This window comes from Bos indicus x Bos taurus, chromosome 7, assembly GCF_003369695.1.
Source record: "Bos indicus x Bos taurus breed Angus x Brahman F1 hybrid chromosome 7, Bos_hybrid_MaternalHap_v2.0, whole genome shotgun sequence".
Taxonomy (NCBI): Eukaryota; Metazoa; Chordata; class Mammalia; order Artiodactyla; family Bovidae; genus Bos; species Bos indicus x Bos taurus.
This window is the reverse complement of record NC_040082.1, coordinates 26,999,938-27,144,116: the sequence shown is the minus strand read 5'-3', so window position 1 is coordinate 27,144,116 and position 144,179 is coordinate 26,999,938. Positions and strand designations below refer to the sequence as shown.

The window sequence follows — 144,179 nt, the reverse complement described above, 5'->3', positions numbered from 1 at the left end:
GAGTTGGAGAAACCCAGCAGAGGCCTGTTGCCAGATTTTCCTTCTCTGACTAAGAAGTTGTCATGCAGATGCAAAGCCACTAGATGTCACAAATGGGGAAGTGTTCTGTCTTGCTCCCCGTGGTTTCTCTGCAAGGAGAAATGGTGATGTACTGTAATCCTTAAAAAAAAAAAAAATCTTCTAAAAGACTAATTTTTAGGGCAATTTTAGGTTTATAACAAAATTGAGTAGAAAGTTGGGAGTTTCCCATATATCCACTCATGCAAACATACTTGGCCTCCCTTATTGTCAGCATCACTTGCTAGAATGGTACATTTTTTAAAAATCAAAGAAGAACTCACACTGACACATCATTATCACCAAAAATCCATAGTTTACCTTGGGGTTTATTCTTGGTTTTGTATATTTTATGGGTTTAAACAAATGTGTAATAACATATGTCCATCATTATACTATCGTTGCTATTGTCTGAGTGGTTGTATATCCTACCAAATTCATATGTTGAAATCCTAACCTTCAAAGGTGATGCTGTTAGTAGACGAGGGCTTTGAGAGGTCACCGAGGTGGAGCCCTCATGAATAGTACGTTGTTGTTGTTCAGTTGTTCAGTCGAGTCCGACTCTTTGCAACCCCATGGACTGCAGCACGCCAGGCTTCCCTGTCCTTCACCATCTCCCAGAGTTTGCTCAAACTCACGTCCATCGAGTCAGTTGATGCCATCCAACCATCTCGTCCTCTGTTGTCCCCTTCTCCTCCTGCCTTCAATCTTTCCCAGCATCAGAGTCTTTTCCGATGAGTCAGTTCTTTGCATCAGGTGGCCAAAGTATTGGAGCTTCAGTTTCAGCATCAGTCCTTCCAATGAATATTCAGGACTAATTTCCTTTAGGATTGGCTGGTTTGATCTCCTTGCAGTCCAAGAGACTCTCAAGAGTCTTCTCCAGCACCACAGTTCAAAAGCATCAATTCTTCGATGCTCTTCTTTAAGTCCAACTCTCACATCCATGCATGACAGCTGGAAAGGCCTGACTATATTGACCTTTGTCAGCAAAGTAATGTCTCTGCTTTTTGATATGCTGTCTAGATTTGTCATAGATTTTCCTCCAAGGAGCAAGTGTCTTTTAAATTTCGTATCTTCAGTCACCATCCACAGTGATTTTGGAGCCCAAGAAAATAAAGTCTGTCACTGTTTCCATTTTTTCCCTATTCGCCATGAAGTGATGGGACCAGATGCTTTGATCTTTGTTTTTTGAATGTTGAGTTTTAAGCCAGTTTTTTCACTCTCTTTCATCCTCATCAAGAGGCTCTTTAGCTCTTCTTCACTTTCTGCCATAAGGGTGGTGTCATCTGCATATCTGAGATTATTGATAGTTCTCCCGGCAATCTTGATTCCAGCTTGTGCTTCTTCCAGCCCAGCATTTCTCATGATGTACTCTGCATATAAGTTAAACAAGCAGGCTGACAATATATAGCCTTGACATACTCCTTTCCCAACTTGGAACCAGTCTGTTGTTCCATGTCTGGTTTTAACTGTTACTTCTTAACCTTCATACAGATTTCTCAGGAGGTAGGTCAGGTGGTCTGGTATTCTCATCTCTTTCATGATTTTCCACAGTTTGTTGTGATCCACAGAGTCAAAGGCTTTAGTGTAGTCAATGAAGAAGTAGTAGATGTTTTTCTGGAAGTCTTGCTTTTTCTATGATCCAACGTATGTTGGCAATTTGAACTCTGGTTCCTCTGCCTTTTCTAAATCCAGCTTGATGTTCTCAGTTCACGTACTGTGGAAGCCTAGCTTAAAGGATTTTGAGCATTATGTTGCTAGCATGTGAAATAAGTGCAATTGTGTGGTAGCTTGAACATTCTTTGGCATTGCTTTTCTTTGGGATTGGAATGAAAACTGACCTTTTCCAGACCTGTGGCCACTGCTGAGTTTTTCACATATTCTGGCTTATTGAGTGCAGTACTTTCACAGCATCATCTTTCAGGATTTGAAATAGTTCAACTGGAATTCCATCCCTTCCACCTCAATCATTGTTCATAATGATGTTTCCTAAGGCCCACTTGACTTCTCACTCCATGATGTCTGGCTCTAGGTGAGTGATCACACCATCATGGTTATCTGGGTCTTTAAGATCTCTTTTGTACAGTTCTTCTGTGTATTCTTGCCACCTCTTCTTAATATCTTCTGCTCCTGTTAGGTGCATACGATTTCTGTCCTTTATTGTGCCCATTTTGCATGAAATATTCCCTTGGTATCTCTAATTTTCTTGAAGAGATCTCTGGTCTTTCCCATTCTATTGTTTTCCTCTATTTCTTTGCATTGTTCATTTAGGAAGGCTTTCTTATCTCTCCTTGCTATTCTGTGTAACTCTGCATTTAGATGGGTATATCATGAATAGGATGAGTATTCTTATTAATGAGCTCCCTGGCCCCTTTTGATATGTAAGGAAATAAGGAGAAGTCAAGCACTTATAAGGGAGGCCTTCACCCTAGCATACTGGCACCTTGATCTCTGTCTTTCAGCCCCTGGAACTGTGAAAAATAAGTTTCTCTTGTTTATAAGCTACCTGGTCTGTAACATTTTGTTTTAGGTGCCTGCGTGGACTAAGACAATCATATGGAGTATTTTCACTGCCCTAAAATTCCTTTGTGCTCTGTCTGCTCATCTCTTCTCTCCTTCCCCCAACCCTGACAACCACTTATCTTTTTACTGTGTTTATAGTTCTGCCTTTTCCAGAATGTCATATAGTTGCATTTATATAGTACAAAAGCAGAGACATTACTTTGCCAACAAAGGTTCGTCTAGTCAAGGCTATGGTTTCTCCTGTGGTCATGTATGGATGTGAGAGTTGGACTGTGAAGAAGGCTGAGCGCCTAAGAATTGATACTTTTGAACTGTGATGTTGGAGAAGACTCTTGAGAGTCCCTTGGACTGCAAGGAGATCCAACCAGTCCATTCTGAAGGAGATCAGCCTTGGGATTTCTTTGGAAGGAATGATGCTAAAGCTGAAACTCCAGAACTTTGGCCACCTCATGTGAAGAGTTGACTCATTGGAAAAGACTCTGATGCTGAGAGGGATTGGGGGCAGGAGGAGAAGGGGACGACAGAGGATGAGATGGCTGGATGGCATCACTGACTCGATGGACGTGAGTCTGGGTGAACTCCGGGAGTTGGTGATGGACAGGGAGGCCCGGCGTGCTGCAATTCATGGGGTTGCAAAGAGTCGGACACGACTGAGCGACTGATCTGATCTGATCTGATGGCCTTTCAGATTGGTTTCTTTCATGTGGTAATAAAATCACTCTACATCTTTTCACGGCTTGATAGCACATTTCATTTTAGCACTGAATAATATTTCATTGTCTAGAAGTATCATAGTTTATTTATCCATTGACCTACTGAAGGACATCTTGATGGGTTCCAAGCTTTGGAATTATGAGTAAGTCTGCTGTAAACATTCATGTGTAGAATTTTATATGGACGGAAGTTTTCAACTCTTTGTACTAAAGTGCGTGATTGCTGAATCATCAGTAGGAGTATTTTAGTTTTCTAAGAAATAGCCAAACTGTCTTCTAAAGTGGCTGTACCATTTTTCCATTCACACCTGCAGTGTTTTCTGTTTTCCTACATCCTTGACAGCATTTGGTGTTATAAGCAGTCTAGGTTTTGACCATTCTAATAGATGTATACTGGTATCTCATGGTTGCTTTAATTTGCATTTCCCTGGTGACATATGATGTTGAGCATTTTTTCATATGCTTACTTGTTATCTGTATATATTCTTTGATGCGGAGTCTATTAATATTTTTGGCCCAGTTTTAAAATCAGTTTTTTTATCATGATTATTATTGAATTCTAAGAGTTCTTTGTATATTTTGAATTGAAGTCTTTTATTGTTTGTAAATATTTTCTTTGTGGTTTGTCTTCTCATTCTCTTAATATTATCTTTCACAGAGCAGAAGTTTTAAATTATATTAAATTCCAGGTTACCAATTATTTCTTTCATGGATCATGTCTTTTGTATCTAAAAAAGCATCATCATAGCCAAGGTCATTTGGGTTTTCTCCTATATTATCTACTAGGAGTTTCATAGTTTTGCATTTTGCATTTAGGCCTGTGATCCATTTCTGAGTTAATTTTTGCAAAGGTGTGAGATCTCTGTCTAGATTTCCGTTTCTGCTAGTGCATGTCTAGTTGTTTCAGCATCTTTTGTTGAAGAAACTGTTTTTGTTCCATTGTATTGCCTGTGTTCCTTTGTCAAATATCAGTTAACTGTGTTTATGGTTATCTACTTCTGGACTCTATTCTGTCCCTTTGACCTATTTGTCTGTTTTTTCACCAATACCACACTGTCCTGATTACTGTAGCTTTATAGAGTATCTTGAAGTTAGATAGAATAAGCCCTCCTTCAATATTGTATGGGCCTATTGCCCCTCCATATAAGTGTTAGAAGTTCACTGATATCCATAAAATAAAATGTTGAAATTTTGATTGGGATTGAATTGAATTTATATATCAACTTGGGAAGAATTGATATCCTGTGTTTTATGACAGTCTCAACCTTTAGATAACCAATGTTGTAGCTGGACCTGCCTTGTGGTTCATATGATTGCAAAACGCTGTCAGCAATAACCATCAGAAAACTTAAAAAAATATGTTTATTGTTTAAAGTCCTGGAAGTTATATGGCACATCAGTGAGCACACAGTGAGGTCACAGGTAAGAGGGAGAGAAAGCATAGACATGGGTTTCTGCTTTTATTGGGACCAAGGGTGCAGGCCCAGGGAGGGCACCTGTGGTCTCAAGGGCTCACTCTGTATTGGTGAATTTAAACATAAATGTGGGAATTTAAAGAACGAGAAGAGAAGAAATACAAGCAGTCCAAACAGTCGGTTACTGAATCAACCGAAGGTGTCGGAGAGAGCTAGGGGAGACGGCAGCCTGGTTCTTTATCTAGCTGTGTGCTTCTTACTGAGGACAAATGCTCAGGAAGACAGAAGTATGTCAAATGACTCTTTTTCTCTAGAATGTGGTGAGACAAAAGGTGGACACGGACCAAGCATTTCAGGGCTGGGACTGACTGCTGCTCAGTGTCCTGCCTTACATAGGAATGTACCTTCCTGGGGAGCCCACAGCCAATGACTGACTGGGGTATAAAGGCTCAGTCATTTCAGTGCAAAGTGGGACAACTCAACAGGGCCATCGAGCTCCAGAACTCCCCTTAGCATCAGCTGAAGCTGTTTCTGAGACCTGCATCCCAGCTTGACTTTGCCCTCAGCTAATCCTGCTTCCTTCACCTCCCCTCCACAGGCACTTTCTAATAAACATTCTACACACTAACCTCAGCCTCCAAGCCAGCTTCTCGAAGAACCTCTCCTGTATCAGTGTGTGTGGAGAGACAGCCCACAAGCCTCATTCAGGGTTCCCTTCCCTTCTGGTAGCAAAACTGGGTATTCCCAAGTGTGAAAAGGCTGAAAGAAAAAAATAATTGACTTATATTGAAAACTAGCTGTGGTAGTTTTAGCTGAGTGTGGATGGAGGTAATACCAAATATGGGCTTCCCAGGTGGCTCAAGTGGTAGACAATCCACCTACCAGTGCAGGAGTCACAGAAGACTCAGGTTCAATCCCTGGCTCAGGGAGATCCCCTGGAGAAGGAAATGGCAACCCACCCCAGTATTCTTGTGTAGAAAATTCCATGGATAGAGGAGCCTGGTGGGCTACAATTTTATGGTGTCACAAAGAATCAGACATGACTAAGCAACTGAGCACACACACACAATACCAAATACAAGTGTAAATGAATAGAAATACCCCCCACAGAACAACGAGGTCAATTGTCCTGTAGGGAATTAACATTTTATAATATTCTAATTCAAAATAATTGGATGAATTCTTAGTTCTTCTCAAAAGTCATTTTAAATGGTAGTGATCCTGTTATTCTTTCTGTAACTTCCTCAGAAAAGATCTGTTTCTTCTTTCACTTTGCTCATACAGCAGTTGGCATCAAGGGGATGGGAGAGGGGGTAGGGGGAGAGCAGTGTGCCCTGGTGGCAGGCACAAAGCGGGTATATTGCCTGTGGAGAATTTAAAATGGTACTAAAACAGACTAAGGGTCAGCCTGCTTTTTGTTATCACCATGCATTGCTGATTCTAAACAATGTCAGTAGCAATATGCTTCTTCCTCCAGTGAAGAGTGCTCCACCTCCCACCCCCATAACTTATACATTCCTCTCTATCTTGGTCCGCTATGAGTCAGTGTATACTTTAATTATGGAAACTTGTATTAATACTATTTTCCCCATGAGTTCTTTACATATTATTTCATTATGGCTGATCTTTGCCCCTTCTTTGTCATCTCTGTATTATCCTTATTATAATTCCTGGCCAAAGTAGTCATCGGTAATATTTAGTTGAATAAATAAAGGGTTGTAGTTCATCTACATGTGGGAGTGGCAGATTGTTACAGAGATAATAAAGTCTTCTAATCTTAAAGCTCAGTTAATGTCCTCAGTCAATATCATTGTGATCCCCTCAAACTTGATTTACTTTTAAATTTCCAGTTATTGAATCAAAACAGTTTTCTATGTACTGAGGCAGGAGATAGATGGGCTCCTGGTTAGACATTTACAGCCAGCCTCCTGTTTACACTTCCAGATAGAACTAACAACAGGAACAGGGTAAATAGCTGGACTTTGCCTCTGGTGGACACTTAAAGATAACAGTAAAGGCGGAGGCAGAGAGGAACTGAGCCCTGCCCAGATAAGAGATAGAGAGACCACATATTTCTCATTCTCGAGGTCAAGGAGATCTTCCCAACTGCATGGCCTTCAGAAAGCCTCCAAAAATGGAGGAGGTGTCACCCCATACAAGGTGATGTCAAACTACCTCTAGGCCTCTTCCATCTTGGCTAGGATGCTGCGCATACAGGGGAAAATTGTCGATTCAGTTCAGTCACTCAGCCATGTCCGACTCTTTGCGACTCCATGAATCACAGCATGCCAGGCCTCCCAGTCCATCACCAACTCCTGAGTCCACCTAAACCCATGTCCATTGAGTTGGTGATGCCATCCAACCATCTTATCCTCTGTTATCACCTTTTCCTCCTGCCTTCAATCTTTCCCAGCATCAGGGTCTTTTCCAAGTAATCAGTTCTTCGCATCAGGTGGCCAAAGTATTAGAGTTTCAGCTTCAACATTAGTCCTTCCAATGAATATTCAGGACTGATTTCCTTTAGGATGGACTGGTTGGATCTCCTTGCAGTCCAAGGGACTCTCAAGAGTCTTCTCCAACACTACAGTTCAAAAGCATCAATTCTTCAGCACTCAGCTTTCTGAGTCCAAATCTCACATCCATACATGACCACTGAAAAAACCATAGCTTTGACTAGATAGACCTTTGTTGACAAAGTAAAGTCTCTGCTTTTTAATATGCTGTCTAGGTTGATCATAACTTTTCTTCCAAGGAGCAAGCATCTTATAATTTCATGCCTGCAGTCACCATCTGCAGTGATTTTGGAGCCCACAAAAATAAAGTCTGTCACTGTTTCCATTGTTTCCCCATCTATTTGCCATGAAATGATGGGACCAGATACCATGATCTTAGTTTTCTGAATGTTGAGCTTTAAGCCAATTTTTTCACTCTCCTCTTTCACTTTCATCAAGGGGCTCTTTAGTTCTTTGCTTTCTGCCATAAGGGTGGTGTCATCTGCATATCTGAGGTTATTGATATTTCTCCCATCAATATTAATTCCAGCTTGTGCTTCACCCAGCCCAGCATTTCTCTTGATGTACTCTGCATAGAAGTTAAATAAGCAGGGTGACAATATAGAGCCCTGATACTCCTTTTCCTATTTGGAACCAGTCTGGTGTTCCATGTACAGTTCTGACTGTTGCTTCTTGATCTGCATACAGATTTCTCAGGAGACAGGTAAGGTGGCCTGGTATTCCCATCTTTTCAAGAATTTTCCACAGTTTGCTGTGATCCACATAGTCAAAGGCTTTGGCATAGTCAGTAGCACAGAAATAGATGTTTTTCTGGAACTCTCTTGCTTTTTCAATGACCCAACAGATGTTGGCAATTTGATCTCTGGTTCCTCTGCCTTTTCTAAATCCAACTTGAATATCTGGAAGTTCCTGGTTCACATACTTTTGAAGCCTGGCTTGGAGAATTTTGAACATTACTTTGCTAGCATGTGAGATGAGTGCAATTGTGTGGTAGTTTGAGCATTCTTTGGCATTGCCTTTCTTTGGGATTGGAATGAAAACTGACCTTTTCCAGTCCTGTGGCCACTGCTGAGTTTTCCACATTTGCTGGCATATTGAGTGCAGCACTTTCACAACATCGTCTTTTACAATTTGAAATAGCTCAACTGGAATTCCATCACCTCCACTAGCTTTGTTCATAGTGATGGTTTCTAAGGCCCACTTGACTTTGCAATTCCAGGATGTCTGGCTCTGGGTGAGTGATCATACCATTGTGATTATCTGAGTCATGAAGATCTTTTTGGTATAGTTCTTCTGTGTATTCTTGCCACCTCTTCTTAATATCTTCTGCTTTTGTTAGGTCCATACCATTTCTGTCCTTTATTGTGCCCATCTGTGCATGAAATGTTCCCTTGGTATCTCTGATTTTCTTGAAGAGATCTCTGGTCTTTCCCATTCTATTGTTTTCCTCTATTTCTTTTCATTGATCACTTATCTCTCCTTGCTATTCTTGGGAACTGTGCATTCAATTGGTATATCTTTCCTTTTCTCCTTTGCCTTTCAGGTCTTTTCTTTTCTCAGCTATTTGTAAGGCCTCTTTGAACAACCGTTTTCCTTTTTTGCATTTCTTTTTCTTGGAAATGGTCTTTGCCTCCTGTCCAATGTCATGAACCTCCATCCATAGTTCTTCAAGCACTCTATCAGTCCTAATCCCTTGAATCTATTTGTCACTTCCACTGTATAATTGTAAGGGATTTGATTTAGGTCATTCCTGAATGGTCAACTATGAACTCAGAGTCAAGCAAAGCAAGATGATTGGCCAGAGGGAATGCAGAAGAAATACCCCATGTAAGTGAGTCAAACTACCACAAGGGCGTGACTCTCTCTCTTTCAGCCCACCCATGTGTGTCTATTCAAAATACTCTTTTTCCTCCTAATAAACACTTTACTTGTTTCACTACTTTCTGTCTCTTTGTGGAAATTCATTTCTACAAAGCCAACAAGCCAGGGCCTTGTCACTAGCCACTGGTGTCTGGTGGCCAGTGGCTAGACTTTGGCACTCTCACTGACACGGACCAACTTCAGTCTCTAGACAGTGGACCAAGATCCTACTTCAAACTGCTGCAGACTGAGGCCACCGCAGATCAATACCACCAGCATATTGGGATAGATGTAGTTAGATAGCAATAATAACTGAAATGTCACTAGTCCTTGTCCCTATGTGCCTGCCCAGGACCACAGACCATATTTATTCATGTATTCAATTGTGCAATGGGTAAGAATGAATATGATGAATATTGATTCCCATGTGCCAGGCTCTGTGGGCTAGTACCTCTGACATCTCATCCAGTTACATCTGAGAGTTCCAAGTAGAGGTATTAGCCATGATCACAGACAGAATGAAACTTAAACACTTACATTTCTCTCACTAATACTGACCTTCTCATATAATACAACTTCAATGCATTATTTAATTATTTAATAACAATGGAGAAGAGGCCAAAAAAAGAAAAAAGGAAATTATTTCTAGTCACTCATCGCCCTTCATATCTCCAATCTAGCCTTTACCTTGTGGCCAGACTATCTTCCAATGTCTATATATAATTTTAAATCACTTTCTTCATCAAATCTCATCAGTGGTTTCCTGTTACTACAAAATAAACCCCCAAACCCATGACATTTAAGGCTAGTTGAAGGATTAAAATGTGCAAATAAATGTCACAGAATCAAAATGACAAACATATGGAAAATTTCAGACTTTTTCTTCTCCCTGCCAACTGCAGAGTGGTCTGGCTTTCTCCCGCTCAGTGTTTTCTTTTCCTTTTTCTTTTGAGAAGCATCCTTCAGTGCCCTGTGCGTAACTGCTGTTTGGGGGGTATAATTTGGGGGCAAGAAGGAGAGTGGGCCTGAGTTTCAACGTGTGCTTACCCTATTACACGGTGGCAGGAGATTGCCCAGAACTCCTGCATAGTTGATTTTTATGAATCAAAATGGGAGAAGTGATGAGAAATCTGAACAAGAAAAGAGAAGGTATGGTGCCAGAGAGGACGGCTAGGAGTGGGAAAGGAGATTTTTAGGGTGGTTTGTGTGGGAAGGGACTAGAGAGGCTGTGGGTAGGGAGGGAGATGGATGGGGAGAAATGGGATTTTAAGAAGCATTCATCAAAGTAAGAAACTGGTTACTTTGAAATTTCTTTTCGTGGCTGGACTATGTTTTCTTTGTCTGCCATCGTGTTAGAAAAAGTATTTAACACTCCAGACTCAACGTCTCAGTTTAACTAGCTAACCAGTTAATTAAGGTCTACAGCTGCCTTCCAGGTCAATGAGTATTAGGAAAAGAAATCCTCTCATCTTCCCAGTTATGTTATCTGACCTTTTGGAAGTTAACACTTTTCTTAATTTCTGTTTTTTCATCTGCACACTAGGGTATTAACAGTGCCTGCCTCATCAAATGGTTGTGAGGATTAAGTGAAATCACGCATATATAAAGGCCTCAGCTCAGTCTCTGACATAATGTGAGTGAGAGATGAATGATAACATCCTGTTATTGTTTACATTGTTAGTTGGAGAGACTCAAACTGAATCCTTGGAAGTCTCCACAATGAAATTCTGTGTCCTGGCAAGTTAGATGGGACCAAGAGACACCCTGGGGCTTGCTGAATAACAGTGACTAGAATCAAAGCAGAAATTCTATGCCTTGCAGTGGTTCCTGTAGTCTGTAGACACAGCATATTTTTGTATCTAACTTCTAACATGTCAGATTTCCTCTAAGTAGTAGTTTCTTCTGTTAAGCCTTTCATATAATTTTAACATTTTTCAGCATCTCATTTGCTTAAGTGTGTTTTTATTTTTTCTTTTATATTCCATCTTGTTTGCTTTTTCTTACTCAATCCCACTTCTAAAGAAGGATTTAGGGATTGCAAAGGTCCTCCAAATTTGAATTTAGCAAGGCAAAAATAAACTAACATCTCAGCTCTCTTCTCTCCAAGCCGTTGCCTTCTCTCCTTCCTACTCCCTTACCGCACACCTTAGACATTTCTCCCTAGAACAACTTGCCCCTCAAGATTTTAGCTTTTTCACCTTCAGAGGAAAAGGATGGAAGTCTTTAATCAGTTGTATCTTTTTGTTTCATAAAACAACAACAAAAAAGCACACTGCCTCATCAGATAGTTGTAATTATAAGCCAGATACAAAATAAAATAAAATTCAAAGAAACAGACACTGGGGCAAAAGCTCTTTGAGCCCAAGTGGTCTAAAGGGACTATTTGTCTTTCCCTTGGTTTTCTTTCAGTTTCTCCTAAAGCCTGTTCTCTGGTTATTGAAATTATAGGATTCTGTTCTCTCATACCATTTTCAAAGGCTCAGTGTTCTTAATTGGTGGTCTGAGAATACCAGCATGAGAGCTCTCTACTAGAATCATCCATGGAAGGGTTTCCAGGGGACAAGACCCTTTATAACTATCGTAAAGATGTGTCTGGTGTTCATGTACACAAGCAAACTGTCTTCTGGGAGAAGGATCATATCCATTAGTAGAATCCCAAAGACCCCTCCAAAATTACAATTTGTGCAACTTTAACCATTCATCCAAATACTTAATTCTATTTATTTTGGTTTGTTCCTGCTTTTCTCATTGCATATATATATATATATATATATATATATATATTTTTTTTTTTTTTTTTTTACTATGGTAGTTCTATACAGGCATTTTAGATCTCGAAGTAGAGATATTTCTTCCTTATTCACTATCATCTGAGAGGATTAACTCCCAGTTCAGGGCCTATGTAAGAGACATTTCAATTAAAGTTTTCAAAGAGTGTGGATGTGTGGTGATAAAAATGTCGTTAAGCTTGGTTCTTACTGTGTATGAGTCTATAAGTAAAGCAGGAAGACAGATATGTTTTTAAAAAAAAAAACACCACCAAGAACAATAGTCACAGCAGTAGAGAGTCCTATGGGGAGTAATGGGGAAAATAGATGAGTTTCTGAACCTATTCCAGGAGGTTAGGATGGACCTGTTGAAATAATTGATATTCAAAAGTGTCTTGAATGGCTCTGAGGAATTTTTACAGCGAGGCCAGGTGGAAATGAGCGTTCTTGCAAGAGGGAGGACAGCACTCAGTTTGGCTGTATCTGGGATCTGAAGGTACAGTGGGACCTGTGACTTGTTGGGGGCAATGTAGTCAGGTGAATGATCCCAGGTGGATGACTTGGGATTTCGGGTCAAATCATCTATACATGTATATGGTGTGTGTCCTGACATAAAAGTCTATCTCGAGAAAACGTACTTTGGGAGAAGTCTGCTCAGTTCTTGAGAACTTCCAGGGCTTGGGAGAGAGGGAGACAGAGAGACAGAGGATGCACAGACAGAGACCATATGGGAATTGAGCAGTTCAGGATCTAGAAATGTAGGTTCAGGTCAGAGGTGGAGACACAGGGACAGTCCTCTGAAATATGAAGGGACCCGAATCCGCCAGAGGAGAAAGAGGTCAACGCTGCTATATACATGGTTCAATTCTATGAGCAGTTTATAATGCAACAGTGAATGTAGACCCTTAAACATTTCAGTTTGATTGTTTAAACAGGGAGCTTTCAGCTTATTTTATTAAGAAGTATCTTGGGCTTTATGAAGAGCATTGTACAGAGAGCAGTAGTTTAGGTCAGGCAGTTGTGTTCTAAATGAAACCCTATTATTCACTGGAAAAGGTCAAATGTAAAATGGCTATTTTTGAAAAGGTGACTCTCACATAATTCCTTTGCATTTTAATAAATAGCATATTCATGGATACTTTATTCTTTTACAAGGCACATTTTTGGTGCCTTGGCAAATACGGCCATGTAGTATTTTCACTGATCAACACCTTACTGATGGCAGGGCCTATAGACCACAAAAAGCAAGACTAAACATTGTAAAGTTGTTTGTATGTTATGGCTCTTTGCGAGAGAACCAGACATTTGTATCCTTTGCCTGAGGCTGCTTAGAGACAGTTTAGCTGCCAAATAAAGTTGCTAAATGGGCTTTTAATTTACTGTATATATCTGAACCTGAGGATAATGTTGTATCTGAGAACTGGCTTGTGGAAGAAGCTAAATTTGACTGTTATCACCATATAAGTGGTCATATTTGTTTGACTCTTTTAGTTTGGAGAAAAATATTTTTACAGCAGTGCTGAGATAATATGTTTGAATTAAATGTAATGGGTAGAGTCACTCTGGAAAGATTTTGCTCTGAAAATGACTTTTTTCTAAGCCCTTTTCCATAATAAAATAGAAAATTTTACAGGCTGTTTCCCCCCATCAAATAATATTTACTAGTTATATATTTTGATGACACAGGCCTTTGTTTCTTTTCTTCAATTGTTACCTTTGATGATTTTGCCTAAGTATGTTGTCAGTATATACCCTTAAATCAAGAAACCCTAGGGTCTGGCAGGCAGGAGGAAGTGATAATGTTTTACAGGATATAGTCACCATATATAGGATTTGTTAGAAGTGAGGGGGCAGTAGAGGGAAGGGGTTGAAGAAACAGCTGCCTGGAAGTTGCTTTCCTCCTCTCAGAGCTCTAGTAGTCTGTGAAATGATGACCAGGAAAGTCACAAAGAGAGGACCCCCTTCCTGAGTCCTCCTAGGCACCACCAGGAGGACACATTTCCAGATGGGAATTAGCAGACAACGAACCTCTTAGAGTCTGGCCCTGCAGGGCTCTGGACATGCTGTTTACAGACTTTTCCAGAAAAACAGAATTGTGTTAATAATGACTGAATGGCATTTTTCCATAGTTGGCTGTTGGTAATGACTGAAAGGTATTTAAAACGCAGTTTACTAGTCTGATGTGCATCTTGTCATTACCACTTAACTTAGGTGCTGGTACTCTACATTGATTTTTAAAGTTTTACATATGCTTTGCATTTATATTGTTCATAAAAAGCTTTTTGTCCAAAAACTTTACCAGTTGGCAATTTAATTCTTTCCAAAAATGTCTCTTGTTTAAATATGAAATCACAGCTTGCACTTTTATCAAAGAACTGCTTATCTTGAACATAATTATTTTGAATTTTTAAATTGTAGATAAACCTAGTCACATAAAATTGTAAATACTATATACTTCAAAATATTACCACCTTCTATTAGCAAAATCTAATATTAGCAATGCTAGTGACCTGTATTTTTTTTATAAAAAGAAGTATTTTGTTTATAAAAGCTTTTCTCCTAAAGATAAAGATTCCATTAATGCTAGCTCAAAGGGATCAGCTTAGCAGCTGGTGAGTGGCATGCGGTATGTAAACACTTTTAATATAAAAATGTCACGAATCTAATACAATTATTCAGGTGTTTGTAATTTTAAGTGCAATTAAATCAATGCATCTATGTACATATGATATTTAAAAATTTTTCTCTTCATTTGTAGCCTAATCTTGAGTTACTTAGCTTGTTTATTTTGAGTCTCTGACTACTAACCTTAATCCCATTTTTCCAGCATTTTGTTCAGCACTAGTCCTTATATATTGGGCTTCCCTGGTGTCTCAGAGGTTAAAGCATCTGCCTCCAATGTGGGAGACCTGGGTTCGATACCTGGGTCAGGAAGATCCCCTGGAGAAGGAAATGGTAACCCACTCCAGCACTCTTGCCTGGAGAATCCCATGGACAGAGGAGCCTGGCGGGCTACAGTCCATGGGGTCGCAAAGAGTCGGACACAACTGAGCGACTTCACTTCACTTCAGTCCTTAAATTATCAGGAGGTTGTTGCCATACTGAAAGTTTAGAATTCACTTTGAAATTTCAGGAATTTTTCCTGCTCCTAATGCTATAGAAAAATGTGTATATGTGAAAAAAAGATTTTAAATTTCTATTCAGGGCTTACACGGCAATTGTTTACCTGAGCACTTAGGAGAGAGAGGAAGCCCTCAGGGTGTGGATGAACAAATTCAGTGTTTAGGAAGAAATAATGTCTGTATTGTCTATTATATGTGAGGGGGCACAGTTTGAGAGCTGCTGATATAGATGACAGTGTCTGGCTAGACCAATTTGGAAACATTTCAGTCAAACCTGGAAGTTGGTCTGCTTTCGCAATTGGTACATTCTCACAAGTTCCACTGGGACAAGTTCCATGCATTTCCATTCCTCTATCCAGATGCAGAGGAGCACCTGGGGGCTTGGAAATTTGTCTCATGACCCTAATTTCTTCACGTATTTACTAAGACCAACTCATATTAAATCGCCCAACAAAACTTGAACAAGCCTCAATAATTGTGTTTTCCTGAACGCAAGTTGCCTTTCATTAAAGGCTACAGGGGCTTTCCTAATAGCTCAGTCGGTAAAGAATCTGCCTGCAATGCAGGAGACCAGGGTTTGATCCCTGGGTAGGGAGGCTCCCCTGGAGAAGGGAGTGGCCCCTCATTCCAGTGCTCTTGCCTTTAGAATTCCATGGACAGTACAGTCCATGGGGTCACAAAGAGTCTGTCACGACTGTGCGACTAACTTTCCTTGCCTTTCAAAGGCACATGAAGAGGAGAAACTCAATTGTTTTAAGATGAAAAGTTAGATTAGGTGGAACTCTACAGATTTGCCAGCCATCTGGTTCTGTCACAAACTCCTCAGGGATCCTGAACATATTTGCAACTGAAAAGAATTTGAACTTGAATGACTTTTAAATTGGGATGTAAAATGTGGCAACCCAGACTAGGCACAGATACTTATCAAGGACTAAGGAATAGATTTATTTTGAGGTTTATGCCCCCATGATATTTTCTTTTCTTCAGAGAAAATTAAAAAGAATGCATGCACATTAATTATTCAATAAAAACTCTTTCCCTAAAATTAAACGGAAGAAGGAATTCATAGGGCCTGGACTCCAGCTTAGGCCTGTTCATGCTGATCATGCTCGGCCACCTTTCCAATGGACTCTGAACTCTGTGTTTAGTGCCTATGAAAACAACAACAGAAGGATAAGACCCCCTCCAGACAGGGGAACCTTGAAGATCGTATCTAGGTTACTCATCGCCTCAGAGAAAACATACACTAATCACCCCTTCCTCTGTATCTATCGGAGTGTGACCTCGGGTTTATTGATTATTGGCTAACTGTTTGACTGTTTGAGCACTTGAGCACATAGCACGTGAATGAGGGGGTCATTGGGATTGTATTTTCCTTGGTTTATGTAAGTCTCAAGGAATTTGGAGTGGTGGGTTCAGACACGTACACATGGGGTATAAAAGATTTTCACAAATGCTGGTCGGGGTCCTTGGCTAAGAGGAGACTCTGCCTTGGGCCCGGGGGTGTAATAGACTGCACTCCACTATCTGCATTGTCCTTCTGAGTGAGTTTGTTTCCCGGAACGCATGGCTACAACAAAACTATACTTAAAAGCTATATTTTAAATTAATCCAAAAAGTCTTCTGCTCTGTGACCTTTCTCATTTGCCAGTTTGCAGGGAACCACATTATCAGTTGTTAAATTCTTAAGTAAAGGAAACTTCTTGTAAAGAAAATCCAAAGTGTAATTAGTTTAGTTTAGAGACTATAGATTATACTTTAGTTTAGAGACTATATCCCATGGGTGGAGGAGCCTGGTGGGCTGCAGTTGATGGGGTCGCTAAGAGTCAGACATGACTGAGCGACTTCACTTTCACTTTTCACTTTCATGCATTAGAGAAGGAAATGGCAACCGACTCGAGTACTCTTGCCTGGAGAATCCCAGGGACGGGGGAGCCTGGTGGGCTGCCGTCTATGGGGTCGCACAGTGTTGGACACGACTGAAGCGACTTAGCAGCAGTAGCAGCAGAGACTATAAAGTAACATATCTTATTTTCATTTTGGAAATTTTCTTATCTTTTTTTAATTGAAGTAAATTTGACACATAACATTGTATAAATTTAAGGTGAAATGTTGTATAATCCAGAGTCACAAAACACACCTCGGAGGACACTCAAGACAGTGGAAAGTGAAAGTGAGTCCCTCAGTCGTGTCTGATTCTTTGTGACCCCGTGGACTCTGCAGTCCACAGAATTCCCCAGGCTGAAATACTGGAGTGGGTAGCCTTTCCCTTCTCCAGAGGATCTTCCCAACCCAGGAATCAAACCCAGGTCTCCTGCATTGCAGGTGGATACTTTACCAGCTGAGCTACCAGGGAGGCCCCTCAAGACAGTGGAGTACAGTTTATTATGCCAGCGGGTCCAAGGGGAATCAGTTCACAACAAGGACCCTGATGTTTCTGAGAGGCCCAGTTTTATACCCCCCACTAAGTGACTGGTCACATGTTAGCAACCTCTTTGTTGTATATGATTGAGTTTTACAACAAGTGGGTGCTAGGAGAACAAACAAGGTTAAAGCTTGGGGGGGGAACAGTGATTATACATAAAGGGGGGTGTCTCCATTATTAATCTAACAGGGGCTACCTGACCTCAGCTACAATCTCCGTTTGTCATCTGTAGGGAGGGAAGACGTCACTAGGAGACCTGGTTTACACTAGCAATGGTTTCTTCACTCTTGGGCAGGGTTCAGGCCCAGTTCACATCCTGTCTGTAAGACGGATGACAGGCTTCAAGATGGAGTCTCTCCTGCTTTCTTCACACTGGCCCCAACAATACAACATGTTGATTAGATACATTTATATACTGTAATCTGATTGTCATGTAGTACTAAGACCACTATCACATTACATAATATTCATTTCTTTTTTGTGTGTGATGAGAATAAAATCTAGGAAGGGATTATTTCATTTTCAGATCAGACACCTCTTTAGCACTTTCTCCCTCAATTAAGCTGCACCTGTTTTGAGATGTGCAGTGAGCAGTATGTGAGAGCCTGGGCTTCTGGAACCATGTAGGAAGTGGAGAAGTACGTAGGGGGTTTGCTGTCAACAAACTTGCAGTGTTTCTTTATCAGAAATGTCACATATCAGAACACAGGTGACCAAGTGGTGTGTCAGAACATAACTTTCAGTTTATGGCAAACTGGCATACACCAATTTTAGATCCCTTAAGAATCATTAGTAAGAACCTCACACCCCCTGCCTACCACAATCCCCCATTAACAACCCAATTTGCATTTATCTCCACTAAGGGGCTTCCTAGATGATGCTAGCAGTACAGAACCCGCCTGCCAATGCAGGAGACATAAGAGACACAGGTTCAGGCCCTGGGTCAGGAAGATCCCCTGGAGAAGGAAATGGCAACCTGCTCCAGTATTCTTGCCTGGAGAATCCCATGGAGAGAGGAGCCTGATGGGCTACAGTCTATGGGGGTCTCAAAGAGTTGGGCATGACTTAAAGTGACTTAGCACTTAGCACAAGGGAGTAATACCAACACACACCCAGACAACAGATGTTCCAGGATTATCATTTAAAGATGTCTCAAACCTTTCATGCATGTACTCAACAGCGGTTTCAAGACAGTAAATTCTAATTTTGAATCCTAGAAGGATGATCTTTTATCAATGAAAAACAGCTTCACTTACAACAGGAAGATATGTTAAGCCAGGAAAAAATATTTTTGGTTCAAATGCTCATAGAATTATATATTGAGAAAATCCAACTTGTTCAGCCTATGCAGAAAACTTCCAAAGGAACATATACAACATAAATTTTACATTGTATTTGATTTCACAATTCAATAAATGTTTGTAAAAACCTACATTTGTGGAGAATTTTGATGATTCATTTGAAAACTACATTGACAATGACAGAATCATTTTCATCCTAGAAATATGGGTACAACTTGTGAGGTCCAGATTTTGACTGTGGGGCAAGAACTGTTGAGGTCTTAAATTGATCACTACCAGATTAAAGAAGGAATAACTTGCTTTGTACAGAGCACAGTATATAGTCGACTAAAGGGTAATCTTTGTAAGTTTAAGGTCTTGGACTTTTGTACAGAATTGCTATTTATACTGTGCTTGAAAAGGAAATCACAAATGATGATGATGATGATGATTAATGATAAATGTAGCATTTATTGAACACTTACTAGTGCCAGACACCCTTAAAAGCATTTAACTCATTTAATCAACAAATAAACTTAACCAGTGGATAAATGCTGAGATGGATCTCCTGATCTTAGGCACTTCTATTGGACCACTGCGGATAAGATACTAGAGATGGGTAAGATACCCTAGGACTTTTTGGAGAAGGTCAACTTTGACTGAATCCCTGGAGGTGGCTGGTTTCAGGAAGAGCACACCTAGCTAGCTCAGATGGACATTAAGACAAGAGCTTGGTTGTGTTTTCCTTGCAGCCAATTTAACAAAGCTTCACTGAGGCTTTAGTTCCACTGGTTTCTTTGTTTTCTTTTTACGCTGATCATCCACCTTGTAATAGAAAACCCAAGCTGTTTCCCCAAAAGGCACTATTACCTGTCTTGGGGATGTAGGGAAACTTGGAGGGTATGTTTTGAGCTGTTAGTTTGATTGGAAAGGAGTATTCACTAGCAGTGACTGGAAGAGTGAGGGACGTTAAGTGCCCTAAAAGGTGAGATAATCCCACACAGTAAAGAACCATTTTATCCAAAATGTGCATGGCATTTCTGAGAAACACTGCAGGTGATTCAGATCCTCCCCAAGAGAGATCCAGGGAGGTTTTATATTGGCAGGCCTGTAATAGAAGATGCAGTGGAGAGCAATTCATAAAATCAAGTCTGGAATATGTTTTCCAAGTGTTTTTTTTTTTTTTTTTTAGAAATTGTTAGACTCCAGTGAGAAGGCAATGGCACCCCACTCCAGTACTCTTGCCTGGAAACTCCTATGGACAGAGGAGCCTGGTAGGCTGCAGTCCGTGGGGTCGCTAAGAGTCGGACACGACTGAGCGACTTCACTATCACTTTTCACTTTCATACATTGGAGAAGGAAATGGCAACCCACTCCAGTGTTCTTGTCTGAAGAATCCCAGGGATGGGGGAGCCTGGTGGGCTGCCATCTATGGGGACGCACAGAGTCGGACACGACTGAAGCGACTTAGCAGCAGCAGCAGCAGTAAGAATGAATATTATAGCACAATAATTTGTTAAATAATTTTTGTGTAATGCATCTTTGCTGTGGAGATTTCAGAAGTAGAAGGAAAAAGGATAACCCTCACGAGTATGTGTATATCCTTCTAGACTTTACTATGCATGTTAATTGCACAACGATGATATCACGAAGACATCACACAATTTTTTAATTGCCTTTTTTTAGTATTTGCATGGAAGGAAGGAAGTTTCGTAGCCTCAGATCAGTACTCTCTACTTGTAAATTTTTGAAGTTTTTAAAAGGATTTTATATGGGAAAAGACATCAAATACTTACATTTCAAATAGCAGTAAGTGTTACTGATATTTTTTTCAGTGTTTTATTTATCTTTGCATTATTCCAAACAAGATTGGAAGTGATTTATTTACATCACATGTCAAAACTGACTTTTGAAGTAGTGCTTTGGTCAGTAAGATAAGGGCATTTCTGCAGACTACTATCATCGCGATAGCTTTCCTCCACTGACTCTCTAAGGCATTAGGCAGCAGTCTCTAGATACTTTTATGCTGTCTATTGATTTGAGAGTTTCTAAGTTTTCACAGTTCCTCCTGAGCAGTGCTCTCCCTCCAAATCCTGATGCCTGAACTTTCCTCTAATGATCATTTAATAGGGAGCCAGTTCTCAAGGGAATTGTCATGCTTCAACAATTTGCTTTATCTGTTTGGTAGTGGCAAATTGTTATATTGTTAGTGCACTTTTCTAATTAATATTTATTCTTTTTGATCCACTCAGTACGGTATATTTTTCTTTAGAATTTAGAATTCTTCTTCTTGGTGGGGAGGATAAAAATAGAACTTTATGCTCTCTTTTTGCACAGGCGATATTCTGGTAGGAAGCCTCACGCCTTGTGCCACTGGTACTAGTCCTTTCTTTGTTAGTTGAAAGCCAGGGAAGGAAAGGTCAGGTCCCACTTCCTCTGTCAGTGCTAGACCGTTGCCCTCTGTGCTCTCTGGAGGGGCCAGAGAACTAAGGAAGCTGAAGAATGGCTGGAGGATATTTCAAACTAATTAATTGCGTTGTTCATGTCTTCCACGTGCCTCAGCGTGAGTTGCAACTGACTCAACTAACTCTATCAGATTCACAGGCCAGTTAGGAAATGACTTATAGCTTTACTGACATAGTTTACACATTGTATATTTTCTAGAATTGATGACTCAATTTAGCAAGCGTTTATTTACAGACATAATGGAAAATAAGATACTATAAAATTTAAGACTACTTTTCTTCCTTTTCCCCAAATATTCAGATTATGAATAATTTTCATTTTCTTTCTTTCCTATTGTATGTTGGCTTTTTGTTTGTTTATTTATATTTTTGGTCCAAGGGTCCATGTTGTAATATAAAGCTCACTGTGAGAATAGGTTCTTCTTCCTAAAATATAACTAAATCTCAGAAGCAATTGGCTTCAAGTGGAGTTTGAATTCTTGTCACCAAAACGTTTTACACAATTATTGTTATAGCCCTGGGATTTTGGTAGTTTAGATGGGAAAGAATTTGATGTTAGGATATATGTGGTTTATAGTAGTTTTTACAGAAGTGACTGTGATAGGGCAGGCAGGCAGGCAAATGGCTTATTAGAACACATCTGCTAATATAATGGAAACTATTACTTGGAGAAAAAGAGTAAATCAAATGAATCCAATGTTCACATTTGAAGAATTTCTGAGTTTGATCAAATTCAAACCGATTATACTATTTTAAAAATTATTTTAAATTGCGAACTATAAATATCAGTCCAACCATTTATCAGTGGAATGGTTTTGATTTTTTTCCTGCTAAGTCTGTTAAGACCAGTGTTTCTCAACCCTGACTACATATTAAAATTTACCAGAGGTCTGTGACAGAAGATTCGAACAATCCTGATGTCCAGGTTGCACCTTTGACCATGATCTGTGGCAAAGAGACCCAGGCCTCAAAGTTTTTCTAAAGCTCCCTAGGTGATTCTAATATGCTGCCAACTGCTTTAATATATTACTACATTTTCATGTATATTGAACTGAAAGGTTGGCCTTTAAAAAACATTTTTTTTTTTCTATTAGAACAGTAGACTTTGCTTCTCAGCCACTTGAAGTTAGGCTCTCAGCACAGGAATTAAGTGCTTTCCCATGGAGGGAGGATGTTCAGTTTGGCTGACCTCGAGTACAAGCAGAGCCACAAAGTACTTTATTTATCTTTTCCCTGGGCTCACAGCAATCATTACACGTGAATATGTTTATTTATCAGAATAATAAATGAATGGTTCTGCAGTTTTGTTTCAGATTCATATGTAAGATTCTCAGCATTTTCAAAGAAGGGCTTTTCAAAGACTTAAAACTTCAAAATTTCCTGCTTTTTGTTTTCTACTCATATGTATGAGTTTTGGCAGGGAAAATTTTCATTGACTAAAATCAAAGGGAGAAATAGTGGAAAAAAATTTAAAAACAACAAAAATCCCAGATATTTCAAGCAGAATGAAGAGCTGCCAATTGAGCCCCTTACTTAGAAAGAAAAATATGGGAATGTGGTATTCTTAGAATTTACCACCATCTGAGAATCTCATATTTGTTGATCAAACCAATAGGTTCATCCCTAGAAAATGAAGAATCTGAGCTTTCTCTCCACCTTGAGAATAATCCCTTGAATAAACACAGCTCACGCTGCAGTCAGACACCAACTGAAAGAAAGAAGCATCTTTTAATAATGGAGGCATGTGGAACTGGACAACTTCAGTGGACAGGGATAAGCTGAGAAGGAAAAGCGTTTAATTTCAGAGAAGACATGGAGCTACTCTCTGGGCTGACCCAGGTTGTCTCAGATGATGAGTGGCTATAGAGATGACAAAGCTTTATTGGTCTGAAACAAATATAGAGAAAATAAGCTTCACTTGTTCTTAGTGGAAAAAAAAAAATGTGTGTGCAGTGAATTTCCTCCTAAAGATTGGAGCAAGTAGCCTGCTGTCAGTATCCTAAATACATCACCTACAGAGAGATAAGGACTCCAGAGTCATCTTAAGCTGTGCCCTCTAAATAATGCTAAATGAAGGGCTGAAGAAATCACACTACCCAGTAATGCTTTAATGTAACACTTTACTTTTTGGTGGCTCAGCAGTAAAGAATCCGTCTGCCAATGCAAGAGATGCATGTTTGATCCCTGGGTCAGAAAGATTCGCTGGAGAAGGAAATGGCAACCCACTCCAGTATTCTTACCTGGAAAATAAGATGGACAGAGGAGCCTGGAGGACTACAGTTCATGAGGTTGCAAAGAGTTGGACACAACTGAATAACTGATCAACAATTCTTGCATATCTGATCATCCTGGACAAGGTCCCTTCTGCTCAAGAAGGTAGTCTTCTCAAGACTAAGACTTTAGTATTAAGCCTTGTCACTTGATAGGGAATTAAGGGGACCACATCTGAACAGTGAACTTATTTTTATTTAAGCAGTATTCTAAAGGAGATCAGTCCTGGGTGTTCTTTGGAAGGAATGATGCTAAAGCTGAAACTCCAGTACTTTGGCCACCTCATGTGAAGAGTTGACTCATTGGAAAAGACTCTGATGCTGGGAGGGGTTGGGGGCAGGAGGAGAAGGGAGCGACAGAGGATGAGATGGCTGGATGGCATCACAGACTCAATGGACATGAGTTTGGGTGAACTCTGGGAGTTGGTGATGGACAGGGAGGCCTGGCATGCTGCAATTTACGGGGTCACAAAGAGTTGGACATGACTGAGAGACTGAACTGAACTGAACTGATGGAAACCCATAGGACCTTTCAGTATTAGTACCAAGCAGGTTTGTGTGGGATTTGGCTATAATAATACAAGAGGTTTGCTGGAAAAGTTAAGATGATACCTTTCATCTGTGTGAAAACTTAAACGTTAAAGAAACATGATTTAATTTCATGTTACCCTTAGACTTTTTTCTCCAAGGTTGTTTAATGTATTCCAAGTAAGTATGGGAAAAAATTTAAAGTAAACTTTTCTGTTTGAATGTCAGTAACCCAAATTGTTTTAGATGCTTGCATTCAAGTCATTGCACCAGTAATAGACTCTTGCACTCAAGAATCCATTTTTAAATACCGAAATATCCAGAAACTGTCTTCCACATTGAAAATTCAGAAGGGATGGAAATATTAACAAATATGTTCCTTTTTATTGGACTATAAAGTGCATGAGAAGGACTTCAGCAAGAAAATTAAAAACCTTTTTAAAATTTAGCTGTGTATGTAGTTTAAATATATAAATCTATTCAAGGATACACTGTGAACCAGATGAACCAAATAAATTATACTTTGAATCATAGTAGATTTGGGGATAATACTATTGCTGATTTAGTTACACTACAGATATACTCCTTTTGTTGCTGTTGTTGATAACTTTGCAAAATATAGGAAATAGGAATTGGTAGGTGTTTACAATTTGAAGTCAACTGTATCAGAGCAAGGATGAGTTAAACGTCTTTTCTTGAGATAATGCATTTATGGGGTTTGACACAAAGAAAAATAGCTAAGATTCTACAACTCAGAAGAATCAAGAGATACTGCAGTAACATAAAATTGACTTTTAATGTTTGTTTACCAGTTCATTGTATCTTACAGAAAATGAAAACATTTTTTTTTTTTTGTAATACAGATATGGTTCTTCTCAGATTTGTACTCAGTAGGTATTAAATGCCTTTAAATACTGACTTCCTTTTAATCAGGTGGCTTAATAATGACTTGTATTTTTCATTTCTTTCATTGTACATCATTGCTACGCTGGCAGTAGTGAGCTACGGTACAGTTAACTTCTCAACACAACTATGTCAGTTATCCACTGATCATTCTTTATGTATTCTATGCTGAGAATGAATAAGCGATTCCCTTTTCATCCTTCCCTCCTTAGTGGTCAACTACTCCTTGAGACCACCATATTCTTTGGAGCACTGAAATCAAGAAACCCAGTATGGCTGCCAGCAACCAAATTGGAATCTCCTTTGAGACTACTTCTAATTGCCAAAATAATAAGCAACTACATTATTGCATAAAATAAAACTTTAACAGGTACCGGCCCCCTTTCTATGAAAGAAAGTTTAAATTTACAAATACCATATTTGACTAGAAATTACTGTGATAAAACATGGCAGCAGTTGGTAAAAAATGGCTTCCAGTGTTAATGTAACTAACTTGTTTTCATTCGTATACTGCCTTTTATAGGTATCATTTCTTTTGTCTATTTTTTCAAATGTAGGCTTGTCAGTGAAATATGCAGATATACTTTGTTCCTTAAATGGGCCAAGTGTTAATTATGAACGAAATGATCAAAGCAAGATTTCCTAACCAGACTCCCATCTCATCCCTCTGTTGTTCTTAGTACCCAAGTCTGAGTAGCAATTGTTGAATTAGCCAGTGTTAGCCAGTGTTGTACCAACTTTACGTTAGGAATTGTGTTAGTATAACCTTTTTTTTCCAGACACTCTCAGTGAAGTATCTTGAGGAATGAAATAGGAAAATAGATATTTGGTGAAAATGGCAAAATAAGAATATTAAAAAGAAACACTTATTCAAGGAGGAGTCCAAAAGGGTATGGGAATTCTGATCCTTTGGGAGAAGTCAGAAGATAAAAATTCTGCCCAGCAGTATTCATTCTGTTAAGATGTTTTTTTCCCAAGCATGGAAAAATGGTGTGCAGTCAGTATAGACTTTAGTCAGCTAACAGTCACTCCAAAGATTTTTATCAGCACCAATTCCTATACTAGTAAGTATTCAAAAGTTAAGAAATGTTACTATGCTTAATATATAAAGGTAGAGTTTTGCAGCAATAACTGAAATTTGTATATCTGCTTCAATAGAAATTTCTTTCCACTTGTACTTCCAATAAGATTCTTGTAATGTGAGTAATAATCATTCAAGTATGGATTTCCTCTAGTGAGCTGACCTCACTTTTGAGGTACTAGAGTCACTGTTTTGGAGATAGTCCCTCTTTAAATAATATATTCATATTATCTTAGATCATTCAGGTATTTTTAATTTAGAAGTTTGAATTCTATTTGTATCAGCAGTGTTTGAGTTAAACTATACAATCTCTTTGGATTTGTATTTTTGTACAATTTGCATATCCAACCTACTGTAAAAATGTGCATGCATACATTCTCATCTTTTAATAGCAAAGCATCTGAAAATTTCCAGATATGCTTTTGACAGATGAAATGATCTACTTTTATTTACAATATTCTGCCTAGATAATATATGAGTATAGTTATGGTTTCATGGACTTCCAATTGTCCTATACCTTCCACACACATAACTCTACATTTATAGAGTAAATTTATTAGAATTATTACAGAGCTTTGAAGGCAACCACAATCAATTCAGGAAACAGATTTATTTACTCATGTTCATGGGAGGAAAATCTACATAAAAACATTCATGAAAGCATATCAGCTATGTCATACTTGGATTATTATCCTAAATCCCATTTATTAGAACTCATTGTCAAACAATGGGAAACCATGAAATGTAATTTGAATACAAATATTGGTCCCTGTGGGGTTTCAACACTCATAAAAATATAGGAAAACCGAGCTTTATTTAAGATTGGAGCTGCTAATGGGGAAAGTTGTTTTTTGAAGCTGGTCTTACCCTTTCATATAAAGCCCTGAAGATTTTAGTGTAAACTCTTTGACAGCTTCAGCATTTCATTTAAGCCTGATGATGATCAGCAAGAAAGTGACATCCATAACTGTTCACATTTTCTATATGGAGAAAGGTTAAAACTACTTTGTTGACTTTTTTACCCAAACACAGGCACCAGTTGGACTTCCTAGTCTATATACAAATAGGAATAATAAGAATTCTGAAAGTTGGGTTCTTATTTCTTGGTTAGGCAAGTATAGTTATTTATTCCTTCTATGATTTAAATTTTTGTCATGTCATGTAAATAAGAAGGAAATATTAAATATTTTAAAGTTAATTTTATAGGACAATAACACTTCATAGGCTAACATAAAATCAAGCTGCTAAATTTTACAATTTTTCTGTCCAGCAGTTTATCTATATAACTGCCCTGAGTAGATGCTAAATGCTGCTTAGCAAACGGCCCTTAGAATTTAAATATAATTCAGTAAAGCTACTCAAAAGAAAACAGTTCTTCTCAGGCATGTATAATTTTAATTAGAAGAAGGTAGGAATCTCTCATTGGTTATATATGATCTGCTGACTTTAGTTTCATACTTCATATAAATGGGGGTCTTAAGGGGTTTTAACTGTGCTTGTTATACATTGAAGTCCATCTGATTTTTTTTTTTTTTGGTCAAAAAGGCAGGATTTTAAAGAGTAAAATATTCTGACTATTGGAGCTTTGAAATATTTTAGAAAAGTGTAGATTGTTCTCTTGCGAAACTAAGTGTTGTGCAACCTCTCAGAGCCTCAGTTTATGTAAAGAAGCCTCTATTTCAAATCTGTTGCTCTAATCTGTTTATTGTAGTGCATTTCAAAATTGTACAAACATGTAAAATTTGTGCTTGTGGCAGCTGCTGCTCTGAGTAGCTTTACTTTCCTTAGTTTAATCCTAGCAATCCTCAAGCTATTGCATGCCCCGATCATGAAAGGATACTTCACTGGGATGATGTAGCCTAAACAGTTTGGCTCTAAAACCTCCATATGTAGTGCTTCCCTTAAAATTATATTAATTTATAATATATATTGAATGATAATAGCTTTACAAAAACAAATTAATGAATTGGTCTTTATGAAAATGACTCTTTACAGTAAGTAAAAAAGGGTTATCACAGTTTTGGTAACTTGCATGAGTTCATATTGGAAAAAAAAAAAAAAACCTTTCACTTCACATGTTCTTAATGACTTTCAAACTGATGTGCTTTAGGGGCACGCTCAGTTGTATGCTCTGAAGCAGTAGACACCATACAGCTTATGCTTTTTGTCTGGGAAACCCACGAAGCGCACTGCAGCCTCGCTAGGACTGCAGCGCCTTCTTGGCCTAGAGATGGGGTAGCGGACACTGCCGTCTGCCAACCAGCCTGCATCGCAACGGTCATATCCCAGAAGTTTCCAGGCAGCGAATATCTGGCCCACTTTAGCAATCTGAGCACCATCATTGAGACAAGCCTGCACCGCTTCGTCGTAGGTCAGCTTGGTGGGGTGGATCAGGTAGTAAAATCGGCCTGCAGAGAGAAGGAAAGAGGGTCAGTGGGCCTGTCTGGAGCTCAGCCCAAGAGAGATGGAAAGAGCCCCAAATGGAAGTGTTTCTCAATGCGGGGGGATATAGAGCAGTGTCTGTAGAGGTTCTGAAACATAGGCTAGTCAGTTAAAGGCAGTAACCCTAGATCTCTCTCCATTAAATTAGTTTTTTCCTTGCCCCTTAGTGTGTGTTCAGACATGCCCTTTTAGAGCGGTGAAAAAGAAAGGGGAAATGACAGATGCAGTCTCTGTTAGCCAATTAGTGGCTAAAAGGGCCCTTCTGTGGCATTAGAGAAGACAGAATTCCATGTTAAAAGCAAGAGCTATTTAAATTCTAGCTGTAGCAAGACTGAAGCCCAGCACAAGTTTCTGGAGAGGCAAAATTTGAATGTGAAAGGATCAAAAAACATTCCTGACAGAAAAGTCCATTTTAAAAAAATCAAAAGCCCTCAAGTCCTTTTCATTACAGGTATCAATAAGGCATTATTCTTATTCAAAGACTACAGTATGAAAATGCAAAACATACAGGAAGTCACTTGCCATAAATAGTACGGACTTAGAATGTGAACCCAGTCTGTTCACTCACTAGCAGAGAGGAAAGGAGTTAGTTGTTTTTTCCAACTTCCCTCTGTAGGAGCTCGGACACCTAACCATTTCTTGATTTCACAAAAAAGAGCAAGTTAGCCTCAACCACTTACCTCAGTAGTGTTCATTACTGAGATTCCTTCAATTTGTACTAAATATGCATAAGAAGTATATGACACCAACTAACTAAAGTCATAGGCACCTACCAGTGCAAGATTTTCTCAGATTTTTAGTTTCAGGTAGAACAGGATCAGACTCTTACCAGGTTACACATTGTCACGTGATACCCTCCTGAAAAGTGAAAGTCGCTCAGTCGTGTCCAACTCTTTGGGAGCCCATGGACTATACAGAATACTGGAGTGGGTAGCCTTTCCCTTCTCCAGGGGATCTTCCCAACCCAGGTCTCCCACATTGCAGGCGGATTCTTTACCAGCTGAGCCACAAGGGAAGCCCAAGAAAACTGGAGTGGGTAGCCTATCCCTTCTCCAGTGGATCTTCCCAACCCAGGAATCGAACCAGGGTCTCCTGCATTGCAGGTGGATTCTTTACCAACTGAGCTATCAAGGAAGCCCTGATACCCTCCTGCCTCTCTTCAAATATAGATTATTGAAGTCTAAATTAGTGCTTGTCAGTTCTTTCTAGACTGCTGCTACTACTGCTGCTACGTCGCTTCAGTTGTGTCTGACTCTGTGCGACCCCATAGACCGCAGCCCACCAGGCTCCGCCATCCCTGGGATTCTCCAGGCAAGAACACTGGAGTGGGTTGCCATTTCCTTCTCCAATGCATAAAAGTGAAAAGTGAAAATGAAGTTGCTCAGTAGTGTCCGACTGTTAGCGACCCCATGGACTGCAACCTACCAGGCTCCTCTGTCCATAGGATTTTCCAGGCAAGAGTACTTGAGTGGGGTGCCATTGCCTTCTCCGTCTTTCTAGACTAAAAGGGTATAATTTGGAGAACGGGTAGTGGTCATGAGAGCATTAACAGAGGGTTAGTTCTATCACCTGTACCCGAGGCTGGCAAACTATAGCATGTGAGTCCAATGAGGTTTTATTAGAACACAGCCACACCCATCTGTTTAAGATTGTTCATGGTGGCTTTTGTGTTGTAGTTTACAAAGCTACATGAAATAGGTGCAACAGAGAGCATATGGCCCACAAAGCCAAACATATTTACTGTCTGACCTTTTGTTGATCCCTGATCCCTTTCTGTTTTCCCCATAGCATATCAACAGGCACCTAAAATGTAAAATAATGGGACCTGGGCCAGCCTCATGGGTTTGCAACCTGCACAGTTACACTGGGCCTCATGCTTGATTTAATGTTCTACTGTGTCATCTTAAAATTCTTAATAATTTTTTTTTTTTAACAAGGAGCCCACATTTTCATTTTGCACTAGGCCCCACTATCACATCACTGGTTCTGAAAGAAGCAAGATAGGGTTGGGAGTTGTGCTGAATTCAACTAATCAGTCATCAGTACTGAAGCAAACTGGATCTCTCACTTCTGCTTTTGCTTCCAGTGTTATTTCTACTTAATTTTCTTGCAAACTTCTCTTAATCAGAGCTCTCTCTTTATCCAGCTCTCTATCCTAAGCTTTGCTGATGATCTATGAATACATTGACATTGTAATTTAAAGAAGAGCATGACACTGATGCCATCCTTACTTCAATGGAGAGATCTATATCCTATGGAGGGCACACAGTGGCAGCAGCATCTTTGGCAGTAAGAAAAAGACTCCATAAAACATGACAAACTATTTCACAGCAACAGTTGGATGCAATAAAACCAAAGAATCATGGAAATGTGTACTTTTGCTTGGTATCTGTGTGGATTTTTAAACATTATGATATTACAGAGCTTCTCATAATACTTCAAAGATTTTTCTTTTTTTAAGTAGATAAGATTAAAATTTTAATGTCATATCATAGTATGTATTGGTTTCTGGGATAACAAACAAGGTAGTATGGTTAATATCTTACCATTGAAATTGGATGTAAAACAGAAGACATCATATCTGCTTTTATCTTTGTCCCAAAACCCGTAGTTCCTGACGCCAGGGACTGTGTTCTGGCCTCCACAGGGTTCTCTGGGTTTTGTGATGGGATATTGCACAGACCCATCACTGAGCCAGCCAGCGTTGCACCAGTCCAGCCCACTCCGCCAGGCATCATACAGCTGATCAAAGGAGGCAATCACAGCATCCTGGTCCAGACAAGCCTGCTGTGCCTCATGAAAATTGAGATTGTAGCGCCCCAATCGTGGAAAATAAGGGAATACTACACCTGTCCAAAGGAGAAAGCAAGGACTCATTAGTGGCACAAATAGTAAGAACTATAAGCAAATCCCACTTGAGTGGGGAGAACAGAATCACCATCAGATGAAGTAGCAGCTTTTTGTTCAAGTTGCAGTGTTTTCTAACGGTCCCATTTCCCTTCAAGCCTCTCAGCTCTGAGCATTTCACAATGAGCTATTTGGTCTGGTAACTGCAGTGATTTATCTGTTTTGCTAAGCATTCAACTCAAGCCTCATAATTCTCCTTTCTGAAATGATTCATCTGCAAATTATAGTTTTCAAGTTGCCCTCCCAGTGAACTTACCTTTTGCATATCTAACAAAAACCTAATTAAGAAGTCTTATTTCTTTTTTTTTTTTTTTTTAATTTTTTTCCGAGCGCCGCGCGCGGACTCTCCTTGCCTCCCGCCCCAGCTTCGCAGGGTGTGCAGCCAGCGGCCCTGCGCAGCCGGCGCGCTCCGGACGCGGCGGGCGGGCGGGCGTCGCAGACGCTCGCAGGTGACCCTCCCGCCCCTGCAGTCGAAGCCCACAACGGCCGGCGGGGCTGGCCTCTCTCCTGCGCGCGCGCGCACAAGCGCGCCGCCACCCACACGCCGGGCGCAGGCGCGGGCACGATCACCAAGAAGTCTTATTTCATATTAATAGGGTAATTTTTTACAGTGAGGCACTTCCATAAAAAGCATCCTGGCTCTCTTATTCATTTGTCTCAGCTTTTACTGTAGCTTAACTTAATTTCATTTTTTTTTCTCTCCTTAAACAATACAACTAAAATAAAAGCTTTCATTTTTAAATATTTCTATTACTATTTTTCAGCTTCCGTATTCATGCACTGCAAACTGAAACTAAGTTTTCTAAACATTGATATTGCAAATAGAGAACAAAAGCCTTTAGAAGCTTGTCCTATACAAGGTACGTACAAAATAGACATCTGCCGAATAATTAAATATTTTAGAGGACGAAAACCCTTAGTCAATGTAGCACTTGGTGAAGATATGGCGCTTGACTTTGCCTGGGAATATGCAACAGTTTTCCAAAGCATTTCTTTAGGTTGGTTCAAATCAGATTATTACGGGAGGTGACTGAGCTGTCTCACAACTTTCTGCACAGTTTCTTTAAAGAATAAGGGTTGCATCATAAAAAAACAAAGTTGTATCATTTGCTGGACTTTATGAAGGACCACTGAGTCAAAATGTCTTCTTCATGGTTGCTAAAAGAAAACTAATTTTGCCTTGAATTTTTTATTATAATGAGTAATAATTCATATTTTAGCATGTGGAATGTAAAAAACTGTCTGACTCACACATTAATTTGGTGGATTATACCAAATGTGCTATTTTACAAGACGGCAGACCCTGTGCAAGATGGGTGCACAATCTACTAATAGTGTAACCAGTTGCACAGGAAATGTTTTCTTTTATCAGTTGTCCTGGAATATTCTACAGGAAGAAATTTCAAGAGCCTAAATCAAGTCGTGTCCACTGAAGGGCTCTGCAGGACACATTTGTCCCTGCAGGGCAGTCCAGCTGGCACCATCCACTAGAGGCAGAGATCCAGGAAGGCTTCCTGATCTCATCCTGCCTTCTCAGGTTCTTGGCTGAGAGATCTGTAAGCCGAATTGGAGCCAAAAGTAAGGAGGAAAAGACTCTCTTGGTTGCCTTTGCCCCCTGTAGAGATGGGGGGATGGGGGTGGGGAAAGCCTGGAGGCGACTCCTTCTAAGAAGGGCTGTGCCCAGGCATCCAACTAAGAGCCCAGTCAGCGCTGAGAAGGAGAAGCTTTAGTGTTCTCAGTCCCCTCACGCTTTGCATCCTCTTTTCTCAACAAGCCCAGGAATGCCAATGGAAAGGAAAATATTTCATTTTTCCAGTAGAGCTTTCCTTGGCAGCTAGACCTTAAGTGAGAGAAAATCTCAATGTATATAGACCTAAATTCAACCATTTAGGTTGAATTCCATTTCTCAAATAGCTCGAGATGGTAACAGTGGAGAAAGCAGGCTATTTTAATTTGTAATAGTTTTAAAGACCTAGGCAACCTCTCAAGTTTTAATTCACCAGACTGATTTGGTGAACTCCCATAGGCATTGGGGAAATTTTTTCTTTAGTCATTTGTCCTTGATTAGCCATTGAATTATGTTTGATTTAGTTCCAAAAACAGTGTAATATATTTTTGAGTTCCTTTTACATTTAACATAATTTTACACAATCATTTCTCAAAGTCAAAGTGTAACCCTATATTAAAATTTCACTCTTTTTCAATGGTGAGAGTAAATGGTCAACTTACAGTAACTCAAAAAATTTACTTAGCAGATTTTAATCAATGTTTGATGCTGGAAAGAACAAATTCCGAGTAAATCAAGGTCAATTTCCACATCCTCACCAACATTTTAAAAGTTTCACTTTATTGTACACATTTTAACAATCAGATGTTTTGTACAAGTGGGAGCATTTCTGGAACATGTTTATTAGTATTTTATTTATTTACTCGTTTTACTTCCAGCTAGTTAAGATTTCAACATCTAAGACTATAACTGCAGAAACTTTCTTGGCTCTGTGGAAAAATGTGCAGTTCCTACAGTTGAATTATGGAGCAAATGGTGATTACTTTCATCCAGCATTACAAAAATAAGAAAAGTTAAACTTTCATGAGTGAGAAAGAAGGGTATATGATTATTTTCCAAGTATGATTATTTTATACTTATATGTCAAAATATAATCAAAAACTCTTTACTTTTCCCTGAAAGGCTGGTATGCATTACTACCAAGGGTATTAATAAGAAATATCCATCACATGGAAAAGGATAATATCAAGTGATGTGAGTAGTTTAGTGAATTGAAATATGTTTTAAAAGCACATTCTTTAAGACTTACAATTGCACAGTCCAGTTCATCTTAGTTGTTGGCAAATATCAATTTGTTGGTTATGTGAAAGGTTTTCATGCCATGCTGCATATTAAAGCTAAAGGAAATTTCAATAGCTCCATAAAGTAAATATTTTTTAATAATAAAAAGGTAGAGGCCATGCAGAACACTTGTACTTTCCACAGTATCTCTCAGAATGCCTTTCAGTGTTACATACATATATGGAATTAGCTTTCTATTTCTAAAAGTTCTCAGATCCTATTTTTTGTGAATTGGCCCCATTTTCATCAGTGGAAGACCAATAATACAGTGGAAGATTAGAAGTACAAATATCATGTTTTTCATATCATTATCTATATATTTATCAATTGCTCAAATGAATTCTGTAAGCCAAGCTACTCATGAATTTCTGGGGACACTTTCCTTGTTATATAAGGCTTACCTCTTGCTGGATGTTGTTTCTAGCAATGTGGGTAATTTGGTAGTAATCAGAGGGCTTTACCCTATCCAAGATTCTACATGAAAAAAATTATGCTTCCACAGCTAATTCCAACTCATATGTAGGTCAGTTTTTCAAAAGGGTTTACTTTAAAAAAAAAAATCTGTGTGATTTGAAAAACAGACTTTAAAATACAACTAAGAGCAGGCATTATACTGAATACTCTAGGATACCTTGAGTTTGGGGGATGGTGTTTTTCTGCAAAGACTCCATGATTGTATGTGTGTATACACACACACACACATATAAAAATCTGACTCCAAGACAGAATGCTGGTGCTGGTGCTGCTAAGTCGCTTTAGCTGTGTCCGACTCTGTGTGACCCCATAGATGGCAGCCCACCAGGCTCTCCCATCCCTGGGATTCTCCAGGCAAGAATACTGGAGTGGGTTGACATTGCCTTCTCCGCCAAGACAGAACAGAATCTTATAAATACAAACCATACAATTTTGGCATCTTGAAGTAGAACGATTTTTTTTCTAATTGGGAAAATTTTTTGAACAACATAGCATTTAATCTGGTATTAAAGGGCTAATATGATTAAAGACATTGTACAATTACAGTTGGAAAGGCAGCTTAATTATGACATTTAAAATGATACACTTCCTTAGTCTTATTTATGCATGTTAGAAGATTGACAAGGAGCTTAAGCAGAACTTGCCTGATTTGGTGATGACCCTAGTAAGGATGTAATTGATAGTGAAAAAAGGTCAGAACCTGGAATTCAGTTCAGTTCAGTTCAGTCGCTCAGTCGTGTCCTACTCTTTGCAAGCCCATGAATCCCAGCACGCCAGGCCTACCTGTCCATCACCAACTCCCGGAGTTCACCCAGACTCACATCCATCAAGTCAGTGATGCCATCCAGCCACCTCATCCTCTGTCGTCCCCTTCTCCTCCTGCCCCCAATCCCTCCCAGCATCAGAGTCTTTTCCAATGAGTCAACTCTTTGCATGAGGTGGCCAAAGTACTGGAGTTTCAGCTTTAGCATCATTCCTTCCAAAGAAATCCCAGGGCTGATCTCCTTCAGAATGGACTGGTTGGATCTCCTTGCAGTCCAAGGGACTCTCAAGAATCTTCTCCAATACCACAGTTCAAAAGCATCAATTCTTTGGCGCTCAGCCTTCTTCACAGTCCAACTCTCACATCCATACATGACCACAGGAAAAAACCATAGCCTTAACTAGATGAACATTTGTTGGCAAAGTAATGTCTCTGCTTTTGAATATGCTGTCTAGGTTGGTCATAACTTTCCTTCCAAGGAGTAAGCGTCTTTTAATTTCATGGTTGCAGTCACCATCTGCAGTGATTTTGGAGCCCCCCAAAATAAAGTCTGACACTGTAAGAGCTAATAAATGATAACCACAAGGTATTTCTTCTGCTGCATGTGGTTTACCATAGCCTTCCAATTCTTATGTATATAATTGCTGCACTGTGAGCATTTACCCAAGACTCAGATGATCATTATATCTACTACTGTTGGCAGGAATCCCTTAGAAGAAATGGAGTAGCCATCATGGTCAACAAAAGAGTCTGAAATGCAGTACTTGGATGCAATCTCAAAAATGACAGAATGATCTCTGTTCGTTTCCAAGGCAAACCATTCAATATCATGGTAATCCAAGTCTATGCCCAGCCAGTAACGCTGAAGAAGCTGAAGTTGAACAGTTCTATGAAGACCTACAAGACCTTTTAGAACTAACACCCAAAAAAGATGTCCTTTTCATTATAGGGGACTGGAATGCAAAAGTAGGAAGTCAAGAAACACCTGGAGTAATAGGCAAATTTGGCCTTGGAATATGGAATGAAGCAGAACAAATGTTAATAGAGTTTTGCCAAGAGAACACCCTGGTCATAGCAAACACCCTCTTCCAACAACATAAGAGAAGGCTCTACACATGGACATCACCATAAGGTCAACATTGAAATCAGACTGATTATATTCTTTGCAGCCAAAGATGGAGAAGCTGTATACAGTCAGCAAAACAAGACAAGGAGCTGACTGTGGCTCAGATCATGAACTCCTTATTGCCAAATACAAACTTAAATTGAAGAAAGTAGGGAAACCCACTAGACCATTGAGGTATGATCTAAATCAAATCCTTTATGATTATATAGTGGAAATGAAATAGATTTAAGGGACTAGATCTGATAGATAGAGTGCCTGATGAACTATGGACAGAAGTTCGTGACATTGTACAGGAGACAGGGATCAAGACCATCCCCAAGAAAAAGAAATGCAAAAAAGCAAAATGGCTGTCTGGGGAGGCCTTACAAATAGCTGTGAAAAGAAGAGAAGAGCAAAGCAAAGGAGAAAAGGAAAGATATAAGCATCTGAATGCAGAGTTCCAAAGAATAGCAAGAAGAGATAAGAAAGCCTTCCTCAGCAATCAATGCAAAGAAATAGAGGAAAACAACAGAATGGGAAAGACTAGGGATCTCTTCAAGAAAATTAGAGATACCAAGGGAACATTTCATGCAAAGATGGGCTTGATAAAGGACAGAAATGGTATGGACCTAACAGAAGCAGATGATATTAAGAAGAGGTGGCAAGAATACACAGAAGAACTGTACAAAAAAGATCTTCACGACCCAGATAATCACGATGGTGTGATCACTGACCTAGAGCCAGACATCCTGGAATGTGAAGTCAAGTGGGCCTTAGAAAGCATCACTACGAACAAAGCTAGTGGAGGTGATGGAATTCCAGTTGAGCTCTTTCAAATTCTGAAAGATGATGCTATGAAAGTGCTGCACTCAATACGCCAGCAAATTTGGAAAACTCAGCAGTGGCCACAGGATTGGAAAAGGTCAGTTTTCATTCTAATCCCAAAGAAAGGCAATGCCAAAGAATGCTCAAACTACCACACAATTGCACTCATTTCACAAGCTAGTAAAGTAATGCTCAAAATTCTCCAAGCCAGGCTTCAGCAATACGTGAACCATGAGCTTCCAGATGTTCAAGCTGGTTTAAGAAAAGGCAGAGGAACCAGAGATCAAAGTGCCAACATCTGCTGGATCATCAAAAAAACAAGAAAGATCCAGAAAAACTTCTATTTCTGTTTTATTGACTATGTCAAAGCCTTTGACTGTGTGGATCACAATAAACTGTGGAAAATTCTGAAAGAGATGGGAATACCAGACCACCTGACCTGCCTCTTGAGAAATTTGTATGCAGGTCAGGAAGCAACAGTTAGAACTGGACATGGAACAACAGACTGGTTCCAAATAGGAAAAGGAGTACGTCAAGGCTGTATATGGTCACCCTACTTATTTAACTTATATGCAGAGTACATCATGAGAAACACTGGACTGGAAGAAGCACAAGCTGGAATCAAGATTGCTGGGAGAAATATCAATAACCTCAGATATGCAGATGACACCACCCTTATGGCAGAAAGTGAAGAGGAACTAAAAAGCCTCTCGATGAAAGTGAAAGAGGAGAGCGAAAAAGTTGGCTTAAAGCTCAACATTCAGAAAACAAAAATCATGGCATCTGGTCCCATCACTTCATGGGAAACAGTGGAAACAGTGTCAGACTTTTTTTGGGAGGGGGGCTCCAAAATCACAGCTGATGGTGAATGCAGCCATGAAATTAAAAGACGCTTACTCCTTGGAAGGAAAGTTATGACCAACCTAGATAGCATATTCAAAAGCAGAGACATTACTTTGCCAACAAAGGTACGTCTAGTCAAGGCTATGGTTTTTCCAGTGGTCATGTATGGATGTGAGAGTTGGACTGTGAAGAAAGCTGAGAACCGAAGAATTGATGCTTTTGAACTGTGGTGTTGGAGAAGATTCTTGAGAGTCCCTTGGACTGCAAGGAGATCCAACCAGTCCATTCTAAAGGAGATCAGTCCTGGGTGTTCTTTGGAAGGACTGATGCTAGCGCTGAAACTCCAGTACTTTGGCCACCTCATGCAAAGAATTGACTCATTGGAAAAGACTCTGATGCTGGGAGGGATTGGGGGCAGGAGGAGAAGGGGGACGACAGAGGATGAGATGGCTGGATGGCATCACTGACTTGATGGACGTGAGTCTCGGTGAACTCCGGGAGTTGGTGATGGACAGGGAGGCCTGGCGTGCTGCAATTCATGGGGTCGCCAAGAGTTGGACATGATGGAGCGACTGAACTGAACTGAGGTTGAAATTGTCAAGTCCCTCATAGTGTCTGTTCTTAGCAATCACGGTTCGTCAGATTTTATTCTATTATGGCACTGTAGCTATCATTAAAATTTTTGTAGTTTTATTTTAAAATGAATTCTTATCTCATGTTGAAATATATAGATAAAATAATACCCTGGATTTTTCTTTAAAATTATTCAGTTGGAGTAGATAAAGCAGGCTAAAGTAAGATTAGCTATCTGATGACACTTTTTGAAGCTGGATGATTATATATATAGATACGTTATACTCTTCATCATAGTCTTTCTCCTTTTTCAAACTTTTGAAATTGGTGAAAATGAAAAGTTAAAAAATTTTATCCCACCCTATTGCCATGCTGAGGGTTAAATCAGTCAAACTGGATGCTAACTACCTGTGGCATCTGTTACTCACATTTTGGCCTTTGAAGAGTTTCTCCTTCAACCTGTGATGTTCTCTTTCCCATTTTGTCATACTCTCTATGCTATGAAGGTACAAAGTTCACCTCTCATGGTCCATATCAAATGTCTCTTCCTTTAGAGTGTTTTCCAATGCATGGCCCTTCTTTTGCATGCAGACTTTTTTGTATTGAAAGTATAAACCCATTGTATCAAACATTCACTCACTTATAAACTATTTCCTGGAGAAGGGAATGGCAAACCAGTATTCTTGCCTTGAGAACCCCATGAACAAGATGAAAAGGCAAAAAGATATGACACTGAAAGATGAACTCCCCAGGTCAATAGATGCCCAATATGCTTCTGGAGAAGAGTGGAGAAACAACTCCAGAAAGAATGAAGAGACGGAGCCAAAATGAAAACAGTGCCCAGTTGTGGATGTGACTGATGACAAAAGTAAACTCTGATGCTGTGAAGAACAATATTGCATAGGAACCTGGAATCTTAGGTCCATGAATCAAGGCAAATTGGAAGTGGTCAAACAGGAGATGGCAAGAGTGAACCTTGACACTTTAGGAATCAGTGAACTCAAATGGACTGGAATAGGTGAATTTAACTCAGATGACCATTATATTCCATTTAGCAGGTGAAAAGTGAAGTTGGACAAGTTTGCAAATATTTACAAAAAAAAAATGTGATTAGAGTTACAGTAGAAATCTGTGGTCTGAGAACATCAGAGCTGGGGGTGGAGGGGATAAGGCTCAGGGGTAGCATTGGTTTTTGATCTTATTTTTAAAGGATTGCATTGTTTCCAGTTGTTCAGAAATGATTCATGTAGATAATGTTAAATGTGGAAATGTCAGTCACTCTAAGGCAGATCCTCTGGTTAATGACTGTTTCTACTCTTCCTATAGTACAGAAGCAGCTGTAATAGACACACCAATTAACGCAGTATGACTAAAAGACAGTCCCTTGATCATCTCCCAAATAACTCTGGGGCCTTTAAGAATCTTTAGAAAGCTTCAGAAGAACTGAGGCTGTCAAACACCAGTGCCTTTCTGAAACCTCTACTCTTCTACCCCAACAGAAACTTTCTCCTTACTGCAAACCCCCAGATCATAGTAGATAAAAGCAATGACTTCATTGAGTGCCCTTGGAATCAAATTCTAGTCCTAGCTCTTACTCCTAACCATGTTACTTTTGGAAAGGAGTTTTCCCAAGTTTCAGCTGTCCAGGGGCATTACTGAAAGTGAGCAAAATAAATATGGATACGATTAGAGCAATTTGTACCTACTTACTTTAACAAGTTCCATCTTATTTTAAAGTATTTACTATCTTTAATGGATTGTAAGATTGTTGAATGAAAGGAACCATGTTTTAGAATTTTTTGTTTCTCATGGTACAAAAACAGCACTTCAAAAAATATTTATCAATTAAATTGGTCTCTTGGGCACATTTACTTAGCTCATATGCATATGAATTATATGGTAAAGAAGTAGCCTGAAAGCATGGAAAACATGGAGATTTGGGAAGGTGCAGGGCTTGTATAGGAAAAATTACTCTTCTTACAATTCCCCTTCAACATATCTAAGTATGTCTTAAAGGAAGTCTCAGTTTGACTATCAAGTGTATTATCCTCTAAAATGTGCTAAATCTCTTTTTCAAAAGGACAGCAAGCTTCATACTCAAAGCCATCATCAAGCAGTTATAATTTAGAAAGACCTTATATTCATTGTACTTATTTTTCTGGTTTCCTTCTATTTCTGGCAAGTTATGTTGTTTTCTATTTATTTAAAATTTATTTTTAAGTAAGCGTAAGGAGATAACAAACATGGGCATATGAGTTAAGTTTAGGAAATACTGTGGTATATAAACATGGACTTTAAGAAGAAAACCTACCAATTGATAATATAGTTCAAACTATTGTTCATAGATTGGAAGCCAATGTGCAATACGGAGAAGTAACTTGATCTGGTTACAAAACATGTACTGACAAAGCTGGGGCGAACATGACCATCTTAGTCCTCCTAGTTTCCATTGCCTGATGCCCCTTTGATAAAAGAAAGTGACCCTCAATTAATATTTGATGATTATTGTCTTCTCTAAGCCAACTGTTTCTTTCATTTTTAATAATGCCAGTGTTCATGGATATTAAAGTGAATCAATAAACACTCTAAGTATAAGGTGGCATGCAATCAGGAGCCAAGAACTACAAGTAAGAAAAGGTCACAAAAATGCACATTACAACATCAAGCAATGTATCAGACACACAAAGCTGATAAATCTGTATGCATGTAATGGTACTCTATCGGATTCAGAAGGTCACATCTTCAGTGGTATGCTAGTGGACAAAATAGATATTTTTCCAAAAGCCACAAATCTGTCCTAGAATGTAAAAGGAACTTATAGCAAACATACACCTATGGTTTACATAAGGAAGGACTATTCCATTAATGCAGTCAAAATTTATTCTCTCATGTAAAGAAATGCTCAAATTCATGAATGAAGAGTGTCTAGAGCTATATCATCAACTAAGGAGAAGTGTAGAGGGCTTTGGTAGAGGCAAGATGGTACATTTTATTGTTTAGCTTTGTAAACATTTTGGTCTTTAAACCTACTAAGAGTGTTGAGAGTGTTAGTTGCTTAGTCGTGCCTGACTCTTGGTGACCCCATGGACTGTAGCCTGCCAGACTCCGCTGTCCATGAGATTATCCAGGCAAGAATACCGGAGTGGGTTGCCATTCCCTTCTCCAGGGGATCTCCCTACCCAGGGATCGAACCTGGGTCTTCCACATTATAGGCGGATTCTTTACTCTCTGAGCCACCAGGGAAGCTGAACCTACTGCAAGTACTGCATATTTAGAAATAAAACTCCCTCCAAAATTCCTTGACCATTTGCTATTCAGTATCTAGGAGACTCTGGACCATTAAAAAATTTACTTCTTTACAAGAATATTTAAATAAATCTAGAGGTTATTTTTTGTTAAATTAAGTTTTCACAGTTATTTTACAGAATACAACTAAATTTATTTTAGTTAGCAGATGTCCTTCACAAGCTCGCCATTATTTTGAAACGGAGACAATTTTAGAAGCATAATAAAAAGCCTCCACTCTGCATTTCTTAATAACTATGTAATGAGATTTAAATTTTGAATGGCATAAGGCAGTTCCTGAATATTGTTAATTCAGTTACACTGCACATTTCTTCTACTTGTAAATAGCTTCAATTTTGCATATAACCATTGTGTATAAATTTCAAATGTGAAAGCTTGATTTGTAGACAGACTGCAAATTACAGAAAAACATGCTTTACATGGACTTTTGGTTCCTCATATCAGCACTGGGGTGATCACTGGACATTACTTGTCATGAAAAAAAAGCAATGATTAATTATCATTCCTAAGTTTAACACCGTACTTACCTTGTAAATCTAATGCTACCACAGCAGTATCATCTTCTAATCCTTCAATCACCTCACACTTATATCTCCCATAATCCTCCAGAGTAAGGTCTGTGATCACCAGAGAAGCATCATTATCGCTGCCTCCTTTCAGAAACACTCTACCATGGTAGCCTCCATAGGTTTTCTTGTGGTATCCCATGGAAACAAAGACATCCACTTCCTTGAGGTAATCTGAAGTTAGCTTGGTCCACTTAATCCGGATTTTGTGGGTTCCTGAGCCAAATGCTGTAGGGTCTCGGTAAAATTTACATGGCAGTGTAACATTGCCACCTCTACGTGAGAACACCTTGGCTTGTTCTGCTTCCACCAGTAGACGGGGGCCATTTTCTGCTATAATTGAAAAAAAGAGAAAAAATTAATATGCTTTTAGACTTTTATAATATGAAACATACTACCTATACAGGGTATCTGGTGAAGAGTAGCATTGAAGATAAGCTTCTCTGCCTTGTTGAGCAGTGACCTCCTTTGACTTACGGAGAAAGGTACCTCTAGTACCTAGTGGGGTTCTACAAGGTAGTCATGTCTTTTAAGCCACTGAAGAAAGGGAAAGTTGTACATGACAATCAATGAGAAATACTGGCTATAAGATTCTATAGTCATCTGAAGTTTGAGGATGTCATCATAAATTCCATTTTTTTCTATATTTAAATATAAAAATGTAGAAATAAGACCAAGAGAAGTGATGGGGAACCATAATTATTTCATCGATATAAACCCCAAAATTCAAATTGTATAAATTGATCTTTCCTCAGCTGAACTTTCTAATCCAATAAGTCTGTATTGTATTTAGGGGAAAGTTTATGGTAACAGACTAACGTTCATTGAACTGTTCTGGTCAAAGAACTTAGAGTGTTCTCCCATCTCTGCCTTCAGATACATACCTGTGATATACCATTCTGGAGCATTTCAAGCAACATGTATGTATTTTATTTTCACACAAAGGCTAGACCTCAGAAAGGCATTTTTAGTGGATGTTTTTTAAAAAGCTCCAGATTTTGAAATATATTCCTCAAACTTTGAATGGTAAAAGTGTATCCAAAGTTATATTTCTTTTCTAATTAACCCGATAGTTGTTTGTTCTTTATTCCCTTAAATCTCCTTCTACTGTCCTTCTGCTTTTTCTGTGTCTTGGTTTACAGAATCTTCTCACTTCACTTCTGCCTTGACTTGCCCTTTAGCTTCCTTCCTCCAAGGACTTTATTGCCTTCCCAAGAGCACCGCGATATCCCTAGCCTGCCAAGTCAGCAGGGCTGCCAGGCTCTGGATAGCCAGCTGTTATTTTCAGATCTTGGCTTTCTCTGGGGTTCCCCCTGGTTCGCTCATTGTGCTTTTGACCTTGATGAGCTCTCTTGAGAATGTGCAAGTTTTGAAAATGAGAAAGTGCTACAAGAACTCCTGGATGCACATACCCTCTCATCTACACACAGCTTTCAAAGGCTGCCAAAGCTGCCTTTCAGGCAGTCTTTCCTCCTTTAGGCTGGAGGTTCTGAATCAACCTTGGTCATGAATCATTAATGGTATACAGGTCATCAGGCAGAGTAGTTGGTCATCTCCAGACAGACCTCAAAACTTAGTTATTTAATGGCATATGTAACTTTCAGATTTTAAAATAAAGTGTCCAAGAATGGACACACTGTTTCCATTTTTATTATAAAGCAATCAAAATATTAAAAAATATGTATATTTATGTTAGCTCTAATCTTCAGAAACATAATAGTTTAAAGCCATCAGTGCCCTACCTTGAATAGTTTTAAAAACATGAAAGGATAGTGGCTTAATTATCCAGCTTAAAAAATTCTGGCTTAAAAAATGCTCATTAAGCATTTCCTTTGATTCTCTTCATCTTCTTATTTAGGCCCATAGATTTATAATACATAACAGGTAAATCTATTCAACTCTACTGTATGTATGATACTCCCCCTGCAATATCCTCAATGACCACACCCATGTTCTACTTAAATATTTCTAGTGTCTTCTTTCTGGGAGGAGGAAAAAGTGCTGTTTAGTAAGTTGCTCAGCAATGCCTGAGGCCCTACATGGATCTACCCAGTACCTTGGGAGGATGCCTGGAGCTGGATCTTTCCATCATGGGACTTGAGACATGACATGAAAGAGAAATGAAAGGCAAAGTTGCTCAGTTGTGTCCGACTCTTTGTGACCCCATGGACTATACAATCCATGGAATTCTCCAGGCCAGAATACCGGAGTAGGTAGTCTTTCCCTTCTCCAGATTTTCCCAACCCAGGGGTTGAACCCAGGTCTCCCACATTGCAGGTGGATTTTTTACCAGCTGAGCCACAAGGGAAGCCCATGTAAGACCTTCAAAAAGTTGAAGTTACCTGATTCTTTCAAGTTTTTTTTTTTTTTAATCTTCTATCTTATATTGGAGCATAATTGATTAACAATGTTAGATAGTTTCGGGTATACAGCAAAATAATTCAGTTATACATATACATGTGTCTGTTCTTTTTCAAATTCTTTTCCCATTTAGATAGTTACTTAATATCAAGCAGAGTTCCATGTGCTATCAATTAGATCCTTACTGGTTATCCATTTTAAATATAGAGTGTGTACATGTCAATCCCCAATTCCCTAACTATCCCTCTTCCCTACCCTTCCACCATAAGTTCATTCTCTAAGTCTGTGAGTTTGTCTCTGTTTTGTAATTAAGTTCATTTGTATCATTTCTTTTTAGATCCTGCATATAAGTGATATCATAAGGATAGTTCTCTTTGTCTTACTGTCTTATGACAAGGTCTAGGTCCATCCATTTTGCTTCAAATGGCATCAGATTAGATCAGATCAGATCAGTCGCTCAGTCGTGTCCGACTCTTTGCGACCCCATGAATCACAGCACGCCAGGCCTCCCTGTCCACCACCAACTCCCGGAGTTCACTCAGACTCACGTCCATCGAGTCAGTGATGCCATCCAGCCATCTCATCCTCTGTTGTCCCCTTCTCCTCCTGCCCCCAATCCCTCCCAGCATCAGAGTCTTTTCCAATGAGTCAACTCTTCGCATGAGGTGGCCAAAGTACTGGAGTTTCAGCTTTAACATCATTCCTTCCAAAGAAATCCCAGGGCTGATCTCCTTCAGAATGGACTGGTTGGATCTCCTTCAGTCCAAGGGACTCTCAAGAGTCTTCTCCAACACCACAGTTCAAAAGCATCAATTCTTCGGCACTCAGCCTTCTTCACAGTCCAACTCTCACATCCATACATGACCATAATTTCATTCTTTTAAATGGCTGAGTAATATCCATTGTATATATATACCACATTATCTTTATTCTTTATCCATTCTTTATTGGATATTTAGGTGGTTTCCATGGCTTAGCTATTGTAAACAGTGCTTTAGTGAATATTAAGTGCCTTTTGGACCATGTTTTTCTCTGATATATGCCCAGGAATAGGGGGGTTGCTGGATCATATAGTAGCTCTATTTTTAGTTTTTTAGGGACTCTATATACTGTTCTCCATAGTGGCTGTATAAATTTACATTCCTGCCAGCATTCTCTCCACACCCTCTCCAGCATTTATTGTTTGTAGATTTTTTGATGATAGCCATTTTGACTGGTATGAGGTGATATCTCATTGTAATTTTGATTTTCATTTCTCTAATAATTACCAATGTTTAACATCTTTTCATGTGCCTCTTGTCCATCTTTATGTCTTCTTTGGAGAAATATCTATTTAGGTCTTCTGCTCATTTTTTTCATTGGATTGTTGATTCTCTCATGCTTTTTACTTTAAAGTCAAAGCTAATGCCCAAATGGATTGGGTTAAGGGGGTATTACAGTAGTTAGGAACAAGGGCTTTGATGTATCAGAGACCTTGTTCTAACCTCACCTCTTCCGGTTTCTTGCTCTCTAGCTTTGAGCAAGGTGTATAACCCCCAAGCCTCAATTTCTTTATATGTGAATTAGGGATAGTAATATCTACTATGCATAGTTGACATAAGAGACACTGAAAGCACTTAAAATAATGGCTGACCAAACTATTACTCTGCATAGTTTTTCCACTATATTTTTCCAGTATGATACTGCCTGATATAACATATAATTTTGACATATATTAACCTTCCATGGTTCCATTATAAAGTTTTGAACCATGTGGAGTAAAAAAATACATACAATGCCACCTGTGTTATATAGGAAACTTGGAAATTATTGTGTGGTTTAGCATAATCATAAGGTATTCCAGAATGAATACAAGGCCTGAGTGTTTTATAAATTAAAGAGTTAAAGCACAGATCAAAAGTCTTGTCTAAGAGACTGAAACTTCTAATTTTTTTCTGAGGTTAACTATAAATCATCTTGTAGTGTTTTAGAAGTATAAACTTCTGATTTTTTTAAGGTGCTATTTACTTATACTCTAGCATTGTGAGTAGATGATGACTTATGTGGTATAATGGTGAGAACTAAGCAGACACCAAAAATAATTTTTCTAACAAGACTGCTAGAATGTATAAATTTCTACCATTCTTATTTTTTGGACAGCTGGGGTGCTGAGGTAAAAGATGCCAGAAGCCCTGGCTGCAATTCAAAAAACCCTATGAAAAATATGTAATGTATAACACGTTGAGTGACTGAAGGCCATTAATGTTCATTAACCTAAATCCCCAACATGACCTTTAGAACAATGCCTTTTATTAGTCTGCGTGATTTTAGAAGCTCAACACTGCAGATTATAAAGCATTGAACACTGCTGGTGGGAGTAGCCTATTGCAGGGCAGGTAAGATGTAGGCAAGAGCTCTGGCCATTGAGTCAGGAACTCTGGGTTCTGTTGCAGGCTCTGGTAGGGCTTAGCTGTTTGAATGACAGGTTTATGTCATGAGAACATTGAGCTTTAGATTTGTATCCAGCTGCCTTTGGCAGGTTGTCATGACAGGGATCAGCCAGGAAACACATTAAGCTGGAGAAGGGGAGGGCAGGAACAAAGGGAACCTATAATGCTGAAGACAAACTGCACAGTCGCGCCTAGAGTTAAGATTTGAATCTGATTCTTGGATTAAAAAACGTGAACTAATTTGAAATTAATGTTTAAATCAAAACTATTCAATCAACAGGGCACTTGAAAAGCAAATCAAATGCAAAAGGTAAAAATAAACCTTGATCATCAGAATGAATATTGCTTATCCCTTCAAATTTTTCTTTAACTATAAAAACCTAAGCAGCGTATATGTGCTCATTTTAGGGATACCGAATTTTTTAAAAAGTCTATCTGTAAGTCACAGGAACTTCATATTTTTATTCGTGAGTGTCAATGACATTGACTTGAAAAGGTTTGATGACCTTCAGGACCATAGTTGTCTCCAGGGAAAACAGCAGGGCTTCATTATTATTTTATGAATTCTGCTGTGAAGTCTAGAGGACATCATTCAATTTCATGAAATTATGGAAGCAATGGCATGACTGAACAACTGACCCCTGTGTCACTCTGGGATTTAGAGGGAATCTTTTCAACAATAGGACAAAAACAAATAGTTGCAGAAAAACAGTTTAGAAATAGGGCATGGGAATATTACCTATTGTTCTTAGTTCTGTTAAAAGTGTAATCATGGTGGGGGGCAGTTCATTGCTAAGGAAATAGAGATAATAGAAAAGAAAAGGTGTTATGAGTCAGAGTTGGTCTTTTAAAAATAAATAACTTTTGGATTTTACAAAACAACCAGTTTTGGTATCGGTTACTTTCTCACTGGTGTATAATGAAGGAGCCTCCAAACTCTTGGGTTTTCTAGACCAATAAAATGTAAAAAGAATCCAAACAGACAAAATGGAGGAATATATTTCAGATGGCTAAACAAGAATAAAAAAACACTCCCAAGGAAAAATTCTACCAGTATCATTTGATTTTTTATTTTTTACATGTAACATAAAATTTGCCATTTTAACCATCTTTAAGTGTACAGTTCAGCATTATTAATTATTCTCACACTATTGTGCAACCACCACCACCATCTATTTCCAAAACTTTTCATCACTCCAAGCAGAAAACTAATTCCTCCCTTATATCCCAAGCTAGTCAGCAGACACTCAAGTGCCAGCTCCACAATGAGTCATTTGAAAATGCTGCATAAGGGTTTGAAAATGGTTCCTTAATATTGTGGTATTTGTTATCACTGTGATAGGTTGAGATGTGTAAGACTAACACTCTGGAAACTGTTACTTCCCTTAGGCTAGCCAGCCTGCCCAAGGATGAGCAACCAGGCTGGATTTGTATCCTTATGCCTGTGCTTACCAGAGTCTACTGAAAACAGTCATTCTGTCTGTTTAATGACAATCTCTCTAGTGCATATCTTGTTATATTGTTCCTCCAGCATCAAAATAGTGCCTGGCCTGCGATAAGTGTCTGTGACTGAACTAGACTAGTGCTGCCCAGAGCCTGCACTCAGCTATGGTAGTAGACACGGACCCCTGCACAAGCTTTACACCATAATACAGCTCTAAGATGAAAACACTTTTACAAAAACAGCTAGATATACGTATTAAAGACACAATAGTTAAAAAGAATACATGAGTTAGACATTTACCTCTCATGGTATCTTACACATTACATTTGAGTAGGATATATAATTTAGGAAAAAATTTATCTTACTCATTAACCTTTAACTCTTAAAAAAAAAAAAAAAACAACCTTTAACTCTTTATAATTACAGTCAGTCCTCCATATCTGAGTGTGCCTCTTTTGGGATTCAGCCAGTTGGGGATAAAAAATGTTTTTTTAAAAAATGCCAGGAAGTTCCTAAAAGCAACATTTGAATTTGTTGTGTGCCCAGCAAGTATTTACATAGCATTTACATTGTATTTAGAGCTATTTGCATAATATTTACACTTTTTTAGGTATTATAAGTTATCTAGAGGTGATGGAAAGTATAAGGGGATGATGCGTATAGGTTAGGTGCAAGTACTGTAACATTTTATATAAGGGACTTGAGAATCTGAAGATTCTGGTACCTCAGGTGAGTCCTGGAACCAATCCCTGGTGGATACTGAGGGATGATTGTATTTTGTTTCCTTCAGACCAGATTAAACCTAATTGTTTCTGAAGCTGCTTACTGGGAGTCAGAAGCTCCCATCATTTGGTCTTGATTCTGATCTGTCTAGTAAGCTTTGCATCAGAAACTTTTACAAGGTTCACCCCACTGTCGCCACCCTCTGCTCCCCCCCTCTCCCCCACCATCCAGCCTTTACTGCCCTTTTGGAGGGCTAATTGCTTTTAGTTTATCAGACAGAGCTTTAGTTTCTTCCCCAACTCTTCCTGACTGTAAGAACTCTGAGTCTCTATGACTCAGCTCTTCAGGAAGGACAACATGATAAGGGTAAGAAAGAAGCTCTAAGGAGGATCATTTCTGTCCTCTGCACTCAACGAGTTGATCTGAGTTTGCAATCCTGTTGGATTTATTCCTAGGCCATCTTTACTTTCATCTGGAGTTCAAATACTGATCTGAAGACTTGTAAGATTATGTGTACTTCTTATCATTTGTGTGAAGTCAAAAGAAATACATATATTTGCCTAAACTAAACTATACCTGAAGGAATCATAGGAAGCTCAAGAAACTTATAACCATGATAGCCTGTGGGAAGATAAGGTAGCTGCGTGGGTAGAGAACCCCTGAGAGATTTTCACAGTGTATACTATACTTCCATATTTTAAAAACTTTTGAACTGTGTGTATGTATCACCTGCTCACACACTAAACATAAATGGTATAAAAATACATAAAATGGTTGAGGGAATTTAATTAACAAAATAATCAAAAAACTTTGCCTAGAAATACAGACAAGAAGCTGGTTACTAGAATTGTAGTATACTGTTATAATTGCAGGATTATAATTTTGTATAAGACCTATGGCTCTGTTAATTATAATATTATCTTTAAACAGTTCTTCAAAACATGAAAGTTTTATCTCATTTTTTCCCCCAATCCTTTAAGATGCTGCTGACAAAGGTACTGTCATCTCGTTTCGACTATAAAGGAAGAATCCAGAGCTAAAGATAAGGTAAGTGAAGGTTACTCTTTGCTGTAAAGTGATTACTGCTGTTTCTCACCCTCTGTGACCCTGCCTTTTGGTCTCACAGGCTACAAGAACATACTCCTCTCAACACCCTTCCACTCTCTGCAGTACCTACCTGCTCTTTAACCCCTGTATAGTCTATGTCCCCTGCTAGTTCCTGTCAGTCTACAGCTGAACCAGATTACCTGGAATTGTGTTTTCAGTTTCCTTACATGCCATGTGACCTGTATTATCTGATGTGCTGTGCTGTGGAGCATTCTCTTAGGTATTGACCACATCCATCTTCCTTCCTGTTATGGTCAGGCCACTCAAGATGGCTGTTCTCTTGCTCTCTGTATATCCCCAGTGCTGGCTTCGTCTAGACCCTACTTCCATGACTGACCCTCCTACTTAGCTACCCCAGACCCCAGCTAATGATTGCTTTAGCTTTAGATCAGAATGTCTCCACCATGATAGCTTATCAAAGGGGAGGTGAGAGGCATTCCCCTCTGCTGGTTTCCCTGGTAACTAATGAACCAACCTGATTTTACTTCCCCCTATAACTGTAACCTTCCCTTATCCCTGGGAGCAAAGACTACAGCCAGGTCCTGTCCACTCTCTGCCATACACAGTGGGGTGTTGCTCTAGGACCTTGCTTCAGACATGTACTCCCTCATCCATTAAAACTTTGATGACTTTATTGCTGATTCTGGGCTTTTTCTTCAGTCTTGAGGCTGGGCAAGTGCAGGACTTGTAAGCCTATGAAGTTCAGCCCAACACTTGCCTTAGAGCTAAAGCAATTCTGTGATGAGTGCCCAACACCAGAATATAGTATTGTTTGGGTGATGTTGATCACATATGTGTACCACGTTATTATCATATCCCAGTTTTATAGTGAAAAAATAATGGTTAGAGCCTATAGGTTTTTTTCAGAGACAGTGGAAATCCCCAGCCCCCCTGCCAAAAAAGGATAACTTAGACAAATTTTTGCCTTATAAAAAGGTAAGCTTCTTTGCTGGAAATGGGCATCAAGAGCCTCCAAGTAGCTTGAGGGCATCCATTGAACATAGTTCAAACATCTGTGTTCTGAAATATAAACCCCAAACTGTTACTATCTTGAAAAATATTGTCTCTTTTTACTTTTTCTTCATCTGTTTTGACCAGGAGTAAGAAGTGTGGTGAGGGTGTTTAGCTCTGTTCTGCTGACTAAGTTCTTTGGGGCTTTTGTCTTTTCACGTTCATTCTTGTTTCATCTGTTATCTCAGAAGCTATAGTTTATTGATTAAGCCTATGAATTATACCTCTTGCATGGCTTCAGTTTCCTCATCAGTAAAATAGAGTTAAGTCACCTTCCTCTCAGGGTTCTCATGAGGATTAAAGGAGGTCATACACTGAGAGCTTAACCTGGTGCCTGGCACCCTGAGTGCCCAGTAAAGGTTGGCTCTTACTAACAAACACTTACTTAGTGTCCCAAGTGTGCTAGGTATGCAAACCAGCTTCTGTTTTCAACATTGTCTTCTTTCCCGTGCTCTTTCAGAAGACAGTTCCTAGAAGTACTGATTCCCAAAAACTTGTACCTCATCAACTTACAGTGATTTTCTTAGTGGTTCTTAACAGCATAGGAGCTTAATTCAGGACCACCACTTTAAAGCCTTAAAAACAAAACCAAACCTATATCTGTATAATCTGACTTCTTCCTGCCTCTTCCTCAGTTTTCTCTGGGGTTCCAGACAGTCTTCATTTGGGGGTAGGTGTGGAATGTACGTAAATGTAGCTGTCATCCCCACCTTGCTCCTCGAATTTCCTTCAGAATCACTACGGCAGCCTGTGAGACAAGTTTCTCCAAGGCTTGAGACCAGATCTTTTTTCATAGTAATTTAATTTCTTCTGGAACATAGTTATATCAATTGAATGGAACAAGATGGGAGCGGTTTTTACCTACCGCTTTGTTCAAAAGTTTTTAAGAGAAGGCTTAGATGGAGGTTGTATGATTCCTGGTGGGTTAGGAGCACAAGAATCAGCCTGCCTGAGTTTGAACATCAGTTTTACCACTTAATAGCCAAATGACACAGTTTCAGTGAGGATAACCACTTTTATATAGCATGGTGGGGAGGACGGACTGAGATGATCTAGGTAATGCACATTCTATTGTGCATTCTATATTCTATATTGTGAATCACACATAGTAAGTGGTTTTAAATGTTAATATTAATTTATCAGTATTATTGCCATTGGTAACTTCAATCTAACTGGTCCCCAAACTAGAGACAGTCATGCTAGCTGTGTCAACCCAGAGCTGTTTGCATTTGTTAATAATTTTCAGAATTTAAATTTATCCATGTTATCAATGATTTATGGATAATGAAATAGCATTTGATTTCCATTATTTGAGACAGAATAAAAGCAAATTGAGTTATCACATTGAGAAATTAAGAAATACGTTATACGAAAATAAAATTGTTTCATTAACAGTGAATTACAATCTTTGAAGAAACCTGCTTTCCAGGATTTTAACTGTAATACAGGCTTATTTCAAAGGGTATGGAGAAACTGAAACATTAGCATGTGTCATTCTTCTTCATTAGGCTGTAATTAACCATAGTCCCTAATTGTTAGAAACATGTCTTCATGTGGTAAAGGGCCCGGATCTACTTGTCTCTGCTCAGACTACTTCCGTTTTGTGGTGAAATGTAAGGTCAAGTTCTCCGTAATTTGTAGAAAGGACACTTTTGGTTTTCTACATTGCTATGGTTACTGTCTTCACTTAGTATGAAAAACATCAGGATAACACTGCCCAGAGTCAGTTCTGGAGGCAAAAGGGAACTGTTGATTCTTTACTTAATCAATGATCATGAATTAATAGCCTATAATGTGTCAACTATTAAGTTTAGTGCTGAAACAAAATGAAAGGTAAATGGAACACAAATGCCCAGGTAGGCAAGACTGAGAGAAGTGAAAATAACAGGGAGTGGAAGGGACTGTACTATTGCTGGGCACTCATGCTCCATGCTAAAGGTTCCCACTGATGTCCAAAGAGAATGCAGCCTGAAAAACAGCAGGACTTTCAAATTTTCAGCAGATGCTAGAAATGTACATTTTAAGACAAATATCTCCTATTCTATTTTTAAACACTTGCAATTCATTTAGATTTTTTAAAGCTACCTGGGAAAAAAATGACCACACATCAGTGATCAGGATTTAGGCTCAAAGAGGTGAATGTGTGACCTTTGTAACCTCCTTCACCACCATCCCCCCTGCCCCCACCCCCAGTTGATGCTGAGGGTTTCCAAACTTCAGACCAGGGCAATCTCCTTGTCTCTGCCTGCATTTCCTCCTTCTTTAGGTGATCTCATCTAGTCCTATGGTTATACATATTTATGTACTGGTGATCCCAAAGCTTTCTACCAGTATACTTTTCCTTGAGCTCTGAAATAGTAAATCCAACTACCTGCTGGTTATACATTCGATGCCAAACAAATAACTTGAGCCCTCCTCTCCAGTCCAAACTTGTTCTTCTTCCAGTCTTCCTCAACTCATTTTATGCCTACATCATCCATCCATTTGTTCAAGCCAAAATTCAGAAGGTGTGTTTGATGTGACCCTTCCTTTCGCTTAATCTCTTAATCTCTGCATCTAATCTATTATCTTGGAGAAGGAAATGGCAACCCACTCCAGCATTCTTGCCTGGAGAATCCCAGGGACAGGGGAGCCTGGTGGGCTGCTGTCTATGGGGTCGCACAGAGTTGGACACGACTGAAGTGACTTAGCAGCAGCAGCAATCTATTATCAAGTGCTGCCATCTCTGTCTCCGCTTCCACCCCCTTCCCCCAAATTGGCTCATCTTCATCCCCCTCCACTGTTCCCATCCTGGTTCACACCACCATGATTTCCCATCTAAACTACCTCAAGACCCTTCTAAATGTTTCCTCACTTTTACTCTTCACCCATCATAATCCAGTATCCACTTGGTCTTTTGTACATGAGAATCATAGTACATCAGACCCTTGCTCAAAATCAAGCAGGCAAACACCACCATTACGAACAGAAGCCTCTAGAAGTAGAAATCTCCTCACTTCAAGGATATGTTTTCAATGGTGTTTCTATTGATATTTAAAATGTATGATTCTTTAGAAATAAGATAGGACTCTTCTTTCTGTCCACCTCCTTCACCCCATCTGAACACTTTACTGGAGTAAATGTTCCCAGTTCTAACTTGCTTTGTTATTTTTGTTCTCGATGGACTACGATCTTCCTGTGTTTTCATCCTTAATGTCCTTGTCTTGCTTGAGTGGACAGTGTTTGGAAAAGGTAGGTAAAATTATTGTTTAACTCAGTGTGTTTAGCACACTTCACAGCACCATCCTCCAATATGTAAAAACGTACTACTTGGAGCTTATACATGTGGTAATTAGTCTCCAAGTAAGCACTGAAGTTAACAACCAACATGTTTAGTTAAAACAACATTAAAATGGCTCCTATTTGTACTGGTGATTTGATAATTATTTTTGAGGACATGTGTATTTAGTGCCACTCCCCCATTGGCTTTTCAGGTGGGGCAGTGGTAAAGAACTCAGATGCCAATGCAGGAGATGTGGGTTTGATCCTTGGGTCAGGTAGATCCCCCGGAGAAGGAAATGTCAACCCATTCTAGTATTCTTGTCTTGGAAATCCCATGGACAGAGGAATCTGTCAGGCTACAGTTTATGGGGTGCCAAGAGTTGGACACCAGGAAGCATGCATGCATATACCACATTGTAGCAATACAAAATACACACAGTGTTTTGGAGTGATTTGTATAGAACTTATATATTTCTTGTGCTTTCACTGTCTTCATTTTGAAATAAAAATGCTCATATCATAAAGATTTCTGCCCCCCACCAGATATTTTCACTTTGATATCTCTTAATTAAATATTTTTAACTTTTTAGTATTTTGATAGATTTTTGTATTCCAAACTACATTCTGAAAAGAGTAGTTTCCATTTTATATTAAAAATAAGAACCAAAACAACAAAGAAATCTAAATCTATTTTTTCTTGATAGCCCCTGCTAACAAGTCAGAGAAACAGGGAAAGTCAGAGAAACATAGCATGTTGAAATTACTCTAACATTAAGCATTAAGTTATAGGTTAGTACACTTACAACCAAAAAAAAAAAAAAACAATGCTTCTCTATTTAATTGACTTTTTCTGGGGAAAAAGAAAAAAAGCTTTGGGAAAGTTTCCAAATAATCATTGACTTCCCACATAATTTGCCAATTTCAGCCCCCAGAATGGAACAGAGAAAGTAATGACTGCTTTAGTGTGAATTTGCTGCTACCTGAAAATATTATTAAATATAGGTTTTTATACTTGGAAATATTCCAAAATTCATTGTTTTAATGGATGCCTTATAAATAACACAGAATTCAGACTTTTAGGTTACTTACTAACAAGATTAGAAATATTCTTAAAAGGTATTTTATGGGTTTAAAAGGTGAGTATGAATACAGTTTTATAATAAGATATTTTTGTTTGGCAACTATTCTTTTCTTCATATTTCCACCTCTATATAACACTTATTTTAATTTTTTTTATCACCTTTGATGCTCTAATAATATTGTCGTTGAGCTCATTGAGGAGATGGTCTGTCCTACAGAGAATAACTCAGTGTTTTGCACAAAGAAGGCCAATGTTTAACAAATGCCCAAATGAGTAAATTATTTCAAAAGACACACAAATGTGAAGACTGCACCATGGGCTATCAGATGCAAAGTTGGCATGAAAGTATACATATATATTTCTGAATATAGATTAAAGGCTTTATCAAAAGTATATATCAACCTACAACCAACCTATAGTTTTTGCTTAGTTGAATGGCAGTTATCACAGTCAGTAGTTCTATATTCATAGCGATGTCTGCCTTTCTCTAGACCATAAACTTGATGAAGACAGACTGTGTTCTGATCATCATTCTATTCCCAATGCCTATTTAGGTGCTTGCTGTAGACCGAACATTTGTGCACCACCCCCTCTCCCCAGTGCATATATATTGCAGGCTGCTTCCCAACGTGATGATATTTGTAGGTGGGCCTTTGGAGGTGATTAGGTTGTGAGGGTGGAGCCGTCACGAACAGAATTAGTACCATTATAAAAGAGGCCCAGGATAGGTCCCTTGTCCTCTTCTGCCAGGTGAGGACACATAAAAAAAGGTGGCCCTCTCTGAACTAGGAAGCCAACTTTCACTGGACACCAAATGTGCCAGCATCATCATTTTGGACTCCCAGCCTCTAGAACTGTGAGAAATAAATTTCTATTGTTTACAAGCGATCCAGTCAATGGTATTGTGTTATACAGCAGGCTGAAGAGGAGTATATGTGTATTTGTGCAGTATTTTGCAAATATATATGTATATATGCCTGTATATACATTTTCATTCTTTTGTGTTTATTATATATATGGTAACATTCTTATTTTGATCAAATGATAAGCCTGTGTTTAATGTAGTAAGTTCTTATTAGTATATTTGATCTTACATCCTAAAGTAAACTAAGAAGAAATTTTAGAATTAGGGTGTTGCTAACTTTTATAGTTTCATGATGAAATTCTCTGATATTTTTTAGCTAATAATTTCTAGATAGTATTATTAATAGTGTATGTATTTAGCTAAATGCAATTTGGAAAATGTAGTTGACATTCATGGATTTTGCATTTGTAGCTGTAAATAGTATATAATACCTCAAAAAGAGAAAAAGAAATTATAATTTAACTTTTAATAACAGACTCATAGAGTCTGAGTCCAAACGAGTTTTAAGTGAAAGAGAGAACACATATCCAGTTCTCCCACCAAACTCCGGCTCTGTAGATAGTGTATGATCAATCATACATTATTAAATTCACTTTTGATCCTTTCTGCACCACCAGATCTTGACTCTGCAGATATTACATAAAGAACATGATAGCACTGCAGTGACCACATGTAAATCAAATATTCCTCAAAGTTTCATGCCCACATTAGGAGGATTGCTGCATCCTACCTCTGGTTGATTCTCCTGGAAGTAAGATGTTATGTGCAGTATGGGAGCCATAAAAGCAACCAAACAAAATTTGCTACCCAAACTCAGAATCCTCTTATCTGCTGCCTCTCATTCTACAAACTAAAAACTTCCCTGCAATTTGCAAAGACTGACTTGGGCTTGATTAGGAAAAGTTCCTGGATTTTGGTCCTGAATTTATTCAACGAGCATATTGATCACCTACTACGTGCCCAGTAATATTAATTTAGGTGACAGGGAGGCATTGGACGAAGATTCCTTCCCTCTTGGAGCTGATTTATGTTCTTGTGGCAGAGATGGACACAAACAATTATGTAAAAATAAGTAAAGTAGATATCCAAGACTAGAGAGAAAAGGAAAAGGAGATCAGAGATAAATCGGGATGCCAGAGGAGGGTAGAACATGGTAGGCAGGGTGAGTTCATTAAGAAGGTGAAAAGTGATCCTAAATTTGAGGAAGGGCAGGGAATTAGCAAGAGAAATTGTTCCTCATCAGCCATGCAACCTGGGCCAAGCAACATTTAAGCTCTGGGTCTTGATTTCCTAATTTGTACAATGGGATATTGACCTCAATGATCTATATTAAAGTCCTTTTAAGTTATTAAATTCTGTTAACTATGATTTACTTTATGCCAACATGACAGAATGAAAGCTGTGACCCAGTTAATGTATACTAGGCCCACACAACGTGTCATGTGTCACTCAATGCCATGGACGCTGTGGGATTTAAGAGGTGCTTGTTATGATGAAAGTGAAAGAGGAGAGTGAAAAAGTTGGCTTAAAGCTCAACATTCAGAAAACTAAGATCATGGCATCTGGTTCCATCACTTCATGGCAAATAGACGGGGAAACAGTGGAAACAGTGTCAGACTTTATTTTGGGGGGCTCCAAAATCACTGCAGATGGTGACTGCAGCCATGAAATTAAAAGACGCTTACTCCTTGGAAGGAAAGTTATGACCAACCTAGATAGCATATTCAAAAGCAGAGACATTACTTTGCCAACAAAGGTCCGTCTAGTCAAGGCTGTGGTTTTTCCAGTGGTCATGTATGGATGTGAGAGTTGGACTGTGAAGAAAGCTGAGCACAGAATAATTGATGCCTTTGAACTGTGGTGTTGGAGAAGGCTCTTGAGAGTCCCTTGGACTGTAAAGAGATACAGCCAGTCCGTCCTAAAGGAGATCAGTCCTGGGTGTTCATTGGAAGGACTGATGCTGAAGCTGAAACTCCAATACTTTGGCTGCCTGATGCTAAGAGTTGACTCATTGGAAAAGACCCTGATGCTGGGAGGGATTGGGGGCAGGAGGAGAAGGGGACGACAGAGGATGAGATGGCTGGATGGCATCACCGACTTGATGGACGTGAGTCTGAGTGAACTCCAGGAGTTGGTGATGGACAGGGAGGCCTGGAGTGCTGCAATTCATGGGGTCGCAAAGAGTCGGACACGACTGAGCGACTGAACTGAACTGAACTGAACTGTAATGATAGTGGCAATTTATAAGTATCTCATTACACTCATTCATGTATTTATCACATATATTCAGCACCTACTATGTGCCAGGCACTACTGTCTAGCTGGAGTGTGACAAAGCTGACAGTAATGCTAAGCGGGGATGGAAGAGTGGTTTGGGACACAAGAAGAAGGAAACAGCCACAGTGAGTGGGGAGTGTCCACTTCTGCAAGGGATTCTAGATCTGCATTAATTTTTCTACTCACAAAGAGATGAACTTCTGACAACTCTTTCTTTAAAAAATCTAATTGCTTTATCTCTTAAGACAAATGACCATAAATTTCACTTATTATAACGAAGGGTGTCACAGTGGTAAAGAATCTACCTGCCAATGCAGGAGACACAAGAGACACAGGTTCAATCCCTGGGTCAGGAAAATCCCCTGGAGTAGGAAATGGTAACCCAATCCAGTATTCTGGCCTGAAAAGTTCCAGAGAAGCCTGATGGGCTACAGTCCATAGGGTGGCAGAGTCAGACATGACTGAGCACACATTTGGGCACATTATAAAGAAGGGAACTGCTTTCCTCTCCAAGATTTCCTCTTATTCTTTTAAAAAATTTAAAGGAGCTTAGTTGTGTTTACCTGATATGTATGTTAAGGGGAATATTACTTAAGTTTGGAAAAATTCAGTTTCTACAAGGAAAGTAAAAGTGATCAGATAATATTTTAATACCATTGGGGAAATCTTTAAATTGTACGATTTAAAAAGGGCAAAGAAGGCTACTTATAAAATGTTTATTTCATTAGCACTAAAGTAAGATATTGTTCTTACTGCTAGCAAATGAATTTGAAAAGTAAGAGCTTTTCCCACCAGTGTCTGTGTTCCTTTTTTATTTAAAAATCTTTTTTCCATGACAATAAAGAAATAATCAACGTGGCAATAACAACTTTCATCTACTGGGAGCTTATTGTATGCTGGGTACTAAGCACTTTCCTATGTATTATCTAATTTAATTCTCATAAAGCTTTATGGAATAAACAGTGATTATGTCCAGTTTTATAGATGAGATAACTGAGACTGAAAGAGATTAAGTGAATTGCCCAAGGTCTAAAGTCAGAAAGTGGCATTAGGGGAAAAAATCTTAAACTGGTGACCAGAAGGCCGGCACCTGAAATACCAGAGGCAGGCGTCGCTCGATCACTGACGTGGGGAAGAACAGGTAGCCACGTACTCAGGATAACTATTGTGGTTCACAGTAAACGGTCATAAAATTTCTCTGCTGTCCATATAAATGTTTTCTTAAAAATTGTATTTTATAAAGTATATTCATCATCTCTGAACTTCTACTGGTAATTGAAAGTCTATAAAGAATTTTTAGACTAGATCTAAATATTTTAAAAATTGTTCTTTTGTGAGATTTAATATTCCATATAAAATTCTTCCTAATGAACTCAAGTTTCAAAGGATTCAGATATTGTTTGACGAGGCACATCATGAAATGAGGAAAATACTCCATTAGTTGAGATTGTTATAGAGACAATATTAACAGTAGCTATCTCTTTCTGCAGAAGTATTTGAGGAAATTACTATCCCCACACTGCCAACAGTATATGATATATAAGTGAATAAATTGATTACAGATTTTTAGCAGACTCCATGGACAAGTAGTTTGCTTTCTCATTTTTATTGAATCAATTTGTAATCAAATTGATTCAATAAAAAATTGGAGTGAGTTAGTCTAAGTGCAATTTTTTCTAAAACTATTCCTTTCTCCATGGAAAGCTAGCACAATTTCCTTTTTCATCACCAAAAAAGATGCTTTTCAATAGAAACTCTTTGTATAGGAATCTATACTTGCCATGTTCCCCCCTGGTATTCTGATTTTCTTTAAAAACCAGATTAAAATTTTTTGTGTGTATATATCTATAGAATTTCCCATAGATAAGAAAGAAATCTTCAGAAAAACTAATTAAGGTAACTCTTATGCATAAGAGTTAAGAACATGTTAACAAAGTGTTCAGCATCTTTATCAAGGCAGCCAAGATGAATTTGAGGGTGATGTGCCTGGGGAACTTAACAGTACAAAAATTTTAAAAATTAATGGAAAATGAGAGACAGAAAAGATGTTTTTGCAGTAAAATGAATTTTGAATAATTTTCTATTACTGACAGAACTTTTACTGCTTATCAGTATGATTCAGGACTTTGAGATTCAGATTACTAATTTAATGATTTGATTGCAGAATTCTTATAAAATTTTATGAAAGTTTCAGCTCCCTTAAATTCCTTCTGGGCCATGTTTGATAAATAAAAGTTTTAAATGTAACAAAATAATCCAGCATTTCAAGTGAGTAATGAAAGATGTCTGCTTTAATGATTACCTGCTGTGCTATGAGTTTATTTTTGTGTTATAAAAGATGCCTGAAATTATGGCAGATATTTGCAAGTGTTTCTCTGAAGGGCAAGAACATGAAAGTGCAATCTGAATGCTATAATAAAGAAAAAAGAAAAAATTTTATTGAATAGAAACTAAGAGGAACAAATAGTTGGAGCAATTTTAAAATAAATTTCAACTATGGACATAGCATGACAATATCGACCCAAATCATATTTCCGTGTTAACTTCCTCGAGCAAAATGTAGACCTTGTAGTTTTATTACTTGAAAGCTCAGGGCAACTTTCTAAGAACATTACTTTACAATTAAAATGAAATGGACTAGCAAGTCATTTTTGAAAAAATAGGATAGTGTAGGCAAATAATCTGGATAATTTTGATACCTTGTGTCAGCAATTCTTTTGCACTAAATTTCAATAGAGTATATGGGAATGGAAAGACTGGAGAAACAAGTTTTTCTTGATGAGAAAACTTGAATCTGACTTATAGGCTTCTTTCAGGAATAACTTTTAAAATGCTAATATACTTTAAAATATTTTTATACTCTGCATGAAATTTAGACCTTATGATTATACATAGTTAATAATATAACAGGTATCTAGTCTAGTAATAACTTAAAACCAATGCTAAAGTTTATTCTCCATGAGATTTAAAACCGTTGTTAACAATTACTAGGTATTACACTCTGGCTGAATTGACTTTGACTTGACATTAAAAGGATGTTATCCTTCACCAGAAATCTCTATGTGTAAATGTCTTAAGTCTCTGGGAAACAGCCTTGATTCTGCTTTTATACGGTAAAGAAAATAGCTGAGTCAGCAGCTTGCATAGTAAAGTTTGTGATTATATAATTCCTTTTTATGGTCCGATAGTGAAAAATGTAAAGCTGTTAGAAACATAGAGGTCTGAAAGAGGAATGTCTAAAATAACTAGACATTGTCAAATTCAGAGTTCTGTTTGGGTAGTCATACAGAAAAATACTTCTAGCCAGACCTACAGTATCATTTGACCTTCCCAAGTCATACTTTTCAACAGTGGATGCAATTTTCTGAGACTGCACTTTTGACCTTGAAGATATTGAGTTATATCTTCTCAATGTTTTATTTCTCTTAGCAAACTTATAATGTTTCTGGTCCCCAAACTGACTTCATCTAAAATTCCTATCATCATATGTTTAAACTGTTAAATTCTGTAATTCTTATTTTAAATATTCAGCATACTAGGGCAAAGAGAGACATTCCAGCTCCTTTGGAACTATCTTTTTCTTATTGCATAAGTCTCTTAGCTTTCTTAATGCAGGATGTCCCTCATCTGAAGCTGGGGCTGAGGAAATAGCTGCATTGTACTGCAGCCTCAAATCTTGCTACAGCTCCCAGGCTTAGGATTCAGCTGAGCTGAAAAGAAACATGCAGGCAAAACATTGCTCTGTGGAAACTAAGGCTTTACCGAAGGAGATTTTAATAGGGTAAGTTCTTTTTCCTGAAACTTAGCTTGTCTGACTCATTTTCATGTTGTTTTTCGTGATGACTCTTAACAGAATGACCTTACGTGTAAGTTTTACTTCTATTTCTCCCTGCTTTTGCCCTGTCTTTAAATGAACTTTCTCCCTGCATTCTGCTTAGAAGATAGCAACTGAAAAGCCTTGAACAATTGCATCAGCTCCCTGCAGTTGGATATTCTTAAGCCAATCCACTTTAATTGTCCCTGATTCTTAGCTCTACTGTAATGCAATAGCATTCAAAAGCCAGGGAGCATGTTCACCAATTAGCAGAAAGGAAAAGAAAAAGTCAATGCAGCAGAACTAAAATTGAGAAGCACTAACATAAATGTTAAGAAATCACTTAACATTTCTAAGTAACTTGAAATGGATTTAACTTTCACAAGAGAAGCTGCGTTTTCTTACCTTGGATATGAATAACTCTGTCATGATCTACAGTATAGTTGTCTGAATGATGATCAGCCCAGCAGAATGAAATCAGCACCAGAAGAAGTAGACTCTTCATCTTTGTAGCCCAAATAATCTTCTTCACTGTGAGAGCATCACATACAAAGAGGCTTGTGAGATTTGGAACCCTTTGGAGTGTTGCACTGCACAACTTTTACTGCCTTATCATCCTAGAATGGGTCTGTAAAAATATTTAACCCAATCTGCTCAGAAAGTTACTGTAGCTGTCTTTGGGAGCTGAAGACTGCAGCTTTGAACAATTCCAGTTTCCCTTATGTAGTCAGAGTCCAAACAGTGTTTAACTCTATCTTTACAGAGTTGTAAATCTAAAAATTTATTTAGAACAGTATAGTTTTGATATAGAGAGTTGTAGCAAGTTAAAAGAGATATGACAAAGATATAAACAGACTTAAAAAGCAAAACCATTTAAACTTCTGAATTTGAAGTACAAGTTAATAAAACAATTTGATATAGCTACCTATGAATATTTATCACCCAGTTTAATTTGTAACTGAATATTAAGCCAGGGCAAATAAAGAATATTTGCATGAAACTTGACATCATCATTCATTTTATATATGGCTTTCTAAGCAGGTTAGATTTGCTTGTTCTAAAAAGAAAAGAGGACACACACAAAAAATGCCTGATTAAATAGAAGCAGCACATTTGTTACAGACTCACCATCTTAAACACTGCTTGGGTCTATGGTGAATAATTGAAAGTTAGAGACAAACAAGGTTAGAATTGTGTATGCTATCACTGCAGTCATCCTGATTGATTTTCATTCATTTCTACCTGAAATGCTGACGCATCAACTTGGAGTGCCAGGTAGGGTCTCTGCAGTCAGCAGAGCCTTGGCTGCAGGGAACATCCCTGCCAACCTCGCAGGGCAATTAGGCAAATGAAGAGCTGAAATAGACAGCCAGGGACAGCTCTGGTCCTGAGTGACAGTGGCAGAGCCATTGCCTGGCTATCCTCATTCAAGACCAATTTGATAAAAAGGGACACAATCCCCACAAACTTTGTCATTGTAAGGACCAAAAAGTGATTCCAAATAATACACACCAGATGACCTTTGGAGTATTTGCCAGGCAAGAATTTCAGTGTAGCTCCTCTGTTTTAATGTGGAAGCTGAGGCAGATATTAGAAGGGCTTTCTTTTCCTCTCACGCACACAGAAGCCTTAACAATACTTGGCTATTTTTAAAACTGAAATTGCACAGTACTGGCTTCTCACACTAATTTGTTTTTTCCAGGAAAGCCTGACTCCCTGGAATACTTATTAAAGAGCTCCGAGTTCGTTCCTGGAGCTCTTTGCAGGCCAGCCTCTTCTCCAGAGCCTAATGCCCTAATCACAGACGTCACCAGGTCCCTCTTGGGACCTCAGCCCCTCCCTGTTTCCTCCTCTCAAAATCATCGTGATGCTCCGACTTCAGTCTCTAGTGTTTGCTTTAAGCCTTTTCTTTTTATTATGTCACAGAAAGAAGATAGTCGATGAGCAAATTGAGAAACTTACTTTCCCAAGAAACAAAAACTGCCACCTTCAAAATTCTATCTGATTTACTGATTTTATTTTCAGAAGTTTACTTGCTTGTTCCTCTGAGGTTTTTTGGGAAATGGTTTTTTTTTTTTTGAAGCTACTGACTTTTGCCTATAGGAATACTGTTAAGAAATATTACCTGGAAATATTTTCAGTCCGGAATAATGCTTTGGGTGAAAATATATAATAAAGGTGACCTTTTGGAATTTGGAATATAATTGGCACAATTACAGACATACACATAAGATAGTAGGCCAGCTGGAACACAAGGTGCCCTGTGCTCTCTTGCTTGACATGGGAATCAGAGGAGAGGGGGAGTTGTGGAAGAGAGGGTATGAGAAAAACATACAAGTGAGCATTTAAAAATACATTCAAAGAACGGTCAAGATGAGCCAAGGCAGAGAATTTGCTATATTATCTTTCACATTAAATTGAACATCTATAGTATAACTTACACACACACACACACACACACACACACACAGTTATGCATCCTACCACAGAAGTCATCCTAATTTGTTCTCATTTTTCCTAAGGTTTATTACACATAAATTTATCTCCTTTAATTCCATATCATAGTATTAAAATTATAACACTAAGAATTCATTCCACTGTGTTATGATATAAACTATTCAATGACCCAATTTTAAAATGCAAACATCCCTGGGGGGAGGGTGGGATAGACAGTGCTGGAGATAAATAATAATAATAAAAGAGGTTCCTCTTCATTGAATGTCTGTTATCTGCCAAGTGCTCTGCTAAGCACTGTGCATATACTGGCACATGCAGTCCTTACAATAATACTGTGAAACACAAGCTTCCATTCTTCCTGACACAGTCACCTTGCTGGAGGTCACATATCTAAGAAAGCAGCAATGTTTGTGTTTCCTTCAGGCAAAAGCAGCACCTATTTTGAATTGCACTTATTTTTCTGAAAGAGAAATCTACTTATTTGTTTGGTTACCTTTTTTATTTGGGCTCTTTTACTGGAAGCTACTATGCTGTTAAACCTTTGACTTGTGTTATATGTGAATATAAAACTTTTCCCCCAAGAAGTATGAGGAGTCAGATGGCACTTTTCTTAGCCTGCTTCTGCCCTGCCTCATTTACAATACCATGCTGGTGCCATGAACACTGCCACGGTGGCTCATGTGTGGGTACGCAGACATGTGGGTACACAAATATGTGTTCATACACACACACCATCTTTAATTAAAATAGCTGAGGACATTTCACATCTTCAGTGATTTGTGATTAGAATAAATGCATATATCAGTGCAAGTACCCCACACTGGCATTAATGCAGTCCAGGTAGGAGAAAGTGGAAATGATCTTTGTTACTCTGCTGGTATAACGGCTGTCTTACCAAAAGACATGAAAATATATAAGAAAGCTTTAGGGACACAATCTTCAGATGTCTAAGCAAACTGCAGGTACACATGAGGCATTGCACACTAGACTGAGGTTCACGAGGACGAGGGCTCTGCCAGCTGTCTATGTGCTGAGCCTCAAAGGAGACCTGCTTGTCTGCGTTTGTAATGTTTTCTCTGAATGTCTAGATATTTTTGGTTAAAATTTTTCAGTTTTTTATAGGAGCAAAATTTAGAAAATTTGGGAGCTTGTATACAACCAGTTATTGTTGGCCTTGATTTAGCATTCTTAGTTCACCTGCAACTCACACACTGATGGTCTCCTTCTACAGGCTACCAAACTTTGGAACCATGATGCTGCAGCCAGCTTCAAGATGAGTTCATATGGAAATGTCTGTGTTCACAGTCACAGACATCATAGGACTGCAATTTTGCAGTTCTGCTTGAAAATTGAGCTACTATTTAGAAGCAAGATATCTAGCCAACTTAAAAGTCTCTTAGTTTTATAGACACAGAGATAAACTAACAGTCTAGTAACAAAGTGGCTAACTGCTATTTATTAAATACCTACTATGCTAAAATTATTATTTAATTAGACAATGGAGAAATAAAACCAAGTGGAAAGCATTATGCCATTTTCTGTGTCTTGAGAGGTAATGCCACATATTTCCTGAACTACTATTACAGTGGGCCCTCTGTATCCGTGGGTTTTACATCCTCAGGTTCAACCAATGTCAGGACAAATATATTTGGAAAAAAAATTCCAGAAAGTACTGAAAAGCAGAACTTTAATTTCATCTATTTTGTAGCCTTTACATTATATTAGGTATTATAAGTAATCTAGAGTTTAAAATTAGGGGAGGATGTGTTCTTGCCTGGAGAATCCCAGGGACGGGGGAGCCTGGTGGGCTGCCGTCTATGGGGTCGCACAGAGTCGGACACGACTGAAGCGACTTAGCAGCAGCAGCAGCAGCAGCAGTGCCTATATTATATGCAAATACCACTCCATTTTATATAGAGACTTGAACATCTGTCATCTGTCAGTTTTGGTATCCACAGGGCATTCTGGAACCAATTCTCACGAGGACACCTAGGGATGACTGTACTGTCCATGAAGCTTCACCCATTTAGTTGTTATATCTCAGAACAACCAAATTGAAGTCAATCTGTTTGTATACACATTTTACAGTTCTGGAAATGAGTCAGTGTGACAAATTCCCCATCATGTCAAATGAGAAGCTGAGGATCTGGACAGTCTGATGTGACCCTAGAGCCTGCACAATCCACCACCATCACTGGGAGTGTCCTGGTACCCTGAGGAATGCCAGCAGCTCTCACAGCTCTTTCAAGGATTCATACAAGCTGGAGTGCCTCTCCCCAGCCTTCTCTCACTGGGTTGTAGGCATAGCACTGATCACAGCACTGTTGGCGTAGATGTATGCATGTCCAAAGTCAGAATGCTTTCCTCACTGCATGCCCAGCACCCAGAATGATCCTTTGTGCCAAGAAGGGTGAATTTAAAACTGGACCTGGGAGAAGTACTTACCAAGACTAAAGGAGCTAAGAAGGGAGTTTCTATGCAGTTTATAAAGATCACATGTGTTATTCACGTAGAGGATGCTGAAGAGTTGGTTTGCTATGTTATTATGTTGTGTATTATTTGTTGTGTTTTTATGTGGAGGATGCTGAAGAGTTGGTTTGTTCCTCCATTGAGGGCATCATGAAATTGACCAGGTTTCAATTTAGCACTTGAAATTTAGTTTACAAATTATGAGAATCAATACAAAGGTTGCTAGAAACTGAACAAACCGTAGCATCTCATTGGACAGAATTATTCTACTATAGACTGAATCTCCTCCTCCTTGCTAGCAAGTCTGATCTAGTTAGAGGTGGGTTCATGGTCAGTGGTGCAGTGAAATGAAAAAAAGAGAAGACAAGAGAGTGCCAAAGTATACTTTTTCATTAGGTTAAATTAATTCAACTTTTAAAAATTGCTCTTTTTCTAAGATTAGTTGTTTGTCACTTGCTTCATTTGCTATTATTTTCTCCCATCCAGAAAAATAAATGACCCAATCAAAAAATGGGCCAAAGAACTAAATAGACATTTCTCCAAAGAAGACATACAGATGGCTAACAAACACATGAAAAGATGCTCAACATCACTCATTATCAGAGAAATGCAAATCAAAACCACTATGAGGTACCATTTCACACCAGTCAGAATGGCTGCGATCCAAAAGTCTACAAATAATAAATGCTGGAGAGAGTGTGGAGAAAAGGGAACCCTCTTACACTGTTGGTGGGAATGCAAACTAGTACAGCCCCTATGGAGACCAGTGTGGAGATTCCTTAAAAAACTGGAAATAGAACTGCCTTATGATCCAGCAATCCCACTGCTGGGCATACACACTGAGGAAACCAGAAGGGAAAGAGACACGTGTACCCCAATGTTCATTGCAGCACTGTTTATAATAGCCAGGACATGGAAGCAACCTAGATGTCCATCAGCAGATGAATGGATAAGAAAGCGGTGGTACATATACACAATGGAGTATTACTCAGCCATTAAAAAGAATACAGTTGAATCAGTTCTAATGAGGTGGATGAAACTGGAGCCTATTATACAGAGTGAAGTAAGCCAGAAGGAAAAACATCAACACAGTATACTAATGCATATATATGGAATTTAGAAAGATGGTAACAATAACCCGGTGTACGAGACAGCAAAAGAGACACTGATGTATAGAACAGTCTTATGGACTCTGTGGGAGAGGGAGAGGGTGGGAAGATTTGGGAGAATGACATTGAAACACGTAAAATATCATGTAAGAAACGAGATGCCAGTCCAGGTTCGATGCACGATACTGGATGCTTGGGGCTAGTGCCCTGGGACGACTCAGAGGGATGGTATGGGGAGGGAGGAGGGAGGAGGGTCTAGGATGGGGAACACATATATACCTGTGGCGGATTCATTTTGATATTTGGCAAAACTAATACAATTATATAAAGTTTAAAAATAAAATAAAAAAAAAATAAAAATTGCTCTTTTTCTAAAGTAACTTTTTTTGTTATCATTTTTACTGTTCAAATGGTCTTTATTCATGGAATAACTTTTAGGTTTTTTAAACTTTTAGGTTTTTTAAAGATCATGTGTTATTCTTATTTAGCAATATATTTTTAATGACAGCCTTACACTAGCTCATCACTTGTTTTGTTGTTTTTGATTGGCTTTATCTTCTGTTTTGACTCTGCAGGTGTGTAAAATTCAGAAGTCAGACCACTGACCCAAATGATGGCTAAAGAACTCAGACTATTGATGCATTTGAATTGTTCACTGTGTGGAGGAACCACTAGGCTGTCACCTAAGCCTCAGGATTTATAGCACACAATGGAGCAGAATGCAGAGCTGTTTGGAATATACCCAATGCTCAAAAAAGAAGTCATGACTGAAAAAAAAAAAAAAACACTTTGCTCAATTATACAACAAAATTCCCCTCAGGGAGTTAGTCTGTATAAACTCCAAGTGAACATAGCATCCGCTCTGTCTTCTTGCATTGTTCTATGAAAGTGCAAATTACTAAAGAAGCAGAAAAGAATTTATGATGCTCTGAATTAGATGTCCAGCCACAGACATCATGATGACCTCCAACTCAAGCCATCATCAGTGTGCTGCTTCCTTGGCATGATTCATTGGTAACCTGAGAAGGTGGGGAAAGTCCTCGGTCAGGAGGAAGGAACTTTCCCACCTTCTCAGCTTGTTCCCTCAGTGGCTCAGTGGTAAAGAATCTGCCTGCCCAGCAGGAGATGTGGGTTTGATCCTTGGGTCGGGAAGATCCCCTGGAGAAGGAAATGGCAACTCACTCCAGTATTCTTGCCTAGGAAATCCCATGGACAGGTGGGCTACAGTCCATGGGGTCACAAAAGAGGTGGACACAACTTTAGCAACTGAACACCAGGAGGAGGAAGGAAATGTGAGTTCTACAAGAAGCATCATAATCAAAACATCATGTCTTAACTTTTTCACCTACAAAATAGTAGTATTTTGTTTCCTAAGGTGGGAAGTTTTTGAAAAAGTATAAAAACTATGCAGCTTGTATTGTTATCAATACAAGTTCACCTCAGACCTGATCAATTTTTATGGCGAAATGCAAGAAAAATAACAAACTAAAGATATCTCCTTCTCAAAGGCTGGTGAGTTCTAAAAAGTTCACTATCTCTTATACATGGAATCTAAAAAAAAAAATGATACAAATGAACTTATACAAAACAGAAATATACCCACAGACATAGAAAACAAACTTATGGTTACCAAAGGGAAAGGGGAATGGAGGAATAAATTAGGAATTTGGGATTAACATGTACACACTAGTATATATACAATAGGTAACCATCAAGGGCCTTCTGTGTAGCACAGAAAACAATACTTATATATACAGAGAACTATACTGTAATAACTTATAAAGGAAAAGAAGCAGAAAATATACATATATATGTGTACATATATACATATACACACACACGCACACACACACACATATATATATAACCCTGAATCACTTTGCTGTACACAACAGTGTAAATGAACTATATTTCAATTAAAAAACAAAGGTCACTATTTGGAATGAGCACAGGAATGAAAACACAGCAGAGGGCAGGAGCAACAGGAAGCCCATTAATAAAGCAAATTCCCAGGGCCCTAAACCAGGACTTCTGAATCAGAACTGAGGATGAGGCCCGCCCGCAGTGCTTGACAAGCCCTGCCCCCTCCCCCAGGTGAATCTGACGCAGGCTCAGTTGGAGAAGCACGTGCCTAAGCCTTTAATACCAGGCATTCTTCATCTGGTGGTTCAGGGAGCCGAAGCCAAATCATCACGCTGAGGACAAGGAAGCAACCGACTGACCATGTCCAGATTACAAGGTCACCATGATGTCTGGTAATGTTACAGGTTTAGACTAATTGAACTTAGGGTCTTCACAATTCTCCAAATAAGCTGCATTTTAAATTTTATGAGTTTTTTTTTTCTTCCTCCTCCATACTTTGAAATCAGCCTGTTTAATTCCTATTTTCCCCTAAATTTTTCATTTCAAAGATGCTTTTATCTTTTCTCATTTTGCTTTTCTGCTTCTGTTTCTCTATTTGTTACCTACAGACTTACCCATGCACTGTATCTTCATTTTTTCCCTCTTTTCCCTATATTTATTGTATATATTACATTACTTGGTAATTGATGTGATCATATGATTTATCATCCAAACCGGAGCACAGGGTGAACAGAAAAACTATAACTATATGGGAAACAGTGCGATGTAAATTGGGTCTATCGTAGGGAGAAGGGCGTGTGTTATGAGTGTAATGGAGGAAAGGCACACTTCAGTTTTGTTCTTTGACCTGCCACTTTCTAGTTGTGTGACTGTAAGTGAAGTCGTTCAACTGCTTCTGGGTCAAATATTTTATCCATCACTTGGAATAGTTGATGACAAATATCAAACTCTTCCACATGTTCACTGTTGTTCTTATTGGTATTTAACTTTTTCTTACCAGAGATATCAGACCCTCCATTCTACTCACTTTGCATTTTAGGACTGTCCTCCTCAGCAAACAAATTCATGGATTTTTAAATGGATGACATCAATAATGCTTGTTTAAGTAGCATTTTGAATCACTTACTGCTTTTTGGCTCAGTGTTCTTTGCCCGCTCTTTCTTAGAGAATTTGGGACAAATTGGTAAAATTTGGGACAAACTCAGCAACTCTTCACTTAATCAAAGCACATTAGCTCCAGCTGCTTGTTGACCCATCTGAACCTACTTTAGGTAATTCTTGGGGCGGCTGCTGCTGCTGCTGCTAAGTCGCTTCAGTCGTGTCCGGCTCCGTGTGACCCCATAGACGGCAGCCCACAGGCTCCCCTGTCCCTGGGATTCTCCAGGCAAGAACATTGGAGTGGGTTTCCATTTCCTTCTCCAATGCATGAAAGTGAAAAGTGAAAGTGAAGTCACTCAGTCGTGTCCGACTCCTAGCAACCCCACGGACTGCAGCCTATCAGGCTCCTCCATCCATGGGATTTTCCAGGCAAGAGTACTGGAGTGGGGTGCCATTGCCTTCTCCAGAGGAGGAGGTTAGATTTCTCCAAAACCAGCTTTATGAAAGTATTCCACAGTGCTTTTGTATGTGATTGTTTTTCTAAAACAAACATAAAAGCACAAATTATATTTGGTATTTATAGTGTCAATTCCTTCGATCTCTAGGGAGTAAGGGAGAAAGCAATGCATATACATACTAATTAGCACAGTGACTTATGTGGACTTGTTTCTGAATAACTAATACTGGCATTGCTGAACAAATAAGTGAATGAAGCTTATACAGCAAGATTCTGACACTTTCAGGTTATAACTATGTGAAACCCTAACAGAGTGATGCTAGGGAACATTCCATTCAATGTTTATTTACATGCAATACCTTTGGCTGGAATTGTATTGGAGAGTAGGTAGTATAAACTGTGCTTTTCCAATCTTGTGAGATAATACCAGTGGATAGGTAGATATCAAAATCCACTCTTATGACAAGAAAGAAAGAAAAACAGAAGTTGTTAACTATAGTAAGGCCTGTGCATTTACAATGGCAATCAGTAAACTCTCTTCTGAGGTTATGGCAAGGAAATTCCAGACTTGCTCTCAGTATACTACAATATTCTAGTCTGAATACTAGTGGATAATTCACAGGTTGCTGGAGAGAAAAATAGTATGAGAGATGGGCAGTCTTAGGACACCAAAGTCCTGGAGTGTTCGGACATTGCCTCAGTAGGTTGGGCATGTTGTGTGAGTGCTCTCTATGTGTCTTCTGCAGGGTTCTCACAGCAACTCAAAAGCCTTTTAGTTACATGAGATTTCTAGGTTTTCAGAGTGGGGGCGTGTCTTCTATAATTAATAGTCTGTTTCTTAACCAGAGAGTTGTTAGTAGAGGAAGTCAATAAATACATGCTTAGCAATACATTTTGATGATAACTGTGAGATTAAAAGACAATAAATCTTTTGTCTTCCTTTCTGTTTACTTTTGGGAATTTATCCTACTTGTGTTGCCCTAAAAAAAATTATTTTACCATAGAACATTAAGAATTAGGCTATAACTAGTATGAATATTGCATTGCTATGCAATTAAAATGCATCCTTCATAGAATGTAGAAAACATTCATTTTCTATCATTAGAGTAAAGAAAATGTTCAAAAATCAAAATCTCATGAGCAATTCTTAAATTTGTTGGTATATAAATTAGCAGTTCTATCATTTCACAAGCTCACTCATAACTTCTTTTCTATTTTGATTGCTGTCAGGGTGTATTGGCATTATAATCATGATCAAATTATGGGAGTAATAAGTCTACATACTAGAGGTTATTTTGATTAAAATTTAAATGTCACTAAAATTTTGTTTATGCCCTGGAATAATTTCCTCAAAAACCAAACAAGAAAAATGTGTATCGATGTTAGCATTGTTCTGAAAAATTTCTTTACTTTAAAGAATATACTTGATAGGCATACTTGTACAGGAAACACATCATTTTATATAGTCATTCTTCCTTGAGTCATGATCAAAATTCTTAGCACAAATAACAAGCATTACATTGAATAATATAAAGTTAGACCTTAAAATATTTTTGTTAATGTATAAAATCAAATGACTGGCTGCCATATCAGTAATACTGAATGATTTTTGAATACTGACAAGGAATTTGGCACTAAATTAAGAACTCTACAAAGGTAGATGTATTCCCTAGTGAAGTGCAATTCAAATAGGACTTGAACACAGGCATTTTAAAGAGACTGGAAGGCCCATTGGCCAAGGATAGTAATAGTTTTAGTAAGCAGTCTTTTTCTGAAGCATTGCAAAAGAATGAATATATATGAAGACTACTAAGAGTTTAGATGGCTATCTCATTGTTTCCTAACATATAACATCCAAAAACAGATGAAAGTGAATAAAATACCACAGTTTCCATTTTTAACTACTCTTCTACATCATTTTAAAGCCATGGAAAATAACTCTCTTCGTATTTTAATGGGAAAATATGAATAAAATCACGAGTGTTAGGACTACTTTTAAATGTAGGTTACATAAAAATAAGTTAAACTCCAGCTTATATTCATGCAACTAAATAAATGCAAACCTCTTGGCAATAGACTTTATAATTTGAAACAAAAAATGTTTTAATTTAAACTAGAAGTAGAGTTATATGGATAGAAAACTGATCATAACATCACTTAGAAAAACTGCTTTTGAAAGTACTTCTAATTAAACTTGCAAAACAGTGTTTTAGACTGTTTCATTTAAAATTTTAGCATTTGTTATAAAATTCAAAATTTCAACAGCTGTCAGTTAAACATCATGTTAAAACTGAATCTAAAAATACAACTGCAAATCATCTACAGGACAGCTTTGGTGGATCACAGATGTGACAGTAACAAGTTTTCAACATAATGCAAAATCCAACTCTAAGCCCCCACTGCATCCCACATGGAATTCTAAACTAGATAACAACGAGAATCAGGCAACTCACATATATTTTAAACGATGATCAAACTCTGAGAAGGTGTAGAATGATGTTAAATATATGTCAATCCTGACTTTTTACTAAGCACACCGAAGAGTTTTATGAGCAATGTTTTGCTGTGGTATCTTATCATACTAAGTCATGATAAACGCAAAAATAAATCCATTCATGATCTTTAGCAGCAAAAGCTTCTCTCCTCTCCGCTTGATGCAGTCGCCACCTCTCTTGGCTGTAACTTTTAAGATATCGTCCAAGACCCTGAAGCAGGTTTACTATTGGTCCACATCCTACGTCAAAGCATGATCTCATCAGAATTCAGTTCATTGGCCTAGGGATAACAAAGGCTGTTCCAGTCCAAAAGGCTGTGTCTACACAGAACAAAAAGGGAGTATCCAGTATTCTCCAATTAACTTGGCAAATATTGACAACTAAGCTCATTAAATCAAGTTTCCAAATTGGTTTTGTGATACAAGACACAACCCAAGAATACATCTTAATAGATTTTTTAAAGTTATAGTTATCTTTGAGTGTATTTTAAGCTTTTAAAACTAAGTAATCCTCCTTTATATCTTCTTGAGCTGAGGAATTTGTTCGTTCTGAAAACAACCAAAATCACTTAATCAGCCTTGTTTATAGCACTGAAGCTCAGTCGGTTAGAGCTGACTATCTTAGACTCTAAAATATCTATGTAATTTATAACTTTCGTAAAGAATGCCATTTAAAACTTTTATGTTATGTAAGTATTAGGCTTGCCATTGACTTAGAAGTAAATAATCAGCTAGGAGTATAGTGTACAAAAATGCGGGCAGTATTATCACAAGAAATACAGAAATTGGGTGCACATAAATCTCAAAGCTTTTTCAGTGTCCTAAATACCATGAAATTACACTCCCACCTCTCCACAGACTTTCCCCTTCAGTTTGCTTCCAAATTCCCACCATTAGAGTTGCCAGTATGAAGTTCCCCTAGGTCTTTTCTATTTCAAACTTGAACATGTTTTTTTTTCAAGATATTATGGAGAGCTTCATATCCATGCTAGTGAAAGCAGTGTAAAACTGAGAGTTCTGGGGTGAGTACTGTCAGAGTTAAGGAATAAATGGCCAATCATGAACAACGACATAAAGATCAGAATTCTCATCAATGCCAGGTAAATGAGAGTTGTGTACTGTTTGTGTTCTAAGGCACAGTGGTAAAGAGTCCACCTGCTAATGCAGAAGAATCAGGTGACGCAGGTTGGATCCCTAGGTTGGGAAGATCCCCTGCAGTAGGAAATGGCAACCCGCTCCAGTATTCTTGCCTGGAAAATTCCATGATCAGAGGAGACTGATGGGCTACAGTCTATGGGGTCATAAAGAGTAGGACATGACTGAGCAGCTGAGCACGGTGACCTTTGAATAGTCGCTTTCACCTTGCTAACTTAAGGAAGTATGCAGAAATATCTCTATCTAGGTGATAAAATGTAGTCCTGAGAGTAAAGTACCTAGAAAGAAAGGGATATGGTTCAGTTCAGTCGCTCAGTCGTGTCCGACTCTTTGCGACCCCATGGACTGCAGCACGCCAGGCCTCCCTGTCCATCACCAACTCCTGGAGTTCACTCAGACTCCTGTCTATTGTGTTGGTGATGCCACCCAACCATCTCATACTCTGTTGTCCCCTTCTCCTCCTGCCCTCAATCCTTCCCAGCATCAAGATCTTTTCCAATGAGTCAGTTCTTTGCATCAGGTGGCCTAAGTATTGAGTTTCAGCCCAAGCATCAGTCCTTCCAATGAATATTCAGGACTGATCTCCTTTAGGATGGACTGGTTGGATCTCCTTGCTGTCCAAGGGATATGGTAACCCTGTACAAGTTTCAAAAATGAACTGCTATCAAAAATTTTTTTTAAAAACCTTCCAAACTGAACAGTCACAGCCCTCAGGTGTTGGTAATAACTGCACACCTGAAAATCATTTTTAGTGTACACAATACTGCAAGGAGATCAAACCAGTTAATCCTAAAGGAAATCATCCCTGAATACTCATTGGAAGGGCTGATGCTAAAGCTGAAGCTCCAATACTTTGGCCACCTGATGCAAACAGCCAACTCATTTGAAAAGACCCTGATGCTGGGAAAGATTGAAGGCAGAAGAAGAGGGAGACAAAGGATGAGATGGTTGGATGGCATCATGAATTCAATCGACATGAACTTGGGCAAATTCTGGGAGATGGTGAGGGACATGGAGACCTGGCATGCTGCAGTCCATGGGGTCACAAAGAGTCAGACACGACTTGGTGACTGAACAACAAATCCTGCAAATACAGAGAGAACCACTAAAGGTATAAATACCATAGGAAACAAAATGCAAATGACTGATTCAGTGTTCATTTGCAGACAGTAGTTTAAAAGGCAAAAGCCCCTACCACTGAGAAACAAGCAGAAAGAACAAGAAAAGGAGGAGGGGGAAGGAAATGAGGAATTGGAGGGGAAAGGAAGAGATGGAAAAGGAGAAGGAGGGGGAAGAATACATAGCAACTGGGCCGTGGACAAGGAGCAGTGATCTTAGTGCTGATGGACCCCTGAAAAAGGCAGCCAGCAACACAGCCACTGGCAATGGAGGGATGACTTGAAGGACAGATATCCCAATAGAGAAAAAATGGCCAGGCTATGCAAACAAATCTGAACAGATCCAGGGAGGGAAAAACCAATCTGACAGACCTTAAGGGCTCCTTAATTATGCACTGTGCCATGTGAGACCACAATTCAATTATCCATTCAGCACTATTATATGTCAGACCAGTAGAAGTAAGGTTCAGCTTCAGATTGCAAAGCATTTATTACTCTTTGGGGAGGCTGCGAAGCAGGAGACAGAGCAGGATGCTAACTGCATAGAGGCATCTCTGTAAGATACTACAGGAGAAAGAGGAAGAGCTCTCTGGCAATACAGTGGGAAGGGCAACGCCTGGAGCTGTGAAATGCAGTAGCCTTGGAAGGCAACTAACCCTGGTGCCTGGGAGGGGATGGGAATGGTTTCACAAAGAAAGTGACTTCTCAGCTGGATCTGAAAGGCAAGAAGGAGCTAGAGAAGAGGGGAAGGGATACTGCTGTCCATGAGAATAGCATGTACAAAGGAAGTGAGCTATGAGAGACTTGGGCTGCTCATGTGACTGCACGTATTAACAGCTCCCTGTGACCAAAGAGTAGGATAATGAGAATGAATTGGCTGGAGATGATGCCGGACAGGCAGGCAGGGGCAGGGACAAGGCCTTAAAGGTCATGCTTATTTGCGTTTTTCCTGGTGCTGCCAGCTTTTCTAAACGAAGTTCCATAACCACTAAGAGTTATTTACCTCATCCTTACACATCTCATAATTGTTATTTAGTCACTAAGTCATGTCCGACTCTTTTAGACCCCATGGACTGTAGTCTGCCAGGCTCCTCTGTCCATGGGATTTCTCAAGCAAGAATACTGGAGTGGGTTGCCAGGGGATCTTCCCAACCCAGAGATTGAACTCACATCTTCTTCTGCTTGGCAGGTAGATTCTTTACCACAGAACACCTGGGAAGCCCACATCTAATAATACCCTAAAAATACAACCTTGTTAGAGTACATTACTAAGAGGGATTTTTTCTTTCTCTTGAAGTATAGTTGATTTATAATGTTTCAGGTATACAGCAAAGTGATTCAGATATATATATATATATATATATATATATATATATATATATATATGTATACACATTCTTCAGATTTTTTTCATTATAGGTTTTACAAGACAATGAATATAATCCCCTGTGCTTTACAGTAGGTCCCTGTAGTTCCTTTTATATATAGGAGTATGTGTCTGTTAATCCCAAATTCCTTATTTTTTCCTCCCTGCCTTTCCCCTTTGGTAACCATAAGTGTATTTTCTAGATTTGTGAGTTTCTGTTTTGTAAGTTCATAATTTTTTAGATTCCACATATAAGTGATACAGTATTTGTCTTATTTCACTTAGTATGATAATCTATAGGTCCATCTATGTTGGGACAAATGACATTTCATTCTTTTAATGGCTGAGTAGTGTTCCATGGTATGTATATACCACATCTCTTTATCTATTCCTTTGTTGATGGACATTTAGGTTGCTTACACACGTTGGCCATTGTGAATAGTGTGGCAGTAAACATTGGGGTGCGTGTATCTTTTCAAATTAGAGTTTTCATCTTTTCTGGATATATGCCCAGGAGTGGGACTGCTGATCACATGGTAGTTCTTTTTTAATTTTTTAAGGAACATCTATATTGTTCTCCATAGTGAAAGTGAAGTCGCTCAGTCATGTCCGACTCTGTGATCCATGGACTGTAGCCCACCAGGCTCCTCTGTCCATGGGATTTTCCAGGCAAGAATACGGGAGTGGGTCGCCATTTCCTTCTCCAGGGGATCTTCCCAATCCAGGGATCAAACCCGGGTCTCCCACATTGTAAGCAGATGCTTTACCATCTGAGCCACCTGGGAAGTTGGCTCCATAGTGGGTTAACAGTGTGGGAGGGTTCCCTTTTCTCCACACCCCAAGAAGGATTTTCTTAATCATGTTATGTCATCTTTTTACTAAGGAAGATACAAACATAACACACTTTAATAATATTTCCAATTTTTATGAAAGTAAAATGGTCTTAAAGTAAAGTTGTGAAGTTGCTCAGTCGTGTCCGATTCTTTGTGACCCCACGGACACCAGGCTCCTCCGTCCGTGGGATTTTCCAGGCAAGAATACTGGAGTGGGTTGCCATTTCCTTCTCCAGGGATTCTTCCTGACCTAGGGATCGAACCCAGGTCTCCCGCATTGTAGACAGATGCTTTACCATCTGAGCCACCAGGGAAGTCCAACATCATAGTTTGCTAACATCATAGTTTTTAAAATGGTCTTAAATGGTCTTAAAAGTAATGTGTTAACTTTTACTATTGGATTCTCAGTCTTTAGGGTGGCCAGATTAACATGATATTGCTATAAATTCAATGATTAGTGTAATTATGGAAAACATCAACATTTTAACACATTTTCATATTGGGCTATAGCAAAAGACTGTCAAGCCACATACTTTAAAGTGCTTCTAGGCATATTTTATAGGATTTGAGAGCAGAATTCAGCCCATTTCATGGACACATAACAGCTGGAATGCAAGCTCCAAGAAGGTAGAAACTGTTCACCAGGATATCTTCTGCACACAGTAGGAGCTTGGAGGTGCTGGTATTGCTCTGTACACTGCAGGCTGAACGGCAGGCTCAGTGTGGATATTATACAATATGCACAACCATGTGCTATGGCTCTCTAGATACTAGACACACCACACACATCCTACCTACCTACTGAAGAAATCATCACATTTCGTACAAATTTAGAAAACAGTCATTTAATTTTCAAATGATGAATGAAGCACTAAAAGTGCCTGGCTCCGTGTTAATGTTACAAAAGTTTAAGCCCCCTCAGGACCAAAAAAATGTATTTTATTAGTCTTTGTACTCCTGGCATGTAATGAGTTTTCAGTGAGTATTGAATGAATGAATTAAAAAGACTGGCATTTCTGTGGTTCTAAATGCAGCTGATGAAGGGTGTCCTAGAGTTAACTAAGTAATTACTAGAGTCATTCAGTTATTCCACTTTTTGTATTGATTGTTGTGACCCTTTCTGGCCTACCTCAACCTCAGCCTGTCCCCTTTCAACTTTGCTGCTTGTTTGAAAAGGTAATCTACATAATCTGACATAAAAGGAACCACTTTTGGCCAAAAGCATATGACCACCTGTACCTTCTTCCAAGTATTTCCACACAAGTTCTGGAAGTCCATTTGTGGAACAACATAAGGCATAAAGCTTGAACAGCATTTGTATGGACTCTTATTGTTAACTGTCTACCTCTATCCGCATCATCAGTCCCCAGCCCATCTTATTAACAGAACATTCTCACACCAATAGAGAAGAAACACAGTACAAGCCACTGAAGGCCTCGTATGAGTAGAATTATTTTTCATCAGCATTTCCTATTTGATTTCTTCCAGATCATTTAAAATTGTACTAACCACCAATGGCAGAGACAAAACAAAACCTAGGTTTGTAAAATGTAGTCAAACAGGAACTAAAAAGGGAAAGAACGAGACATGAAGCCAAATTATCTATCTCATTTCCTCCTATGTGCTAATTTAAAATTTGCTTAAGGGTCATGACTTTTGATGTGCTCCTTGCATGATATCTGACTTCTTTCATGAAAAGGGAAAGGTATGACAAAGAAGCAGCTGTTGCTAGCGGTGAAAAAGTAGAAAAGGGAGCGAGGCCAGTCTGTCAAATATAATCACCTTACAGAGGTTCTCTGAACCCTGCTGTCCTTTTCTGCCATGCTAATGGAAGGCTCCCTGGGCTTAGAGGAGAAACAAAGACAGTGAATAGTTATTGCAGCCATAAAGTAGGAAGTTTCAATGTCTTTGGACTTCAGATGGTAATTTCCAGCAATGAATGAATTCAGAGGCAACTATGTCACCTCTTCATTCTGCTAATGCTGAAACGCATCAAATCTAATGCCAACATAGGCATTGCCCCAGCCCCCACTAAATCTTACCACTTTAGAGACAGTCTGCAAATGAACTTGGAAATGCTCACTGAACCTGTGATGCTGGATCAAGGAGTGGGGGGAGATGGTAAAGGAGGTGGGGTGCAAAGTGACTCAGAACAAAAGAAGGTCATTATTTCAGGAAGTTCAAGGGCAGGATAATGTTTATTTTCTTCACATCTGGAAGGGTGTGTTATTTTTTCACTCATTCCTAAATTTCAAGGGAAGAATTTCATTCTGTCAAAATGCCATTGCTTAAAAAAAATAGGTTAAGTTAGCTGTTTGACAGTTAAGCGAGTTAAGGGGACAGGTGTTTGGAATAAGATTTCCTCTTCCAAAAGAGGAAATACACTCAAAATAATGTATACAAATAAACTGGTATGAAAAGGGGCAATTTGTCATTAAAAAGAAAAAAAAAACCTACAGGAAAGAAAATAGGAAAAGAGTAATCTCATTGAATCATTAACTTCAATGATCTGGTTTAGGCAAAATCAGTTTTTAAGAAATGCACAATTGGCAAATATTCTCTCACATGTAGTGAATGGCCTAAGGATGCATCTGCTGTTTCTCCCTTTGAGAAGAAGAGCATGGCCCTCAGGAACCCTTCACTATGATTTGCATTTTTAGTGATAGTTTAGTAAGGTCTTTGCAAAATAACCCTGTTTGCCAAAGCATAAATTTCTATTTAGTCATATGCACAGGCAAAATAAATAGCTACTTAATGGCATCATATGAAAAGCATTTATTCAAAAATACTTAGGAAAAAGTACATAAAATGTAGTCTATATCACCATTATGGAATCCAAACCAGGAAGGACCTCTTTAAATCCCACTGGATTGCATCTGGTGTCATACTTATGTGATTAGACCCTCAGCTTCCCCAACTGCAATGCAACTGCCTTGATCAGAGCAGTGCCCACACTGTAGTATCAGTCCTTGAATCTTCAGCATTTAGGCTAGAAGAATACCCTCATGCCTATCTTACAATTTGTATCTATCAGTTTTAATATTTTAGAACACTCTATTCTTTGATATACATAATGGGAAGAGAAAAAAGAAAATATCAGGAAGACTGATAAACTGTTAATTTGTGCTTTTTGCTGTTAGAATGTCTAAATTCCAGAATTGCATTTATATAGAATATTCCTAGTTACTGCTCTTAAACAGAAACATTTAAAGAATATTTTTATCCCAGTATCCATTTATCTCTATGCAGCAGCATAGTTCCTGTCATGCTTTATTTGGTTCTCTTCACAAACTTACCAGTGCCCACAATGGATCTGGCATGAGCTCACTGGCACAGTCCCACTTTAAGAAGTTCTCATTCTCAATTGCAAAATGAAGCTGCCTTCAAAATACTAGCATAATTGGCAAATCAAATTTCCTCCAATAATTAAATGCACATGAAAAACAAATGACTGTTGACCTCTTTAGTTGGCACCCACTATTTTGGATAATTTCTTGGCTGGTATTTGCCATATGCAGATCTGAGTCTTTTTTTTTTTCCTTTTGTGATAATGGGTATGTCAGGAAAGCTTATTTAAATGGGAGACATTAATATAGACTGGGGAGACAGCCCTAAAAAATGATGCATTCAGGGCAGTGGTAGAGAGAAGCGGGAAACCTTCAGCTTATGGACACGGAGAAATTGTTACTTATAATCAATCCCACTAATAAAACCATGAGCCAAGGAAACTAGCCAAGGAGCTGAAGGCCACGACAATATTCAGTTGCCAACCAAAGCCCACTTGGCCAATCGCTGATGGAGGTCAGCAGCACCATGAGGAATGTAAATTCAATGTTCTGTATTCAGGCAAGTGCAGTTCGTAGTACAGACATTGTATTTATACAGCCCAAAATGCCATTTACAGTGAGATTGCTTGAAGGATATGCAAAGTCTACAATAGTCACATAGTCTACTTTATTTAAATTTGCTCAGTCCACCAGTCAACCACTCCAATTATTAGGTCCCTGTTTGTATAAGATTTTCTTTTCTCATGACAATTAATTTGACTATCCTTCCTATTTGGAGTAAGTGGGTGGAGAGGGTTTGGAGTTGCTGGATTAGTGTGCATGCTAAGGCGTTTTAGTCGAATCCGACTCTGCGACCCTAGGGACTATAGTCCACAAGACTCCTGTGTCCATGGGATTCACCAGGCAAGAATACTGGAGTAGGTTGCCATTTCCTTCTCCAGACCAAAATGGAATGATCTGAATGCTAAGTGGTGACTGTCTTCACTGTCAAACTGTTAGACTGATACAGACAGTGAACTACTGAAAATCAGAATCACAGGCATTTGAGTAGTGACGATGACTAACATTGTCAGCCCGTCCTGCGTTTCCCTAGAGGGAATAGCTGCCTACTTAGATATTTTTCAGGGAAATAAAAGGCCTCAAGACTGAAATACAATTTTTTTTTTTTCCCACTGATTAGCCAAGAAGAGTAAAAAGGCAAAAGGGGTCTCTGGAAGAGAATGGAGTACCCATAAAAGCAACTTCAACTACTTGAGTATTTTACCTAGGGCAAGCTCTAATGAGGGGATAATATTGAGAGACCACAAAGGGATGATTTTGAATCCCAAAGTGGAATCAAATGTACAGACTAAGCCTAAGTAATAACCAATTTTCTCAGAATTGCACAAAGTTCTTTACTTACTAAATGTCCCTCAGTTCAGTTCAGTTCAGTTGCTCAGTCGTGTCCGACTCTTTGTGACCCCATGAATCGCAGCCCGCCAGGCCTTCCTGTCCATCACAAACTCCCGGAGTTCACTCAGACTCAAGTTCATTGAGTCAGTGATGCCATCCAGCCATCTCATTGTCTTGTCTTCCCCTTCTCCTCCTGCCCCCAATCCCTCCCAGCATCAGTTTTTTCCAATGAGTCAGCTCTTCGCATGAGGTGGCCAAAGTACTGGAGTTTCAGCTTCAGCATCATTCCCTCCAAAGAAATCCCAGGGCTGATCTCCTTCAGAATGTCCCTAGATATTTTAAATTTATTACATACTGATTTTAATATAGACTGCAATATGTGTGTGCATCATTTACATATAAAAGTAAGCAAACCAAGTAGTTTGCACACATGTACACATGTGCGTGCACAAACACAATTACAGTTGGCTAATTCTAAGCTCAAATGTACACACATCTTTTAAAAAAAGGTTTTCATTGGATTCATACAGAATTTTTCCCTCTGAAAATCAGAGCTAGAAAATTCTATATGAACAAACAAAAAACATTGAATTTCTCTTCATTCTTTCTTAGCTTCAAAGTTAAAGGACTAAAGTTATTTTACATTTACAGTATTATTAGTTCACTAGTTTCTTCAAAGAACTGTTTTTTAAAGGACCACCCAGAAGATTCAACTAATTGAGGAAGCAATCTTCAGTTTACTTGAAAAGAAAGACTGCATGGGACACATTTCCTGGCACCAGTTCTCTGTCATATGTTTTGACTGGATATAATGCAAAGGACAATCTTAAAATTTAAAAATAACTTGGTCTTTTCTTTCTGCTCCTAAAACACCCAAAGCAAGAAAACAGTTAAGAATTTCTGATACGTTTTTCAGAGAGATTATTTTATAATTTGAGGTTTAGTAATGCCAGGAAAAAAAAAAATGAACCACCCAAGGAGATCATAAAAGCCAAAGTCACAGATGTAGAAACAGGTTTTTAGCACTGTGATGAGTTACTGAGTTTGGGGAAAGTGTAAGATGTTATTCAAAGTGAATTATTTAGGCCATGGAATTCTCATTAGGTCATGAGAGAAACATCTGTAAATGGGAACTAAAAGGTTTTATGAAAAGTATTTGAGGAATACGTTAGGACCTAGAATAACAAAAGTGTAATGGTAGAATTAAATTGGAAATCAGTAACAAAAATGCATGTGGAATATATCCATGTATTAGGAAACTAGTCTATAAACCTCTAAACAACCCAAGGTTCATAGAAAAAAATCAAAAGGAACATTAAAAATTATTTTCAACTGAATGAAAGTGAAAACATTAAAATTTGGGGGTTTCAGCTGGAGCATTATGTAGTGAAAATTTATAGCTTTACATACCTGCAATAGAAAAGAATAAAAGTTTCAGGTCAATGACTTCAGATTCCACCTTAAGAACCTAGAAACTGAAGAGTACTTGAAAAGCAGAAGAAAGAACAATAAAAATCAGCACAGAAATCAATGAAGCAGAAAGCAGAAACAATGAGAAAATCAATGAAAACAAAAGACAGTTTCATGAAAAGATCAATAAAAGTGATAAACCTCTATCCAGGCTAACCTGATAAAAGATAAATTTATTAATAGGACTAACCATACCCACGTGTTGGATAGGATATAGAGCAACTGGAACTCTCTAACACATTGCTGGAGAGAATGTAAAATGGCACGATCGCTTTGGAAACTGGCTGTTTATTAAATAAAAACATAAACATTCCTACCATAGACCAGGCATTCCACTCTGAGGTGTTTACTCCAGAGAAATGAAGACATATGTCTATACAAAGACTTATGCATTAATATTCACATCTGCTTTATTTGTAGTGGTCTAAAATGGAAACACCCTAAATGTCCATCAACAGATGAATGGATAAAAAACTGCTATCCAGATGGAAATACGATTCAGCATAAAAAGGACTGAACTACTGCTATTCACAATAACGTGAATCAAGTTCAAACAAATGATGCATGAATGAAGCCAGATTTTTTTAAGAGAATGTAACAATGATTTTTTATGTAAAATTCTAGAAAGTGCAGACTAATTTTCAGTGACAGAAAGTAGACAAGTTATTTGTGCACAAGGAAGAGGGAGAGGGGAAGGATTACAAAGGGATCATAGAAAACTTTCTGGGTGATGAACATTTTTATTATCTTAATTGTAGTGATGGTTTTATAGGCATACACACACACGAAGCTGATTTTTTGTGCATTTTGAACATGTCCTTTTTATTGTATGTTGATTGTGCCTGGAGAAATATCAATAACCTCAGATATGCAGATGACAACACCCTTATGGCAGAAAGTGAAGAGGAACTAAAAAGCCTCTTGATGAAAGTGAAAGAGGAGAGTGAAAAAGTTGGCTTAAAGCTCAACATTCAGAAAACCAAGATCATGGCGTCTGGCCCTATCACTTCATGGGAAATAGATGGGGAAACAGTGGAAACAGTGTCAGACTATTTTTGGGGGGCTCCAAAATCACTGCAGATGGTGATTGCAGCCATGAAATTAAAAGACGCTTACTCCTTGGAAGGAAAGTTATGACCAACCTAGATAGTATATTGAAAAGCAAAGATATTACTTTGCCAATAAAGGTCCGTCTAGTCAAGGCTTTGGTTTTTTCAGTGGTCATGTATGGATGTGAGAGTTGGACTGTGAAGAAAGCTGAGCGCAGAAGAATTGATGCTTTTGAACTGTGATGTTGGAGAAGACTCTTGAGAGTCCCTTGGACTGCAAGGAGATCTAACCAGTCCATCCTAAAGGAGATCAGTCCTGGGTATTCATTGGAAGGACTCATGCTGAAGCTGAAACTCCAATACTTTGGCCACCTCATGCGAAGAAATGACTTATTGGAAAAGACCCTGATGCTGGGAGGGATTGGGGGCAGGAGGAGAAGGGGACGACAGAGGATGAGATGGTTGGATGGCATCACTGACTCGATGGACATGAGTTTGGGTAAACTCTGGGAGTTGGTGATGGATAGGGAGGCCTGGTGTGCTGCGATTCATGGGGTCACAAAGAGTCGGATACGACTGAGTGACTGAACTGAACTGACTGTGCCTTAATAAATGTTAAAAGTAATCACCCATAATTCCAACTGTGATTAATTGTGGTTGCATCTTATTGCATACTTGTCCAAACATTTTAGTCAAAAATGCTTTTCATTTTTGCTGAAATGGAACCAAATTTTATGGCTTTTAAAAAGTGATTTTTTAAATTGAGTATATAATGGGCATCTTGTCGTTTCATTAAATTCTCTTTTACATCATTTTAATACCTGCATGTTACATTATTATGTGTGTCAGACATATTTTTTTTGTTTGTTTTTTGTTTTGAGATTTTATTCAACTTTTTATTTTATCTTGGAGTATCATGGCATCTGGTCCCATCACTTCATGGAAAAGATGGGGAAACAGTGGAAAAAGTGCCTGATGAACTATGGATGGAGGTTTGTGAAATTGTACAGGAGACAGGAATCAAGACCATCCCCAAGAAAAGAAATGCAAAAAAGCAAAATGGCTGTCTGAGGAGGCCTTACAACTAGCTGTAAAAAGAAGAGAAGCGAAAAGCAAAGGAGAAAAGGCAAGATGTACCCATTTGAATGCAGAGTTCCAAAGAATAGCAAGAAGAGATAATAAAACCTTCCTCGGCGATCAGTGCAAAGAAGTAGAGGAAAACAATAGAATGGGAAAGACTAGAGATCTCTTCAAGAAATTTAGAGATACCAAGGGAACATTTCATGCAAAGATGGGCTCGATAAAGGACAGAAATTGTAGGGACCTAACAGAAGCAGAAGATATTAAGAGGTGGCAAGAATACACAGAACTGTACAAAAAAGATCTTCACGACCCAGATAATCGTGATCACTCACCCAGAGCCAGACATCCTGGAATGTGAAGTCAAGTGGGCCTTAGAAAGCATCACTGTGAATAAAGCTAGTGGAGGTGATGAAGTTCCAGTTGAGCTATTTCAAATCCTAAAAGATGATGCTGTAAATGTACTACACTCAATATGTCAGTAAATTTGGAAAGCTCAGCAGTGACCACAGGACTGGAAAAGGTCAGTTTTCATTCCAATCCCAAAGAAAGGCAATGCCAAAGAATGCTCAAACTACAGCACAATTGCACTCATCTCACATGTTAGTAAAGTAATGCCCCAATTTTCCAAGCCAGGCTTCAGCAATAGGTGAACCGTGAACTTCCAGATGTTCAAGCTGGATTTAGAAAAGGCAGAGGAACCAGAAATCAAATTGCCAACAACCGCTGGATCATCGAAAAAGCAAGAGAGTTCCAGAAAAACATCTGTTTCTGCTTTATTGACTATGCCAAAGCCTTTGACTGTGTGGATCACAATAAACTGTGGAAAATTGTGAAAGAGATGGGAATATCTGACCTGCCTCTTGAGAAACCTGTATGCAGGTCAGGAAGCAACAGTTAGAACTGGACATGGAACAACAGACTGGCTCCAAATAGGAAAAGGAGTACGTCAAGGCTATATATTTTCACCCTGCTTATTTAACTTATATGCAGAGTACATCATGAGAAACGCTGGGCTGGGAGAAGCACAAGCTGGGCTCAAGATTGCTGGGAGAAATATCAATAACCTCAGATATGCAGATGACACCACCCTTATGGCAGAAAGTGAAGAAGAGCAAAAGATCCTCTTGATGAAAGTGAAAGAGGAAAACGAAAAAGTTGACTTAAAGCTCAACATTCAGAAAACTAAGATCATGGCATCCAGTACCATCACTTCATGGCAAATAGATGGGGAATCAATGGAAACAGTGGCTGACTTCATTTTTTTGGGCTCCCAAATCACTGCAGATGGTGATTGTAGCCATGAAATTAAAAGACGCTTACTCCTTGGAAGGAACGTTATGAGCAACCTAGACAGCATATTAAAAAGCAGAGACCTTACTTTGTCAATAAAGGTCCATCTAGTCAAGGCTATGGTTTTTCCACTAGTCATGTATGCATGTGAGAGTTGGACTATAAAGAAAGCTGAGCAGAGAAGAATTGATGCTTTTGAACTGTGGTGTTGGAGAAGACTCTTGAGAATCCCTTGGACTGCAAGGAGATCTAACCAGTCCATCCTAAAGGAGATCAGCCCTGGGTATTCATTGGAAGGACTGATGTTGAAGCTGAAACTCCAATACTTTGGCCACCTGATGCGAAGAGCTGACTCATTGGAAAAGACCCTGATACTGGGAAAGATTGAGGGCAGGAGGAGAAGGGGATGACAGAGGATGAGATGGTTGGATGGCATCACCGACTCAATGGACATGGGTTTGGGTGGACTCTGGGAGTTGGTGATGGACAGGAAGGCCTGGTGTGCAGCAGTTCACGGGGTCGCAAAGAGTCGGACACGACTGAGCGACTGAACTGGACTGAACTGAAACCACCAAAGGCAGATAACCTTGAAGAAGATTCTTTTTTAACAAGAGTGTCCTAAAACTGTTTTGATGACTTTATATGGTGACTGTTATTAGACCGCCTTCCAGAGAGCCTGTTCATGCTGAATGACAAGCACTTTTCTAGCTGTCCTTAAGTAGCATATATACAGTTCAAACTGTAAATTATCAAGGCCTAGGATGCCCTTGTTTTACTTCAAGGAGAAATCCTATGGGATGTGTCGAGCGTTGCTCTGCTCCTGAGCAGTCTTCCTTAATCAAAGGTTCATAGGCATTACACAGAGCATACGTGCAATTATATAAAAATCTCAACTTCACAGGTAGTCAATACACTGTAAGGCATTTTGTAAAGGCTTCGATAATTTCCAATAATATGTCAGGGTACAGATGAAGGGAAATATTTTTGTAGTTCATTCAAAATTAAGTTTCTTACACTATTCATGCATGCACGAAAAATTCAGATTTGTAACTCATGGGAACATTCTGTTATATAATGTGAAAGCAAAGAAATAACTAATTCCCAATATATTTAGTACTAAATCAATCCTGCTCCATAGTACAGGATAATAGGGTTAATTAACAGTCAACTGAAATATTGATAATAACAGGAGCATAATTCAACTATAGTTCTACTTTAAAATCAAGAGCAGAACGTAGGAATTCTTGTGTTACTAGGTTGAAACAAATGCTTTACTTTACTTAAGATGATACTTTTCTATTGCTATACTGTGTAGAAGTAAGATTTTTCTTTTAAAGTGGGAAGCCTGACATTCGAGGTATTGCAGATGTGTCGTTTCTGAATGACCCTTTGCTTTCCATCAGTCTGAGGTGGCAGTTGCTGGCCTAGGGCAAATCCATTACCGTTCAGAATTTACAATTATTATTCAGGAGTCACAGGTTGTTGACTTCTTATCTTTAGCCTGGATATTGCAATACTGGTGCAGGCAGGGTGGACTGGGGTGAAGGGAAGCATTTTTTCAAAGAATGTACAGTAATGCAAATTATAATCACATTTTGAGTGCAGACTCAGTTGCTCAGTCGCATCCAGCTCTTCTGACCTCATGAATCTGTAGCCTCCTCTGTCCATGGAATCTCCAGGCTAGAATCCTGGAGCTGGTTGCCACTTCCAGGTGATCTTCCCGACCCAGGGGTCACACCTGCATCTCCTGCGTCTCCTGCAGTGGCAGTTGGATTCTTTACCACTGTTCCACTTGGGAAGTCCCAAGATCACATTTGCTTTATACCAACTACAATAAATTGTATTTTCTGTTAACATTTAGATCTCATATTCTTCAAGTTATATCATTTTACCTTTGGGAAATTAGTGTATTACCACTAATCATAACTATTTGACAAGCTAGGTTTCAGTTTTTGATATTCTAAGTTTAAGGATACAGATATTCAGGGATGGTACAATGCTGTTTTCATTCTGCTATCTGAAATAGTAACAACGTAATGAAATAAAATTACAATAAGAGTGCAGATAATCAATGCATTCTGTTTTCAAAAGAAAGGTTTTTGACTCCGTGCTGACATTTATTTTCCATTTCTCTGGTGCACTGGCTATTTGTTTAATAAAAGGAGACCTTTCCAGTGACAAGGACATTAGCACCATCAATCAAGAGGTTTGCTTAAGTCATGATAATATAAATGAAGTTTTTTTTTTTTTTTCTTTTAGAATTTCAAGACTCAAAGCTTAGTACTGGCAATGTGGCTAAGAAGCTAGAAGAAATAAAATGATATACAGAGTTTGGAACAATGTGCCCAGAATAACAAAATTTTACAGAACATAACATAATGTTTTGCATTTAGAAATAAATTGCTCAGATATGAACTGGGGAAGATATTGGACTTAATCAATATAACTTCACAGGGCAAAATGAGAACACATGGATGGAAGTTAAGGAAGCCAATTTTGTGCAATGTCAGAAAGACCTTCTTGGTAAGTCCTCTAAAAGTGAAATGAATTTCCTGTGAAATACCAGTGCTTTTTGCCCCTGCAGGTGTTAAAGCAGATCAACAAACATCTGTCAGTTATATTACACAAGGGATTCCTAGAGTGGGTGGAACACTGGAACCGATTAAGTCCTTTGAACTCTGATTCCCAATCTAACCTTTCGGGTCAGAACCCTTTAGGACATCAGATGGATAAACAATCTACTAAGAAGAAAGACATTTCAACAATGAAATACAGTATAAGAAATAGAAAAGTATGTAAGTAATGATGATGCAAATAAAAAATTAAGGAAGAATTGAGAGAAAAGTGACAAATTCTAGCTAGCAGTACAATGTCAGATTGCTTAGAGGAGTCCTTATATTAAGGATTATAGTGGGTGTCATAATTCAGGTGGGAAGGATAATGTGGTACAGGATTCCTGCCTGAAAGGAGGGCCCAAGCAAAGAATTAGAGGAGTAGATAGAACTCCAATATCTGAGAAGAGAAGAGAAATATTCTGGAGCTTTTAATTAATCAGAATCTTTGTGATAAATCTGTATTTACTTTGGCTGTCAAGACCTGTCTTTCAGTGCCTTAAATAGGTATAAGGTTGTAAAATGCCTGACATACGTCAAAAATAATGAAATCATGCCGTTTGAAGCAACATGGACCGATCTAGAGGTTATCATATCAAGTGGAGTGAGTCAGAAAGAGAAAGACAAATGCCATATGTTATCACTAATTTGCAGCATTTAAAATATAACATAAATGAACTTATCTACAAGACAGAAACAGGCTTACAGACATAGAGGACAGACTTGTGGTTGCCAAGGGGGGAGGCGGGTTGGGGAGGGAAGGACTGGGAGTTTGGGTTTAGCAGATGCAAACTATTATATGTTATACATAGGATGGATAAACAATGAGGTCCGACTATGTAGTGCATGGAACTGTATTCAATATCGTGTGATAAACCACAAAGGAAAAGAATATGAAAAAGAACGCATATGTGTATAACCGATCACTTTGCTGAATATATATATATATATATTTATATGGTTTAAATCAACTCAGTCATATTTATTTCTTCTTTATAATCTAAAATAATATTATATAGTGATAAAGATAGATAGGAGCCTCCCAAATTGCTTCCAGAATTTTCTTAGCAACAGAACAGAAATGTACAGCGTCTGAACACAGACTGCAGGAACCGAGTCACCAGGTGGTATCTCTCTAGGCTTGAAGACTTCGTCTCAGAGAAAGTAGGCTGAGCATGAGATCCACCCAGAATATGATCAAGCCAAACCACTGATTTTGGGCATTTTCCTAAAGTGAAAAGAGAAGCAAAATTTCCAACTCGCTAATTTCGCTACTTGTTAGTCTATCTAAAGTCTTTTGTTTCTGGAAGCTTTTAATATTCTCTTTGTTTCTGTCAGCAGTTTTTCTGTACCATGCCTGGCTGTAAGTTTTTTTATTTCTTTATTTTCTGGTTTTATCCTGTTGGGCTTTGTAGTGCTCCTTGAATCCCTGACAGGGATAGTCACAAGCTATTCTTTGGAAAAGATTGTTTCTGCCCTATTTGCTGACCTCCTGCTGGGACACCAGTCTATACCCCATATACGTTTTACACTTTTCTTCCCTTCAGGATCTTTCATCCTTTTTCTATAATGTCTCTGTCTGGTTATTTTTTCAGAACTACTTTCCAGTTTATTAATCATCTCCTCAGTGTGTCTAAATTATTTTGTAAACTCATGTATTGAGTTCTTAATTTTGATTATTACATTTTCCCAGTTCTAGACTTTCTACATGAATCATTTTCAGTACTTTCCAGTTCTTTGCTAAAATTCTTTAGACCCAATTTCTTAAAAGAAACATAAAATCTGCATCTGATAACTCTAATATTTAGAGCTATTGATCCGTTTCTACTGTCTTCATTTTTCTGGTCATTTGATCCTGTCAACTGGGGTGTGGGATTCACTGCTAGATGAGAGATGAGGCTGGTAAGGGAAGCATGGGAGAATGCATTAGAAAGCAGCAAGACTAGAGATGCAGAGACCAATGGGTAAGGTTTACAGGCATGTAAGAAGACAAGATGGCAATTAGGGATAAGGCTTTTACTAAGGAAATGGCAATCTACTCCAGGACTATTGCCTGGAAAATCCCATGGACAGAGGAGCCTGGTAGGCTATAGTCCATGGGGTCACAAAGAGTCAGACACGACTGAGCGACTTCACTCACTCACTCACTCACAATAGAGATTTTAGTGGGCTTCCTTCATAGCTCAGTTGGTAAAGAGTCTGCCTGCAATGCAGGAGACCCAGGGTCAGGAAGATCCCCTGGAGAAGGAAATGGCAATCCACCACAGCCTGAAAAATCCCATGGACAGAGGAGCCTGGAGGGCTACAGTTCATGGGGTCCCAAGAGTTGGACGACTTAGCGACTAAACTACCACCACCACCACCAATGGAGACTTTTAAAAACAGGTGTATATATCCAAGAGATTTTTATGGGCTAGAGTCTACATGATGATTCCCATGTTTCTGTTTTTGAAAACTGAAAGAAGAAAAAATGGTGCCATTTACTAAACTAGATAAAATTGAGGGAAGTTCAAATTTAGGAGAAAAAGAGTTGACTTGGGATTAGTGCAGTTGAGATGGCAGGCTGACTTCCTAGCTGTGAGAGGCTTGTGGTCTGTACATTCAGGAGAAAGTTCTGGGCCAAATATACAGCTCTGGATGTCATCTGCACACAGGTGGCAGTGGTGTCACAGGGAGGAGTAGATGAAAGGGACAGGGAGGAGGTGGAGGTCAGGGTGGGGCGCCTCGGGCTGAAGCTATCAGAGCACAGAGCTGCCAGGAAGCAGGTGGGCCCTTGGAAGCCTGGAACAGGCCGAGATGGAGTTGGAAAAGAAGTCTGTGGTAACCAGGGGAGTGCATTGTCACAAAACTAAGGGTAGAGATCATGGCGAGGGGAACATGGTCACCAGAATGAAATGCGACTAAGAAAACATACCGAAAACAAGCAAATCATTGGTGACCCTGGTGAGCGTTTCGGTGGAATGAAGGGAGAAAGCAGGTTGTGGCGGGCTGAGGAGTGGACGGGTGAAGGGGTGGATAATGAGCAGAGGGAGTTTGTGAAGTCTGGCTCTGAGGAGGAGAAAGATGGGTAGATAGGATGCATGTGAGACTAGGGCATGTTTTCTAAGTTTAGGCCAAAAAGATATGACCATGATAAAATACCAATAGGAAGATATAACCAAAGTGGGAGAGGTTGAGGGATACAAGAGAAAAAAAAAAAGCCTCCGTGCATCCTAAGTCGCTTCAGTCGTGTCCAACTCTTTGCGCCTGGAAGGACTGCCAGGCTCTTCTGTCCATGGGATTCTCCAGGCAAGAATACTGGAGTGGGTTGCCATGTCCTCCTCCAGGGAATCTTCAAAAAAAAAAAATAGCCTAATTAATAGCAAATATGGGGGCTTCTCAGGTGGCACTAATGGTAAAAAAACGAAACAAAACAAAAAAACCACCCACCTGCCAATGCAGGAGACCCAGGTTCAATCCCTGGTTTGGGAAGATCCCCTGGAGGAGGGCATGACAACCCACTCCAGTATTCTTGCCTGGAGAATCCTATGGACAGAGGAGCCTGGTGGGCTACAGTCCATAGGGTTTCAAAGAATTGGATAGGACTGCAGAGACTTGGTACACAGCACGCACGATAGCAAACATCTGAAGACTGGAGGATTCAGGATCTAGAGCTCAAGGGGCAAGGTCTGCCTGAGATGCTTAGAAGCTAGGTAGAGAGATCCTTTCCCGTTTTTTCCTATCAGAAGGGAAAAGTCAGGAGATCGTTTTGGTGGCAAGACAGGGAGAGGGTTCTTTACAGATGGTTTCTCTTTTTAGTGCCAATCAGGGGGGCTTGGATATCTGCTGTAGGGAAAAAGCAAAAACTTTCAAGCAATATGGTAGAACAGCCACATAGCATTAATGATCCGGCTGAAGTCAGACACCATGAAGTCGTTCAGTGGCTGCGTTCTACAGGGTGATATAGTTTGCCCATCAGTTCCCAGCAGTTTGGAGCAGTTGCAGAGGAAGTCGACTGTTAGATGTATCCTGAAAAAGGATTTGGGGCTGGTGGGTCCCTCTGCAGACAACAGGACAAGGCTAAGGAGAATGTTGGCAAGTGTGACGGACAGTGGAGAAGCAAGTGAAGATGAAAGGGAAGAAGTAGGTAGAAGAAACGGAGAAGTGTGCAATGGAGGTCCCAGGACAATTTGATGAAACAGAGTCTGGGACTCCAGATTTCCTATTTTGGGTGACTGGGATTTGATGATTATTAATTTATATATAAGAAGACCGGTTTTCTTGAGACAGTCTTGGTTTATACCTGTTTTGCTGAAGTAATTGCTAAGTTTCACCCCGTTTCACTTTCAAAAGTGTCCTTGTTTGTATAATAAATTAAATGTCTTGGTATTTATATAGAGATTATATGGAACAGGTGTGGAAGAAGGGAGATAATTAGTTTAATTTTGGACATATTGAGTTCAAGGAATTTATAGGAATTCAGGTTTAAAGATCAAGTAGATCAAACATTTGGGCAGATACAACCTATACTCACCCATAATACATAAATCAGTATAGTACTAATTGACTTATAATTTAGTGATTATCTCAAATGATATACTAATCTGCAGATAATACATTAAATTCCTAGAAAACATTTGCTTGAGGGCTTTTTCTTGGTATTAAAGTATGTGGTATTTGTGTGTGAAATGAAAAATATTAATCACGTGAGAAACAATTTTAACACTGACCAATTTGTCAATCTGGTATAAGGTATTAATGGACCGAGTTCAATTGGGTCATACCTCAAAGCGCCACAAGGTGGCAGCACAACTACACTATGATACATAATTAACACGGGGAAAGATTCCTACCAGATATTCTGCAGGTAGAACATTTAAGAGTTTATAGCCATTGGACATTATAAGTGCGTGCATGCTAAGCCGCTTCAGTCGTGTCCGACTCTGTGCGACAGTATGGACTGTAACCCGCCAGGCTCCTCTGTCCAAGGGATTCTCCAGGCAAGAATCCTGGAGAGGGTTTCCATGGCGGCCTCCAGGGGATCTTCTCTACCCAGGAATTAAACCTGGGTCTCTCATGTCTCCTGCCTTGGCAGGTGAGCTCTTTACCACTAGTGCCACTACATTATATAAATGTTTCTAAATGTATGCCTTTTAATTTAAAAGTAATTATTTGTTTTATCATTATTGCCAATTGGAAGATGTGAAAATTAAAAAGTTTTATTTTTAAATATGTACATTATTTTTAAATATTTTAAACAGATTAAGACACATGATGTCCCTATTCCCTGGTGGCTCAGTGCTTAAAAAGTCCATCTGTAATGCAGGAGACATGGGTTCGATCCCTGAGTGGCAAAGATCCCCTGGAGAAGGAAATGGTAACCCACTCCAGTATTCTTGCCTGGGAAATCCCATGAACAAGCCTGGTGGGCTACAAAAGTCCATGGGGTCATGAAAGAGTTGGATGCAACCTAGTGACTTAACAACAAAAGACATGATCACTGATGTACATTTATGGGCATTCTTAAGAGAGCTGTTCATATGGCTTCCCTGATGGCTCAGATGGTAAAGAATCCACCTGCAAGGTAGGAGACCTGGGTTTGATCCCTGGGTCTTGGAAGATCCCCTGGAAGAGGACGTGGTAACCCACTCCAGTATTCTTGCCTGGAGAATCCCCATGGACAGAGGAGTCTGGCAGGTTACAGTCCACAGGGCCACAAAGAGTTGGACATGACTGAGTGACTAAGCACACACGGTATATCATACACTAGCTATAAATGTCTTATAAATTTGCATTTTGATTGGTATATTGTAGTTAGATAATTTTATTTATAGTATCTTTTTAATACATTTATCTCACTAGTGAACATACACTTAGTAACTTCATTCATTGGCCTTTGGGAGGAAAGCATTCAGAAATCTCATGAAGAAACTCTTGTTTGCCATATTCTAGCTATAGCAACACAAATGGAGGTAGGTATGGTTATCTGATTTAGCCAATGGATAGTACAGGATACCCGGTTAAATTTGAACTTCAGCTAAACAGCAAGTAATCTCTTTAATATAAGTATGGTACCATACAATATTTGGGACATACGTATACTAAAAATTAGTCAATTCCTCATTATATTTTACGTGGTACCCCAAATAGGGAGCAATAAGAGGGAGAAGAATTGGGGGGTTGGGGGAAAGCAAGCTGTGGAGAAATCCAGGATTCTGGGCTCCAAATCTGACCTACTATTCAGATGTCTTCAGGACCAAGGAAAAGAATCATAAATGGACTTGAACTAGGCTGCATTCTGTGGTGAACTCATTTATATGTTAAGCTAAACAACATGGGCTAGGGTTAATCAAGCACTCTGGTGAATTACCATCTACACCACACATTGATTACTGATTTTCAAACAACAAAACACGACAACATATATTTAAAGCTAGCTCAGTTTTGGACAAAATTGAATAAATAACTGCAATTCAGACATTTTGGGGTCTTACCCACATTCAGGGTTATCATTATGAAAATCTGTCATTAGAGCATGAAGGCTCGGAAAGGCCATTTTAATTTTGTTTAATCAACAAGCATGCCTGGCACCTTCTGTGTGCAGAGGACTGACTGAGACTGTGAGTATAAGGATTAATAAGACACTGATGTAATTCATCTTGGTAGCCATTTATCGTTGATAAAATAAAAGTTAAAATCGTGTACAAATCATGGCAAAGTCATTCTTACCATTCCGCCCCCCCCCCGGGGTTTGGTCCTTGATCAACTGTTTCTCCCTTTGTTCCTCCCTAGAATGATCTTCTTTCTCTTCTGTGTGATCTTCAACTATCATTTTAATACTCAAGACTTCCAAATATCTATTCCAGCCATGACTTCTCTGCTCTGCCTAAGTATGTACATTTAACTGATATGAGTTCCTGGCTGTCCCATGAGCACTTCCTAAATTAGACTTACAGTTTACTTCCAGAAAATTTTATTCTTCGTTTATTCCCAATCTTAGTTAATTGCAGTTCTCTTCCTGTTCTCCTCTGCCCTTCAGACATTCACACAATCTCAACTTCTGTCCCCCATCCAATCAGAGTATCCTTACTAGATCGTGTGTCTACTGTTCCATGTCCTTTCTAAACTCATTTCCTTCCTCCAGCCTCAATTGCCTTAACTTTAGAAATTTATTAAAATTATCAATTAATTTTATTTACATTATTTTATACCAATAATTATATTTTTAAATCTGAGAAGAGTTTACGATTTTAATGGCATTAAAAGGTAAGAATAAGACTGATAAGGAAACACAGGCAGAGTCAGAGAATGGCCTGGGGTTGGGAGGTGTTCAGATGTCTGAAATACAGACACTTGGAAGAGAAGGCAGGGAAACCCCTCAAGCTTCCCATTCAGCACAGTGCTAGGCACTGATGGAAACAACTGGAAGCATTTATAAGGCGCCCACTGAACGTTCTGCAGAAGATTCTTGAGAGTCCCTGAGCTGTAAGGAGATCAAAGCAGACAATCCTAAAGGAAATCGACCCTGAATATTCATTCAATGGAAGGACTGATGCTGAAGCTGAAGCTCCAATACTTTGGCCACCTGATGCGAAGAACTGACTCACTGGAAAAGACCCTGATGCTGGAAAGATTGAGGGCAACAGGAGAAGGAGGTGACAGAGGATGAGATGGTTGGATGGCATCACTGACTCAATGGACATGAGTTTGAGCAAACTCCGAGCCTGGCATGCTGCAGGCCATTGGCATGCTGCAGTCCATGGGGTTGCAAAGAGTCAGACACAACTCAGTGACTGAACAACAACAGCAGAACAACATCAACACTGAACCTTAGGCATTCATATCCTCCAGTGAGATGAATAATGCAGGTCAAAGGTCACATTCCTCTAGACTGCAGGGAAGAAGGGGAAGGAAACAAAGTCTTTCAATCTGGGTCATTAGTCCTAGCAATTTAAAAAGTGATGAACACATCTTTATAAGACCAGCCCAGTATCTTACAGGAGCATCAGTGGTGGCGTAATCAAAGGAGTATAATTAAGAAAAACGTAAATAAATCTGAAACAACTAATAACATGACTACCCTTATGCCCTATATCAACTATAAAATGGGAAATATTTAAACAAATGATTCTGATCGGTGTTACTTTTAAAAAGCCAAGGCAAATTTTCAGTTTTATTTCCCAGTAGTTTTCCAGAATCTATAATCAGCATTGATGTTGAAATTTCTCAAAATCCATTGGAAAGTATCTCAGCATACATTTTAGAAAGATGCTGGCTTTGATCCATTTTGTCAACGTGATGGCTGATACCTGTCCTTGTCTTATAGCCTATCCCTGTCTTCCTCCTTCAGTAACTTGACTCAGAGGAGTTCTGGACCACATATGTGGATTCTCACTGCTCCGTCGCTGTATTTGGGGTGACATAAGGGCTCAAACAACAGAACGTGAGAAGCTATAAGTGGTTTACCTGTCCAGAGGCAGCCACCCAAGCTTGGTAGTTAAGGGCTAAGAGGACTCAAGCAAAGAGAACAGGAAGGTTCAAAAGGAGGGGTCGTGATGCCCCTTGCAACGGGGGAGGGGAGTTTGTGTCCGGGCAAAGCACAGAGGGGAGGGTGGAAGGACAGGTTGATCAGGCCAGGGGTTAACTGGACCCAAGATCCTGTGTGTTTCTAGAAACAGGCCTTGAGGGAATCTCTCTGGCCTCACATATGGAATGGGGATAACAGAGATTGAAGACCATGGAGGCCTGAATCAGCTTAATTACACACTGTGGTGTAAGGATGGGAAGGCCCCCAGATGCTTGAAATTCTTTCCACAGAAAACAAAACATTTACTTTACAGAGATAAAAGGCTTGAAATGTAAATGCATGAGTGAAACTCATTCACACTTGGGTGTAATCAGTCAGTCAAGAAATCAATAAACAGAGAAGTATCAGATTCCCTGGGGGTGGGGGGCAGAGAGCAAGGGGCTAAGTTTAGGAGGTAGAGGCTGGGTGGAAAGTTAGGATAAGTGCCAAGGAAAGAGACCTAGGAGACTAGGAAGCCCAACTTCAGCTACTTGGCACATTTTACTTGTGATTCATGAGGTGTGTCCGTCTGTCTTCTCCACCAGATTATGAACTCCTTGAGCCAATGACTGTAGCACCTAGCATTGAGCCTGGTGCAAATGGTAAGCATTAAATCATTCTGTGCTCATGCTGAATTTTAGTTCCAAACTGGTGGACAGCAACAGTGTGCAAATGAACCTTTGCTTTTCCGGCCCAACCAAAGAGACAGATTATTGGGACCCTTACTCTCCTGGGGTTCTGGAGTGTCAGAGCTGCCTTCTCAGGCCCATCTGTGCCCACACAACCAAGAAACAAGGCTCTTACTTAGCTAGGAGATGGCAAACAAGGGAAAGTGATTTTAAAGATGCCTGCTCAAAATTCTCCTAATACGAAAACTATGAGGTGAGGACATTTTGATTGCTTCTGTTGCTCAAAATACACATCAGGATCTCGCAGTGCTTTCCATTCATTATCCTCAGTGTGGAATTTTGGATTTTTTTTAGTATCAATTTTCTGGTATCGATAAAGAGGCTAGCATGTGGCGCTAGCATGGTGCCTGGCAAATAGCAAGTGTTCAATAAGTTTTTGTTGAACGAACAAATGAATGCAGGAATGATCGATTGGGGGTGATCCCCAAATTCCAAACAGTTGAGTCAAAAATGAGGAAAATTCACATCAAGTAGGTAGAGACTAAGCTGAAACATTATGCATAAAACTTTGTGAAAAATCCAGATTTACCATACAAATACTTGAATGTTATTAGCTTAATTGGATTTTATTTGATACAGTAAATGGAATTGGAATATAGTGACTGGAGTATAGGAACAAATGAAGTCAATTTTGTTCTCTTTGGGTTAAGCTAGGTTGAACAAAATGGGAAATTTCTGTTGCCCTTGCCCTTGCAAGACTGGGACATAGTAATTTTTCTAAGTTTTCTGGAAAATTCTGAGTTTGATTTGTTTGTTTTTGTTTTGCTTTACTTTACAAATAGCCTCCTGGCCCTCTAGCAATACCCCCGTCTCAGATACCACTCCCCTATCTAACTATAAAACAATTAATAGAAGCTCAAAATACTTGAGCAACATTTGCTATTTTAAACAAATCCTGGTTTTAGTCTGAACATAGTTAAGAACTTTTCAGGCCCAGCAAGCCCCGCTTCAGGTCTCCATTACTGGAAAAAGCCATTATGTGGAACCACTGCAATACAGCCAAGAACCTAGTAATATTAGCACATTTCAGAAAGCTTGGCTGATTCTTTCTTGTAGTTTCTTCTTATCTAGTATCAGGTCACCTGAAATCATTAAAACTTCTTGTAACAGTTTTCCAATCCATGACTAAATTTCCACTTTGAGGACCTCTGACTTTTTAGGCAATCTCTCACTAGAATGAGTCTACGATTCATGCTAAATCACAAGGATGATCAGATGAAATTGTTAACAGAATGCTGTGTTTCTGGTGGATAATAACTCATTGGACATAAAAATTAAGATAATATGCTTTATTTTACATGATTGTTGATGTTGATTCCAGCCATTACCTCCAATCAAGTCAGGCTATAATTTTGTGGCATTAATGAAGACAGACTTAATGAGCAGCTCTCCTTTCACAGCGTAGGTCTCGTTGCTGTACACAAAACCAAAGTTCCCTAAACAGGAAACTTCCATTCCACACCAGCAGGCCTAACTCGATCTGTGGATTACACCTCCAGAGCTCAGCAAGCAACAAATTAATCATGGTTTCCCCCAACCGAGGCATTTTTTCCCTTCCAATCTGAATTTCAGAACTTGGCTTGATTAATGCTGATGTGCTGAACACTGTTGCCATTAAGTCATATATCTTGCAAACAGCCATTTGGAGTAATAATTCATATATCTCCTGGAGCAAAGTTTTTCAAAAGTCTCAGTGCAATATTCTGATGGATCAATCTCCTATGATTCCTGATGCTTCTTTCCAACAGTGGCTTTCATTCTAATTGTTCTTAAGATTTTAATCTATCATGTCAACTTAATAGAAACAATGTTCCTGCTTCAAAACTACATATGAATAACAGGTATAAAGTTGTTCTACATGCTGATTATTAGTCCCTGAGAGCAATATTTTGTAAAACTTACCTCACTACCCAAAAGCAATTTTTACTCTTATCCTTAAATGAAAAAAAAAATCTAAAGAATATGTGCTAGTATCTGTGTGCTAACCTTTTAAGCTAATTATTATTTATCCACTTAAAATTAGTAACAGTAAATTTTCCATGTAGGAAAGTCATTCAAGATTCAAACTCTCCCCACTCTTTTTTTAAGCGAGGTCATGACATCTCTGCAGAAGACAAATCCTGTATTAGCGATGAGTTGTTGTTCCGTTGTTAAGTCAGGTCTGACTCTTTTGTGATTAGAAGTGAGTTACTGTTATCCTCAAGGAGGCAGAAAGTTGATGATATTACCCAGTAAAGAGTAAACTAATTTTTAATGCAACCACCAGGAGTTTAATCAACTGTTAAGTGATGCCTTAATTTTTAAATTATGCAAAAGTCACTTGCTGTATTTTTTACTCTGAGCACCTACCCCAACGTATGGTCTGCAGTTGGTGTTCAATGTCAACTGAATGGAACTCAGAATTTTTTACCAAGAGGCTGGTGAGAAAGCGTTCTTCAATTTGTCCACTAGGTGGCAGACAGGGACTACGCTTCCCACATGGAACCATCACAGACCCTCCCATTCATAGTGTAAATAAAGAGCTGCATTATTAATTTATACCATAGCATCCACTCTACACTTAATATTTGTTTAACCAGCTGTTTCCTGTAATCCTCCTTAAACACTATTGATTACAATCCTAAGAACATTTAAGTTTCCATCCCTTTCCATTTTACCCCAACAACATATTGTTACTTTTACTTAACAGACTAAATACATTTAAATATCATAGGCTAAGTACTATGGCTACTGATAATGAATACAGGAGGTTGGAAAATTAACTAGAGGCAACAGAAGACGACAATGCAAAAGTGTTTTCAAATTTTCTCTGCATTTCGCTGGAATTTTAACTGGCTGTGAATACCATTATTTTTAAACTGTAATCTGGAAAATAAGACATGCATGGTTCAGAAGGAAACGAAAAGAAAACCAGTATTAGGGTGTTCCAAAAAAGGGAGTTATTTCCTGAATATGCCTCTTGTTCATCTTTACAAAGACCAAGGGCTGTGCTACCTTAAGAGTCAAAGACTTCTTCAACTACTCAGAAAATACCAACATTCCACACCCAAGATGCTAAAAGGCAGGACTGTTTAGTAGACCATCTATTCATAAAGCATCTTCGTTCGCCGAATGTATTTATCCTGGATGTGTTACCGGCTCCCAAAGGAAGGAAAAGGCAGTGAAACCACTAGGGATATAATGAATTGATTCTTCTCTGTGAAAGTATCTTCAGTTCTTCTAAATTACAGTGTCAGTCATTCCTCTGAGATTCAGGGCCTAGCAGACAATAAATGGCTCACTTTATAAGAACACCATGTTCTCTTCTTGCTTGTTTCTGATAGAAAGCCCAGGCCCACTGAACACTCCCCTTTGGAATACTGGCCTCTGGGTACTTTCTCTTTGGAGACCAGTGGTCTGGAGCTTGTTGGTTTTCTCTTGCTCATTAAGTTATGTTTAAACAGAATTAGTTCTTATCTAGTTTTCCCATTTTTAATCTGTTTCCAATTTTGTGAAGAGATTACCAAAATATATAGCTATTCTCTTCACTTAAAAATGAAATTATCAAGAACAGATAGCCCCAAGTGACTGAAGACTAAGGTTTAAATAAATGCCCAACCACCTTTGGCAAAGTTTCTATTTTATTGAATGAAAGAAAAACTTCTTTATTCATAAAAGTAATGGAAGTGAACTTAAGACACATCAAACTAAAAGTTATCCAAAGAGAATGACTATGATGTATGTTTGGTAAAACAATATTCCCATTTTATGATTCCATTAAAATATTGAAGTCGCTGAAGTGTGTGTAAAATGATTGCAAATTTAGTACACTGAAATAATCAAATAGAAATGGTTACCAGAAACTACGTTTGTAATGAATAAATATTACATTTCATGTAGAAATTAATTCTCAGGCTTTATTTCTTAAGAACCGTTAGCTTCCAAGAAGCCAGCCAGTATGTTTGATTTTATGACATCACACTGGAACGTGTACAGGAACACTTTCCATACTAAAAACTCCCGAAGTACTGGCCACTTTGTGTATTTTTCCAGGGGTAAATGAAAATAAAATAACTTATTTTCAAAATAATAAACCATCTTATTTGGAACACAACAGTCATAGTCAATGGAAGAAAACAACTTCATTTCAACCCCAGAGAGTTCAGATTTACTTAGGGTGGTAAACAGTCTCACACAAATCATTCATTTAAGCAACTTTTAAAAGTAACCTTACCAACCACGACTTAAAAGGAATTTTTTTCAGTGTATTAAAATTGTCCACCAAAATCATTCTATATACAAAAAGCATCATAGTTCTGTGATCTTAATTTCACAATTAAGTTGAGAAGCCTGGACCAAAATCAGTAACATCTCAAAGACTGTCACTCTAACAGATATTACCTATGTGATTACAATAACTTTCTTTTTCACATAAACTTACATAGTCTCTAAAAGAAAACACATAAATCTGGAATGGACATTGCCATTCCTCAGCATTTCCTTCAGCCTATACTATCCTTTTTTTTCAGGTGTTATAAAAATGCTTGTTGAAATACACATGGAAAACTGCCACTTGGAAACCATGCATCCACCAGATTATAGTAGCATCAGCGAAATCTGGGATACTGGACTTCCTCCTTGCCCCAGTCTAGACTGAGCTTGTTTACTGCTGAACAGTATTTTATCTAACAATATGAATCTTTAAAAAAAAAAAAAAAAGTTGAGATGTCATGTCAAACTCAAAAGAAAATTAAGAAAAGTTATTTTAATGTATACATAAATTATGATATGTATTGCTATCTGAAATCTTAAAGGAATCAAGGCTTAACCCAAAGAGTAAAAAAAAAAAAAAAAAAAGGGATTTTTACCTTTTCCTAAAATCCAGGAGTTCAGATGCTCTCAAGTCCTGCTGAAGTTGGAGCCTGGAGATCAAGTGAAGCCAGCGCTCTTTCCCCTCACCTTAAGTTTGTCTCTGGGCAAGTGTGTGTGCGTGTGTGAGTGTGTGTGTGTGTGCGTGTGCCGCGCAGAATGTCTCTTTGTGGCGCTGGATGGCAGAGGTCCTGCTCCTGGGAAGAAGGAGGCACTTTCTCACCAAGAGCAGAAGAAAAGCAAAGCAGCGTCACCAGGAAAGTTCTCCTCCCAGATCCCCTAATTACAGCCTAACGTGCGCTTCATGCAAACTTCAGGGAGGAAGGGAGGGGCAGCTCTGTGCCCAGACCTTCTGGAACAGCAGCCTCTTAGATGACTTTCCCTCTGCTCAGATCCCGGAGTTACCCGCTCAGGGGTTCAGGCAAAGCGGGAGCTACAACCACAAGCCCCCGCCACTGCACACCTCCTGGGTCTTCCAGAGGGGATGGGGCAAGGGGCTGTGGAATGATCGTGGGGCAGCGGGGTGAGGCAGACAAGCCAGGACAGTGAATTTTGACTTTGCTTCTTAGCCTCTGCTTAAAATGAAGATCCAAAAGTAGGAGAGGTCCTCGCTTTCCCGTCTCCCTCTCCCCAAGGTATATCCAGGGTAATCAGGTAGACAGGTAATTATGACAACAGCGGATAAACCTTCCAAAATGTAAGGTGCCCTTTCACCCACACTGCCAGAAGTATGCTTTCTTGTTTACTGGACGCAGTATTTATACTGAATTTAATTCTCCTTTAACAAACAACTGCTATTGTATCCTTGGGTGACAAAGCTCAAAGAACCTGGGTTTATTTATAGAGTGAAGAATGCGAAGGGCAGACAGGATGGGTGGAGTTGGCTTATGGATCCATACCCAGGATTAGAACCAGATGGGTACAGAGCGCGCGCGCGCATACATGGAGACAGGCGCGCGCGCAAGCACCCCTAAAATAACCACTGGGGAAGATGCTAGGACACGCGGGAAAACGCCTCCTGAACAAACAGGCATTTATTTATAACTTCTGGGACAGTATATAGGTCCATTGATTCCCGCCTTGAGTAACCAAGGGTTTTGGAGAGGAAACGGCTTCATATTTCAATAACAGAGCCACCTTTGATGGAGCCTAGGAGCGGGGAAAAAAAGAAACACACCGCAGGAAGCAAACGGCTGTTGGAGCCGCCGGGAGGAGGGAGCGGGGCTGGCCCGGGGATGAGGACAAGCAAACAAGCCCGAGAGGCCCCTAGCCAGGGAGGAGGCGAGACGCAGGCCATTTCGCTTTAGAGCTTGGGGTGCCAGGGCACCAGGGGCGCTGGGCGCTCGGAGGCGTCCCGGGGATCGCGGCTGCGCTCCCCTCTCTCGCCCGCGGGCTTAGGAGGCGCAGGCTGAGCTGCGGGCTCTTCACGACCGCTGCCGCTCAACGGGTGCAAAGGAAGGGCAGAGCGTCTGCAGAGCCCGAGGACTGATGGAGCAGAGGGATTGGTGGGGCGGGGGAATTGTGGGGAGATAAGCCAGTGGGATGGGGGCATCGATGGGACAGGGCTCAGGTGAGCCACGGGGCCCAGTGGCAGGCACGCCAGTGGAGTTGGCGACTCCTGGGACAGTGCAACTGGTGCGGCGGGGGGACAGGGCGCGAGGCGGGCGTCGCGCGCTGTCGGAGCCCCTCACTAGGCGGCGAGCGGCGCTATTGTCTTGGAGATAAACTCTAAGCCGGGTTGGCTGCTTCCTCTTACCAGAGAGGCGGGAAAGAGGTCTTAAAAAGAAGATAATAAGGCTTCGTTCCAGCTTTTCCCCCTCGCTGTATTTCACCGGTTCCTGCCCCCAGATTCACCCTTGCCATTCGGGTCTTCGGGTAAATTAATGTGTGCCTCTTGGAAAGATTTTATTCCGCAGCCAAACGAAACACCCACAAAGTCTCATAAAGGAAGACTAGTTATATTCGCCGCGAAATAATTAAAAACGAATCCTCCAACAGACAACTCAACACCTTTCTTGTCATTTCAAAACCTGGGCGTGGGCGCCCCCTTTTCAGTTTTTCTGTTTGCCCTCACCGGGAACAGGCCACTCAGGACTTGGCAATTTTATATCATTGATTTCGTGGCTATTCGAGACAGCTGTTCTGCTGTAGGTCCCACATTAACTGCCAGTAAAAATAAGATACATCTCTGCCTTTCAACTATGAAAAGAGTTTTTATGCTGTTTCTTGTAAATGTTCAGGATGGTATGCACTTTGAGGACCATAAAGGATTTGGAGTTAAAAGCAAATGTACGGCTATGAAATCATATAAATATGTTTGAATACTGATCTTGTTCCCTCAGTTTAACACTTAATTTCTGGGAGTTGCCTGGGCAGTAAGTCAGATCAGCTGGTTCAGCTCGGGCACTTGTTCTTTATTTTGCAGTCTTCTCCAGCCATATACAGGTATTCCAGCACAGCATTAAGAGCACATAATGCATTCTCTTCAGAAATTGCTTATTAGCTACAAAAAACCACCTGCTATGCAATTTAGTCACTCCACAGTGAGTTAGAATTTTGTCTTTTTTCAGTTTCAGGTAAAACCCTACCATCTGAGCTAGGCTTTCAGAGTTATCTCATCAATCCTTCCCCATCCCTAGCTCCTACCTTCTCAGATAGGCTAGTTACTAGTGCGGTCACTAAGATGGCTATTCTCCTGCTTTCTGTACATCCCCTGCTGGACCGGACTCTTCTTTACTTAAACCCTACTCACTTGAGAGATCCTCCTACAAATGTGCCTCTAGCTCCAGCAAGGAATTGTTCTAATCTTTAGATCAAAATATCTCCACCAGCAGAGCTTATTAAAGGGGTAGTGAGGGGCATGTGCCTCTGCTGGTTTCCCTGGTAACTAATGAGCCAACCTGATTTCAATTCCTCCTATAAAACTAGTGACCTCCCCTTCCCTCCCCCCGCTCTTGGAGTGAAGACCATCGCCATGTGCTGCCTGCTGCCATCCATGGTGTTGCTCCAGGACCTTCCTTCTAACATGTAAGATTCTCTCTCCCCAGCCATTAAACTGCTGATATCTCTGGCACTGACCCCAGGCTCTTGTTTAGGTCAAGGCTTGGCATGGACAAGACTTGTAGGCCTGTGGGGCGCAACCCCAAACTAGCTCCTGTTAAAAGATTCCCAGTACAGTGTTTTTAATCTCAAGTACTTAAACCTGTTAAGATGTTGTTTAGTCGCTAGGACGTGTCTGACTCTTTGCGACCCCATGGACTGTAGCCCACCAGGTTCCTCTGTCCATGGGATTCTCCAGGTAAGAATACTGGAGTTGGTTGCCATTTCTTCCTCTAGGGGATCTTCCCAACTCACGGATTGAACCTGCATCTCCTGCATTGCAGGCGGATTCTTTACCACTAAGCCACCAAGAAGCCTAGAAAAATATTAGAAGATCCGAATGTCTTTTCAAGGAAACTCATACCAAAGTCTACTGTGTGTGAAGATTCTTTCTAATTATTAACATCAATAATTCCTGTGGAAATGTTACCAAATCCTAATTTGTGTGCCCCATGAATGGTAAGGCCAAAAAACACTGGGGTTTGGAGCAGAGAAGGTTTTATTGCAGGGCCAAGCCAGAAGAATAGGTGGCTCATGTTCAAAACCCCCAAAGTCCCTGATGGTTTTCAGGGAGAAGTTTTTATAGGCAAAAGTTGGGGTGAGGGCTGCAAGGTGTGTGACTTTTTGCTGATGGTTGGTGGTGAGGTGACAGGGCTTTGCTTCCTGGAATCTGGTGGTCTCCCTAAAGTTCCCAGTCTCTGCCTTGCTGAAGGCCTTAGTTCCTGAAGAAGAACTCAAAGACAGTGTTACGCATATTCCTGGGGGTTTGGGAACTGGGCCTCTGCCCCATTGCTACCCTATTGCTTCTTGACTCTTCCTCCCTTGTTTCTGCATACCCTCATTCCCTGATTAGCTGTTGTTTGAATCTGCCTTTTGGAACTCAGGTAAGATCCAGGAGGCTGAATGAAACCTATTTCCTACAAACAAGAAACTGGGGACAGGGAAAGGATTTGTACCCAGGAGGACCCCCCCCCCCAGGATCCTACTCAATTTCAGAAAGATGTCTTTCATGGCATAATGAGGTGTTTTGTTTACGTTTGGAAGATAAGGAGACCAACTTTGTTAAATTACAAGGAAAAATCCAAATATCTTCTTCAACATTAATTTTTAAAATGGCTTATGTACTTAAAATTCATGTGAAGTTTTACCTTAAATTGCCTGGCTAAGTGCTCAAGATACAGTCTAGAAATTCAAGTGGAAAATCAAAGTTCTGGAAAAGTAAATACCAATTTAGAGCTAATGGATATTGAATAGACCTTGTTTAGCATAAAGCAAAAGTATTTTTTTAAGAATGAAAAATAGGTCAGAATAGTGTTAATAACATCTAACTTTACATTCTTTTACTAATTGTAAGACAATTTGAGTAATTGGGTTGAACTAGATAAAATCGAATATTCAACCATTTTTGACCTACCAAAAAAAGGCAATTCATCTGGTTTAACCTAGTGCAAACTTAAATATGTCCATAGTATAAACATAGCAGGAACATTTTCAACATTTAAAAAATATCGATATAAAATATCATGAATCTTTAATATGTGATAAATTTGCAAGCAGAGTGGTATTCCTTCTGGCATATTATACTTCTAATGAAATATACATTTATATTCAAATGGAGATTATCTAAATTCATCTCCTTTTCAAACTCTGAAAGAGGCTGCTCTATTATCTACTGAATTTCAGAGAACTTCTCCATGAATTTGTGTTTCCTGGAATTTTTGCCTCAGGCTAATATTATACCTGGCTGAACATCTGCTAGGGGAAAGGGTGCACTCTGTGGATGGGGGTGGGGAGGAAAGCTGTTTGACCTTTCCTGTCTGAGGGCTCAGAACTTCATTAAAGCATCTCTTGGGATTGTGGGATAACCATGAGAAAGATATCATTTGTAATTAAGTCCTTCCCACTGGCTATATTCCTGTTGAACTCCATGATTAAGATACAAATTCAATATTTTAAATGGTCACAAAGCATTTGATAAAAGGTTATTTGGCTTTTAATTCAATGGGTGGGATGACTTTCCAAGGGCCCACTTTTTGTACTCTCACTCTCAAAAAGTGTCCTGCGGAGAGACTCTTCAAAAGGGCAGATGAAATAATTAGGCAATAAATTGTTCAAATGTTAAGAGCAGAGCTGTTCCAGAAGCTAGTGAGGCCACATGAATATCATACCAAGTGATAAATATCCTCAGCTCTGGAGAAGTTAAGTGCCTACGTGTTCTGCTGCTTGCCTGGTGGGTGGGTTTTGGCTTCACAGCATATTTCTTATAATCTATTGTTGCTTCAGTGTGTTTCTCTTGTCCTGAACACAGAAACTCTTTCATTAGTTTTTCAATACATTAATGTATATTTCATTGTTAACTAGGGCCCAGATTTAGTCTCATGTCCTTTGTTCTGTACTGATTGTTAAGAAACTTCCCTCACCCACCCTCACAATCCCATATGACTCTTTAGAGCATCACTGGCCTATTTTATACTGTCCTGCATTTTACTTATATTTTCATGTATTTAGTTTTTTTTTTTTAATCAGGTGTACTATAAATTCTCTGAGGGATGATATTATATCTTTGCACTTGCAGTTGCTAGCACACAGCCTTGCTGGTAGAAGCTGAGCAAAAAATATTTTTTGCTGTTGTTGAAGATGACAATGTCATCTTTTATACTCAAGAGGGAAAAGAAAAACAAATGAGGAAAGCTAGTTATTGAACAAGCTAGTTCAGAGTATTTTGCATCTAATAGCCAGTGGCATAAATAGTAAATCACCAGAGGTTGATTAATAATTTGTGTCATTGTTATTGATCTCATAGAATTAAAGGAAACATAATACATATTTTTCTTCCATGTTCGGTTGATGAGTGATTGTATAAAAGATAACAAAGGTAAAATATTTTACCCTTTTAAGAAACTAGGTTGATGTTAGTGGCAAAATAAGGTTATTGTCTTAGAATTACAGTATCAGTCACTTGGATATTGATTGTTTTGCTTATTTTTATAGTTATTTTAAATTTAGACCAATTATAACTATCAATAAATCTAGTCTTTATTGTATTTTCTTCTTGATCCTTATAACCTTGAGAGAAAAGGATGTTAAAGTCTACTTGGGCTGGACTGGTTTATGTACAGTTCTTCTTAGGGTAAGATGGATGACTTAGCTAATGCATCAAGATTGGCATAGGGCAAGACTACTCAGGAGAGACTAAAGCGTAGCACGGTGATTATTGGGAAGCGAAGGAAAATAGTCCAGCTTTGTTAGAAAAATGGAGAAAGACAGTGATATTTTGTATCAGAAACCTATGGAGAAGAATTTCAAAAGCAAATAATTGGTAAAGTGCCAAGCTTAGAGACAGTACTAAGACTAGAAGAGAATATTAACCTAAATACTTAAAACAGCATGCCTGTTAGTAAATTTTGACTTAAGTGTTTTGGAATAAACATTTGGATGTTTTTAAAATTGTCTGTACTGGTCAACGCTAAACTAGATAGATAAAATCTATTTCTTTCGTAGTATCACCAGAAATACAGAATTCTTTATTTACATCCAACTTTTAGGCAGGTACTAAGCAAGGCAGTATTTAAACTAACTAATATATCTAGCACTATCTATATATACATGCATCTATCGTATGTATACCCTTTTTTTTTTTTTTGTTAAGGTTATTGGAAAGCTTACTTGTAGTTTATTTTAAGCAGTGAGGAAGTAAAAGGATTTTGGAGGGAGCCTTTGAACCACACATGTGGAAATAGCCTTACATGTATTTATCTTAAACTTCCTTTCACAGACTAGCTCAGCCAATTGATTCTACTGTAAATAGGAAATCTGCCCTTCTTCCTCAACCACAATCTAGTTGTTCCAACATGTGGCTAAATTAAGGCATGAAAGGTTAAATTGGAAGGAAGATGTTTATGGGTAAACAAAGAAAAGAAAAAGAGGAAATATTTCTCCATTTTGTGTCTAATTGACACTTCCAGTAGACTTGTTGCTGAAAGCACCGCAATTCCTCAGTAATTCTGCCCTGATGTCAACTCAAGAATATTCTCTTGCTGGTCAAATGCCTGGGATTGACTCTCTTTTGAGCTTAAAGGCCGGTAACTTTGGAATATGAAAAATTCTGAAAATTTGCAAAGTTGAGGAGACTGTAATTTCAGCTTGTACATGGAAAAAAATGTCAATAGCTTTAGTATCTGGTGATCTCCAGGAATTTTTTCTCTATTGATGTTCTCTTTTCCAAACTCTCCTGCCCCTTCCAAAAACACTTAAATAGAAAGTATTTAGAGTGAATAGTAAGCTGAAATGATTTAATTCAATCCTTTACTTTCTGAATAAGTAAACCAAGTCTTCTGAGACTCACGAATTGTCCCCATAGTTACACTCTTATCCTGAGATAAGTCTGTGAATTGTCACAGCCACCATTTCTGCAAATCAGAGTAGTTCTTAGGATGCAGTTATGATTAATGTACTTCTCCTAGAGCATAGCTAAGAATTAATTATTTTTTCCTCTCCATTTATTACCTTATATCTCTTATGGAACTTTGTACAGTTCAACTCATTAGTTAGGTATATATCTATCTCATTATACTGGGAGCACATTGCTTGTTCATGTCTAATTCACTCTTAAATCTTCCAGTGTTGCCTCCCACCCTACCTCAAGCTCAGAGCCTTGTACGTGTAGGCATAGAGAAAAGCTTGCTGAATTGAACCACATCAAAACCATAGAGAAAGTGTATTAGCAGGGAGAAATCTGAAAGTGATTTCTAGTCCAACTTTTCAGGTTTATCTTTCATAAAAAAAAAATAGCCATACATTTTGATTTAAAACCCGACTTGACTCATTTTTATGCCCTTTATTTCTTAGTTTCTGTCTTCAGCGTCTTAGTTCCTCACCACACAAATGCTTGATCTTTTCTGCTAGTTGGAAATTACCATGTCAGGAGTCTGACTCTGGAGGAAGTCCGAAATGTTTCTCACACCTGTAACCTCTTTTTCATTTTAAGTGTCCCTATCTTATTTGATCTTTACTCTTGTAGTAGCATCCTGGTGGCTTCTCTGACTCAGCTCTCCTTTGCGGGCGTCCATTTCTACATGCCTATAATACTGCTTTCTTCTGTCATAGCTGTGAACATAGCACTTCTTTTGTCAAACGTTTTTGATGAGGCTTGCTGGATAGCTGAGCTCTAAAGATGTGTATTTAGTTTTGCGACCTATACGTTAAAATCTATACTGCTTTACTCTGCTTGGCCTGAGAGTGGCATTCTTAACTCTGAATTAATTGCTTTGTTTGGAGGCTATAGAAACTGCCTTAGGTCAAGCATAGCAAATATAGCTGTTCATCAGATGCTGGCAACTCCTAAAATATATTTTTATTACTAAATTACTATGCATGAATGTTTCTTAAATAGACCTCTGCTGAATGGAATTTTGGACTCCAATTTCATAGACAGTCACTATGCTCCATTTCTGTAAATCTAGGCTCATAAAATAATAGACAAATATTTGTAGAGCAAAAAATTTACTTGATAATTTTGTATTATGATTTAATCACTTTGTGGATTTTCTTGTGGATAAAAGGCTTTGTGTTATTTGAGTACTACTTATTATGTGAGTACTACTATTAGAATTGTGTGCAGTTTAGAAGCCCTCTCCCTCAACTGGAATATTTGTAAAAAATGAATAAGCTAAAAACTATGTGCACTGCCCTCTCGAGACTATTTCGTTTAAAAAGATAATTTTTTAGAGCAGTTTTAGGTTGAAAGCAAAACTGAAAGGAAGGTATAGAGACTTTCCAGATGCCCCTCCTCTCACATCTGCATGCCGCCCCCGCTCACCGTCCATACCTCCTTCTCAGGGTGGGATATTTATTATGCGATGAACCTACGTTGACACATTCTTATCATCCAAAGTCCATAGCTTATATTAGGGATCACCCTTGGTGTTGTATATTCTATGGATTTGGACAAATATATAATGACATGTATCTGCCATTTCAGTATCATAGAATATTTTCACTGCCTTAAAAATCCTCTGTGTTCCACTTATTCGTACCTCCTTCCATCTAACCCCTGACAACTGCTGACTGAGTTTCCACTTTTAATGCCTCTAGATAATTTAAGAAGCTAACAATGAACTTCTGTGGGATCCTATACGGAATGAAAATTTATGATCCTACAAGCCACTTAGACAAATTAGGGAGCTTTAAATACATGTTACTTATATCAAAATATGTCCTGCTGCTGCTGCTAAGTCGCTTCAGTCCTGTCATAGACAGCAGCCCATTAGGCTCCTCTGTCCCTGGGATTCTCCAGGCAAGAATACTGGAGTCGGTTGCCATTTCCTTCTCCAATGCATGAAAGTAAAAAGTGAAAGTGAAGTCACTTTGTCCTGTCCGACTCTTCGTGACACCATGGACTGCAGCCCACCAGGCTCCTCTGTCCGTGGATTTTCCAGGCAAGAGTACTGGAGTGGGGTGCCATTGCCTTCTCCGAAAATATGTCCTAATACTGTCTAATTCTTTATGGAAGGGGAGGAATAAAAGTTTTGAAGTAAAATAATTCAGTGCAACAGGAATATATTCCTGGTTTTTTAATGAGAGAGAAGCTTCATTTCTGCCTAGTAGATTGGCATGCAGGCTGCCTCACTACTAACTCTCTTTTGATCTTTATGAATGGTAATATTTTCTATTTGTAATTTTGCTATTAAAAATCATGAATTATGTTTTAATCAACTGTACAACTTAAAGGGAAGTTAAGGTTCATAGCATTGTTTTCATTTCGATGTAAAATGTGTGTCATTTGTGACTACCCTTTTAAAAGTGAACTCTGAAAATGACTTCTTTCTACCACCATTTTTTTGAGTAATTAAGCTTGAAGCACATTTTGTCTCACTGATTCTTCAAAGTTCTGGCTGTCAAAAGTTATATCATTTTCCTTAGAGTTTAGAAGAAAAAAGCACTCTTAAATAATAAAATACTTCATTTTAATGCCTGAAATCTTCTGTCTGCTGATATCTCAAAGAATAAGAAAGTTATCCTTATGGCTGTAACATCCATTCTTGACCTCTAGAAACGGAGTAATTTGAGGCAACCTATGTTTGTTGTTTTGATGGAATAACTATTTTGTTAAGGTTTTGTTGTTTTTATTCCAAAGTGAAATTTTACTCCAAACCATGGAATAGGAAACCATAGTTAATTGATCAACAAAACAGCTATAGGACTTCCCTGGTGTCCAGTGGTTAAGACTCTGTGCTTCCACTGCAGGGGCAAAGTTTTGATCCCTGGCCTGGGAGCTGGATCCCACATACCATGGACAAAAAAATTAATAAGATAACAATAATTGTTCTTAATGCTTTAAACCTTCTAGTCTGCATTATATCAAAGTATTCACCATCAATTTTTCAGGCTATTTTCATTTTTTTCAGTCATCATGTAGACAATGGAGGTAGTCTTAATAGAGTAAAAGCTTATGTACATGTATACTTCTGTGGTGGGAACTGGAAAAAGGTTCATTACAGTAACTCTATAGGTTTGAGGTCACATGCTTAACTTGGACTTGTGCTTTATATATTGGCAAAATAATTGTCCATAAAGATCTTTACATCCTCCTGTCCAATACAACACATGTTCTGTCAGGGAAAGTTGTATAATTGAGTCTTTGGTTGGAAAAATTCTAATTGGACAGTTAATTTTGGCAATCCTAATTGCCTTGCCAGATGAATTTTTTACTTTTTTGTCAAAGATATCTTATGATTCTCTTCCTGAAAAGTGTTTACCAGCACACTGATAAAATGGGCTGTAATCACTTCTGGTTTTTATCGGTACTAAAGGAATGCTGCTGCTGCTGCTGCTAAGTCGCTTCAGTCGTGTCCGACTCTGTGAGACCCCATAGATGGCAGCCCACCAGGCTCCCCCGTCCCTGGGATTTTCCAGGCAAGAACACTGGAGTGGGTTGCCATTTCCTTCTCCAATGCGTGAAAGTGAAGTCGCTCAGTCGTGTCCGACTCTTAGCGACCCCATGGACTGCAGCCTACCAGGCTCCTCCATCCATAGGATTTTCCAGGCAAGAGTACTGGAGTGGGGTGCCATTGCCTTCTCCACCTAAGGAATAGACCTTAGGAAAAGTCACCCATATGATCTGCCAAAATACTGAAAGACTTCTACTTAGGCTATCTTGAAATTACAATCTCTATAAAATGTTATTTTAAACTGGATGAAGCTGTTATTATAATAGATAAAATTGCTGCCTACCAAGGTCTAACCATTTTTAGAAATTGATTATGGTTATATATGAACAAGAAATAGAAAAGGGTCAGAATTAAGTTCTCTTTTCCTCCCATTATTTTCTTAAGGTATTTTTTCATAGGAGAAATGATAAACTATGAAGAATGCAATAGATTTGGAAGTAACTGACATCTAAATTTTTCCTCTTAAAAAAATTTCAGCTTTAGCTTCTCTGTCATATACACTTTACCTCATATTTTTATGACTTGTTTGGTGTATGTCTTTCTTGGTAGTGTTTAAACTACGTGAGGGCAGAAACTAAATCCATTTTATTCTCTGCTTTATCTTTAATGACTTACATGTGGTAAGTTATTGACAAATATTTAACAAGTATTTTAAAAATAAAGTTTATTTTAAAAGTAATAAAAATAGAAAAGAGCAAAGCCTCTTTAACTAAAATTAGGTTTCATGTCTAGGGTGTTTTTAATTGAAGCTTTGAAGTACATTGACACTCAAGAGAAAAATGTTTCCCTACCCTAATTTATATATTCTCACAAATCTTCCAGATCTATTAATAAGAAATAGTATTAAATTCCTTTGAGCTGGGATGGTCCTACTTATAAACAGAGTGGGAGGCAATGTCAGTGGTATAATTTGAGGGACAGTAAGAGGTAGGTCTGTTCAAAAATAGCTCCCACCTGGTAGCCACAGTATTTGGAACTCTCTCGTTGGAGTTGTTTTGTAGCTGTTAAAGGGTCTCTGGGAGGACCATTTCAAATTTATTTATTCTGGTTGTGAAAACAAGATGATATGCTACCTCCTTTCTGGGGCAGGACTTGTAATTAGGAATTATTATATGAAAGGTAACAAACTTTTGATCAGTAAAATGAACATAGACTGTGCTATCATTTTGTTGAATAGGCAGAGATTTTTCCACCTGAAAATTTGAGAGAGAGAAAAAAAATCTCTGAAAATATTGTTAAGCTTCAGATGAAGATTAGAAGCTTCTACTCTAAGGAGGGTAAGCAGAGATTAAACAATGTCAGATACAAGATTATTTGTGCAAAATTTAGGGAAAGAAAGAAAAATGACACATTCCTGGAGCATGGAAGAACCTGTGGAATATGAGTTCGTCTAATGTATTATTTATGTATTTGGATTATGGATTGAATAGGAGGGTAGGGCCAGAGTTTGAGGGGCAGTGATTATTAGGACACATATAGGAATGAGGGAAAGAAGTTGCTTAGCAACTCAAAGGCAAGTAGACCTTGTCAGAAAAGATGCCTTGGTTTATGGAATCACCATTTGCACGTTCACTTAAGCCAGGAAATAAACATGGGAGATTTTACTTGTTTTACTGAAGGTTGACTATGATATTGGGATTTATAATAGGGTAAAAATAGTTACCATATGATTCTGCAATTCCACTCCTGGGTATATATCCAGAGAAAACTAATTCAGAAAGATATATGCAGCCAGCATTCATTGCAGCATTATTTACAATAGCCAAGACATGGAAGTACCCTAAATGTCCATTGACAGATGAATGGACAAGGAAGCTGTGGTATATATATACATACAATGAAATATTTATTCTTGCTTAGTCTCCTAGTCATGTCCAACTCTTCATGACCCCGTGGGCTGTAGCATGCCAGGCTCCCCTGTCTATGGGATTTCCAGATAAGAACACTGGAGTGGGTTGACATTTCCTTCTCCAGGGGATCTTCCCAACTCAAGGACTGAACCTGTGTCTCCTAGGTGGATTCTTTACTGCTGAGCCACCAGGGAAACCCCATAATATCAGATACTAATACTATAGAAGCTAATCAAATTTTCTATAAAATTTAATACAAGAGAATTAGTTCAAATTTTCAAAATCACTCCTTCATATACTTTCATTCTTCCAAAACTATACCCTAATTTGAAAAATATATTTGTATAATGTGTCAGTAGATTAATTTTATTTTCTTATTTCTATATCATAATGCCTTATTGCCCAGCTAGACCATACATTCTCTCATTCTAAAGTATACTCCAAATCCCACTGAGATGTGATTAGGCATATGGAGAAGTTATTTGTAAACTTTACCTGATAACAACTTATTAGTGAAATGAAGTTGCTCAGTCGTGTCCGACTCTTTGCGACCCCATGGACTGTAGCCCACCAGGCTTCTCCATCCATGGAATTTTCCAGGCATGAGTACTGGAATGGGTTGCCATTTCCTTCTCCAGGGGATCTTCCCAACCCAGGGATTGAACCCGGGTCGCCTGCATTGTAGGCAGACGCTTTACCATCTGAGCCACCAGGGAATCTCAACTATTACTGAGCCACAAAAAAGAATGAAATAATGCCACTTGCAGCAATATGGATAGAGATGATCATATTAAGTGAAGTAAGCCAGACAGAAAGACGAATATCATATGATGTCACTTATATGTGGAATCTTAAAAAAAAAACACCAAAAACAAAACTTATTTCCCAAACAAAGACTCACAGACACAGAAAACAAACTTATGGTTAAAGAAGGGGAAAGATGGGTTAGGACAAATGAGGACGTTGGGATTAACATATACATACTACTGTATATAAAAGAGATAACCAACAAGAATCTACTGTATAGCACAGAGAACTATATTCAATGTTTTGTAATAACCTATAAGGGAAAAGAATCTTAAAAAGGATATATTCAATGTGAATCACTTTGCTGCACACTTGACATTAACATGACATTGTAAGTCAACTGTACTTCAATTAAAAAAATATAAATATATATAACTGATTTATAGAATTTATAGAATTAAGATATTGCTTATTATATATTCATTAAACAATATACCTTTGTATAAACAATATAAAAACAAGATACCAATACATCTATATCATTAAACAATATACCTGGCTCCTAAAACCCTTGGAATTCCTCTTATCCTTGTCAGGTGGTAAGAGAAAACAAGCTGTTTTTGCTATATTAATGCGGTGACTTTTGGACCGTAGGGATGGAGGCTGGATTAGATGGTTTTGACTTTCAGTCCCATTCTCTGGAAACTCCTGGAAAGGGAGAGAGGGCTGGAGGTAGAATGAGTTGCCCGTGGCCAATGATTTATTTAGTAAACCATGGAGTTTATTTAATCATTTATTCAGTTTTATGGAGGTAATGAAGCTTCCATAAAATCTCCAAAGGAGAGAATTTAGAGAGCTTTCAGTTTGAGCACGTCAAGTTTGGGTAGACCGGCACATTCTGAGAGGCCGTGAAGCCCGTGTTCTTCCCCCACACCTTGCCCTGTGCGTCTCTTCAGAATGGCTGTTTCTGAGTTATATCCTTTTAGAATAAACCACTAATCTACTAAGTAAAATGTTTTCTCTGAGTTTGGTGAGCTGTTCTAGGAAATTAATCAAACTCAAGGAGCGGGGGATCTTGGGAAGCCCTGATTTATAGTCAGAAATCCTGGCAACAACCTGGGCTTGTGGCTGGAGTATAAAGCACAAGGAGGGGATCATGGGAACCTCTGATCTGCAGTCAGGGTGTCAGGAGCACAGATAACCACTGGGGAGGGGAGGGGCAGTCTTTAGAAAACCGACCTCTCAACCTGTGGAAGCTGGTGTTCTCTCAGATAGTGCCAGAATTTACATTGTAGGAACCCCTGCTAGTGTCCTGAGCTTTGCTTGGTGATGTGGGGAAAATCCTTCCACCTCCACAGCCGCCACTGAACTGGGAGCTCTTCGTTGGTGTGGGGAAAGATGGCCACATGTTTGCTGACTGGAAGTGTTCTGTGTCAGTAGGGTAAGAGTAAAAAAGAAATACAGGGGGATGGACTGGGTTTCCCCTTCATAGGTAGACTGAATGTCATGTTTCCTATTTATTGACGTTCTTGTTTGGCATTTATGTTTTTCTATTTCCTGCTTTCTCTTTGGTAAAGATGATATTGTGTTCTGTGGTGGGTAGAAGGCAAACTCAGGAAAGAGGGAAGGAAAGTAACTCATGACTTATTCTCATAGTAAATAGGCTCCTGAATCATGAAGAGTATGAATCACTTCCTACTTATTTTCCTAACCCAGTGTTTCCTCCACTGAAAGAATCAATGGTAGATAAGTAGAGGAGAAGCCACAGGATGAAGCCACCACTGCCTTCACGTTGTGACTATTTATAGACAAATCTGGGCTTTCTTCCTCCCCAGCAGCAGCCCTGGGCAGCCTATCTAACCTTTGTAAATTGAAATTTTATCTGCTATAAAATGAAGGTCTTCATGGCAGCTGATTGCAGGGCTATGTGAGGGTTAAATGAGCGCAAAGAGATCATAACGTGAGCTATGTTCACAAACTGCTCAGTAAATGTCAGCTGTTATTCCTCCCAGGACAGACCCCCAAGCCTGCTCAGGCTGGAATGATCTCCAAGTTAAAGATGACCCAGAAATTCCTGACGTATTTGGAGGTTCCAGTTTGGACATCTTTCTAACCAAATGGTGGGGATTTATACAAAAACCCCTGAGGGCTCCACATCACACCAGGAAGTAACTGCCTCTGTCACAAACATGAGGAAAAGGAAACCTTTGATCTGTAACAGAAGTGATATATCATTGAGCCAGTTTTCTCCCTAGAAGATTTGAATCACAGTTGGTTGATGTTTCACAGGAAGTGAATGCTAACTCATAAGTAACTTAATGGAGAATTACTATGAACTGTAATCACAGAGAATTTAAAATACTACATGCTGGATAATTTACTTGAGAAACAATTCATGCCAGGCAGACTAAAGAGTCAACCTTTTGAACTTCCCTCTTGCACATTATAGCAGACCTACTTCCCCCCCCCCCCCCGCCTTTTTTGGGCCTAAACTGTATCAGTGTTTTGAAATGTTACTGGAGAAGCTTCTGACAACATCTACTTTCCCTTGCTTTTTTAAAAAAATTTAAATTTATTTATTTTAATTAGAGGCTAATTACTTTACAATATTGTATTGGTTTTGCCATACATCAACATGAATCCGCCATGGGTATACACTGTGTTCCCAATCCTGAACCCGCCCTGCCACCTCCCTCCCCATACCATCCCTCTGGGTCATCCCAGTGCACCAGCCCCAAGCTTCTGATGCCTGACCAACTGTAAGTCTGGCTGCTGCTCATCTGCTTTACTGCTCTCCTAACAGCATCCAGTGTCAGCTTTGAAACCAATGGATACTACTCGGTCCTCATAAGCTACTCATACTATTGCCCACATCGCATGCTTTTCATATCATTTATTCTTTTCACTTTGGTTTTCTCTCCTTGTCACCACAAATCTCTAACCACTGCTGTGTTTTGCGGGAGTTTTCTCTGTCATCCCTGTAGTGTTTTCAAGGTTGAATCCTTGGTCTGTTACTCTTTTCTGTTGTACTTATTCTTCTTAGATAATTTCATTTATCTACCATCAATGTGTCAATCATGCCTAAACCTGAATCTCCAGAGTTTAGACTCTAATTTTCAGACATCTGTCTGACTACTTATCCAAAGTGAGCATCTCCATCTGAACCAGCCCATCAGAAATACACTCCTTCTCTTTATTTCTTGTCTTGGCTTATGGACTCACATCTCCCCCATTCAACTGCAGCAGAAAGCCTAGGAATCCTTCGCTACTCTCACATCTTCATCCATATCAAAGTCCAGTCAGATTTACTTCCTAGCATCTTTTCCTTTCGATCTAAATGCCTGAGTCTTTACTGACACAGGCCTATATCTTTATTATTTCAATAATCTTCTAAATGTTTTCCATTCTTACCTTTTAAATAATTACAAACCCTGAAATATCAGTTACTACATTCCAATCTCTGTTCTAAGTGCTTTATTTATATTAACTCATTTAATTCCCAAGATAAGCCCCCAAAGCAGGTATTCTTATTGGCTTTTTACAGATAAGATCACTGAGGCTCAGAGAGGTTAAATAACTTATCACAGAGCTGGTGGAGGCAAGATGTTAACCCAGGCAGTCAGGCTCCAGAGTCTATCCTTCTCTCTGCTATCAGAATAATTTATGCACACAGAAGTTTCTGTTGTTTGCCTGCTACCCATAGCCCAGAGAACAAAGCTTAATCTCTTCAATGGGGCAGAAAAGCTCCGTCTACCTGTTTTTATGGCTTCACTTGTCACTTTCCTCTTCACACTATGTTCTAACCACACTCACCTCATGCTATACTCTGGCATCAATCTCAGCAGCAACGATGGGTTCTCTGTCTTTCCATAGCCACCATCCAGCTTGGCATTCATTTTCTCTGTTCTCAAACTGACATATTTCTTAAACACACAGTTACAGATGCTGTAACAGTTCAGCCAATTTGTAAAAAGGGTATTGTGCCAGACAGAATTCCAAGATGCCTCCTGTTTCCCCCAGTTCCTGACCCTTGGTGTACATGTACCATAGTTATTCAAATAAACACTAATCTAGGTATTACTATGAAGGGATTTTTTTGCAGATGTAACAAAAGTACTAAATCAGTTTGACTTTGTAATAAGGAGATTGCCTTAGTGGGCTTAACTTAATCACATGAGCCCTTCAAAAACAGATTGTTTTTTTTCCCCCAGCAGGAAGAAGTCGAGAGATTCAAAGCTTGAGAAAGATTTGATGTGCTATCTCTGGTTTGAAGATGAAGGAGGCCCCAGCAAGGACTGAGCAAAGCGTCTAGGAGGTGAAACTAGCCCCTAGCTGAAAGTCAGCATGGAAACAGGAATCTCAGTCCTCCAAAGGCAGGGAACTGTATTGTGCCACCAAGAATAAGCCTGGAACTGTTTTTTAAATGCAAGATCACGTCATCTGTGAGTAAAAACTGCTTTACTTTAACTTTGTAAATCAGAGTGAATTTTGTCTTGTTCTGACTGATTTCCTTATCTAGAACTTCTAGTACAATGTTGAGCAGAAGTGGCAAGAGTGGGATTCTTATGGGGAGAAACTTTTATCTAGTGTTTGTCCATTGAGTATGAAGTTAGCTTTGGGATTTTTGAAGATGCCCTTTTTAGTGGAGGAAGTTCCCTTTTCTTCCTAGTGTGCTTGTGTTGTTTTGTTTTACCATGAAAGGATGTTGGATTTTGTGAAATGATTTTTCTGCATTGATTGAGGTCGCTGTATGTTTTTGTTGTTTCTTGATACAACAGTAATTGATTTTGTGATGTTAAGGCTATTTATTTCATTCCTGGGATATGTCTCACTTGGTCATAGAATCTAATCCCTTTATATGTTGTTGGATTCAGTTTGCTGGTACTATATAGTGATTTTTGTGATCCATGAGGAACATTGGTTTATAGTTTTCATGTCTTTGTCTGGTTTTGGTATGATGATAGAATAGACCAAAACAGAATTAGAAATCAACAAAAGAATGAAATTTATAAAATTCATAAATATATGGGAATTAAAACAGTCATAAATAATCAATGGGTTAAAGATGAAACTGCAATGAAATTTCATTAAAGATGAATGAAAACAAAAACACAACATGCTATACATAAGCGATGCAGCTAAAACAGTGCTTTGAGGGAAATCAATGCTTTAAACACATACATGAAAAATGAAAAAATCTTAGGACAGTAACCTAAACTTTTAAACTTAAGAAACTACAAAAGAACTAAACAAACCCAAGCTAAACAGAAGAAAGGAAGTAATAGTGAATGAAAATAAATAGAAAAAGGAAATCATTAAAACCAAAAATCGGTTCTTTGAAAAGATCAGCAGAATCTATAAACCTTTATTTATAGACTAATGATTTTTAAAAGGGTTCAAATTAGTGAAATCAGGCTGAATAAGAGAGCATCACTATCTGAGCCCTAATTTCCTCATCTGTAAAGTGAAAATTACAATATATGCCTCATCAAGTTGTTACGGACATTAAATGAGAATTACTGACCACTGTGCCTGGAATGTAATATGCGTAACGGGCAAATGTAACACGAAAGGTTGTTTCTGCCTTCCTCTTTTGTACTTCCAGTTTATTTTTTACCATTTTATTCTTTGCAAAGTCTAGTTTAAAAATCAGAAGTGATTATTCATACTTGTTTAGATCTACTTCACTGCTTGTCTTCAGCGCCTTCCATATTCTAATCCCAATGTGCCTTTCCATTCATAGTCCTCCCTACAGCCTGGCATTGACGCTTAGCTTTGGTGAGAACTGTTTCATTCACTCTTCCTTGAGCTGCAAATGATGTAAGGATTTGTTTTCATGTATTTATCTGCTTATTTTCCAGCTCTAGCTTTTCTTTTATTTTTGCTCTCTCACTGGTACTCCGTAGACAATTGTTTTCCCCTCTAGCCCATACCAGAGCAGAATGAATAAATCAAGGCATTTCTACTGTGAGTGAAGGCAGAAGCTTTTGGCTTCTGCTAGATCTGTTTCCTTACATAAACAGCTTTCAAACTTGTCTCTGTCCCCATACAACAAGCATGTACACTAAGGTGGATATACCTTTCAGGCCCTCATCCTGCATCCTCCTTCAACTTTTCTTTCACGTCCAGTTTGAAGCTCAGTCCATTTCTGCATACGACTGCAATCAATTTCTTCAATTATTTTAATCTTTTGATTTGTTTAATTGCTTCATGACCAAAGCCTTGCCAGGATGTGTGTACCAGCGTATCACTACAGTATTACCTCGGATTGAATTACAAACACCAATATTACCTTGGATTGAATTACAAACACCAAAAGAAAATGCTCAAAAATTTAAAAGGTGTAGGTATAAAAGTAAACAATATTTCAGAGAGGGGTTAATGAAAGGAGTTTTTATGCAGTTTGTTCCTGCATCATTTTGCCTACAGCTTCTAAAATAAAAGTGAGTCATCTTTAACAATGCCATTCAGAAAACATTAATTTAAGACAGCATCTACAGAATACCTGCTGTAAAAGAATACCTGTGTGCAATCAATGCACACACACATTTTCCCACTTCCTATCAAACAACTTTGTCCTGTTTTTTGTCAGGCATATTGCTATTTACATTTTTGAGGTTTATAGTGTTGACCTAAAAATAGACTGCCAGTTATTTCCCCAGCAAAAATGGGTGTATCCAAGATTTTTAAAATTGCATTTTGGAGTCTGCAACCCTAGTGAGCCATGTGCAAGTCCCCAGGCAACTTGGAGAGAGAACTCTTTTAAAGAGGGGAAAAGGAAGTTGGGAGGTTTGTAGTAGACAAAGGGTCTATTGGTGGAATTGAGAGTCCTAGGTATAGTGGCTTTTCATTGGCAGCATTGTCTCTCCCTGGCTGAGCTCTTACCAGGCAAGAAGAGGAAGTCTTTCTTCTTCCTGTTGGCCTCAGCTATCACGATAGGGTATGAGAGCTCCTCCTTCTAGCCTCCTGATTTTATTTTAATTGAGGTTTCTGTTTAATTTTTACACAACTATATACCTTCTTAAACTGGCCTTTTTAAACCAAGCAACAAAATGTCTGCATCCCTTTGAGATGATCACTATATTGTTCAGCATTTGTTCTATGGATGTATAATATGACGTTATATATGATCTGTTGAACGTACGTTATACAACCTGTGTGCTATTATAAGACATGCATGATATTTTCCATTTTTCTTACATAAGCAATATTCTGATCAGTTTTACAGCCAAATTATTGCTCAAATACTTAACTTTTTATCCTTTCTTTCCTAAGTTCATCGAGATAAAACAAAGACAAATTTAAAAATTTTAAGTCTAGGTAGTCATTGGCTATCATATTGACCAAGCACATGGGAATTTCAATTAATGTATACTAATACTGTCGTTCACCTGTAACATTAAAATATGATGTCTTTTCCCCAAGGCTTTGAAAGTTCCATTTAGATAACATCTGAAAAAGATATGCTATCAAACAGTGCAGTATATTACTAATTTTATTGTTGAAGCAGTTTTATGAAATCACTGCCCCCACAACACTGTTTTTATGCTTTATTACCTTTTGACATAAATGACTACTTACAAAAACTGAAAACGCTATGAAAATGTCAGAACAGTCCTGGTTTCTACACATCCCTGGCTTTATAGACTCTAGCAGATCATGAGGTTTCAAAGTATGCTATCATTAAGAATTCCTAACACATATCTTTTTGAAAAAATACATAATAATGACCTTTCCAAATATTTCATTTATTGACTATTGTATTCAAAATTCTAAATCTGAACTTTAACGTGCAGATTATTGTTCCCACAATTGCAGTGTAATCCCACCCATTTTAGTGATGGCATTTTGTATGCTTAAGGAAAACATGATTGGGAGGCTCTGTCTGCATTGTAAATACAGAGATTAGAAGAATCGCTGTTAGCTAGGTAGTACCTTTCATAGTATTTCCAAATAATAATGACTTCACAAAATGGGCTGAGGTTGGAGTTTATTTTTAAGAGTCTACCTGAATATGTGCTTAGGTTAAGAGAGGTAGTGTGCATTAATAATTCAAAATGCTACCTTTCATACTTGCCTAATTAAAAAAAGCTCTTCACTAAATCTATCAAGTGGAGTGAAGTGTCTGTTGGCTACTACCGTCTCCACATCATTGGCTTTCCTCTTCTATTTGGAAGAATTTAACAGAGAAGCAAATGCTATTATAAATATGCCATGGTTTTGCAAGGGATAGTCAGTTAAATAAACATTCATTGAGATCCTACTTTGTAGCGGGTGCTATCTAGGTACTAGAGGTTCTGAGATCAATGTTTTGTGGCTTCTATCTTTGAGTTTACAATTTAGAGGGAGAAATAGTCACACAAACAGGTCATCTCAATATGATAGTTTAAAAATAATATTCAGGCAGAAGGATTCAGAGTATTTGGGGAAACAGAGTATTGACCCTGTCGGGCAAGATAAGGAATTCAATGCCTGAACTGAGTCTTCAAAGTCAAAAGCTAGCTACATAGAGGGCAGTCTACGCAGCTGGATGGAAGGAGCATTTTCCACCTGGTTTATTTAGTCCCATCTTGGCCAGCTGGCTGAGTGCCGTTGTTCAGACTGTGCCTTTATGTTCAGCCCATGCTGCTCTGACTCGCACTCTTATACCATTTTGCAATTCATCTGCCTAGTGGAGGCACTTTTATGTAATTTCTCCATCCACAGAGGTGTCTTTTTTATGTTTGTTCAATCAGAAGGCCTGCTTTTCTTGCGATTTTACAAAGGTGTTATATTTTAGCTTTGTACTATCAGTCAGAGAGCAAGGCTTGCTCTTCATATCATCTTTAACTCATAAGTTTGCTAAGCATCTAACAGTCCCTTGTCTTCTCTTCTGAAAGCTTCCAGGCATCCTGAGTTTGCTCCCTGTGGGTTGTCAACAGCTAGCGAACTGGATAAGCAAATGGAGAGGCTGGTCTGCACCCTGGGCTGTCTCTCTGGTCTAGATCAAAGTCAATACAAACCAAAAGAAAGGTGGACAACTGGCTGACCACTTAGGGAGTGGATCTCAAAAGGAAACAACTGCACACTGAGTTAGTTTCCAGAAAAGTGAGCTCCCAGGGGCTCGAGTTTTCTCTGCTATCTTCTCATTTCTGCCTGGTGCCTCCCTGTCTTTTGATTCCTTCCTTCCATCTGGTTGCTTCTACAGACTCTGCTAGTGGAAAACAAATGCCACCATAGGCTCCAAATCTCTTTTTCTAGCATTGTTCTCAGGTTTTGTTTAGCTTTCTGTGGTAGGTGATTTATGTCTACCTATCCCTGTGCAGACCTGAGAGATGGAAGGGACCCTCTGGCTGGGGGATGGAAGAATCTACTAAGTTCAGAGAAGGTGTAGATGGAGGGAAAAACAGGTTAAAATCTAGAAATACATGTGTTATCACATGTGTATATGCTGGAAATCACTGAAGAACTGTTAGGGAACACCAGGGTAGGGCCAGTGTATATAGCCCCTTGTTTTTTTTTTTTTTTAATTTTATTTTATTTTTAAACTTTACATAATTGTAGTTTTATGACTCCTTTGTTCAGGTAAACTCGATATTTGAGAACTAGGTTGAATACTGGTACTGATTGGTGTCCCAGTACAATATCAGAACTCCAATAAGCAGGGAGATGCGCGTGGTCAGCTCTTGACTATCTTTGAAGTCACTGAGCAAATATTAACTCTGTAGATAGTAAAAGGTGATGGTAAATAGTTTAAATTCCTTTTTCTCCTCTTTGGGGGAGAGATAAGGAGGACTTTAAGTGTATTGAAAAGCCTTTAAAATTCTTATTCAGTATTTCTGAGGCTCTCTGAGGAAAGATTGCAACCTGGGAAGCATGACTTTGAACAGGAGTTGTGTGATCTTTGGGGAAGTCCCAGCCCAGCAAAGTCCTGCTTTACAGAGAAGTTAGAAAGAAAATCTGATCCCTAGCCAAGAAAACCAGCAGTGATTGTTCAGTGGCAATCAATTGACAAAATACCTTTTGGAGAGGAAAAGTGCTGGGGATAGAATTATCTGGACAAATTGGGCTTTGAGTTAATTCGATCAAGTCTCCAGGAAGAGGTGGGAATTGACATGTAAGCATGACCTAGAGAGATTGCACCCACCTACTCTAAGGAGCAGTATCTGTTCCAAGTAATATTTGGCAAGGTGATCAAAAGCCCACAGACACTCTGCCATTACCCTGTACACAACCTTATGGCAATGTTTCATAAGTATAGGCTGAAGACCACTGGGATCAGACACTCCTGGGGTACTGTAAAATGTCCAGTTCCTGGATCCTACCCTGACTTGATGGCATCGATATCTTAGAGTGAGAGTCAAGAAACTGGCTATTTTCTAATGACCCTGAGTAAATCCTAGGTCTATCATTTAAGAATCATTGATTTGTAGAATACTATCTGTTGTATGTAATACTAATAGGCAAAATTGTGGGAGTCTGTCTACACAGAGAAGCTATAGAAGTAAGCTTGAAGATGTAAAATTCCATGGTATGCACGTACCTCTTCATGGGAGGTCTGTCGAGATACATTGTTACTTACAAGTAAGAGTACTCCTACCAAGCCAATCTGCTTCTCATTTAGGTTATTCCTCCTTTAAAAATAGTTTTTTTTTTTTTTTAATGGATGAACTGGAAGTGGATGGATGAGGAGGAAAGGGGGAAAAAGTCTGATGTTCACATAGTAGCCTGTTTATAATTAAAGTGATAAATGTGGGTAAGTAAGTTGTACTGAATATTATGATGGTATGCTCTAAAGTGTTGAAGCACTAGCTCTTTGGGGGAAAAGTCCTGATTTAGAAGTTGCTTATTTTTGTGTTATAAATACTTCCAGATTCATCCATTTCAACCAACCAATGCTTTAACAACCAGCTAGCAAAGTTCCTAAAATTTTAATGTCAGTTTTTATGAACCATCCCTGGTGGCTCAGTGGTAAAGAATCTGCCTGCCAATGCAAGAGATGTGGGTCTGATCCCTGGGTGTGGAAGATCCCCTGGAAAAGTGAATGACTGCCTACTCCAGTATTCTTGCCTGGAGAATTCCACGGACAGAGGGGCCTGGTGGGCTACAATCCATGGGGTGGCAAAGAGTCAGACATGACTGAGCGATTAACACTTTCACTTCACACCAGCCTACCAGCCAGCTCCACTGATTTTATATGTAAACTAGCATATATAAATATTTTTTTTTCAAAGTGGATTTTGTAACTTATTTATTATATTGAATAGTACATAGATTCTTCAAGTCCTAGTCAACATTTGTGAGTCAATGCACTTTTTCCCTTTTGATGTTCTTTTTGCATCATTATGACTTTGATATGTTAATGTGGGTTTCCCTGGTGGCTTAGATGGTAAAGAATCCACCTGCAATGTGGGAGACCTGTGTTCGATCCCTGGGTTGGGAAGATCCCCTAGAGGAGGATATGGCAACCCACTCCAGTATTCTTGTCTGGAGAATCCCATGGACAGAGGAGCCTGGAAGGCTACAGTCCATGGGGTCGAAAAGAGTCAGACATGACTGAGTGACTAAGCACAATAGCACGTGTTAACATGGCCAGTGTACTTTTCATTCAATTTGTTTTTCTGGAATTATACACTGCTTATGTGCTTTGAAATGGAGAAGGCCCACTCCAGTACTCTTGCCTGGAAAATCCCATGGATGGAGGGGCCTGGTGGGCTGCAGTCCATGGGGTCACTAGGAGTCGGACACGACTAAGTGACTTCACTTTCACTTTTCACTTTCATGCATTGGAGAAGGAAATGGCAACCCACTCCAGCGTTCTTGCCTGGAGAATCCCACAGACGGGGGAGCCTGGTGGGCTGCTGTCTATGGGGTCGCACAGAGTCGGACACGACTGAAGCGACTTCTTAGCAGCAGCAGCAGCAGGATGTGCTTTGAAAAGGAACAAAGAGACTTTATCATTGTAGTAGAAAATGAACTACAACTACTGGATTCAGTAAAAGTTATTTTTTTTAGAAGTATTTGTAAAACTAAATGGCACCAATATATCAGATACCAGTCTGATTAGTTTTTAAAAAATTTTCTCCTTTGTAAAATGATTTGTTTATAGACTTGGAAGATAAAGAGGTATCTGGTTCAACTGTTGGAAAACTCTGGCAGTGAGTGGGTCTATCAGAGAAATATTTGCTGTATAATCTTGTGAAAGGAAAATAAAGGTATGAGAGAAATCTAGGAAGATCTTTTACTAGTACATACAGATACTCACATATAACTTTTCATAATGGGAGAGATTATTGAGAAAGACAGGTATATTTTGAGAAAACCTCCTATGATAATTCTAATTTAGTTGTTGTGTGACTATGGTCTGAAACAATGGTCCCTGCCTTTGACCATCTTGTTTTCCAGAAATACTTTGAAAAGTGTAAGTGTTAGTCTTTTAGTCATTTCTGACTCTTTGGGACCCTATCGACTATAGCCCACTAGGCTCTTCTGTCCATGGAATTCTCTAGGCAAGAATATTGGAGTGGGTTTCCATTCCATTCTCTGGGGGATCTTCCCAACCCAGGGATCGAATCTAGGTCTCCTGCATTGCAGGTGGATTCTTTACTATCTGAGCCACCAGGGAAGCCCTACTTTAGTAGGATATAAGACTTCCCTGGTGGCTCAGATGGTAAAGAATCCACCTGCAGTGCAAGAGACCCAGGTTCAATCCCTGGGTTGGGAAATCCCCTGGAGAAAGGAACGGCTACCCACTCCAGGATTCTTGGGTTTCCCAGGTGGCACTAGTGGTAAAGAACTCACCTCTACTTTACCGAAGCAAGAGACATAAGAGACACAGGTTCAGTCCCGGGGTGGGGAAGATCTCCTGGAGGAGGGCATGGCAACCCACTCCAGTATTCTTGCCTTGGAAATCCCATGGACAGAGGAGCCTGCCAGGCCACAGTCCATAGGGCGGGTCAGAGTCGGACACAACTGAAGTGACTAAGTGTGCATGCAAGCAAACACTGAGCTAGAGTTAGGATTATAGTAGCTTTGTTCTACCTGACAGTGCTGTTTTTAGAGGAAATTAGGAATTTAATATTTCAGAGTGTGGTCCAGTGGTTAGGACTCGGCACCTTCACTGCCATGGCCTGAGGTTCAATCCCTGTTTGGAGAAAAGAGATCCTGCAAGCTGCACAGTGACTCGATGGACGTGAGTCTGGGTGAACTCCGGGAGTTGGTGATGGACAGGGAGGCCTGGCGTGCTGCGATTCATGGGGTCGCAAAGAGTCGCTGACTGAAGCTGCACAGTGGGGTGGATCAATCAACTAATTGAAAAAAAGAGTTGTTTTACTGAGTCGTACAGCTAAAGTAACTAGAAGGGAGGACTTTTGTGGGGACATTGATTAAAAATGCTAAACATCTGGATCGTATGTTATGGACTGAATCGTCGCCCCATATTCATATGTTGAAGCCCCAGCTCGCCAGTGACTATATGTCTTCCTGCTTTTGATGACATGTGTAGCTGAACATGCAAAAACATCATTACTTGAGCAACAATAACATTTTTAAGCATCCAACATTACCAGGTGGGACAAGTTAATAATCAGATAAAATCTATTTTCAGTGAGTTTTCCATCATAGTGAGAAAATTCTAACACACTATGGAGAAATATAATTTCTTTAATATAAAGAAAATATAGTTCAAGATTGGTATGGAAATAATTTAAGGTAGGATTCTATTGTTCAATAATCTGTATTTTATTTTAAATATAAATTTTGCTCTTGCCAAAACAACTTAAGGTGGATTTTAAAACAAACATTCATGTAACTGTGGTAGGTTCTCATGTCTATTGCTATCTGTGGGAGCATTAAGGATAAAAAGTGAAGTCAGGAATCACATGGTAAAGGAAAAGCAGTTCTGCTCACAGGGGATAACGTGTTCTGCAGGAGTACAATTAAATTGGCTCTGGGAGTCTTGGTATTTCAAGGAAGGAATAATCTAATAGCTTGCATAGATCTCCTTGTTGGTATTATTCCCTTTATCACTTTGCAGTACATTTCATTGTCCAAACTCTGCTTAACATTCTGCTGTAGAACAAAAATAGCTATTTTCAAAGATTGAATAACGATGGATCTGTAGGGTTTCATCAGTTCACTTTGGCGCAGTTTTTCCTAGTGGCTCTTCACTTTCCCCTGCAGCTGGGTGATGGCAGTATCCCACATATTCTGGCTTCATGAACAGGAAGAAGGGCTTGCTACTGCCCTATTTTTTTTTTTTTTCTTCATCTATATCTAATATGTGTGTATATTTCCTGGCTAAGACAAAGGGTGACAGAGATCCTTCCTGTTTTTCCTATCTTTGGGCTCTTCCTGCCTTCTTCCTTCTGGTTCCTCTGCTTCTTCAGATTCCCTGTTGTCCATTTGTTTGAACTTTGACCTCCCATCTTGCACCCTCGGCAATAGTCTTGCTCTCCTCTCTGATTGTGTAAGATCTTTCCTATCTTTGAACACTCTTCTTTTTTTCATAGATAAACTACTCAGAGCTTAATTTTTGGTTCCTATAACTAGAATTCAACTTATTAAAGTCACAAGTTCAAAACCTAGTATTTTCTTAAGAACAAATTATTGTTTTTAGCTTACAAATCTTAATATTGTAATTTCTAAGTCCAGCAAACTTTTGACTACCATTTTTGTATTGTTTCAAATTTAGTTAACTAATAAACACCTTTAAACATATTTAGCCGAATTTATAAAATATGTTTAACATTCTTCTTAAATATTCAGTTGTCTGAAAGATATGTCCAAAGTGATTATTTTTCTGCATAGTAAATGTTTCCAGGTAATGTGACAAACATAAGTTCTTTAGATTTTATTAATGTTTATATAAGACAGTTTTCACTTTAATTGAACTCTATCCTGTGACGCCTCATTCTCAGAGTGAAGCTTTCTGCTTGAGTCTATCTGCTGCCATGCGCTATTGAGAATTTCCTTTAGAGGAAAAGCTGTCTAAATATGCATGTCTGTCAGTGTAGCACCCGCTTCTTTGGTTTCTGCCTGTTTTTGGTCCCTCTCCATTGCTTTCAAATAGTTGTTTTTCATAATTTGTCTAAAATTTTCATTGTTCTCTGTGGCAGGGTTAGTCTGATATCAACTATTAATACTTTGTTATTACCTAGACTGGACCTTTGAAAGTAGAGGTTTAAAAGGTTTGTTAACCTGTCACCGAATATAAGGTGAAGGCTGGGGAAATAAAGATAACAGCAGATAGTTACCCAACCAAAAATGTCTTTTATAGGCAAAGCTGGGAAATTAAATGCAGAATTCATACATGTCTTGTGTCATACCAAAAAGATAAAATGTCTGAAATTCTGTTCTGCTGCCAGCAAAGCTATCTAGGCCTACTAACTAGCAAGACTAAAGAGAAGCTATCTTTTCATTAATGTGACCAGCCCTGCTCTGTATTTGGCAGTGGCTCACAGCCAGTCTTTCAAAACTGTGCCCTAGAACCAATGTGGTGTACTGTTCTTCCTCAAGTGGCTCAGATATCTGACAATGGCAGGCTGTTGGCCTTTCAGCTTGGGAAAAAATGACGGATATCCCTTTAGTATATTGAGACACTTATGCAGACTTCAATAACTGTAAATTCTGTGAGTCTAAACCCATAAGAGAATTTGTCATCACTCCATTTGAAACATGTGCTATTAAAATGCCTCATTAAATGGTATAGATAAAAAAAAAAAAAAGCTTGGAACAAGTACAGAGAATGATAATGGAGGAGAGGATAATTTTCAACAAAACATTACACATAAAATGTATCAGAGAAAAAGGAAAAAAGAAAAGTAGGGAGATGGGATAAGCCATCTTAAAAGAGTAGCCCCTTCTGTGAACTGCTGCTAAGTCACTTCAGTCGTGTCCGACTCTGTGCGACCCCATAGACGGAAGCCCACCAGGCTCCCCCATTCCTGGGATTCTCCAGGCAAGAATACTGAAGTGGGTTGCCATTTCCTTCTCCAATGCATGAAAGTGAACAGTGAAAGCGAAGTCACTCAGTCATGTCCAACTCTTAACGACCCCATGGACTGCAGCCTACCAGGCTCCTCCGTCCATGGGATTTTCCAGGCAAAAGTACTGGAGTGGGGTGCCATTGCCTTCTCCGTCTAAACCAATTTGGCTGGCCAGCAATATCACCTCCAATGAATAGGAATATGTGAAGACTACGTATTCCCACTTTTGTGTTACCAGGTTATATTTTACGATAAAGACAAGTCTGAACCTCAACCCTAATTCTGCCTAATGGTAGCATACAGGAGCAAATAGAATCATATAATCCTTTCTTATTACTTCTGGAATATCCACCTTTCTGTCCTCAACCCCTCTGACAGGCATCTCACTAAAAGATTCAACCAGAGGCGGGTTCAACCAACACTTCCTGGGGTCAAGTGACAAAGCTGTCCTTGAAACAGTGGCCCAAGGCTGTTAGACCCTTAAGGTGCCAGTGATGCCCAATTTAGATTTGTTGAACTTTAATGCTTCCTTTATTTAGTCTCGTATACTCTAGCCAATCACATGTTTCAGAAACCATTTATTTCGGCACCAAAACATTTTTTTTTTAAAGGTAATACACATTTGCCATTATATTTTTCAATCATGTGGCTAGAAGTTACAGGAAGGATATTGGATAGGCGTTCTACCAGAAGCAAATTACTTTCTTCAATTTCAAGTTTAAGAGTTATTTATTACATTTGCTACCTGCCTCAAATAAAAGCTGAAAACAACTCTCCCATAAGAGATATTTCAAGCTTTTTTTGCAGATGATTTATTACATCAATCAATGTCTGTTCATTCTTTCTTTGAATTAATTTTATTGGAGTATAGCGGATTTACAATGTTGGATTAGTTTCAGGTGGATCAGTTATACATATACATACACCCACTCTTTTTTTTAGATTCTATTTCTGTATAGGTCATTGAGTAGAGTTCCTTGTCAGCAATGAAAATTTACTAAGATTTCTTTGTGATTAGTAAGATTTCTTGTAAAGCTTTTGGTAAAATATTTGAAGGGCTTAAGTGCACTTCCAGTGTATGGATTCCTCTTTAATCTACTTCAAATGGTAGCTGAATGCCCCACCTTGAGGAATAGAGTTAACTATACCTGTATACATTACACTGCTTGCTGCTAGATTTTAAAAGTAATTTATTACACAGATAATAAAACACTCTCAATGACAATCAGATTTGTCTAGAATCCATTAGCCCAAATGAATAGATTTGAATCGCCACCCATGTACTGTGAGTAGACACTGCTAATAAATAATTAACTGCTTTTTATTCTAGGATACGTTTTCTAAATGCAGATTCACAATCTTCAGGAGCAAAGGCAGCCACTCTCAGTCAGAATTTTCAGTCAAGATATAACTTGTCATCTTAGCCTTAGTCTTCCTTCAGCTTAATATCAAACATTTATCTTATTTAAACATCAAAGTAATAATCAGTATTCCCCATTTCACATATTGTATGGCAGCAGCTTCAACAATACATATTTGATATTTGCAGTCATTAAGCTCTTTTTTTTCTAATGGAGACAAATAAAGTGGGAAGCAGGTCAGTCCTGAGCATCACAGTTTTAAGAGAACTCAATATTGTAGATGATTGCTTGGAAGCTGTAGCAGTAAGAGACCACCTATGAGGAAAATGGAGATAATTACAAACAACAATCACAGCTGTTAATGGCAGCGCTCATAACACATCCTCAGCATGAAAAGATTGCAACGAATGCATCAGACGTTCAGCCACACTCAGTCACTGCGATGGACCCGGAGTGAAGACGACCTGTAGACAAAGCCGACAATAACAGCAGGAGAGGTCAGAAGTAAAGTTAGAGTTTTCCTTGCATGAGAAATTTTTAATCATTTCAGAATTAAGGCTTAACTTATTTTGCATAAGAAATATATTACTTAAAGGTTATTTTTCATTCAAAGCTGCAAGGTTTCTTACCATACTTTAACACTTCCTATAGATGGCACTTGAATCATTGTTCTTATTTTTCCTGACTGCACAAAGAACCTCCCTTCGTGCAGATATTGTGCTCTATATTCTTTAGTTCCAGCGCCATTTAGGAAATACTTCATAGCTCCCAGACAGGGAGATATAACTTTCAGTAGCCAAGGACTAAATTATCTTGGATTTTTCTCCAGAAAAATAATTATGATTTATTTAAGAATATTCATTTTTGGAAAAACTTACTCATTTCACTTCCTGTAAAACATATTTAATATTAGAATTATTTAATGTCTTTTATCCTCTAATGTCTTTTGCTTAATATCTTACCAAGCCCACGAAATAAGCGACAACATGACAAGTAATGCAAAAAAAAACAAAAAACAAAAAAAAAACCATGAATAAAAATACTCATAGTCTAAGTCCCATAGATTAATTCAAATTCCGATAATCACATATAATTTAAAGAAACATGGTTGATACTACTTTGAAATAAACCAGAATAATCAGAATATATTAAGATTTATAAATCAGAATAAGATGATGTTACCATTATCTCTTTGGATCCAAATCATATCCTGTTACTGTGAATTATATGCATTTGAAATGTTGATTGTCACAAGAAGGATGTTTTGCCTTTGCAAAATGTTAGTATAAATGTGTTTGCTTAAGGGACACTGAAATGTAGAAAACGACTGGTGAATTTAGGTTTTGTTTGAAATGAATGACTGTTAGCTGGTCTATAGTAGATTTAGTTGGAGGGGCTTCCCTAATGGCTCAGATAGTAAAAAATCTGCCTGCAATGTGGGAGATATGGGTTCGATCCCTGGGGTTGGGAAGATCTCCTGGAGAAGGGAATGGCAACCCACTCCTGTATTCTTGCCTGGAGAGTCACAGAGAGTCAGACAGGACTGAGTGACTATACATACATACACAAACAAACACACCCTATTTGAGAGACAGAATCATGCAAATTAGTTGTAGCCTCAGCTAGAAAAGAGCTTCTACAGGGAATGTACAGAGGACCATCTACTATCCTAAGTACACAGGAAGGCAAATAATGACATGTAGTGTTCAGTTCAGTTCAGTTGCTCATTTGTGTCCAACTCTTTGAGACCCCGTGAACCGCAGCACACCAGGCCTCCCTGTCCATCACAAACTCCTGGAGTCCACCCAAACCCATGTCCATTGAGTCCGTGATGCCATCCAACCATCTCATCCTCTGTTGTCCCCTTCTCCTCCTGCCCTCAATCTTTCCCAGCATCAGGGTCTTTTCCAATGAGTCAGCTCTTCACATCAGGTTCAGTTCAGTTCAGTCGCTCAGTCGCTTCCGACTCTTTGCAACCCCATGAATCCCAGCATGCCAGGCATCCCTGTCCATCACCAACTCCCGGAGTTCACTCAAACTCATGTCCATTGAGTCAGTGATGCCATCCAGCCATCTCATCCTCTGTCGTCCCCTTTTCCTCCTGCCCCCAATCCCTCCCAGCATCAGAGTCTTTTCCAATGAGTCAACTCTTTGCATGAGGTGGCCAAAGTACTGGAGTTTCAGCTTTAGCATCATTCCTTCCAAAGAACACCCAGGGCTGATCTCTTTTAGAATGGACTGATTGGATCTCCTTGCAGTCCAAGACTCTTAAGACTCTTCTCCAACACCACAGTTCAAAATCATCAATACTTCAGCGCTCAGCTTTCTTCACAGTCCAACTCACACATCCATACATGAATTTAACTCAGATGACCACTGAGTTATATCTACTACTGCGGGCAGGAATCCCTAAAAAGAAATGGAGTAGCCATCATGGTCAACAAAAGAGTTTGAAATGCAGTACTTGGATGCAATCTCAAAAATGACAGAATGATCTCTGTTCGTTTCCAAGGCAAACCATTCAATATCACAGTAATCCAAGTCTATGCCCCAACCAGTAATGCTGAAGAAGCTGAAGTTGAATGGTTCTATGAAGACCTACAAGACCTTTTAGAACTAACACCCAAAAAAGATGTCCTTTTCATTACAGGGGACTGGAATGCAAAAGTAGGAAGTCAAGAAACATCTGGAGTAACAGGCAAATTTGGCCTTGGAATACAGAATGAAGCAGCACAAAGGCTAATGGAGTTTTGCCAAGAGAACGCACTGGTCATAGCAAACACCCTCTTCCAACAACACAAGAGAAGACTCTATACATGGACATCACCAGATGGTCAACACTGAAATCAGATTGATTATATTCTTTGCAGCCAAAGATGGAGAAGCTCTATACAGTCAGCAAAAACAAGACCAGGAGCTGACTGTGACTCAGACCATGAACTCCTTATTGCCAAATTCAGACTGAAATTGAAGAAAGTAGGGAAAAACCACTAGACCATTCAGGTATGACCTAAATCAAATCCCTTTTGATTATACAGTGGAAGTGAGAAATAGATTTAAGGGACTAGATCTGATAGAGTGCCTGATGAACTATGGACTGAGGTCATGACATTGTACAGGAGACAGGGATCAAGACCATCCCCATGGAAAACAAATGCAAAAAAGCAAAATAGCTATCTGAGGAGGCCTTACAAATATCTGTGAAAAGAAGAGAAGCAAAAAGCAAAGGAGAAAAGGCAAGATAAAAGCATCTGAAAGCAGAGTTCCAAAGAATAGCAAGAAGAGATAAGAAAGCCTTCTTCAGTGATCAATACAAAGAAATAGAGGAAAACAACAGAATGGGAAAGACTAGGGATCTCTTCAAGGAAATTAGAGATACCAAGGGAACATTTCATGCAAAGATGGGCTCAATAAAGGACAGAAATGGTATGGACCTTAACAGAATCAGAAGATATTAAGAAGAGATGGCAAGAATACACAGAGGAACTGTACAAAAAAGATCTTCATGACCAAGATAATCACAATGGTGTGATCACTGACCTAGAGCCAGACATCCTGGAATGTGAAGTCAAGTGGTCCTTAGAAAGCATCACTATGAACAAAGCTAGTGGAGGTGATGGAATTCCAGTTGAGCTACTTCAAATCCTGAAAAATGATGCTGTGGAAGTGCTGCACTCAATATGCCAGCAAATTTGGAAAACTCAGCAGTGGCCACAGGACTGGAAAAGGTCAGTTTTCATTCCAATCCCAAAGAAAGGCAATGCCGAAGAATGCTCAAACTACCGCACAATTGCACTCATCTCACATTCTAGTAAAGTAATGCTTAAAATTCTCCAAGCCAGGCTTCAGCAATACGTGAACCATGAACTTCCAGATGTTCAAGCTAGCTTTAGAAAAGGCAGAGGAACCAGAAATCAAATTGCCAACATCTTCTGGATCATGGAAAAAGCAACAGAGTTCCAGAAAAACATCTATTTCTGCTTTATTGACTATGCCAAAGCCTTTGACTGTGAGGATCACAACAAACTGTGGAAAATTCTGAAAGAGATGGGAATACCAGACCACCTGACCTGCCTCTTGAGAAACCTATATGCAGGTCAGGATGCAACAGTTAAAACTGAACATGGAACAACAGACTGGTTCCAAATAGGAAAAGGAGTTCGTCAAGGCTGTATATTGTCACCCTGCTTATTTAACTTATATGCAGAGTACATCATGAGAAACGCTGGGCTGGAAGAAACACAAGCTGGAATCAAGATTGCCGGGAGAAATATCAATAACCTTGGATATGCAGATGACACCACCCTTATGGCAGAAAGTGAAGAGGAACTCAAAAGCCTCTTGATGAAAGTGAAAGCGGAGAGTGAAAAAGTTGGCTTAAAGCTCAACATTCAGAAAACGAATATCATGGCATCCAGTGCCACCACTTCATGGGAAATAGATGGGGAAACAGTGGAAACAGTGTCAGACTTTATCTTTCTGGGCTCCAAAATCACTGCAGATGGTGACTGCAGCCATGAAATTAAAAGACGCTTACTCCTTGGAAGAAAAGTTATGACCAACCTAGATAGCATATTCAAAAGCAGAGACATTACTTTGCCAACAGAGGTCCATCTAGTCAAGGCTATGGTTTTTCCAGTGGTCATGTATGGATGTGAGAGTTGGACTGTGAAGAAAGCTGAGTGCTAAAGAATTGATGCTTTTGAACTGTGGTGTTGGAGAAGATTCTTGAGAGTTCCTTGGACTGCAAGGAGATCCAACCAGTCCATTCTGAAGAGATCAGCCCTGGGATTTCTTTGAAAGGAATGATGCTAAAGCTGAAACTCCAGTACTTTGGCCATCTCATGTGAAGAGTTGACTCATTGGAAAAGACTCTGATGCTGAGAGGAACTGGTGGCAGGAGGAAAAGGGGATGACAGAGGATGAGATGGCTGGATGGCATCACCAACTCAATGGAAATGAGTTTTAGTGAACTCGGGGAGATGGTGATGGACAGGGAGGCCTGGCGTGCTGGGATTCATGGGGTGCAAAGAGTCAGATATGACTGAGTGACTGAACTGAATGGTCTAGTGGTTTTCCCTACTTTCTTCAATTTAAGTCTGAATTTGGCAATAAGAAGCTCATGATCTGAGCCACAGTTGGCTCCTGGTCTTGTTTTTGCTGACTGTATAGAGCTTCTCCATCTTTGGCTGCAAAGAATATAATCAATCTGATTTCGGTGTTGACCATCTGGTGATGTCCATGTATAGAGTCTTCTCTTGTGTTGTTGGAACAGGGTGTTTGCTATGAGCAATGCATTCTCTTGGCAAAACGTCATTAGCCTTTGCACTGCTTCATTCCGTATTCCAAGGCCAAATTTGCCTGTTACTCCAGGTGTTTCTTGACTTCCTATTTTTGCATTCCAGTCCCCTATAATGAAAAGGACGTCTTTTTGGGGTGTTAGTTCTAAAAGGTCTTGTAGGTCTTCATAGAACCATTCAACTTCAGCTTCTTCAGTGTTACTGGTTGGGGCATAGACTTGGATTACTGTGATATGGAATGGTTTGCCTTAGAAACGAACAGATATCATTCCGTCATTTTTGAGATTGCATCCAAGTACTGCATTTCAAACTTTTGTTGACCATGATGGATACTCCATTTCTTCTAAGGGATTCCTGCCCAGGGTACTATATATAATGGTCATCTGAGTTAAATTCACCCATTCCAGTCCATTTCAGTTTGCTGATTCCCAGAATGTCGACTTTCACTCTTGCCATCTCCTGTTTGACTGCTTCCAATTTGCCTTGATTTGTGGACCTGACATTCCAGGTTCCTATGTATTATTGCTCTTTACAGCATTGGAGCTTGCTTCTATCACCAGTCATATCCACGGCTGAGTATTGTTTTTGCTTTGGCTCCATCCCTTCATTCTTTCTGGAGTTATTTCTCCACTGATCTCCAGTAGCAATTTGGGCACCTACTGACCTGGGGAGTTCCTCTTTCAGTATTCTATTATTTTGCCTCTTTATACTATTCATGGGGTTCTCAAGGCAAGAATACTGAAGTGGTTTGCCATTCCCTTGTCCAGTGGACCACATTCTATCGGACCTCTCCATCTTGACCTGCCCATCTTGGTGGCCCCACACGGCATGGCTTAGTTTCATTGAGTTAGACAAGGCTGTGGTCTGTGTGATTAGACTGACTAGTTTTCTGTGATTATGATTTGTGTGTCTGCCCTCTGATGCCTCTCGCAACACCTACCATCTTACTTGGGTTTCTCTTACCTTGGACATGTGGTATCTCTTCAGGCTGCTCCAGCAAAGCGCAGCCACTGCTCCTTATCTTGGATGAGGGGTATCTCCTCACAGCCGCCCCTCCTGACCTTCAACGTGGAGAAGCTCCTCTTGGCCCTCCTGCGTCCGCGCTGCCACGGCTCCTTGGACATGGGGTCGCATCAGGTTAGATAACTTAAAAGAGAGAAAGAAAGTGAAAGTGAAATCTCTGTCTTGTCTGACTCTTTGCGACCCCATGGACTGTAGCCCACCAGGCTCCTCAGTCCATGCAATTTTCCAGGCAAGAGTACTGGAGTGAGTTGCCATTTCTTTCTCCAGGGGATCTTCCCAACTCAGGGATAGAACCCGGGTCTCCTGAGGTGCAGGCAGACGCTTTACTGTCTGAGCCACCAGGGAAGAAGAGGAATATTAGGAGAATTCCTATGTCTTATCTTTTATTTTCTTTCAGAAGAGAGGTGAGATCAGTTTAAAAAATGAATGTGATAATTAGAAGTCTAGAAAGTAGCTCCATTTCTTTTTCAAGCCTTGTTTCCTCCCCCACCCTAAATCTGTTTCCCCTCCTGCTAATGGTGCTTTTGGGGGAAATTTATAAAAACTTACTTTTCCCTTACCCTGAACTAATATCAGTATGGAGATGCAACAGTGATAAAACTGGTATCTTACCTTCCTTAAGAGATCTTCCGTGTTAATAAATCAGTAAATTAAGCAACTTTTGAGTACATTTAAATGTATTCTCCCGGAGAAGGCAACGGCAACCCACTCCAGTACTCTTGCCTGGAAAATCCCTTGGACGGAGGAGCCTGGTAGGCTGCAGTCCATTGGGTTGCTAAGAGTCGGACACGACTGAGTGACTTCACTTTCACTTTTCACTTTCACACATTGGAGAAGGAAATGGCAACCCACTCCAATGTTCTTGCCTTGAGAATCCCATAGACGGGGGAGCCTGGTGGGCTTCCGTCTATGGGGTCGCACAGAGTTGGACACAACTGAAGCGACTTAGCAGCAGCAGTAGCAAATGTATTCTCCATATAAAATAAAAGTTTTTAAAGCATTGTTGCATTTAGTATTTCACCTGATCTGAACAAGAGTCCTAAAAGTAGAAAGTGAAGACATTATTGTTATTAAAATGACACTAATGGCATCTCATATTTATAGGTCATCTTACAATATGCAAAGTGTTTTCATATAACTTTCTCATTCCCACTTCAGACAAATTATCAGAGTACCAGAACAATTTGCAATAGAATAAATACGAGTAGTTAATATTCATAAAAGTTGTTCAAGGTCACTTAAGACCGAAGAAA

At 39.1% G+C, this 144,179-nt stretch overlaps 1 protein-coding gene and 1 long non-coding RNA gene across 4 annotated transcripts; one reads left to right on the top strand and one right to left on the bottom strand.

Annotated features, from left to right (window-relative positions):
* Nucleotides 1–24,711: 24,711 nt before the first annotated feature.
* Nucleotides 24,712–105,904, bottom strand: HAPLN1 (hyaluronan and proteoglycan link protein 1). 3 transcript variants are annotated; one of them, XM_027545672.1, is made up of 5 exons: nucleotides 105,632–105,904; nucleotides 63,354–63,479; nucleotides 42,537–42,908; nucleotides 30,912–31,214; nucleotides 24,712–28,331 (listed from the first exon to the last, which is right to left on the bottom strand). In XM_027545672.1, the coding sequence occupies exons 2-5, from the start codon at nucleotides 63,451–63,453 to the stop codon at nucleotides 28,042–28,044; spliced, it is 1,065 nt and encodes a 354-aa protein (XP_027401473.1). In that variant the 5' UTR covers nucleotides 63,454–63,479; nucleotides 105,632–105,904; the 3' UTR covers nucleotides 24,712–28,041. The 3 variants fall into 3 exon arrangements, with proteins under 3 accessions (XP_027401473.1, XP_027401474.1, XP_027401475.1); XM_027545673.1 differs by lacking the exon at nucleotides 105,632–105,904 and adding an exon at nucleotides 74,855–75,060; XM_027545674.1 differs by lacking the exon at nucleotides 105,632–105,904 and having other exon boundaries at nucleotides 63,354–63,626.
* On the top strand, nucleotides 62,792–69,768 carry LOC113895031. Its single transcript, XR_003511742.1, has 2 exons — nucleotides 62,792–62,915; nucleotides 69,559–69,768. It is a non-coding gene; the product is annotated as an uncharacterized LOC113895031 (long non-coding RNA).
* Nucleotides 105,905–144,179: the final 38,275 nt, after the last annotated feature.

Bases quoted from the DNA above. Each gene is read 5' to 3' on its own strand.
- HAPLN1 (XM_027545672.1), bottom strand. From the start codon at position 63,453: ATGAAGAGTCTACTTCTTCTGGTGCTGATTTCATTCTGCTGGGCTGAT. The intron at 31,215-42,536 runs GTAAGTACGGTG...TCCTTTGGACAG, and splicing joins GGTAGCATTAGATTTACAAG to GTGTAGTATTCCCTTATTTT. The intron at 28,332-30,911 runs GTAAGATATTAA...TTCTCTCTGCAG, and splicing joins TTTTACATCCAATTTCAATG to GCCGATTTTACTACCTGATC.